We start from the raw sequence: 144179 nt of genomic DNA, 5'->3' as shown, positions 1-144179 counted from the left end.
ATTTGTGAACTTTAGTGACCTATTAATGACTTTATCCAGATTGGTTTTATGAGTTGTATAAAAATGCACTCCCAGTTCACTCTCAGTTCTTATGAAAGATGAAATTAGCTATATAGGCCAAAAACATGTTTTGAACCAGATTGTAAACATGTTTGTCTTAACCTCACCATGTGTTGTATTTCATTAATCTTTCATTATGGTTGTCCTGTATCCTGGAGAATAGGAAAATATTTTGGTGCATTAATAAACTAGTTATTGATATGCTGGAGGAAAAAACAGCTAAAAAGGCTAAACGCCTGTGGGTGAAGGACTGCTACTCAGACAGACCAATCGATCATTTCACACTCTCTTCAAGGAGCTGGATCCATTGAGCCTTCGGTGAGTGAATTCTCCTAAAACAAACAACAAACGTTAGCAAATTGTTCATCCGTCATGTTAACGCTAACTGCTTGCAGTAGCCAACGGCTAACTGCCATTTAAACTAACTTTGACTGCCCGACAATAACATTAGCTCATGTTTGTTTGTTGACATGGCTCTCCTATTTCACAAAATGAACAACTTTAAGCATTACCAACCTCACATCACATGAAGTCTATGGGAAGTGTCCAAACTACCATACCGGTATTGTTTTATTATTTTGTTCATTTTGGTGATAAGCCGTTGTCGAGTTACCTTAATCGATATGTTTGAGTTGCCTAAACCTAAACAAGGTGTTTTTGTGCTGAGTTGAGTAGTTCTCTTTGACCCGGTGCTTTCCCCGCCAGGGCAGCTGTTGGCGATTTAACCAGGAAGCTTGGGAGAGTCCCTTGGCCACTGAGAGACTCACTCGCCGGTCCGGTGGTCTCTCCCCCGGCAGGAGAACCAGGCGATACGAGGCCATTAATGAGGAAGTGGCATATTCTTCATATTCGTGGATTGCAGAAACGTACAATGGCGACATTTTATTCTGGCGACCAGACAGCGCAGAGATGTTTTTGTAGGATTCCTGGTGGAGAACGTATAGGGGAAGACTGATGATGTCAAAACAGACAGGTCAGAATAATGGTGGAAGGAAGGAAGCAATCTGAAGACCCATGGGAGGAGACAAGACTTTCATCACAGGTGAGATGTGAAGAGGCCAGCATCTGCTCTGGATTTTGGAGAGTCCGGCATCTGCTCTGTCTTTTGGAGGCTCACCTCCTGACTGATACCAGCAGTGAGACAGGATCATGTTCTGCTGACAGGTGACCTTTCAGGGCCTCAGGAACACCAGGGAAATGGAGTGCTTGAGGTTCTCCACCACACGCCTCAGGCAGGGCTAACATGGTGCGTTACGTGCAGCTGTTGTCAACTAAAAACCTTGTAACTCCAGTTTTGGAGAGTTACACAAATTGGTTCCCACACCTTCTTAAACATCAAATTCAAGGACGTTTCAAGGACTTTCCAGGCCAAATTCAATGACAACTATTAAAAAGGGAGAGAGGCTTGAATGTGTCAACACTTGTGCACACTCTTATTGTGCTGTGTTACACGTTAAAGTCTAGCTGAAATGGCATTACAGACTATTTAACTTCCTTATTGTGACGTATTTCCGAATGAAACATTGATTGGAGGTGGGACCAGGGAGTGGGAGAAATTTGATTGGACAACAGGCCACTAGAGAAGCAGGGAGAAAATGCTTGGGGAGTTTGATTGGACCATTGAAAAGTGGGTGCATCAGTCAGAACAAACCTCTGTTCTCTGTCTGACAGCGATGAGATGGATGCTATAGCCTAGCTAACGTTAGCCTCCATTCAGTACCCCCTTCATCTCCGCCATTCCCGGAGCAGGCAGGCGTAGGCTACCCCTCGAGCTGCTGAAGACGAGGGAGAGGATTTGGTCCTGGTGAGGCCGTACATCTTTGAGCCTTTGCCCCCCACGGAAACATCAGCTAGTTAATGTTAGCAACAGTTCCCGGAGAATGATATTTGGAGTGGAGATTAATTGATAGCTGTCATGTCATGATATTATTGGTTGAAATTTGATAGTAGGCTACATGCCGAAAAAGTCATTTTTCATTTCAACTCGACTAAGTAACATAAAATATCAAAAGAAGGCGGAATCATTGGATTTGGTAACAGGGGCGGTTCTAGGCCTTAATAGTCTCAGCCCACCCAAAAAAAAAAAAAAAAAAAGGGGGGGGGGGGGTTTCCCCCTTCTCTCCAAATCCATTGTGGTCATTAGTAGCAGTTTCTGTTAAAATGATCTTTATTTATTATTTATTTTGGCTTTAAAACTATTTTTTTATTTTCTGCTTAAAGTTCATGAAAAAAAGTGGCATTCTTGTTTTTTCCCACAATAATTTCATAAACAGGTTAGTTACTTTATTTTTAATGCACAGCAGACAAAGACAATGCAACGTTTGTCTCTTTATGTGCACTTTTTTATGGAAAAAACATATCACACAAATTACTAATCAAAGTTTAGTCTTTATACATCTTAAAATGTGTTTGGAGGGGATATTAATATGACGTGAGTTTCAGTTGTCTTTGCACAGAAACAGCCGGTACAGTAGAAATACTTTTTTACTTTTATACTTTATTACATTTCAGAGCCTGTACTCTTTTTTTTTTTTACTATATCTTTTTTACTTCATACTTTACTGAATCAGTACTTCTACAGTCTTTTTACACAAGTAACTGTACTTCTACAGAATGTGTGTACTTTTCCCATCTCTCTCCATAAGTAACAGTGATAGATTATTTTGTTCATGAGTTTCATACATTTTCTGTAATAAAACAATGTAAAAGAAAAACTCTTATCAGATGGGGGACCCTAGGACAAATCTGCTATGGGGGTCCGTGGTCTAATTTGTGTCAGTTTAGGGGTCCTTCACATGAAAACCTTTGAGAACCACTGCTGTAGGGCATGTGGTCTTCAACAGGGGGTCCAGGACCCCCCAGGGGTCCACAGAGGTACTGAAGGGGGTCCGCCAATTTCTGTCAAATTTAAAAATGTATTTTAGGGGGGGGGAGTATTAATAGGCATTAAGCATTAATGGTCAATAATAAGCTACTTTTGACAAAAATGATTTACAACGCGATTTACAAACCTTTTCGCTCCTTCTTGCTTTGTAATCTATGAAAGGGATAGTTCAGTTTGTTTGAAGAGGGCTTGTATGAGGTGCTTGTATACAGTCAGTGTACATGCAGTAGAATGCAGCCGGCACGGTTCCAGTTTGGAGAAATTGAGACCGGCCACGTCAGGCAAGTAGAGCCGTCTGCTGAGTGTGAAGGGGCCATCAGCAAAAACTTAAACAACAGAAGAAATACATTAAATGCTTCTATACTGCTCACCTGGCATAATCTAAGTCTCCACAAACCCTGAGATGCCAAGTTGACTTGAAAAGACGTCATTTACTGTCTGTTTTTAGCTGAAATCTTCACTGTAGCCAGGCTGCTAGTACAACAAGTGGAGTTGCTGCGCCTGCCTGGCTACATTGAAGATTTCAGCTAAAAACATGGTGTAAATGATGTATTTTCATGTCAACTTGGCATCTCAGGGCTTGTGGAGACTGTCCTACAACCCACATTACAAACCAAGCAAAATGTATAGGACAACATTGCCATCTAGTGGCTAGTTTCATTGACTGCACAGAATCTGGGGAACATCCTCAAATTATGAATTCATGCATATGAATGAATGCATATGCATTAATTTTTAACCAATCTGCTGTAATGTACATGTAGTCCATACTGGGGAGGGGAGAAAAGACAATAGACAGACTTCAGCTTGTACAAAATGCTGCTGAGACTGTTTACTGTACTGACCACTTATTTCAAGGGCTTTTAACTTGTTACCTTAGCTGGAGTTTGTTTTCACCACTGTTTGTTTGTTTGTTTGTTTGTTTGTTTGTTTGTTTGTCAGCCAGCAGGGTATCTCAAAAAGTGATGAACCGATTTGTACGAAACTTGGCAGAAAGGTTGGTCATGGGCCAACTTAGAAGTGATTACAGTTTTTCACAATTATTAACATGACCAGCGCTTGCGTGGAAGCGGATCTTATACCGGTGGTCGAGGTAGATAAGATACGGAGTCGCGGGAGTTCGTGTAGGCCGGCTAATTGTTGTTTAACATGCAGGCCAACCGGCTAGGTGCAGGTTATAATACGGATTCCACTGCATGTTAAGAAGCCTCTCATGTGTCTCTGCAAGTCTGCTTTACGACCAAAGCTTTTACCACAAAATGAGCATTTAAATTGCTTCTCTCCCGTGTGGACTACCATGTGTCTCTGCAAGTCTCCTTTACAACCAAAGCTTTTACCACAGACTGAGCATTTAAATTGCTTCTCTCCTGTGTGGACTACCATGTGTCTCTGCAAGGCTCCTTTACGACCAAAGCTTTCACCACAGACTGAGCATTTAAATTGCTTCTCTCCTGTGTGGACTACCATGTGTCTCGTCAAGCATCCAGGTTGACTATAACTTTTACCACAGACTGGGCATTTAAATGGCTTCTCCCCTGTGTGGACTACCATGTGTTTCTGTAAGTGTGCTTTACAACCAAACCTTTTGCCACAGACTGAGCATTTAAATGGCTTCTCTCCTGTGTGGACTACCATGTGTTTCTGTAAGTGTGCTTTACGACCAAAGCTTTTACCACAGACTGAGCATTTAAATGGCTTCTCTCCTGTGTGGACTACCATGTGTATCTGCAAGGCTCCTTTACGACCAAAGCTTTTACCACAGACTGAGCATTTAAATTGCTTGTCTCCTGTGTGGACTACCATGTGTCTCTGCAAGTCTCCTTTACGACCAAAGCTTTTACCACAGACTGAGCATTTAAATGGCTTCTCTCCTGTGTGGACTACCATGTGTCTCTGCAAGGCTCCTTTACGACCAAAGCTTTTACCACAGACTGAGCATTTAAATTGCTTCTCTCCTGTGTGGACTACCATGTGTATCTGCAAGGCTCCTTTACGACCAAAGCTTTTACCACAGACTGAGCATTTAAATTGCTTGTCTCCTGTGTGGACTACCATGTGTCTCTGCAAGTCTCCTTTACGACCAAAGCTTTTACCACAGACTGAGCATTTAAATGGCTTCTCCCCTCTGTGGACTACCATGTGTTTCTGTAAGTGTGCTTTACAACCAAACCTTTTGCCACAGACTGAGCATTTAAATGGCGTATCTCCTGTGTGGACTACCATGTGTGTCTTCAAGGTGTGTTTATAAGCAAAACCTTTACCACAGACTGAGCAAACAAATTGTTCAGTCTCAGAAGAGTCTGAAGTCTTGTCATCACTAGTTGGTTGTGAATGACTAGCTGGATATAAGGATATAAGATATAAGTTCCTGGCTGGTTCTGATATTCTACTGTCCTCTTCATCAGCTTCTGTTTTCATCTGTTCAGTTGAGCCGCTGGCTAGAGGCTCTGCCTCTCTCTTCTCCTCAGTTTGGCTTTGATGAAGCTGTGAGGACTGATGTTTCTCTTCATCATCTTCACTCTTCACGGGGACAGTAGTGAATGGGAACTGGGTGATATGGGCCTTCTCTGGCCCTTGAAGTTGCTCTCCTTCCTGACTGGTCCAGAGTACCTCCTGTTCCACTTTAATGTGCGGGGGCTCTGGGTCCTCCTGAAGCTGTTCTCCCTCCTGACTGGTACAGAGTTCCTCCTGTTCCTCTTTAATGTGCTGGGACTCTGGGCCCTCCTGAAGCTGCTCTCCCTCCTGACTGGTCCAGAGTTCCTCCTGTTCCACTTTAATGTGTGGGGGCTCTGGGTCCTCCTGAAGCTGTTCTCCCTCCTGACTGGTACAGAGTTGCTCCTGTTCCTCTTTAATGTGTGGGGGCTCTGGGCCCTCCTGAAGCTGCTCTCCCTCCTGACTGGTCCAGAGTTCCTCCTGTTCCACATTAATGTCTGGGGGCTCTGGGTATTCCTGAAGCTGCTCTCCCTCCTGACTGGTCCAGAGTTCCTCCTGTTCCTCTTTAATGTGTGGGGGCTCTAGGTCCTCCTGAAGCTGCTCTCCCTCCTGACTGGTCCAGAGTTCCTCCTGTTCCTCTTTAATGTGTGGGGGCTCTAGGTCCTCCTGAAGCTGCTCTCCCTCCTGACTGGTCCAGAGTTCCTCCTGTTCCTCTTTAATGTGCGGGGGCTCTAGGTCCTCCTGAAGCTGCTCTCCCTCCTGACTGGTCCAGAGTTCCTTCTGTTCCTCCTTAATGTGTGGGGGCTCTGCATCCTCCTGTTCCAGACGGGAGCTCCACTCCTGCTGCTCAGGGCGAATCTCTTGGAGGGCTGATAGTATGGCTGGAATACAGACATACACAAATGAAGAAAAACTGTGATTGGAAGTCTACCTAAACGTCTTAAAGTCTTTGCACACAGAGTCCGAATTGTTTGCTGCGTTTTTTTTTCCGTCATCCGGGGAAAAAAATGTCACGCACAGATACCTTGCACACTGAGTCCGATGCGTTAATTATCCAATATTCGTTGCAAAAATTAGCAACGAAAAGAAAACTAACGCGATCCTGTTGATCCAGAACAGCGGCTGGCAGTGTGTCTGTGTGGCTCTCTCTCTCACTCACTCTCTCACACACGCACGCACGCACGCACGCACACACACACACACACACACACACACACACACACACACACACACACACACACACACACACACACACACACACACACACACACACACACACACACACACACACACACACACACACACACACACACACCAAGCTGGTCTGCAATCACCCGGCACATGTCTGTCTTTTAATTCCGAATCTCTGTATTCCTGCTTTGTCATAAAAGGCTTTGTGCTGGGAGACGAAGTGAATTAACTTCTCAGACGCCATTTTTCATTGTGAATAGCAACACTACGGCGGCTCTGGGTGGTCAAACAACTGTCAGAACGCTTTTCATGGATGCGGAAAAATGCAGAAAATCGAACCTCGAAAACTGACGTAAATGTCGGACTCGGTGTGCCAATGATGATTGACACAAATGAGGTTGTATTTTATTTTTTTCGTGCGTCAATTTCGGACGAAAAAACTGACTCTGTGTGCAAAGTATTTTACCGTAACCGTTACTCCATAATTTTAACTAGAACGACCGCAACGCGGACTTATGCCTCCGCCATTAGTTCATTCTGGAGTCCAAATCGCCATTTGAGGCAAATTGGAAGAAATTCCATCAAGGCGCACCTGTGATGTTGCGTTAACAAGCTTGAAAATGGCGTTCGAGAGCTCACCTTGACCTTTGACCTTTGACCACCAAAATCTAATCAGATCATCCTTGAGTCCAAGTCGATGTTTGAGACAAGTTTGATTAAATTCCGTCAAGGCATTCCTGAGATATCACGTTAACAAGCTTGAAAATGGCGTTTGAGAAGTCACAGTGACCTTGACCTTTGACTTTTGACCACCAAAATCGAATCAGTTCATCCTTGAGTCTAAGTAGATGTTTGAGGCAAATTTGATGAAATTCCATCAAGGTATTCATGAGATATCGCGTTAACAAGCTGGAAAATGGCGTTTGAGAGGTCACAGTGACCTTGACCTTTGACCACCAAAATCTAATCAGATCATCCTTGAGTCCAAGTCGATGTTTGAGACAAGTTTGATTAAATTCCGTCAAGGCATTCCTGAGATATCACGTTAACAAGCTTGAAAATGGCGTTTGAGAAGTCACAGTGACCTTGACCTTTGACTTTTGACCACCAAAATCGAATCAGTTCATCCTTGAGTCTAAGTAGATGTTTGAGGCAAATTTGATGAAATTCCGTCAAGGTATTCATGAGATATCGCGTTAACAAGCTGGAAAATGGCGTTTGAGAGGTCACAGTGACCTTGACCTTTGACCACCAAAATCTAATCAGTTCATCCTTGAGTCCAAGTCGATGTTTGAGACAAGTTTGATTAAATTCCGTCAAGGCATTCCCGAGATATCGTGTTAACAAGCTTGAAAATGGCGTTCGAGGGGTCACAGTGACCTTGACCTTTGACCTTTGACCACCAAAATCTAATCAGTTCATCCTTGAGTCCAAGTCGATGTTTGAGACAAGTTTGATTAAATTCCGTCAAGGCATTCCTGAGATATCGCGTTAACAAGCTTGAAAATGGCGTTCGAGAGGTCACAGTGACGTTGACCTTTGACCACCAAAATCTAATCAGTTCATCCTTGAGTCCAAGTCGATGTTTGAGACAAGTTTGATTAAATTCCGTCAAGGCATTTCTGAGATATCGCGTTAACAAGCTTGAAAATGGCGTTCGAGAGGTCACAGTGACCTTGACCTTTGAACTTTGACCACCAAAATCTAATCAGTTCATCCTTGAGTCCAAGTCGATGTTTGAGACAAGTTAGATTAAATTCAGTCAAGGCATTCCTGAGATATCGCGTTAACAAGCTTGAAAATGGCGTTCGAGAGGTCACAGTGACCTTGACCTTTGACCTTTGACCACCAAAATCTAATCAGATCATCCTTGAGTCTAAGTCGATGTTTGAGACAAATTTGATGAAATTCCGTCCAGGCGTTCCTCAGATATCGCGTTAACAAACATCGTACGGACGGACGGCCGTACGGACGGATAATGCCTCCGGCCTGGCTATCGCCGGCGGAGGCATAAAAATGGTAAACCCCAAACACCACATACGTATACGTTGCCATTCAAAAGTTACGTTAAACTTTTCACACTACTGGATGGCAGCCATCTTGGAATTCTGGGTCAAAATTATGTTAAACTGTCAGAATCAGATTCTTTGTGGTTGACTTACAACGAAAAGTGTCTTCATAAATGGTTCAAAAGTCAATTTTTCAAGATTGTACCAGTGGCCATCTTGGATTTGGCCGTCTGGCAGAAAGTCCCAGGATGTTTGGGAGGGGCCTGGGGGCTATTTTAACAAAAGGCCCATAGAAGTCAAATTACTCCAAAAAATCTTAGCCAGAGAGTGGTCATGGAATTGAGGTTATAGCATCAGTTATCAGATACTGTGATTTCCTTCTCGCGTCATTAAATTCACCATTGATTAGTTACTTTAACAGTTTATGATGTTCTATATGGTATCATTGTAATCCTTGACCATGAAAACATAGGGATAGACATCAACTTTTCTGTGTTATCATGTGTGGTTCAGGAGATATGATGCAAACTACATAATTCGCTTATGGCGGAATTAAAATGGCCACCACGAGGCATTTTTGTGATGGCTTAATTTCTGAAGATTTACGGGGCCCCAAACTATATGCGTACCAAGTTTCATGCTTTTATGAAAAAGTGAACATGACTTTCACATAATCATCTGGACTAATACACAGAAATCAGGGTTTTGTCATTTATATGGGAGTAGGTTTGTTTACAGAGTGATAGCTATCCTTAAGCTACCAAATCGGCAGGGTTATCATACCAAAATATTAACTAGAGACATGTAGGAAGACAAAAATGACAAAATTGGGCAGTCACCTCAGGTGGTACCGATATGTCAAAATTTCAGCATTGGCCCATGGACCATAGACCCTTCTCATGGGGGCCATTTTGTGTCGAAAAGGCAGGATTAACACAGGTGCAAGCAAAACACTAATGAGGGTTTCAAACTTCCATGATTGGAATGTGGAAACCGTCATAAGTGTTTTGCTCGCACCTGTGTTTATTCTGCCTTTTCGACACAAAATGGCCCCCGTGAAAAGGGTCTATTACACAGCCTGGTTGAATGCTCGATTCTGATTGGTCAATCAGGGCATTCAGTGGTCTGTTATTTCTGGATAACACACCACTGTGAGGAGTATCAGACCGGTGACATGTACACAGGCCACGTCAGTCATATCAATGCGCACAAGGCATGGGAGTCCAGTCAATTTAACAAGCTCATTACGACACCCTGTGGCAAAAAAGTTTGTGTCATGATAATATGAATATGAAATATGATCGATGGACTTACCTCCATATTTTACAGCAGACGTCTGGTGGCTCTGCAGATGAGTTGCGAGGGCAGGGTACCCCCCTGTCCTGTGACAAAACGGACATTGGAAAGTGTCCAAGTCCAATCTTTTGAGCTCTGGGTGTGCTCCATCGGCGAATGTTGTGTTGTTGGTCTACAGGAGAATAAACATTCATTACAATTTTAGTGAGTTTGATATTAAACGTTCGAAAGCCACACACTACTAAATACACACTTCCCAGGCATTTTGCGGACCGACAAGCAAGCTGCTAGCTTTTTCCCCCATCCCGCTTCGCCAATGTGTGTCACTGTCAACCTGTGCAGCGCAGGTCTAGATTTTTTAGTAATACAAAGAACGTATTTCGTGTAACGTTAAGACATGTTGGGATTTTTACGAGCATATTTTTAGCTGTGTAAATTCCAAACGTTTTCCAAAGTACTGTTAATTCCAAACCTTTTCCAGGCATTCGGAGGTTCTTCTTTTGGAATTGGAATTTTCAATGACATGCTGTCTTTTGAGAGAGGTAGCCGGAGCAGCCGTAGTTGCCGGAACCGTAGCTGTCGTCGAAGCGGTCAGCACTGTAGTTGCCGTTGCTGGAACTGGAGGAGACGTAGCTGTTGTTGCAGCTGCTGTTGTTGCAGCTGAGGTTGCTGTAGCAATGGTGGCCGGAGGCGGAGCCATGCATCGAGCGTGGCAGCTTTTAAAGTGATTAAGGAACAGCTCCCTTTTCACAATGATTCGGGGGCAAAAGCCACAGTGATAATGAGGGCTGGCCACACAGCCAAGGTGGCATTTATAGACATTAAATCCTAAAGGAAAGACAGAAAGTGATTTAGAAGATTCTAGAAACATACAAAACATTTTTTTTTTGTAAATACATAATTATCAGTGTTGCAAACACATTTCTATCTTGTGGCCATCCACAATGATACAGTATGTAGGCTATTGATTTGAAGAAACAGTATACCATCTCTCACAGACATGAGAGAACGAGAAATAAACGCAGGCTGTGTGGTGTGTGGGACACACATCGGTGAGTTAATTTTTTCATATTGCCTTCATGCAAGGAAAATACAGCCTGTGTATTTGATACTGAATCCAAGTGTATGAACTATGCACTATGTGTTTAATATTAGGGATGCACGATATATCGTCAATCATATCGGTATCGGCCGATGTTAGTCATTTTTTAACATATCGGTCATATCGGTATCGGTCAAGATGTTGCAATGTTAATATCGGTTATCATCATCAGCCAAATTCTTCACATTGATATGAAATAATGCAGTAAATCTATGATTTATGGGCTTTTCCAAAGGCTTTGCAAATAAAGAAATGCATAACTTTTTCAAATTCAGTGTTAACATGTGTTTTTCAGTATGTACAAAATGTGATGATCATAAAATTGTGGTTTTATACAGATCATATCGACATCGGTAAATATCGGTTATCGGCCATAACAGCAATGTTAATATCGGTTATCGGCATCGGCCAAAATTTTCATATCGGTGCATCCCTATTTAATATCCAATCCAATCCTATCTTTTTTTCCCCTGATTCCCCACCCGCATTTTCTCCCCAATAGACCCTTCTCACGGGGGCCATTTTGGGTCGAAAAGGCAGGGTAAACACAGGTGCAAGCAAAACACTAATGAGGGTTTCCAAATTCCAATCATGGAAGTTGGAAACCCTCATTAGTGTTTTGCTTGCACCTGTGTTTACCCTGCCTTTTCGACCCAAAATGGCCCCCGTGAGAAGGGTCTATTGCACTTGGCCAATTTTCCCATCCAATCCTATCCTTAACAAACAACACTCCCCCGCCGCGCTCCGCAGCAATATTGTCCATTTTAAACCGGTCCATGGTGCAAAAGAGTTTGGGAACGCCTGCCTTAAGGAAGCATGGAGACCATTCAAAATTCTGTAATTATGATGATGGCACAATTCAAACCGGATCAAAACCGTAACGTATCTCTCCGTTCACCACCATTCATATTTTTTCACACGCTGGTACAGGGAGAAAAGCAGGAAGTGACGTTCACTTTGCCTCTCTATGATAGATGGACTTACCTCCATATTTTACAGCAGACCTCTGGTGCCCCCCCTGCATATGAGCCACAAGGCCAGGGTACCCCCCTACCCTGTGACACAACGGACACTGGAAAGTGTCCAAGTCCAGTTTTTTTAGCTCTGGGCGTGCTCCATCTGGGAATGTAGTTCTGTTGGTCTACAGGAGAAGAACATATAATTACAATTTTAGTGAGTTTGAGAGACCACTTTGAGACCCACTGGTCTAAAGCACACAGAAGCCATTGAAAAGGTTGTATTTATTTTAAAGTCTTGGAACGGAGCATTCTAGTGCTGGGGTTTTCAAAGTGTGGGACTGTGGGCCTTCCCCCAGACAAAGTTTGGAAAAAGGTGCCCCCCTCACTCAATTGCTGGAGGCCTATTGGATCATGATTGTGTTATTTGATCCCATAGACACTCAACAATTGAGCCCTCCTTGGAGCCCCCCTGGGGAGGACCCGCCTCCCACTTTGAAAACCTCTCATGTTGTATTTAAGTATCTTTGCTACACTTCATTGTGACACATCGAGCCACATTATGCAAATCGATGTATTTTCATAGTCGAAGACATCAACGTGAATCGCCCTACCCATGGTTTACCGTGTTATTATGACCCGTTACAATGGCTGCCATGAAAAAGGTCTATGTAGCTATGGCAGGTGTTGTGTCAAACTCTGTGTACCCCTACCGCTAAGGCTCAAAACTAACTACGGTATTTAGTGAGTTTTATCCGTAGAAAGAATTCTAGATGTGAAAGGCAACTTTCATGACTGTCTAGTTGTATTTTGAAGATGGCGGAACAGAACCTAACCTGATGCTGTAATGCATGATGTTTTGGAAGAGCAGTGCCTTTGGAGGTGCATTCTGAGGTTCTTCTTTTGGAGTTGTGTATAAAAACAATTTGTCTTTTGAACTTTGAAATAAATATTTTGGGGGCTATGGAAATATGATGGCCTGTTGATGGAGCTGTTGTCGTCGCTGTAGTTGCCGGAGCGGTCGTCGTTGTCGGAACTGTTGGAGATGTAGCCGTCGCGGCCGTAGTTGCCAGAACAGTAGCCGTCGTAGAAGCAGTCAACGCTGTAGTTGACGTTGCCGGAACTGGAGGGGACGTAGCGGTCGTTGCAAGCGCCGTCGCTGAGGTTGCTGCAGTAGCCATCTTCTTCAGGGCCGTGAATATAGTGTGGCAGTTTTTAAAGTGAGTATGGAACAGCTCCTTTCTCACTATGATCCGGTTGCAAAAGCCACAGTGATAATGACTGCTAGCCGCACAGGCAAGGTGGCATTTATAGACATTATATCCTAAAAGAAAGACAGAAAGTGATTTTGAAGATTCTAGAAATATACAAAAATAATCTATTTTTGTAAATACATCATTTGAAAAAAGGTGTTTGTGAGAGATCATGTCACTGACAATAATATATTTTTCAGAACAGAGAGGGTCCATGCCTATATAACCTAAACTTTTGCAGAGTGGATGTGTGATAATCCTCAAATTGTGCTCTTAAACCCACATTTGGTTATTATTCCTGCATTAGTAACAGGTCAGAACATGAAGATAAATCTAATAAAGCTCACACAAACATCAAATGAGCCCACAATGTGTGAGCTAAAACTAATTGACATCACTTACCTCCATATTTTACAATAGACGTCCTCTGGTGGCCCTGTAAATGAGCCACAAGGCCAGGGTACCCCCCTACCCTGTCACACAACGGACACTGGAAAGTGTCACAGTCCAACTTTTTGAGCTCTGGGCGTGCTCCATCTGGGAATGTAGTTCTGTTGGTCTACAGGAGAAGAACATGTCATTACAAGTTTAGTGAGTTTGATATTGGAAATACTTAACTCCAAACAATGGACTGGACTGTATTAGCCTATTAGACATTTTCACCTCAACCATTTTGTGTAAAGACAGGGAAGTAACACGGGTGCAACCAAAACATTAATGAGGGTTTCCAACTTCCAATCCATTTAGAGTTACTAGGCTAAATTTTGGCGAGGGGAAAAAAGGGGTCCACTTTTTCACAGCCTAATGTTGGCAGGTGTGTGTGTGTGTGTGTGTGTGTGTGTGTGTGTGTGTGTGTGTGTGTGTGTGTGTGTGTTTGAACCATTAGCCTGGGGGGGAGGGGTGATTGTTGGTATCTTCAGTGGAAGTTGTCCCTCAGAAATTTGGTTTGGTACATAATGGTACTTGGTCTGAAAAGTTTGGGAACCCCTGATCTAATAACATATAAAAGGGCAAACCTACATAGCATTTTCGCATTTTCCCCAGACACCGTCGGCCTGACAGCATTCATATTTGGCACGGTCGGGTACCGGCAGAGGTGCCGAGCAGACGGTGACAGGGCCAGATTTTTTAATTAGGTAATTATGGACGGTAGGGTGTCCGGGTAGTGTAGCAGTAGATTCCCTGCCTACCAACACGAGGGTCGCAGGTTCGCATCCCCGTGTTACCTTCGGCTTGGTCGAGCGTCCATACAGGCACGATTTGCTGTGTCTGCTGCGGGTGGGAAGCTGGATTAGGGGTATGTGTCCTGGTCGCTGCACTAGTGCCTTCTCTGGTCAGTCAGGGCAGAAGGGAACTGGTGGGAATAGCATGATCCTCCCATGTGCTATGTCCTGTCCAGTGAAGCTCCACACTGTCAGGTGAAAAGAAGCGGCTGGCATGGGGGCTGGCAAGCATGGTGCTAGTCTAGGGGCAGCAGGGGGGAAATTGGCTAAGTACAATTGGGGAGAAAATGGGGGGGAAATCTGAAAAAAAAAATCAAAATAAATAAATAACCCTGACGATTAACACATTCACTGCCAGCCGTTTTTCAATACTGTAGTTAGCTTCTGCCAAGGTTTTTTTTTGAGGATTCTGGCTCATCTTTCAAGAGCCGAGGATTCGTTTCTGTTAGGATTTTGTGAACACACAATATCTCAAAAGAACTAATAGAATGTGTGCTTTCTCTGTCTAAAAGAGTTAGTTTGTAGAGTTAGTAGTTATGTAAGCATTAGCAGTTGAATACAGCATGGTTTCAGCGTCTGAAAATTTATTCTGAGATAAATGGCTTTTTGTGAAATTCGATAGAACAGTCACTTTAACCATTCATTTTTGGCATCAGTAAGACGTCAGACATCTAAACAATAGTTTTGAACAGTAATTTCCTCCATAACAGCAGGAAACACCCCTCTCCTTCAAACTCCTCCCTCCGTGTGTGTCTTCTTGGCTGCAGCGGGCGTGTCACAAGCTCGTTTCTGTTGCTGCTGCTGCTGTGCCTGTCTGCTGGCGGCCGCTGGGCAAGTCTGGATGGGCTCGCTCGTTTCTTGCGGTTTCGGTTGAGAGCTTTGATGAAGCTTTTGCGATTCTGGTCTTATTTATGCTGCGTGTTTCAAAGTGTGTTCCACCCGTAATCTATTATGCAAATTTGCAATCCCTCACCGCCAGCAATCAGCGCGAAAGCGAAAGCGTTTTCGCCAATCCATTCTACAGTATGAGAATGGTTTCATCGCGCGTTCCCCTGCAGTTTTGGCTCTGCTTTTTCTAGTCTGGGAGAGCACTGTCGCCACTTAGTGGGTCGGTGGAATGGGTTGTACACGTTCGGTGGCTCCAATATTTATATAAGAGATGTAAAAGGGTTAGATGCACATCCCACGGTCAAAAAAAAACAAACGTCATTTTTGACGTATTAACACGTCATTGGCAGTCAACCGTTGGATTTTTTTTGACGTATTAACACGTCATTGGCAGTGAACGTGTTAAATGGCCAAAAACAGCCAATTAGTCATAGCATTACCGACAGCAGCCAGCAGGTGACGCACACACAAATTACGATTAGTGATAGATAGCACTACCCACACCAGCCAGCAGGTGACACCACACACCCACCCACAGACCGACAGTGATTGCATGGACCAATGAGCACTATAGGGTTGCACACGATATGCCCAAATCATATTGCGATTGTACTGACAGATATTGCAATTGCGATATGATTTCAGTGGGAATGCTCATTTTTGCATTTCATTTTCTTACTCACACACCCCCACACAAATGTGTAAAATATGTTCATTAACCATTTTGTTGAAGTTTGGCATTCTCACCTGAGTTCTGTGTGCCACCTTTTCTTTTTCTGCATCCACACCGGCTGAGCGACCGGATGTTGCCTCTTCATTCTCTTCCTCTCTCTGAGCTCCAGTTGCAATCTTTTCTTTTTCTGCGTCAACAGCGGCTGAGCGACCGGATGGTGCCTCTTCAGTCTCTTCCTCCATGTGAGCTCTGGTTGCCATCTTTTCTTTTTCTGCGTCAACAGCAGGTGAGCGATCGGATGATGCCTCTTCAGTCTCTTCCTCCATGTGAGCTCTGGTTGCCATCTTTTCTTTTTCTGCGTCAACAGCGGGTGAGTGATCGGATGATGCCTCTTCAGTCTCTTCCTCCATGTGAGCTCTGGTTGCCATATTTTCTTTTTCTGCGTCAACAGCGGCTGAGCGACCGGATGGTGCCTCTTCAGTCTCTTCCTCCATGTGAGCTCCGGTTGCCATCTTTTCTTTTTCTGCGTCAACAGCGGGTGAGTGATCGGATGGTGCCTCTTCAGTCTCTTCCTCCATGTGAGCTCCGGTTGCCATATTTTCTTTTTCTGCGTCAACAGCGGCTGAGCGACCGGATGGTGCCTCTTCAGTCTCTTCCTCCATGTGAGCTCCGGTTGCCATCTTTTCTTTTTCTGCGTCAACAGCGGCTGAGCGACCGGATGATGCCTCTTCATTCTCTTCCTCTCTGTGAGCTCCGGCTGCCATCTTTTCTTTTTCTGTGTCAACAGTGGCCGAGCGACCGGATGGTGCTTCTTCCTCTCGGTCTAGTCTCTTCAATCTCTCCAATATTGGCTTCTCCTGCACTGATGAGGTTGTTAACAAGAATGATGGTGCTGTAGACACAGACAGTTCTGACGAGGAAGAAGAGAATGGTGCAGGTTCTGTGGGTACCGAGGGGAGCAATGGTTCTTCTCCCAGACCAGGCAGAGGAATGTTCCCTGCTGAATAAAGAGGCACTCCATCAGTGATGGACTCCGTCACTGATGTTAGATCCATGGGTTCAGTTAGATCCATGGGTTCACTAGATCCTTTGCACTGAAACACATAATAGGAACATATTTTAACATTTACTCAGCATTGATAACATTAGCAAATTACATGCAGTAGCAACTCAAAAATGCAGGATTATTTTTTGCCATACTACTAATATGTAGCCCTCAGATGCTGTAGAAGCTAAGCCAATGCTTTTTAAGCATTTCTTGTTTCTTGTTAATCTTCCTTGTTTCCATAACACATTTCCAGTAGCAAACAAACAACAAAACAGGTAACTTAGGCACTGCAGCAATGATCAATTGCTCTTATGACATCACTGATGATGTCACAATGCCTATGACATCATCAGCGGGACAAAAATGTAAACTGGACAGAGAACATTGCCTACTTGCTCCCTTTTGTAGAGATAGATAGATAGATAAATAGATTCCTGTACTTTATTTCCACCCCCTCAAAATCCAAGCACTTCAAGGCATTGCTTCAAGGACCTTGTATGAACCCTGGTTATTGGATCCCACTGTTTTGTCTTGTTAAGACCCGCCTTACTCTTCCTGATTGGCTTACCCTGATATGCTTACCCAGAGCTATGCTTACCCTAAGCTTAACCAATCATCACTCCTCATGCCTAAACCAAACCAATCAGAGGCAGAGTAGGACGGGTTTTTACCAAGAAAAACAGTGGGATCCATATTATTATTATTATGGGACTCATCTTTCACGGTTTAACGATGATAATAATAGTTCACATTACCTCTTCTGTGAAGTTCGACTCCATGGCACGATGCTGGATGAAATCAGAGGCAATCTAGCACGGAAACTATGGGAGGTAACGTTACAGAAACTCCAGCCTCTGTCCCGCCTGTAAGGTTATCGGCGCTCCTACCTTTCAACTTTCTCTTGGCATGTAACGTTACATATCTGTTCCGCAGATATTTCCATTTTTGATGACAGACATTTTCATATTTTCCGAGTTTGTGCGATTCGTCGCCAGGAGTTAAACGCCCTTTCCGTCTTTATATTACATGTGGGTAATGACCATTGACTGTAAATATCTACTCGCACAAGCGTCCATTTTTGTAATTGGAGGAGCTGGAGCACAGGAGCATGCGCAGTATTGTTCTTCTCGTTTTATGGCGGATTGTATCTTTGACTTTGAAGGTACCATACCGCCACCTACTGTACCGGAGTATTATCTTGGTAATATATTTTACATTAGTCAAACCATTATTTAAGTGAAGTGTTTGCCATTGAATCTCCCATCTGCTCATCATTCAAACTTGTGTAAGAGACATCAGGCACGCATCATGCTGTGCTAGCCCCGTCAGAACGCTTTCGGCAAGCTAAATAGTTCTGACGGGGCTAGCATCATGCGAGACTTGAGCAGAAGAACGCGAGATTTCTGTGGCGGTAGCCAAGGAAACGGCGAAGAGTTTTTGAACCATGGATTTACCTCAGCCGATCAGAAAACGTTTAGGAGATTTCTCACGAAATGTATTTATTGACCACAGTCGTACCCAACTAACCCCGGAAGACCATGCCGTACACGGTGACGGTGAGGGGAAAAAACAGTTGTGGACGTGAGTGTACGAGCTAGCATTTATTAAGCTAGCCAACACTAGGCGTCAGAGTTTACTTTCTTTCTTTACTTCCTATATATTTTACAACGGTAGCCGTAACTTAGCGTTACATTTTTGCTTTAACCACATTTCCCTTTTTGCACATCTTTGTTTTCAGACAGAAAGGTTGTGTCCAGTCTCACACTCCAGATGTCTCTGTACTTCAACATGTGGTTCTTCCCCTTGTGGTGGATCAGCGAAGTCGTGATGCTGGACCTTAAGGTACACACACACACACACACACACACACACACACACACACACACACACACACACACACACACACACACACACACACACACACACACACACACACACACACACACACACACACACACACACACACACACACACACACACACACACACACACACACACACACACACACAGGTGTGAACCACCATTCATATTATTAAGTCTTGGCTTGGCAGAGAACAGAGGTCAGTTCACCGAACCATGGGTGTATTACTGAACCCCATAAAGCTTAATCTAGGCAACACCTCAGTTTCGCCTAACCAATAAAAACAAAGATTTAGGAAGGAAATAACTACATCCCCAAATTAATTGAAAACGTATTTGGTCATAAACAGACAGTACACATCGGCAGAGTATAACCATTCTGACTGATCCTATATTCTCACTAGCAAGGAAGAGGGAGAGTCAAAGCGAGACAATCAGTTGTATAATACAAGAGGCTGCATGTATATTTTATGTATTTTCTGATTACATGTCTTGTGTTATTGTTGTGATTTCCACCAGTATCCTGCCCTGCCAGACTACTACAAGTTCATCCTCATAACTGTTCTCATCTTGATGACTCTGATTGAGCCCATTCGACTCTACCTTGGCTATGTTGGGAACCTGCAAGAAAAGGTAGCATAAGCATACATGGACACACAAACACAAAAATAAACATGCATTATTTATCGGGTGTGTACAGCTGATGTGGGAGGGGTCAGCAGAACACACGAAACCCATAGACAACGATGGTTTCTCTAACAGGAGGTGAAAACTAGAATAGACGTTTTGCTCTCCTTATTTTCTGCCTCTATTTGTTGAAGGTCCCCGAGTTGGCTGGTTTCTGGCTGCTGAGCATCCTCCTGCAGTTCCCACTGATCCTTTTCCAGCTTTTCAATGAAACCATTATCATACTGCCCATGGAGAGGGCAGTTCACATAGTTCTCGCAATGTTCGTACTCACACAGGTAAGATTGCTTTCCACGGTCCACCTGAAAGTTGAGTGTTGGTAGTTCTACACTTTCCAGTCTGAGCATTACACATAACTGAGATTATCTTTCCAGTTTATTGTTTGCTGATTCTCGTTCTTTATTCATTCTCTATCCTGTTTCTTCCTCCTTAAATCACCCAGGCTCTCTCTGGTTTTTTGGCATTGCGAGAGAAGGTCAGACACACAGGAAGCCAATTCCATCTTCGACAGTTTGACTGAAGTCTGAAACTCTTACCCTGATTGCCTTGTTCGCCACCTGTCTGCAAAAGCATTGTTTCATCCTTTAAGTTCAGTAAATGGGGCACTTTCTTTTCCACAATGACTTCAAAGAGCCTTTGTAAAAAGTTTGCACATATTTATTTTTGTATTTTATTGACATTTTGGACAACATGTTTGCAGTTTTTATAGTGTCAATAAATGAATTGTATATAGCATTCTGCCTGTCTCATCTACAGTATTACTATCTGTCAGTTAAAATAATGAAGACTGTTTGTAGGTATACTCTGAGAGTTCAAGTATGAGGGTTTGTCAAAAGACTCGATTTTATCATGATTTATATCACAGTCAATTGACTGTAATTTTTATGAATCTACAGGGATAGAGGATATTGCACAGTATAATTTATCTAAGTTCCATCATGGTCACATTGCTTATTTCATTATTGATTAATCTGTCAATTATTTTCTCGACTAATCGATTAATCGTTTGGTCTATAAGATGTCACAAAATGGTGAAAAATGGCTTTTTCCCAAAACCAACATCCAGAACCCAACACAAAGATAATCAATTTACTGTCATAGAAGACTAAAGAAACCAGAAAATATTCACATTTACGAAGCTGGAGTGAGAGATTTTTCTTTTCTTAAAAATTAGTCTAACGATTCATTATAAAAAAAATAGATGGTGATTAATTTTCTGTCGATTGACTAATCGATTAATCAACTAATCGTTGCAGCTCTTCCACAGAGGTTCATATTCCTGACCAGAGAAAATGAGAGAATGAAAATGTATTTATCATTGTCAGCTGTCAAACATTGTGCCCTACAGTGGGGCAGATTGTGACAGCCTTTTGACCGTTTGCTCCTCTGGAGTCCTACTTGGTTGGCTTTCTCTCCCAGGGTGAGAGAGTGTGCTGTCCTTAGCCAGAGTGAGCCTCTGAGGCCGACTGACAGTGTGGTAACAGGAAGGTGGAGGGCCTGTCTGGGTGAGGCCTGTAGTCCTGGACAATGGAGGTAATACAGCCAATTCCTTCTTCTCTTCCATGGTCTCCTCGCTCGCTCTGAGGAAATTTAGGAGGGGGGCATTGAAGAACATTGGCTACAATACCATAAAATAGGTAGGATACATAATAATACTGAAGATCATGGATTAATCAGGATAATTCCAGATTTTTGAGTAAAGTTTGCAAAATGTACTCTAAATGAAATGCATCTCACAATTTCTTATACCTTTGGTTGTAGCTTGCACTCCCAGCTGTCACAGTATCTCCCAGCTCTTGCCCGAATGTTGGCTCCATCTGTTTCACCCTCTTATGTCTCATCCTTTGAACTGCGATACCAGCCTGGCCATTCAACAAACTGAGAGAGAGAAAGGGTGTGTGAGAGACCGGGGTGTGGGGTTGATCAGTGACCAAGAGAAAGTATGGTAGTGACATACTCAACATACTCAATCAGTGATAAAAAAAAATACATAAACCTTTTTCCTCTAGGGTCTGTGCCCCTCAGTCCACGCAGGAATGAGTTGGCATCTGGTTCAGTTTGTAGTGGGTGGTCAGGGGTGAGATCTCTGTGGTCCTGCTCACTGAGAGGCAGACCTCTCAACAATGACACAACTAGATAAATGACAAAATCAGGTGAAAAAGAAGATGAATCGAGCTCAGCTAACGGTGCAGTATATGCACTATATATGTTTGTTTTTTTGTTTTTATTTGTCAAAAAGGAAACAAGCTTTCTAATTGATATGGACATTTTCCTCAACTCTATTCCTCATCATCATTACAGTACATATATCATGTAAGTATGTCATCATTGTGTATATGGGCGTGCAACCTTCCATGGCATCTCCTTCCTGTTCCTGGTGCCGCTGTTTGCTTTTGAGAGTGCCTGTGTGTGAGGTGGAGGACGAGTCCTCGGGCGCAAAGTAGCGTGCCGAGAGCCGTGAACTTGAAGCATTTCTGTGAAGCTGCTGGGCGTCGGACTGACCGGGGTAGACGCTTGATATGAGGCACTTTGTTGGAACAATCTCTGGAACCACCTTGAAGTAGATGCCCGATGGAGACCTGCTGCCACATGAGAAACATAGTATTTCTTTTACATTCATTTTACACAGCTGGAAATTCTTCATATTTATCATCTGGCACAATTACAACATTACAACACAATTGTCCACATATTAGGGGGCTGCTATATCGTATCACTATCGATGTATCGTTACAATTCATTATATTGTCAAAAATTAATATTGTGATATTGTAATAATGGCAATATTCCGACTTGTTGATGTAATGATGTCACACCATTACACTACATAATGAGGTACGCCCACCAACAACAAGCATGGCTGAAAGCAGCAGTGGAGGAGTTCATTCCAAAAAGGGGAGTGACTTCAGTAGTGCAGAAGTGGTTTGGTCACAAAAGAGCATGTACAACAAACCATGGTCATATTTGAAGGCAAACTGTTAAGTTTATGCAGACATAGAAAACTATAACACTTATTTTGTTGCAATTGTATGTTCTCATATTGAATATATTTTTTCAAGAATATCGTTATCGCAGAAATACCCTGAAAAATCGTGATATTATTTTAGGGCCATATCGCCCACCCCTACCACATATTAGGATGGAAATATCAAAATATTCTTAAACTATTAAACCCCCCCGGGCCCCCACTCTTCCCATGTGTTTATCAATAATGATCAGATTTACTGTGATTTTTACCTGTGGGTTGATGTAAGTGAAGCTGGTAGCCTACCTGAAAGAGAGATTATACATTTCACTACAAGAGAGCTACTGAAAAATAATGAAAAGTTTGACTTTGTAATATAAATCAAATTAAGGATCATGTCTAGAACAACATGCAGACCAACCTTTGAAGCTTTTACGGGAGACAAAGGGCTGTACGGGCTGCTGCTGCTCCATGACGTGTGGCCGAGGTGGAAGCAGGGCGCTCAAGTGCAGCAGCTGAGTTGAACATTGACCCTTTCCCATCTCCTCTGGTTCCTCTGTGAAGGCCAAAGCCAAACTTATACTGTATCATACTACTAGACCTCACCTCATGTCTTAGTGGTTGAATAGACCCCTGAGTGTTGGTCTAATGTAGTGGACAATCAAGTACTTGTATTTTATCAGTCCCTACCATGCCTCCTCTGTATTTGCAAGCTATCTCTAGAAAGACTGACTTTCCTAAATGTACAGTACCTGAATGAGGGGACACAGTTGCATATGTGCTGAGCTGTGGATACACTTTGGCCCTGCGATGAAGGTATTCGGCCCTCATAGCTTCCAGGCATTCATTCTAAAACACAGAAAACATCATGCATGGGCAGATGACAGCGCCATCAATCAAAATCAACATCCAACAGGTTGAATTACAAATGTGTTTCAGTTTGGGGAACTGACCGTTTTGTCAGTGATTGGTCATTTTCAGATTCTCATTAGATGGATCATTACTTCCTCAGTACACTTTTAGCAGTCATCATTACCTTGACAGGCTCACCGCCCTGCCACGGGGTCACACGACCGATCCCTGGTAGCCTACTGGTTCAGTATGTGGGGCTGGTAGCCTACTGGTTCAGTACGTGGGGCTGGTAGCCTACTGGTTCAGTACATGGGAGCTGGTAGCCTACTGGTTCAGTATGTGGGGCTGGTAGCCTACTGGTTCAGTACATGGGAGCTGGTAGCCTACTGGTTCAGTATGTGGGGCTGGTAGCCTACTGGTTCAGTATGTGGGGCTGGTAGCCTACTGGTTCAGTACGTGGGGCTGGTAGCCTACTGGTTCAGTACGTGGGAGCTGGTAGCCTACTGGTTCAGTACGTGGGGGTGGTAGCCTACTGGTTCAGTACGTGGGGCTGGTAGCCTACTGGTTCAGTACGTGGGGCTGGTAGCCTACTGGTTCAGTATGTGGGGCTGGTAGCCTACTGGTTCAGTATGTGGGGCTGGTAGCCTACTGGTTCAGTATGTGGGGCTGGTAGCCTACTGGTTCAGTACGTGGGAGCTGGTAGTCTACTGGTTCAGTACGTGGGGGTGGTAGCCTACTGGTTCAGTACGTGGGGGTGATACTGGCCATAACCAAGACTTGGGATGCCAGTAAAGCCTGCGCCATCCTCCTCTGCTGCGGCTGCAAAAAGTCATGTAGTGGGCGCTGCAAATGAATCCGTTGCACCTCAAAATGTGGGTGTGAGAGTACCTGTACCAACAATGATGGTCAAGATGACAATATTTAAGTAAGGAGTCATTACTCAAATATTGCACTGAACAATTGTATTATTTTATTGTGTTGTTCTTTTGTTTCTGACATGTTATTATTTTGTTAAAAAAAACACCTTGGTCAATTTTGATGACATTAAAATGTTATGCTGAGGATTGATGCACATTATTGGCTATTAGCTGTATCAATAGTTCTACCCTTCTATTTGTATAATTGTTTCAATAAAATGTACATCTATAGGGTGTTTCTTTTCACAAGTTTGATCTTAATTTGTTCCTCCATACAATCTGTGTGAAAATGTAGCCTATGTAAAATTAAATTTGTCTTGTCGGATAGCGGCCATATTGGTAATTGGCAAGTTCAATTGGACTCATGTCGTATTCACCGTAAACACGATCCCAAATGAAAGGCTCATATTTTATTATTTGCTCTGGCAGATCATTCATAACCTTGCTTGCAAGATGGATAACCTCGCGAGATCAAAAGAGATTCTCTCGACGTATACATCTTGTCATGCACAGGCAGTTAAGATGATTGGTCGAACCATGCCGGCCCGACGAATCAGCGGCAGCCGTAGGCGGGCTCAGGCTCGTCTGGGCAAGTAGTGGGTACATGGTCTTTGTAGTTCTTTTCACTCGTCAACATGGCTGCCGCCGCGGAAGTGACAGGCAGTCTGAATGAAATTGAATGTAACGTTCCCAATTCTATGTATTAAATTCTAAAAAATGACCCTCAACATTTGGGAAGGCTAAGCCACACAACTAGTTCGTTATAATCTAACTAAATGCTTTGAAGGCGACTTTACGACCGTGAGGACTCAATCAATGAATTCCACGGAGATCAGGCACAGGCACCTTCGGCGATCTGATTGGTTGTAGTTAACACCCACCAGCGGTGATAGACAGATGGGTCATCCAATCACCTGCCAAGTAGCTTGGAAAAAGTGCCCGCCTCCGTCAGCGGGTCTGGTTACTGCATTCCCAGATCGACTGGTTTAGTGAAACGTATGTGGAGCTATACCGTCCATCTGGCAGCGTCAGGTTAGATCATTCGTGGTACTGACACCAAAAAACATACAATGAAGAACTGAAGGTTGTTCCATTGCAATGTCAACGCACAGAAAATCTGCCATTTTGGCCTGAAGGAGATACAGCTGATTGACTGTCATGGTTCTGTGCTCTTGTCTGAGCCTAGTCTGGGTAAACCCAGCCTCCACGTGACCTCTATGTGCTATCAGTCACAAAGTCACAACTGTGACGTCACGTTGAAGGCTGGGTTTACCCAGGCTAGCTGAGCCTGGTCTTCTACCTGTACTGTTCTATTTGTTAAGCACCTTGAGATAACTCGTGTTATGATTCGGTGCGATATAGATATAAAATTGATTGATTGATTGATTGTCCAAGGAGGTGTTTTTTCCAGGCCAAAATGGCGGCAGCATGTTGTCAAAACAGTACCAGAGTTTTGACTCTTGCCTTCAATACTCTTTGCTGACACTGCCTCGTATTCTACTTCAGTTAGTTTCCTACATTTCCCAGAATGATTTTCAAAAACTTCTGATAAGATGACATTTTAATGTGTTCATACAATAGAAAAAATGTTATTAAATCAAATAAAATGGCATTTTATTTGGATAGTGTAACGTTGACCCAACTTCTATAGCGTAGCTATGACATAATTAAAGATCTACTGTGTTTCTTATGAGATTTAACTTTTTGACAGGATTTCAGAATGGACGTGACTTTCTTCATGTTTGTTGTCATGTCAAAGCTCTGCCACTAGGAGGCATTCTAGGCTTATTCATAAAATGAGCTTCAGATGCACGTTTTTTACATGCTCTTTAATGACTTGAATCCTCATTTTGAATACCTGCACTTCACTGTCAAGCTTTTCTTTGTTTAGACTTAATTTAGGCAATGTAGGAATTGAGGCATACTTCCTAATTTTCAGCTAAATTCACAGCAAACAGCGAACATTCTCCTTTAATCTGGAGGTTAGACAATATCATCCTATTAATTGACTCAAATAACAGGCGATTCTCATCCATCAGATGAGAACTGGGGTATGTCCATAGACTGTAAGGTCACATGGAGATAATAGAGGGGATAGGCTACTTGAGAGAAGGGGAAAATCGAAACATATAAGACCATGAAAATAAATTAAACGTAAATAAACAAAAAATAAATCTGCTCAGGAGATACTCTTTCACTCCATTCCTTATTTTGTAAAGTTATATTCTTCAAAAAGGTGGATTATCAGTGATTCATTGCATCATAGGCTATAGTTTTCTCTTGCAGTTTTCTAAGCAAAATGTATTTGGGTAAAATGGGTACTTGGATTCAGACATCAGGGAAAGGGGCTACTTGGATAGAATACTATGAATATGCAGTTTGTAACTAACTACCTGAACTGTAAGTGACCCAAAGTAGTTCACTACTGAACAGGCTCGGGAAGTAACTGATTACATGTAATCTGGTTACTGTAATCAGGATACACAAAGGGCTTACAGTCCTTACAGTTAGCCTACAGAAAACAAATGTAATCAAGATTACAGTTACATTTAGTGAAAATTACTTAGCAGGATTACAATTTAAAAATTGTATTCTATTTATTGTATATTGTGTATTTATCCAAGTGGCTGTGCACTAAATATTGCCTCTCCTTATTGTCTACTTTATGTTTGATATCATATGGTGCAAACCTAAAAAACCCTGGAGAATAAAAACATGCTTAAAAGGACCAGTGCACCCAACAAAATAAATGACTATAGAAACCAGATAATATAAGTCCACTGTAATCCAAAGAAAATATTATTATTATTGTATTAGGTAGGCGACACTAGATAGATTGGCTGAAAACCTGCTGTAACGAACACATAAAGTCTGAAATTAGTAGCTAAAGTATTACAGGAAAGATTTCCTCCTGAGGAGCATGCAGGAAATGTGTTCAAAAGTAATCCAAAAGTAATGGGAAGTAATCAGTTAGCCTACATTACTTTTATGTTGTGATACTTGGATTACATTACTGATTACAATTTTAACAGTTAGGACTATTAGTAGGCTAATTGTATCAGATTACATTTTTTAAGTTGCCTAACCCGCTCCCAACCCTGCTACTGAAAAAGCTACTGAGATTTGAATGCAGTTAAACTACCACCCAACTACTGCAAACTGTAGTGGAAAAAGTGTTTAGTAGGCCTATATCTTTAAGATGAATTTAACGAACTAACTTAAACTACTCACCAACACTGCACAGCGACCACTGGCCCCGGCTCCGCTGGTCTGATGCTCGGCATACCAATGAGCCTCCAACAGAGGAAACATCCTCGAACAAACACGGGCTGGCTGGAATCATGACAAGGCTGTCTGTCATTAATCCACAAAAAGGGGGGACACAGAGCTGAGCTGTTTTAAGGGCTTTTATAACTTGATATATCTTGACTGGCATGTTCACATAATAAGACTATAGGCTATTAGAAGAATAAAACAATGTTAAATGATATTCTTCATATAAATGCAGTTCCACTGAAGACCACAGGGTGTCAGGATGGGGCCGCCTCGGCTCGGTATTTACTTGCTAACCTTTTGCATTGGCTGAAGCCCGGAGTGAAAAGACTTCTTTACCAGCCCCTCTCAGCCTGGATACGAGCAGTTCACCGTGTGAAAAGACGTTTCACAGCAGGGCTAAATGCATGCACACAAAAGGCCCCAGCGAGGATCGAACTCGCGACCCCTGGTTTACAAGACCAGTGCTCTACCACTGAGCTATGGAGCCGGTCTGTGTGCTGCAAACAGCGTCCTTAATTTCTGTGAGAACTAGTCATGGCTGACTGAAATGGTCGATATATGATGATAGTGCAAATGATTCCCTCGCGTTTTGATGTCAAATACCCGCGGTAACTTTACATACATGATGACACCATGTAGTTTTCTTTAGATCTAACGCTAAACGAGAACCAGCGGGCCAAACAAGAAGCAAAGCTGTGCTCTGCTCTGCGCTGTGACGTGCATAACGTCACCTTCCGGGTTAGGCATGCATATGTCTATGTGCGCACCAGATGGCTTACCCGCGCTGCCGGTCAATGGAGAGCGACGTCGTCGCATGGTGGCCATCTTGCTACGGCACCACAGCTTTATATATATCTATGGGTTAAAAAAACGCTAACATTTTATTATTATTTTTGGCTCCAAATTACACCAAACTTAAACTGAAGCATCATCATCATGAGATGAATTCACGCACCTAGTTTCATGCAGTTTCATCCATTTTGCTAGGAGCTATGAGCATCTGTTGTTGGGTTTGTATTATCACATCAGATGATCATAACTCCTAGGGAAATGGATGAAACTGCATGAAACTTTGTGCCTGAATCCCTCTCATGGCATAGATGCTTCGGTATAATTTTGGTGTAATTTGGAGCCCATCAAAAATATAGTGTTTTTAGTGTTTTTTGTTTTGTTGTTGCCATATCTCGGGAACGGAATATGCTTGTAATAAACCAAACCGTTTGTAAATCCGTCAAGATTTCAGCAAGTTATGAGTATTTTTGTCTGTGCACCCTCCAACAGCTACCAGAGAACGTACCAGAAAGCCTGCCGTAGCAAGATGGCGGCGCTTCAACGACGCTGGTGACTCCGCCTTAAGCCATCTAGCCTTATATATGTCTATGTGCGCACCCACCAAGAGATTTCATCCACTATTTCCATAGACATTTCATAAAATACTTGTAAAAATTATGTTACTTTGTGAAACCAAATGATTCAAGTATATTTAGAATCAGGAGAGACCATAGAACATTTCACTCGGACAAAAACTTAAAAGAAGAAACATAGAAAAAAGTTTTTTTTTTAATCGTCTCTTTTACGTTTTTTGTTCGAGTGAAATGTTCTATCGTCTCTCTTTTTTTCTAAATATAGCTGAATCGTTTGGTTTGACCAAGTAAAACTATTTTTATAAGCATTTTACGAAATGTCTAGGGGAAAATAAATGGCGGATGAAATCTCTTGGTGCGCATGCCTAACCTGGAAGTGCGCAAGAATTTGGCTCTCTGTGCACAGCCTAATCTGTGACTGTTGAAAACAAGTTAAAACCTGGAAATGCTGTGTCAAGCGCTCCTAACAACGTCAGGGACTTGTTACCTGGTTAAGTCATGTTGACCACTAGTTCCCTGGGCCCACACGTTCGAATCCGCCCACTCCATGGAGTTGATATTGTCTGCTTTGTTGATTGAGTGTAATGAGTTGACAATTCAGTCTAATATCAAGCTATGTGGGGTCCGGGGACCAACAAGGGTCCAGTGGTTCTCAAAGTGGGGTCCAGTCAGTCGGGGACCCCCAGGGGTCCGTCCTTGGGGGGGTTCCAGGAGGTCCCCAGCAAAAAGGGTGATAATTTATTTTCACTCGTTCCATTGTAACACAATGACAATCAATACATGACTATTTTGGTTATGGGTTTCATACATTTTCTGCAATAAAACATCTAAGCTAGGCTATATTAAGCAAACATTTTATCAGATGGGGACCCTGGGACAGTCTTACCAAATGGGGTCTACTTGTGCCAGTTTAGGGGTCCTTCACATGAAAAGGTTTGAAAACCACTGCTTGAGGAGGTTCCAGGGGTCCCCACCCAGCAAAGTGATCAATTGTTATTACATCACCATTGTTTTATGAAGAGTTAGAAACTGTAGAAGAATGACTGTTTTGATCATAGTTTCACTTTGCCTACAACAGTAGGCTACATATAGTCATAGAATTCTGGAACCCCCCCCCCCAATAAATAAATAAATAAAATAAAATCATACATTATCTAACAAATATTCTCAGATTTGGGTCTAGGAGACAAATGGCCCCAATATGTAGGCTACTATAAACTTAGGGCTATTTATGAAAAGGGTTGAGACATAAGTTATAACCTCAACCATTTTAAAGGTCATGCATGTTCTACCAGTGGGGAAAACCAGGCGAGACTAGTATGCAAAAGATTTATTGAAATTGCTGACCAAAGTGACTAAGTTGAAAACAGTAGGCTACACATTCATATAATCATTCAGTATTGAACATTCAATACAATCACAGTGAGAACATGTGACATTCAATTTTATAGACACACAAATGTCTGTTATTTGTTGCTGTATAACACAGCACTAAGGCTGTGTCCACATAGCGTTTTTTTTTTTTTTTTTCAGAGCTCCTGCGCCCTTCCTCATTAAAAGTAACGAGAGACGCACGCAAGGTGCGCAAAGGCCGCCGCTCCAGAGAAGCGCTCCAGCCAGTGTTTTTCAGGAGCACTTTCAAAAGTTCCAAAATGTTCAACTTCTGGGAAAAGCGATGGGTGACGTGAAGCGCATTTCCCAGCCGACCAATCGCAATGGTGATATTATCATCCGCGTTTTTTCCGCTCCAAAAAAAGGCAGAAAATGCTATGTGGACACACGTCCTAAAGCGACAAAGGCAGATTTGCAGCATTATAAAACATTCATACAAATTAAAGTTAAACATTTCAAGTGTGTGATGAAAAAGTCAAATAAAAAAATCTCTCGTTTGAACATTTACCTGCCAAAGATGTATAACTAAGTGCAACGTGCTGCCAATTATAAGACAGTAAAGGGACAAAAAAATTCACCCTTGGACATTATTACACGGTTGGCTATCAATCTGTGATGTTAAGTGTGTTATGTCATTTTCAATGTTTTCCAGAAGAAAACCCTGAGCAGAGCCAGGGCTTTTCCCTTTTACACTACTTGTGGCTGCATTGCATTGTGGTCTATTGAGGCTCCTGTGGGAACACAGTGGGATGTGTAATAGAGAAATGAACATCTGATCCTGTTTGACCATGGACCCTGTATGAGTGTTGATGTTGGTTCAAAATGGCCTTAGGAAGAAGCCCTCGCTCTTTGTTTCTGAGTTCCTTTGTACCAAACCTGACGTTTACCATTGATGTTTAAAGCTGTGTTCACACCGAGATATTTATTTTTCTCTCTGTCGCTTGATTCAACCCTTTGGAATCGCTCTGTCGCTCTGTTTAAATCGCTCATCAACAGGCACACGAATTGACGGACATGTGGGGGCTATAACGTTACGCAATGTCATGATGTTTGTCCACTACGAGCCACCGTAGTTGTTTAGAAGCTAAGCCTATCAGCGTGCTCCTAACGCGAGCTCCATACCGGTAGTACAGACTTTCACTTCATGTCAGCTGTCAGCCTGTCAATGCGGTTTGTTGCCACACAATAAACCAGCGGTTTGTTCCAAGCCAGTGTGATCCTTGACTCACTCTCACACGGCAGCCAAACAGCGAGCGACTGATGCCAGCGTAATTTTGCTCGAGTTGGGATATTTCATCTCGGGCGACGAGCGTATTTTCTCCCTATCGCTCTGTCTCTGTCGCTCGGACGCCCAGCGATTTTTCTCCCGGGCGAATATACGCTCAATCGCTCGTTTGCATTGACTTTGTATGTAAACTCGATGCCAGCGAAAAACTTTAATAGGTCGGTGTGAACGCAGCTTTAGATCAATGAAACATTTCACCATCAAACAACAAAACCAGCCCAGGAATGCAAGGTCGATCACACAACGTTACAATGCTCAAGGGTGGATTTCTTCTCTTAGACAATTAAGTCAATTATAAGTAGCACTTACTTCATCATAGTCACACTTTTAGACCGTTACTGTAATATAGCCCGAGTTGCCACAGATCACCCCGGCATCCTCGTAGTGGGCACAGTTGTGCGTGCCCACCCCGGTGTGCTGGCAGTCCAGCAGGCTGGACTCTGTGCCGTCACACTGGACGTCATCCAGGAGAATGGGCAGATCCCTCCCCTCGCCAAACTCAGAGTGCTTGGCTGCCTTCAGGGCATAGCGGAAACCCATCTGCCTGCAAACCACCGCGGCGTTCTTGGTAGTCCATAGGTCATCGCACACGGTACCCCACTCCCCGTTAGCATAGATCTCCACCCTCCCGCGGTCGCGACGCCCCTGCTCGTCCCCCACCAGCCTAACCGCTCCATCCTGGGGGTCGGGGACACTCTCCATCCTGGCTTTGCCCTTCTTGCGCCGGCCTTTGCGTCTCGAATGCTTGGGTGGTTTGCTGGTGGTGGTGGTGGTTGGGAAGGGGGTGGTGGGGTCTGCTTCTGGATCCCCCAGCTGGTCAATGAGCTCTTGCAGCCAGTCGTGGGACTCTGTAGGATATGGCTCCGCCTCGTGGTTGTTTGGTAACTCAACACCAGTTAATGCTGATGGAAGAAGGATGTAAAAAACACAGCTTCTGTATAAACAAATACCTAACAGATGTCCATTTCTACCAATTATTAACACTCAAATAACAAATCATTTCACATCACTCAGTTTGTTAGTCCAGACGGACGTTCAGCTTTAACACATAGAGAAGGTGTACAGTAATTCCCACCTATAAGAATAATGAGCTTGTACTTCTGGTTCTTGCACACCAATGTTGGCCTCACGACCAACTCCAAGTCAAATATTTGGTTTATGAAAAATTGATTTGTGCTCTTAAATAGGTTAATCAATTTTCTGTGACGTGTCAAAAAGATAAACCCCTATCATCATCCAAGCTGTGAATGCCATACTGTAGATTGGATTTGACATCAGTAGAATACAAGATGCCGTTACAGAACATTTCTGGGACTTACTTTCCTGTGGAATGAACTTGACCAGGTTGCTTTTCACTCTGACCGGAAGAGGGTCATAGTGACATTGTCTTGGTGGAGCACGTCTGAAAAGCAAAATGAAATATCTTTGCTTACAGCTAATACAAAAAAGGAAAACGCTCAAACGAAACAAAACGATAATCACATCGATGCAGCCAAAACCTTCTGTCTTTTAATATGCACTGAGCTTCCAGCTCAAGTCCCAGAGGTGCTGAAGAATAGTTAGGATCAGCTTGATGGCTGGAAAACAAATGAGGTGACACAACCGTCTACTGCTGAGCTGAGAGAGAGCCAAGGCCTGTATGAAACAATCTGAGTCAGGGGAGATTTAGGATGACGAGCCTTTCACACTACTGCCAACACGGCTTCATTTCCCTTCTATACCCAAACACAGCTAGGCAGAATGACCTGCTTTGAAAAATAAATGCTCAGTAACGTACAGATACCTGAAAATCCTACTTAAGTACAGTAACAAAGTATTTATTTTGTACTTAGTTACTGCCGAACTCTGACCAACACACAGCCCTGAGTTCAAATCCACCGGGCTCTGTGAGAAGAACCACATGTCTGTGTTTGTAATTATGAACAGATGTTGGTGCAGAGGCAGAAACTGTACAGGCTGTTTATACAAGACGCGGTTAGCGACGCGTACATGGCAAACGACACAACGTTGAGTGAATGTGAAGGTGAGAAAAAGCCAATGCAGTCATATCATGTTGATGCTGACCTTGAGGGATCCACCACTTTATAAAGCACTCCTGAGGGGGACGTAGCGCTCGGTATTGCAGTCGACATGAAATACAGCTCGCCTGATGAGACAAGAACAACATGACATCAGGAGGACATTACACAATATGAACCTTTTCCAAGTTACACTTAGTGCAGACAACCATGAGTGCAGAAGAGGCAACAGCGCTTTGACGCTGGCTTTTAGTGGGTGTTTAGTTTGTCAGTGTATTTATTTACAAGGGACGAGTACAGAGAAACATTGACAGTTGCAGAAGCAGTGTTCTATGTTCTGTAGTTCACGTGTATGGACCCACTGCGACTATCCTACTGCTGTCATTGGAGAGCTGTGTGTTTGAGTTGCTCCAATCGCCTCCAAAACCGGCCAGAGCACTTTTCAGGGGTCTGGCATGAATCTGGTGAGTGTGTGTATGTGTGTGTGTGTGTGTGTGTGTGTGTGTGTGTTGGGGGGGGGGGGAGTTGCGCCCATGGGGGGGCCACTACAGCAATATTTGACACATTTTAGCCCTCACACTCACATAGACATTGTGACATCATCAGTGATGGTGTGACTGGGGAGGATGACAGCACATCATAGCAATAAACGAAGACAGATGGGCGGACAGACTCTCCCTAATCTAGGCCCGATAAAACTTTAACTTTACACAGCAGATTACCCTGCTCTAGTCATCAGCCTATGACAACACAGCAGATTACCCTGCTTTAGTCATCAGCCTATCACAACACTTTTATCGTGTTGAAGCAACGGATACCCACCAATGATAGGGAGGGAAAATTCAGCAGTATTCAGCAGAAAATTCAGCACTGCTGGTATCAATACTGTTGCAAATGAGTATTGTATGCGTTTCAAATTCTTAGTATCGTATAGAGACTAATCGCTAATATTGATACTTTGGACAACCTTAGTATGTGTGTGTGTGTGTGTGTGTGTTCATACAGTACCTGCTTCGTCCTCTGCAAAGGAGATGATGTATTGGTGGTAGTTGTTGATGAGTCCAGGGAAGGTGCAGGTCCTGCCCATGCCCATACAGATCTCATTGTATTTCCACTGTCCTATTTGTGTGTCCTCCTGCAGACTCATCAAACGCCTGCAACACAACACAAACTTCAAGGAAAATAAATCCACCTTCTGATACGCATAATCAATCTGTGATGTTACGTGCATCCCAATAGTTATTTTGTGATGAAATGCTCTAATTTACCAACCACCCTTGTCGACCTCTACTTCAGTGATTTCCTACATTTCCCAGAATGCCTACAAACAGCTTCCAGGGCTGAGTTCAGCCCTGACAAACATAGCAACATGTCTATTTAAACGAAAACGGTGAATTGACCCGGGAAGCCAGAGTGGTATGAGTCCTGGTCGCTGCACTAGTGCCTCCTCTGGGCGGTTGGGGCGCCTGTTCGGGGGGACGGGATCTTGGGGGGGGGGGGGGGGTAGCGTGATCCTCCCATGCACTACATCCTGCCGGTGAAACTCCTCGCTGTCGCTAGCGACTGCACGTGTATCGGAGGAAGCAACAACTCTGTTGTTCAAATGACAAAAGGCTACTGTCAGTGGAGAAGTTGGTACCTATACCTCTTGTACGATGGATTTGAACGTCTGCAAAATGGCGGGTCTATAAAGAAGCCCTTCTTGCTCTTTGACTTGAGGGACTGACAACAAAAGCTGATGTTTACCGTTTGATGTTCTACATCGCTGAAACATGTTCTGAATGCTATACATTTAGCATAGTTATCCAGGGGAATAAGAACAATTATACACCAAACAACAAAAAGAACCAAGTACAGTAATGCAAGACACATATGGTAAATGGCCTGCATTTATATAGCGCTTTTATCCAAAGGGCTTTACAATCAGTAGATAATCTACATTCACCCATTCATACACCGATGGCGGCAGGCTGCCATGCAGGGTGCCTACACACCATCGGGAGCAAGGCGGGTTAAGTGTCTTGCCCAAGGACACAGCGACGGCAGATGGGAGGGAGCGGGGATCGAACCGCCAACCCTTGCGTCATTGGCCGACCCGCTCTACCTCCTGAGCTAAAGCCGCCCCTGTGTCAGATTGTATTCTTTGGTCTATTTATCAGATCAAGTCTTACCCGCTCATGAAGTCTCCAAATATGTACATGCCATCCAGGTTGGGGTATTCACAGCCTCGGTAGACGTAGCCGCCAGTGACTGACTTGCCCATCTTGTGCGGGTACGCATAAATAGGCAGGACATCATCTACACAAATCACAGGATCCCATTATTATTGCTGTTATTGAGTTCCTCCCCCATCTCAATATATTTCTGTTCATCTCTAAGCCACGATAAGAATTAAAAAAAAAGTTTGTTTTATTAAGTTTGCCATACAGATGCATCTAAAAAAGGTTTGTGTCTATGTTGGTATTCCAGCCCTGGATATGGCATCATAGTCCATATTACGTAACAGGAAAATGCTTTCTGCCTATACAGAATAAATGTCTCACATGGGGAGGGTGTCAAATGTGAGACAATTCTCTGTTTTGGAAATGACAAAACAGACTCCGGGTCAGCTTTTTCATTTGAACTTTGCAATTTTCACCCAGGGTTATGTGCTAATTCAGTTCTTCATTTCCTCAGAAGATATTCTTGGAAACATGAGCGACAACCTCATGACAATGATGGATAGCATAAAGTCCCTGGAAACCAAAATCCACAAAAACGTTCTAACTATGTTATTTAGGGTCTTATGTTAGTCATTTTGTGCCTCCGAAATTATTATACATTACTTTCAACCCAAAGCCTTAAAATCGACACTTTTCTACAAGATTCTACAAAGTACTTCCTCATTGAAGACAGCAGTGCGCGAGGTGCTAAAACGCAGGAGCTTATGACGTCATAAGCTCTCTATAACCTTTTTACACGCGCGCAATCCGCACCCACCCTCCTTTTGTCCGTTCTTTGCCCCCAGTGACAGCGCTCCCTCGCTGTCCGTCTCCCTCCCACTCTGTGTGCCGTCGTGCCAAGCGCTATGCTTCTCTCTCTCTCTCTCTCTCTCTCTCTCTCTCGGGACTAGTGAGAGAGAGAGCACAGAGAGACACACAGGCTGGTGACGCGAGGTTACTCTCTCTCTCTCTCACACACACACACACACACACATACAGACAGAGTAGCGCTGTGCAGTCGCAGCAAGTCTCCGAGCAACGAACACACACACACACACACACACACACACACACGAGTGACACACAGCACTCGATCTCTTTCTCCGTTTCCCTCCCCCCCTCTGTCTCGCGCTCTCTCTCGGAAAACCTGCTGCAGACGGGACACGCCCACACAGTCCGCGGGAGAAAATACACTCTAAAAAATAATTGATTCTCATGAGTTTTGCCACGACTGTCAAACCTAAATTTATATACTTTGCGACGTTCATCATCGTTCAAATTTGGCTGGTGGCTTATTAACATAGGGTCCTGTGATGTGATGAACTCAAAATGCTAAATAATAAAGAAATATTTCTGGTTTCCAGGGACTTTAAAGTATCTAGAGAATTATTTGGAGGACATATCAATTTCAATTGACAAGGCAATGGATGATGTAATGAAAGGGCAGAAGTAGACATCACCAGTCACTGGAGATGGTCCTTTAAATAGACCATTAGCCAAATGTTGTTGACTTGGTCCAGCTGAAATATTGCCAAGACATAGGCTACATACCTCATAAACCCACTGTACACCAAAACGCTTCTGAGATTAATATTCATAGATGAACTCAAATCCAATACCTCCTTAAATAAGAGGCTAACTCATTTTTGTTGTTGTTGTTGTAACATTTAGATGGATATTTTGCTGTGAGCTTTCTATTCTGAGAGCCAGGTTACAAGCAGGGCTGTCAAACTCATTTTAGTTCACATGCGACACAATTTGGTCTCAAGTGGGTCATATACTGTAAAGAAAATCAATGCATTATAACTTAGAAATAACAGATCCAAGTTTATTTTAGTGTAAAAAATGACAGGTCCTGTATACATTTTAAGAATACGTGTTCACATAGGGTTATCTCAGCTATGATAGGCCTATCAAATAAATGATCAATGTATTCTTGCCCTTCACTAACAGGATTCTGGGCCAAAATATTTGACTGGTATTCTAAAGCCTACAAAATAACCCTTCAGCCAGAGGCAGAACTCGCCATCTTCGGCTGCTCGGACTCTTCTCTGAATTTCCCTACGGCGGTGCAACAGTCTCTGACACAGGGGACAACTGTTGCCAAGAAACTTATCCTGAAGGAATGGAAATCCCCCTCTTCACCCTCTTTTCAATTGTGGCTGACGGATATGACCTCTGTTATACGGATGGAGAGACTTGGGTTCTTGAGGACCAACTCACTTAATATATTTTCGGTTATTTGGAACCCATTTTTAGCCTACCTCAGTGAGGCTGGGGGTGACGGGTGACTTGCCTGGTTGATCTTTCGCGGTTCCCGTTGCGTGGGATCTCGGACACGATATATCTGGCGAGCATATAGATACCTTGTGCAACTGGTAGTACGATACAATAATGAGTGTTAATATGTTTTTTTCTTTTGTTTCTTTCGTTCTCATGTGTAATGAGCCTGTCTGTTTGCCTTGTTTGTGTGTTGTTTAAAAAAAGGTTGATAAAATAAAATATTGGAAAAAAAAGATCAATGTATTCTGTAACTGTGCATTACTGTACAATTGAGGGCAACTGTGTAATTCTCTATATTCAAAGGTCATGAAAATAGTTCATTACCATTTAGAGAAGAACACAGAACATGAATAGGCTACTTATAATATTTAACTTGGCCCTGAAACCTATTAGCCTTCACAAGTGCATCACATTGGATTGAAGGACTTCCCAGTGCAATTTCCACACTTTGTAAAGTCATCCTGTGGGCCGGATTGGACCCTCTGGCGGGCCAGTTCTGGCCCCCGGGCCGCATGTTTGACACCCCTGTAGTGCATGGTTTAGTCACCGCTAATGCTAAAAGTACAAAGTACTGCAATGAACTGAATCACTCATTCACAATGTTGACTGAGATGAGATGGTATACCTGTGTGTGTGAGTGTGTGGCACAGTGTTACCATCTCTTTTCCAAGGAAAGTAGCTATTGCACTATAAGCACTTTGGAAACTTGGTTTTAGAAACGTGCTATACAAATAAAGTTATTATTATTGGCTGCTCAGATTGAAAGTTGCTAGAAGTCGCCAGATGACATCATATGATAATTTAATATCAGTATATAATGCTGCACTTGTTATGCACGCCAGTGGTGACTCCACCCGCGCGGGCCAGTTTCAGCATATAGAGACACTGCATGAAATAGGCCACGCCCATCACGGGGGAAATCGCTCCGTTCACTTCCAAACACCAGCGTCATTTTCCTTGAATTAAACATAGCTAAAAGCTGTTGTGTGGTGGGGCTGCGCAGACAACAAATGTAAAAAATCGCCAGTTAAAGTTTTTTGTACTCCTGAGCAAAAAAAGGAAGCCATTGAGAATTGGCGAGGAGGAAAATGTGGATCTAGCTGTCAAGGAAGTAAGTTGGAGTGTTCAATGTCCATATATACGATCTTTGTGTGCAACACGCGACCATGCACGCGACATGCACGTGAGAACGCCAGGATTGGGGGGGGTTCTGTTTCCCCCCGTTTTGGGCGTGGCTTCTGAGTGATGACGCGCTCCGCAGTGTCTCTATGCCGGTAGCAAAGGTAGGCATTGATTGAGCGAGCAACATAATCCACATGGTTCTGACCACCACACTGACTGCTGTAGGCATAGCATGTTGGTGACATTTAGTTGAATGTAAATCTCACTGAAATGCCTACTGGCTCATTTCAAATAGCGATCACAGTTGGAGTAGTAGTTCTGACTGTTCGGTGAAACAATAATTTCTTTTTCTGTGTGCCAGCAAAACCTCTGGAGTAGGTGTATTCAAATTGACTCCAATTATGCCAAGAATCTGCAGCTGATTCCAATGAGAGAGAAGGAACTGTTGAGTGACCACGTCATCTGGGTGGAATGAAAACCAGACTCTTGCCCTCTATTGACCCTTTTCGCAGCAGCCGTTTTGAGGTGGTAAAGCAGGAAGTAAAGCAGGTGTAAACAAAACCATTAATGATGGTTCCATTTCATTTAGGTGCTCCAGTGCCAGGGCCCTTGTTAACGTTATTGATTACACCTGCTTTACTTCCTGTGTTACCTCAAAACGGTTGCTGTGAAATGGGCCTACGGTACGTAATTGCAAACCACTGGTCTGTGCTCTCTTTCTAAACAAATCTTGGTGTGGCTCGAGCGAGCAGAGGATGCTGACCTAGCGAGGTGTTGGCACACAGCTTCTTATCGTAGCAGGAGAAGCCCTCTCTGGCCCTCCAGCCATAGTTCCTGCCTTTCTCGATGATGTCGATCTCCTCAAACTTGTTCTGGCCCACGTCCCCGCAGAACAGTCGTCCTTTGCCCTCCTTGGTCACAGCCTGGCCCCGGTCCACCGAGCACCTCCACATGTTGCGGACGCCGTAAGCGTAAACCTCGGGTCGTGCCCCCTGCTGGTGTACGAAGGGGTTGTCTGGGGGGATTCTGTACAGCGGGCCTCTCTCGTTGTCATCCACATCAATGCGGAGGACTTTGCCCAATAGAGCTGACCTGAGACATGAGGCAGCAATATGAACACAAAGTCACTAATGGCTGTCTCAAATGTTCCGGAAGCTCCTTCACAAAGGAAAACTAAGTTTGTATTATGAGAAAACAACTCATAAATCTCCATTAAGTTTCTTTGTTACACTTCCTACAATTGGTTAGAACAGGGGTTCCCAAACTTAAGATTGCCGTGGCCCATTTTGAAATGTGAAAATCTTCCAGGGCCCACCCAACCCTTTAATCACAACTCTGATCAACACATGAGACTAAGATTATGTATTTCCCTATATGTTCTATATAATTAACAGAGCATGTGAACTTGGCAAATTAATTAAAAAGCAAATGAATAATACATCCACATCCCAAAAAATATGTTAAATACCCAAAGCCAGATTGCCAAAATTGTTTCCCCCTTACTCATCAGAAGTATTTGTGTGCATAACACATTTGTTGAGACAAACTGTGATGAGCAACAGCAGAAAAAAAGATCCCTTCCCGACTGCTTTAAGCATTGGATATCTCCATCCAGTGGTTAAGTCTTGGGCTGTTTTGGCTGTTTTATTATACTTGTCATTTTGCCTAAATATACCACCTTAAAAGTGAAGTGTTTACCACATTAATGCCTCGCATAATTGTTTCAAGCACAATCACCTCTATAAGACCAGCTCATCTAGGTCACATGGAGATCGCTATGAACCCACAGAACTGCAAATACACACAAGCAATAGAAAATCTATTTTTACAAAATGGTGGTTTCTTTATCATGAGGAACAAAGTATTTGTCATGTTTTACTATGGATTGAATCACTATGTTGAAAGCGAAAAGCGAAAGTAACTAGAAGAGCCGCAGCAGAGAGCAGTTTTAGATTTCCTCATGGAATTCTTCCACCTGCGGATACTGTCTTTCTATTGGTTGTCCAAAACCACATGGCACAAACAAATGCATTCTATTGGCTGCCCTGGCTCCTTTACACTCTATATATGAGTAAAATAGATCAAGTGAATGAGAGGCGGGAGACCAGGGGGACATAATGTAAAAAATAAATAAATAAATAAATGAATAAAATAAGTAATAAAAAAAAAATATATATATATATATATATATATATATATATATATATATATATATGTGTATATTGGGGATCACTGGGTTAGAATCCTTGTTACTTCAAATTAATTAGCTTCCAAAGTGTTTCAATTGCAAACTTACCTGTTCTGGGCGTTGCCATATGTCCCAAATGGATCTCCTGCCATTCCACCATCCCCTGTGAAAATGTACAAGTAGCCATCATCTGCAAACAGCAGCTGCCCTCCATTGTGGTTAGATGCAGGTTCATCGATCTCCAGAATTACCCTGGAGAGAAAGTGAGCATCACGAATAAGTAGGGATGCACAACACAATGATACCATGTCAACGGTATCGTCCAGTCCAATAGACTTTAAAGTGAAATATTGGCCCAAAACAAACATTTCTGCCGATATGACAGGCGGATCAAATAACGCTAAGCATAACCCAGGGAGAGCATCAGCCAAGCTTGTTTAAATAGGATGAATCTTACAGTTTTGTTAGAAAGAAAATGTTACGTAAATAAATAAAATATGCCATGTTTTATATAACCTAAGTTGAAGTAGTTTTCTTATTTTGCCCAGTGAATGTGTACATTATGAAAAGCATTGTATTTATGCCTGCATGTGCCATCATGATAAGAGTAGGCATAATAATGTGTTCATTCCACTACATGAGAGACTTGATGTTCTCTGAAATTAGGTGGAAAAAGTTTATAGGCTACTGGTATCAGCAATCAGCCAAAAGAGTTAGAACATCTCTGCATATTGGATGTTGTGCATGTGCTGTTCATTGAACAAGTTCATATTTTGGTGAACAGGTGAGCTGAGCGGATCCTTCTACAACAAACATACAGTGAGCGTCGTTCACACCTGCGGGAGTGTTTTTGGTGTCAATTCAAGGCAACTCACTACTCAGACTAGCAACTGAAATCTCGCAATTTACTTTCAGAATAAATGTATTCAAATTCTCACCTTTGGAGAAAAACGTATTTCAATGAACGAAACACAAACAGCAAACGTTGTATCAAAATACCGATGTGAAGATTATATGGAGTGAAACTTTGGCTGTGTAAAGCATTACTCAAAATTAACATTAAGGTTAACATTACAATAAGAGTTTTATTTTGAAAGCTCTAAAGTGGAAGATCTCCTTTTACATTCTGGCTGACTTGACGCTCGTGCACTAACAATGAAAAACAAGGCTAGGTCGAAACCTAGCATATGGCCAGCGCAGAAAAGCCTGTTGGTTGTAGCAGGCAGCGACATTTTTAATGTGGAGGGCTGTCGGTGGCAAAAGTATGAAGGATATAATGGAAAATCAGTATGTAAGAAAGCCCTAGAAAATAATTATTTAAAGTCCCTGGAAACCAAAATCCACAAAAACGTTCTAACTATGTTATTTAGGGTCTTATGTTGCCTAATTGTGTGTCTCCAAAATTATTATACATTACTTTCAACCCAAAGCCTTAAAATCAACACTTTTCTACAAGATTCTACAAGATACTTCCTCATTGAAGACAGCAGTGCGCGAGGTGCTAAAATGCAGGAGCTTATGACGTCATAAGCTCTATATAACTTTGTACACGCGCAACCCGCAGTCCCGCACATTCTGCCTCCATCTCTCTTCAGAGTTCTAGTGGTCCCACACCTTTTTGCAGCTAGCTAACTACGCATTGCGTCAACACAAAGGCTCTTTTAAGAACCAACATCTATCTATCTATCTATCTATCTATCTATCTATCTATCTATCTATCTATCTATCTATCTATCTATCTATCTATCTATCTGTCTATCTATCTGTCTATCTGTCTATCTGCGAGTTTATGCTACTTCTATCTTCTTCTATCGTTACTCGTCGGCGGTGTGTAGGAACCTTGAGAGGGAAAGCTCTCTACTCTGCCTGCGAGGGCACAGCGCTGCTGTGTGCTGTGTGTGTGGTGTGTGTGTGTGCGCGCGTGCAGACAGATAAGATAGATAGACAGATGACCGTCAGTCAGTACGCTATGAGCGGGGCAACGCGCGAACACACACACACACACACACACACACACACACACACACAAACACACACACACACACACACCATCTCTCTCTTTCTCTCTTCTCCTTCGAGAGAGAGAGAAAGAGAAAGAGACAGAGAAATTTCCCTGCTGCAGACGGGACACGCCCACACAGTCCGCGGGAGAAAATACACTCTAAAAAATAATTGATTCTCATTACTTTTGCCATGGCTGTCAAACCTAAATTTATATACTTTGCAACGTTCATCATCGTTCAAATTTGGCTGGTGGCTTATTAACATAGGCCCCTGTGATGTGATGAACTCAAAATGCTAAATAATAATAAAATATTTCTGGTTTCCAGGGACTTTAATTTTGTACTTAATAAATAAACTTACTTATAATAATTTCATGTGTGTGCGTGTGTGTGTGTGTGTGTGTGTGTGTGCAAATGGCGGGAAATCTCGTTAGACGGAAATGGGCGGGGCCTCTATCAGCAGATGCGGAATGACTCAAGGAATCCAGGGAAAAATATTTTGATTGTAGGTTCTACGCTTCAAAAGTTATGGACCAAAATGTAAAGAGGGCTGTTATAGCGCCACCTAGTGGTCAACTAGGGTAATTTTTCCGCTCATAGTAAAAGGTGACTGTGAACCTACTTACCAAGTTTGGTAGTGGCAGGTCTTATGGTTTCTGAGTGGGACCAAATCCTCTTGCAAATTGGTGACTAAGAGGCCCTTTACACGAGGACGGTTTCCTATGGTGACGGGGAATTATTTTATCGTTAGTGCCTCCTCCTCCTCCTCTTTCTGAGACGGCTGAGGTCCTTCAACGTCTGCCGGACCATGCTGAGGATGTTCTACGAGTCGGTAGTGGCTAGTGCCTTCCTTTATGCTATTGTGTGCTGGGGCAGCAGGCTGAAGGCAGCGGATGCCAACAGACTCAACAAACTGATCCGTAAGGCCAGGGACATTGTGGGGCTGGATCTGGGCTCTCTGACTGCGGTGTCAGAGAAGAGAACGTTGTCCAGGCTACGCTCCATCATGAGCAATGACTCGCACCCACTCCACGGCGTGCTAGTCAAACACAGGAGTACATTCAGTGAGAGACTGATTCCACCTAGATGCAACACGGAGAGGCACAGGAAATCATTCCTGCCTGTGGCCATTGGTCTATTTAATGCCTCTCTTAAAAGAGCACCTCGGAGACGCTCAGTCTCCCTGAGACTGAGCCAGCCGATAGGCTAACTGAAAAAAGAAAAAAGAAAAAAGTGCCTGGCTGAGCCACGTGTAACGTATAGGGCAAGCCGAATAATAATAATAATATAAGTTCAGTGTGCAATAAAGACAATTGGCACGTAAGGTATACTTACTCTACGTATTCTGCTTACTTAGACGTATTCCACTTATTTTGCTCCTATCGCATTTAATACTGTGTATTCCATGCTATGTTGTGTTCTTATTCTTATTCTTCTATTCTGCTTATTTTTATCCATTTACTACTGTTTATTTTATGCTATGTGTGTTATGTGAGCGAGCTACTGTAACTTGTCCCAATTTCCCCCCGGGGATCATTAAAGTCTTTCTGATTCTGATTCTGATTCTGATTCTGATTCCCTTTTAGACGGCGACGGCGAATTCGCGCTTAGGAAACGACACATTTTGAAACCACCCTCCAGAGTGAAATTCTTTGAGACGCCCCTCGCTGATCGTTCCATGTAATCGATTTGAGACGGCACATTTCAGAAACTCTGACGTGCCTGCACACGAGACACATGCGATTACGCCATAGCCGTGCGCGAGTTGGCAACCATTTTCAAAATAAAACGTCAGTATGAATGAAGTTTGGCAACATTCAGAATTAAGCTACACTACGGCCAACTTCAGTTACATGTTCATAACGTTACTGCTGCGAGGAGCCGATGGCTGTACCCGGTCGGCATTTAACGTTAGTTACAAAAGCACGTCGACAGTGTTTTCTCACTGCCAGTAGCCTACAGTACAGTAGGGTTTGACAGATCACAGTCAGCGCTCCCGGTCCTCGCTGCTCGTTAAAGATTTCCAATAGGCGTTATTCTAATAAACTGGTCACATATATGTTACGTTCTCACCCGACAAATATTAAAACTTTAAAACAGTTTGGGGTTTATTTTAGCTTGAAAACAGCTTTTTGGCAAATCTAAATGACTGCGGTAGGCGTACTCTACTTCCGTGTTTAAAACCGGAAAGACGATTACGAAATGACGTCATGCAGAAGCGTCCTTGTATGGGCAAAGAATAAGGTGATCACACTGCCACCTAGCGACCTGGCATGTACATTACAGCGTTTTAAAAATTTAACAGCGCTCATGTAAACAGGGAGAAGGTGTGAAGGAAAAGGTGTGAAGGAAACGCTATTGTGTCGTTTCTTCCAGAAACTGTCCTCGTGTAGAGGGCACCTGAATCAGGTGGACAAACCCTGTTATAGGGCTTGTGCCCTGCGTGCGCTGGCCAAAAAAAAGAGGAAGGAGAAGAAGAAATTAGATGAAAATGAACTGAACTGCTAATTTTTTGGCACCGTGAAGTTAGTTCAAAATTCAAAATGTTGAACTATGAACGTGAACTAGTTCATTTTAATCTGTGTGAGCTGAACTTTGAGCTAGCTCTTGTGAAGTGTGAACTTGCACAACACTGCTTGCATCCCTACAAATAAAGGAACAGGAAATGTGACAGAACTGAGTGGGATCTTGGCGTCTATACCTACCGCTCAGAGGTGTGATCTATACCTACCGCTCAGAGGTGTGATCCACCACGTTCATGTCGGTGGCTGACACGTGGAACTCACTGATCCTGATCCTCTCATCGAAGCCCACCTCCACAGAGTAATACACGTACACTTTGCCATTGTACTTGTGTTTGGGGTGAAAGGTCAGCCCCAGAAAGCCTCTCTCGTCCCCTTCCCAAGCTGACGTTAACACCGCCTTGGTGATGTTCAGGAACGGCCTCTCCAGTTTGGAGCGATCGGGAAGGTACGTCCACACCAAGCCCACCTGCTCCGCCACGAAGAACCTGTGTGTGCCGTCGTTGGCGTGCACCATGGCCAGCGGGTTGCGCAGTCCATTGGCCACTTCTTCCAGGCACAGCTGCGGACGGAAAAAGAAGAAAAACAACCGATAAGACAAGCATTAAAACATCTGATAGAATCCGCACATTGTGTTGGCTTGTCTTGCTCCCAGTCAGTTTTATGGTATTTTAATTTTTCGTTCCACCGGAATTAAGCAGGAAGTAGGAGTGCACTCATATTATATAAATGTGGATATTTTCCGGGTTCTTTAGTCTTCTATGATTATCTTTGGGTTGTGGACCAGTGTTGCCAAATTTCTTTCCCCACCAATTGGGCTGTTTTGGGTTGCATTGTGTGGGGGAAATAGCGCAAACGGACTTTTTTCAAACCGGATGTTCTTGCCAAATACGGAAGTCCCGCCTACCGCTTACTTCCGCGTTGAAAAATAAGGTGAATACGTCGATCACTCATGAGAGCTGTGTTACATTTGGTTACCATGACAAATAACGCAGCTTTGTAAACCGTGCACATGTTTACACTCCTGTCCTGTGACTACACTTGCGACAGGTTTAAAAGATTTCAAATATCAGTAGTATTTGGAACAAATCTAGTTTCATGATACGAGGCTGAATATTGTGCTTTTGAATCACACAACCGAGTCTGGAAGAGGAGCTGCGAGCACCCGGAATGGAGCAGCATTGCCCTGTGATGATCAGGGACAGACAGACATGTCTGCAGCTGGAGGCTGCTCTGTGATGATCAGAGACAGACAGACAGACAGACAGACAGACATGTCTGCAGCTGGGAGGCTGTCCTGTGATGATCAGGGACAGACAGACAGACAGACATGTCTGCAGCTGGGAGGCTGCTCTGTGATGATCAGAGACAGACAGACAGACATGTCTGCAGCTGGGAGGCTGCTCTGTGATGATCAGGGACAGACAGACAGACATGTCTGCAGCTGGGAGGCTGTCCTGTGATGATCAGGGACAGACAGACAGACAGACATGTCTGCAGCTGGGAGGCTGTCCTGTGATGATCAGGGACAGACAGACAGACAGACAGACATGTCTGTAGCTGGGAGGCTGTCCTGTGATGATCAGGGACAGACAGACAGACAGACATGTCTGCAGCTGGGAGGCTGTCCTGTGATGATCAGGGACAGACAGACATGTCTGCAGCTGGTTGGCTGCTCTGTGATGATCAGGGACAGACAGACATGTCTGCAGCTGGGAGGCTGTCCTGTGATGATCAGGGACAGACAGACAGACATGTCTGCAGCTGGGAGGCTGCTCTGTGATGATCAACAAACTTCACAGTGCTTTGCTGAAGCTGACTGTTTGACGGACGGTGTTAACTTGGCAGCCCCTACCTGTAGCGTTACCTGTAGCGTTAGTATCCAACAGCACTGTTCATCAACACAGGGTGAGTCCACATAACATAACATTAACTTGTTTCATAATCCTCAAAACGGGTGTGATTTGTCCAAACTCGATGAGGAAAACGTTTTGTAAATGAAAATAAGCCTCCGCTTCCTCTATCCCTGCAGCATAACTTTTTTCTTTTCTTTAAGCCGAGCCAGCGCAATGCATTGTGGGGGTTGTAGTAGGATCCCTATTAGGGCTAATGTACACCGCCTCCGGAACAGATGCAGTACAGCTGTGAACAGACCCACACTCATGTAATCTGTCAGACACATGTGGGATCCGACAAAAATAGAACGGGTGCATAATTTTTCCGTACTGCATGTATCACCCATCTATTAACATGGGCGAGAGTCGATCCAGCAGTTTTGGCGGATCCGCAACGCAGCCGTAACGTATCTGGTGTACATTGCCTGTTAGAGTGATATGGGGAAAACTACAGATGCTTTCTCTGTTCATATGGATCCAATAAAAAAAAAAGCAAATTTCTAATACATAGGTGACCTAAGTTTAATAAATCATCATATTCACAATGATGAAATATGCCTTCTCAGGAATTTAATTTATCTCTGTAAAAAAGTAATAACAAAATAACTTTTCACATCTTTTCATGTCATGTCTTTCTTTTTGCACCAAATTATGGAGAGTAGTATCGACAAGCAGTACCGGTATCGGTATCGATCCCGGTTGGCTTGGTAGATCACGTTGAGATGAGCATTTTAAAAGTAGCTCGCAAGGCAAAAAAAGTGTCAGCACCGCTGGACTAAGCCAATAATACCTGTAGGCAGCCCTCTGAGTCGGCCTGCACACGGCCCAGGCTCTGGGAGAGCTGCTGGTTGCTGAGCAGGTGTGGGTAGCAGTAGTCCATGTCGTCTAGCTGCAGGTAGCGGCAGGTTTGGGCCTGGTCTGGGGTGAGCTGTGCTAGCTGAGGGTCGTCCGACAGGTGAGGGATGGTGGAGCGGCACTTCGTCCAGAAGTCGACGCAGTAGTCCGGACAGAGCCCGGGGATGGTCCGGACCGGGGTGCTGGGGTCCTCCGCGTCGAACAGGTGAGCTGCATAGGGAGAGCATTCCTGGACCGATGGAGAGGATGAGACGTGAGGAGAGGAGGAGAGGCAACACAAAGGAAGACACTGTGAGATACGGCAGTCAGGGGTAGTGTTAGGCTAGATTAGCTACTTCAGTGGTTCTCAAATTGGGTCTGGGGAACCCCAGGGGTCGTTGGGTGGATTCCAGGGTGTCCCCAGCAAAAGGGGAATCATTTATTTGAGCTCTAACTCAATCCTTGTGTCAATTTAGGGGTCCTTGATGTGACAAGTTTGTGAACCATTGAGCTAGATTGCCTCGATGTGTTGCTGTAAGTTGTTGGGGTCATTGCTGAGGGCTGCCAGTAGAGTACAGCTCAGGCTCCTGCCAAGCTTGTTTAAACTGTTCAGTTTGTGTTTATTGATTGTGTTTAGTTAGATCTAGCGAGTAGCGAGACTTTAGCCCTTTGAGACTTGCCTGTGAATAAGGGCTATAATAGACTTGACTTGACTAGAGATACGATGACATGAGATTATGGCTGATTGCTGATACAGGAAATCACACTGAATGCAGTTCTATTAGGGACATCTTCATGTTGTAAAGTCCTTTTGCACAATCCACATCTGTGTTGTCCCAAAGTGAACTTCAAAATCCTTCTGTAACGTCGTTTCAGCTGTCTCCTCATTTGTGATTAAAGGAAATCAACAAATCAAAACTGGGAAAAGAATGTTTTCGTGCTGTTAAACTATGGAATGGTTCTATGATCCCATTGGCAGCTTACCAAAAAGACTATTTAAACAAAACATAAAATGCATTTTTAAAAGAACACTGGTCTGGAAGTAAACATTGTATGCTCAGGATGATTATGTACAGTGTAACTTTAATTGTGGGTATAGCTAATTCTATATATTCTCAGGATTTGTCTTTATACATTAATAGGTTAAGTTAAGTTATCCTTTATTTATCCCCATGGGGAAATTCATCCTCTGAATTTGACCCATCCTCTACTAGGAACCTTCCTAGAACTAGGAGCAGTGGGCAGCCACAGTGCAGCGCCCGGGGACCAACTCCAGTTCTTTTGCCAGTGCCTTGGTCAGGGGCACTGACAGGAGTATTAACCCTAACATACATGTCTTTGACATGAGTATTAACCCTAACATACATGTCTTTGATGGTGGGAGGAAACCGAAGCACCCAGAGAAAACCCACACGGACACGGGGAGAACATGCAAACTCCACACAGAAAGGACCTGGGATGGACCGGGGTTCGAACCCGGGACGTTCTTGCTGTGAGGCAACAGTGGAGGAAATTGTGTTGTAGTATTTGTAATATTTGTATTTGTATTGAGTGTACTGTTATAGTTTTAAACTTCAGAATTTTGTTTTTTTTATGGTAAATTGGTGTGGATGTATTGTAACTGATTGAATGGGGTGGTATGGCAAGTATGCATTATTATTCATATAGTGTTATATTATTATTTATAAAACGGCTCTCTCAAATCAAGCAATCTGATTGGTTCACAGCCATTGTATGAATCCAATAACCCACTCCAATAACCCATGGCCATGGGTTATTGGTTGCCATGGCAACTCTCTTACTAAAAGCCTTTGGTTACCTCAAAAAAAACAAATGGCGGAGACAGCTGTCAGATCCTTGTGAATCGATCTTCGCTTATAACTTTACTAATACTTCGCAGAAAATTATGTTTTGTACAAGAATAGACGCGGGCTAATGTCTTCTTTGCAAAAAAAAGCTGTTAACCCCGCATTTAACCCCGCATTTAACCCCGTAACGTTAGTTGGTGTCGGACTTTCCAGAAAGCTCTCAGCTTCTCAGCAAGCGCTGAGAATGCAGCGCTGCGCTCGAGCTGCGGGGCTTTCCAGAAAGCTCTCAGCTTCTCAGCAAGCGCCAGGATTGGCCAATGTCAACTTCAGTCTCCAGAACGATCCAATCAAATCACCCGCACGTTCTTGCGGTCCCGCCTTACAGCTCTCAGCTTCTCAGCAAGCGCCAGGATTGGCCAATGTCAACTTCAGTCTCCAGAACGATCCAATCAAATCACCCGCACGTTCTTGCGGTCCCGCCTTACAGTAGTGTTTCAACTGACTCTACCAGAATGCAATGCCAGTCGGACTTATAGTATTATTATTATTATTATATTACCATACTTGGAAACTGTTTTATAAAAGCAATATAGCACTCGAGCGGCGTGTGTTGTGGCATATATCCCGCTGCTCAGCAGTTATCCCACTCGGCCGCAACAGCTGATCAGCGGGATATATTTGCCACAACACACTGGCTCTCATGCTATATTGCTTAATTATAAAACGGCTCTCTCAAATCAAGCAATCTGATTGGTTCACAGCCATTGTATAAATCCAATAACCCACTCCAATAAACCATGGCCATGGGTTATTGGTTGCCATGGCAACTCTCTTACTAAAAGCCTTTGGTTACCTCAAAAAAAACAAATGGCGGAGACAGCTGTCAGATCCTTGTGAATCAATCTTCGTTTATAACTTTACTAATACTTCGCAGAAAATTATGTTTTGTACAAGAATAGATGCGGGCTAATGTCTTCTTTGCAAAAAAAAAGGCTGTTAACCCCGCATTTAACCCCGTAACGTTAGTTGGTGTCGGGCTTTGCAGAAAGCACTCAGCTTCTCAGCAAGCGCTGAGAATGCAGCGCTGCGCTCGAGCTGCCTGTCGGGGTTTCCAGAAAGCTCTCAACTTCTCAGCAAGCGCCAGGATTGGCCAATGTCAACTTCAGTCTCCAGAACGATCCAATCAAATCACCCGCACGTCTATCTTCTTGCTAGAGGTCCCGCCTTACAGTAGTGTTTCAACTGACTCTATCAGAATACCATGCCAGTCGGACTTATAGTATTATTATTATATTTATATTATCATACTTGGAAACCGTTTTATAAAAGCAATATAGCACTCGAGCAGCGTGTGTTGTGGCATATATCCCGCTGATCAGTTGTTATCCCACTCGGCCTGCGTTATCGTGGGATAACAACTGATCAGCGGGATATATTTGCCACAACACACTAGCTCTCATGCTATATTGCTTAAGTATATAGTGTGTATATTATGCCATCAATGTGTGTGAATGTATCGTATGCTTTTTCTATACTTGTATAGGCTACTGTGTTATGTTTCTGTTATTTGTAATAAATGTTTTTATGCTATGGACTCTTGGAAGAATAGTCCAATAGGGCTAAAAGAGATCCAAACAAACAAACAAACAAACAAACAAACGAACAGTATGCTTTCTGAAGGAGTGTCCGATATGTTAGCATATTATTCAGAGCCGGGAGTCTCGAGACAGAGTAGTTATTCAGCTGTTTGAGTGTTGTTGTTCAGAGTCAGTGTTTTGACACATGGCAGAACGCAGTCAGTCAGCTGTTTGTGGTTTGGAACAGATGAACGCGTGATGGAGAGCTTTGGGACTACCGACGTTAATAACAAAGCTATACGCGACCTTTGCCCAGGCACTGCAGCCTACCTGGCAGAGCAGCTCTTTGACGGCCGCGGCGCAGCGGGCATAGCCGTGGTAGTTGAAGTTCTCCATGATCTTGTAGTATTTAGCCATCAGCTCCTGGTCTCTGCCCAAGTCACAGCAGCCAAACTCCCGGTACATGACGCAGAACAGCAGCTTCTGCTGCGGTCTGAAGGGCGGCTTAAAGTCCAAACACTGCGGGTGTAATGCGACAGGTGCTGGTAGCCATACACACACTAGCGTCACATACAGCCAGAGACACACCGGGACCTGGCCACAACCAAGCCGCATCATGGCGCGCTGTCTGTGGGAAGCATGGAGGAGATCTGTCCCGGCAGAAACACACGGCTTCCTGTCTGTCTGTCTGCGTGCGCGCGCGCGAGAGAGACGTGCGTGTGTGTGTGTGTGTGTGTGTGTGTGTGTGTGTGTGTGTGCGTGTGCGTGTGCGTGTGTGTGTGTGTGTGTGTGTGTGTGTGTGTGCGTGCGCGCACTTTGCCCTCTGCTCTGATTTTCTCCTCTGACGTGCTGATCTGCCCTCTCCGACATCAGTGGTTCGGTTCCCAAATGCTGTGGCTAGGCCTATTTAGTATACAGTCTATCTATGGCCTAGGTAGGCACCTAGGTAGGCACCTAGGTAGGCACCTAGGTAGGCACCTAGGCACTCACTGCTGTGCGTGAGGCGAGGTCAGGTGTGCCTTGGGATTTTGTGACAACAATTATTATTGCAAATATAGCCTAAAACCATACAAAAGGTTATGAGTGATTTTTTTAATTTACTAGCCTATATATCAGAACTTTGTACTACTCTGTAGGCTATTTCCCAATACATAGGCAAATTATTTTAATTGTTAATACTAGGCTACTATCATAGGTGTCTGTCAAATATATTTGGCATTAGTAAAAAACCTTGAGTGATAAGAGTGATAATGTTATAGAGGCTATTTTGCACATACTGTATATATAGCCTATAGGTGAGATTTTGTCTTGCCCTTTGGTGTGCTGCCCTCGGGTAGGCTACAAAAGGTTTAAAACCACTGGTCTATGGGCGATATGGACAAAATCAAATATCAGGATAATTTTGACCAAATACCTTGATATCGATATTACGACAATATTGTAGGGATGACTATTGGTGCTTTGACAAAATATTGACACAATTAGATTTTTGATCAATAATTGTCAGTATAATGTGGATATAATGATGAAGTGGGTAGGCTAGAACAGCTAGAACAATCTAGTATGCAAGTTCAGAAAATGAGATCACTTTATATGCAGCCTTTAAAACCAGGTAATGACTACATTTATGCCTGTATCACCATACAATATCCAACATGTAAGATTACATTACATTACATTACATTACGACATTTGGCAGACGCTTTTATCCAAAGCGACTTACAATAACACATTTTTGTCAGCAATAGAGCAATCAACTATGCAACACAATCTATGACAACTACAACTTCTGAAGGAATAGTTTAGTTTAGGTTATTTTTTTTATTTTTAAGAGAGAGAGAGAAAGAAGTTAGTTTCAAGAAGGGCCCAGATGGAGCCTGAAAAGGTGTGTCTTTAGTCTTTTCCGAAAGATCGGCAGTGATTCAGCCGTCCTGACCGAAGGTGGAAGCTCGTTCCACCATTGTCCTGCACTAGTGGAGGAGTGAAGGGAGTGCTGAGAGGTTTGGAACCTGACCATAGATTGCAGGTACAGAGGAGCTGTCTGGTGTACTGCCCTGTAGGCCAGAACCAGTGTCTTGAATTTGATGCGTGCCGAGATGGGAAGCCAGTGAAGGTCCCGGAAGAGGGGAGTGACATGAGAGAATTTGGGTTGGTTGAATACCAGACGGGCTGCAGCGTTCTGAATGAGCTGAAGCGGTCGGATGTCGGCGGCAGGTAGGCCGGCCAGGAGCACGTTGATGAAGATGATACCGAGTCTCATATCACGATATCGACATCACATCAATGTCTGCAGCCGTGTGGTCGGTCGGACCACTGACCACAGGCAGCTTATTGCTGTCCCAGTGCATCTGCACACATGCTGTTTAACAGCCACGGGAATAACACTAGGGGGAACGGTTAGTTATGGCTGTGTTCAAGTAGACCCACTGGTATGTGGTATGACAATGATAATAATAACATCATTATTAACATGAAATCAACAACTAGAAGTGCACTCAGGAAGAGCCAAAGCCAAAACTCCAGTCTGCTATAATATGGAAATGTTGTGAGTCGGACATCCCCCCAGCCACTCCCCCTACATACCCCTCGAACCCCAACTCTCTATGAACTTCCTATCCCTAGCTATGGCCCCTTTTCACGAGCCCTGCCCCTTTCCTGACCACGCCCCCTCCCACCACTCAGATACACCTAGCCACTCCCCCTACCCACCCTTTGAATCCCGACTCACTCTGGCCTTCCTATCCCTAACTATGACCCCTTTTCCCTAGCCCCGCCCCTTTCCTGACCATGCCCCGTCCCACCACCCACGTCCCCCTAGCCACTCCCTCTACCCACCACTCGAATCCCGACTTTCTACGAACTTCCTATCCCTAGCTATGCACCTTTTCCCCGATCAAAATCATCAATCATCAAAATGTCATGAGTTCTTCCATGGTCCATGCTACCTTCTACCAAGTTTCATGAAAATGGGCCTAGTAGATTTTCCTGCTAACAAACAGACAAACGGCACCAAGAACATTATCTCCAGCTTGGCGGAGCTAATTCAGCAATGAAATTAAAGGGATACGCCAACTTTTTGGGAGTTTCGCCCATTTGCCATATCGCCCATAACATAACCAAGATACACAATACCTTTACCAGCACTCTCCGTACAGTATACAGTGAGCTACAGTCGTCCAGCCCAGTTAGTTAGTATCGCCAATGAGCGATTGGCGAGCCATGTGCAGTCCCCGTAAGGCCGTAGTTCACCCGTCATGTGAACTCACATTTAATTTGAGTCTGCGAGACGGTCTGGCCCCAAGGCGCTCAATGCTCTGTGATTGACAGCGCAAGTTGGCCAATCAGGGACGGACTGACGTAGTTGATGACGTGAATACAGGCCGACGATGTAGCAAACATGGCGGCTTCCGAAGTAACTAGCAGTAACGTGAACGTTAGCATAAACACAGCTAGTGAAGTTATTGCAGAAATAGACTCAATAACAACAATTAAACAAGAGCAAGAGTATGCGCTTAAGTTAAGTTATCCTTTATTTATCCCCATGGGGAAATTCATCCTCTGCATTTGATCCATCCTCTAGTAGGAACTTTCCTAGAACTAGGAGCAGTGGGCAGCCACTATGCAGTGCCCGGGGTCCAACTCCTGTTCTTTTGCCATTGCCTTGGTCAGGGGCACTGACAGGAGTATTAACCCTAACATACATGTCTTTTGGTGGTGGGAGGAAACCGGAGCACCCGGAGAAAACCCACACGAACACGGGGAGAACATGCAAACTCCACACAGAAAGAACCTGGGACGGACCGGGGTTCGAACCCAGGACCTTCTTGCTGTGAGGCAACAGTGCTAACCACTGAGCCACCGTGCCACGCCGCTTGACGGAAAAGACGTTTTCGCTATTCTACCGACTGGATTTGGCAAAAGTCTGATCTATCAACTTGCTAATGTTGCTGCTGGCTCTGAACTAAACAGCGCCCTGTGATGACGTCACTTGTTTTGGTACGCTGATTGGCTGAAGGCGTTTGTCTGTCAACGCAACTACGCCCACCCATACTCCCGCCCCTTCTAAGGACTGGGTGAAGTGTTGGGGCCAGACCGTCACGCAGAACCAAATGAAATGTGAGTTCACGTGACGGGCTGGTTTACCAGGCTACAATAAAGATACTTTGACTTGACTTTCATCACCAATGACACATTCTAGTTACTAGACCTATTGGGCCTAGCGTTGCTGGCTGCTACCTACTGCTACTACTACTAATAATGATGATGATGACGAATAAAAACAACAACAATAATAATAATATAGGCCACTATATAGTTCATATCTACTATGAATACTAATAGTAGTCTAATAATACCATCATCATTGTCATCAACTCCATTAAATCCAGTGTCTTCTCATATTTATGTGCTTTCATATTTATGTTCTTTCTTCAAAAAATATGTGATGATGGATTTTAAGTGAGCGCCCATTGTAGGCCTGTGGGTTGTTTTATGATTAAGCTATTGGGCTATTACTGTAATGTCGCAACTTGTGTATAATTGACTTCTTTTGCTATCTGCTATCATGTATGTCCTGTTGCCCAGCAGATGGCGACCTTAGCCAGTCCGACGGATCACTGGAGTCCCTATCCGGATCAGAGAAGAGCATAGAGGAGAAGAGACTATTATTAAGCTTGATACAAAAGGAAGAGGCATTTAGGCCTACTCATTAGTAACCTAGGCTTAAAAACAAACATTGAATGCCAGTTTCATGTATGTAAAGTCTTGCACAGTGGAGGTATTGTTCAAATTCAGGTCAGGGAAAGTGAATGCACTTAACACCGCAACTCATTTGAATCCATTTAGTCTAATTAAGCAGGACAGATACAGTAGCTCTATAGAATTAGAGGGAGATTACAGGCTAGGCCTGTGCTTTTTGAAGTACATCTATACTTCTACTTAGAGTCAGCCAGGGCAGGGCTTCAGCATTCTTTGCCTCAGTACATTGTCAGAAAAGCTTCATGTGTGTATGTATATATATATATATATATATATATGTATATATATATATATATATATATATATATATATATAGGGTTAGGTTATGTGTGTGTGTGTGTGTGTGTGTGTGCGTGCCCGTGCGTGTGTTTGCGTGCGTGTTACAAGGGACTGTTATACCAGACATGTAGGCTATAGGAATTTATTGGCCCCTCAAGCAGGGCTAGAGCAATTTATAGGGCCAAAATTGTACTTTCATTAAACATAGATATAAGATATTATCAAGATACTAGTCGGTTCCGAGGGGTGAGCTAGCCCTGCAGCTCGCCGAGCCGGCCCTGCAGCCTGCATATGCAGCTCGGCTGCTGCCTGGCCTCGTCCTGGCTGCTCCTTGATGGCATACTTCAGGGATGCTTCAGGGATCACCTGTCCTGGAGCTGGCAACATACAGTTTGTCCATGGCTGAAGACGGGGGGTCTGAAGCCAGACTCCCACTTCTTTCAGTGTCTGCCCCTGGGACTTGAATTTGCTCTTGTGGCCCACTGATGATATCATCAGTGGGACTCTTATCACATCACTGATGATGTCACAACTGCTTTCATCACTGATTATGTCACAATGCCTCTGACATCACTGATGACGTCACAATATATGACATCACTGATGACATCATCACTGGGACTTTGTGTGTGTGTGCGTGCGTCTGTCTCTTGTGTGCGTGCATGTGTGTGCCTGTCTGTCTCTTGTATGTGTACGTGTGTGTGTATGTGTGTGAGTGCGCGTGCGTGCACACACGTGTGTGTCTCTTGTGTGTGTGTGTGTGTGTGCATCACTGATGATGTCACAATGCCTCTGACATCACTGATGATGTCACAATTTATGACATTGTGATTCTTTCTAGGAGGCTATGGCTAATGGAGGTAGCCTAACAAAGTTGAAGAGATCTGAGCATGAAAACCACTGATTTACGCTTAGAGGCTGAATCCAAGTGTTACAGAACAGCCTTAAATAGCCTATCTTTAATACAGAAGCCTACCCCATTTAGTGGCAATACTAGACTGGAATGCATTCCCTCTAAAATGTAGAGGGTTAACCGCTGCTTGTGTGTTAGCCAGGCTACTTGTAGAGGTTAGGCTCCCCCCCATCCCCCACCCCCTCCCCCTCCCTCTCCCATGTGTCTCCACCCCTTTCAAACCGGCTTCAAACTGCGTCTGGGTCTGGTCGCGTATCCAAAAGGCACTTCCAGCCGGGTGGATGCTAGAAAGGGAAAGAACGTGGTCTTTCTAACTAGGCTATACCTATAGATTTGCTTTACCTACCGAGGAAGTACAGGCAGTTCAACCGTGTTTGGGTCAACTGCGCCCGGCGTGTGTGCGTTAGGACTGTGTCCTCTGTGCGAGATGTTTGGCTACTGAATCTATCGGAATCTATCATGAATTTGGGCTTACTAACTTGACTTCAACGCTCGGTTACAACCCGCCTGTAGACATGACAGCAGCGGACAGCAGTGTGGAGATGGACGGGGCGGAGGTGGGGCAGCTGGCCGACTCCGAGCTGCTGATGCTGGGCGCCGAAGAGCTGCTGAGGAGGTTGAGGAGGCTGGACAGCCGCAGCCTGGACCTGATGCTGGAGCACGGCCACATGATGAAGGACGTCAACCGCAGCCTACAGGTAGGATGCAACCACATGTGGATGCTATAAGTAGTAGTCAGTGTGTAGCCTGCAGGTAAGATGCAACGGCAGGATAAATATAACAATTTATTTTTCACTTCCGGTCAGCATTTTTCAAAAATAAAAGTCTTCATTCAAACTAGCTAAAATACACAAATTGAACTGATGTCACACAAATTAAAAATAGGCTACATACCATTGGCAAATGTTATTGATAGGGAAAATGTATATCACATTAGCCTCTATTTGGACAATCAGTAGTTATGTAGGCTAGGCCTATTCATATACACTCATTTAATTTACACATAGTTAGGCTAATACACAGAGTTATTGTGCATACACAGACAGACACCATATTCCTGAATCCTATCTCACAGGGAGCCCTGTCGTGGTGCTCTTTGCAGGGCCAGAAGAATGCTAGGTTGTCTGCAGAATGCCTGTCAATATGTCAACGTCATGTCTGCAGAATGCCTTCAAAATATGTGGCAGGGCTGATGTCACCTGATCTGATGTGGATCCTAAAAATGTCTAACTTTCTGTTCATTGTATGTAAACCTGTGTATCCATTCGTGGGTGTACAAGCGTGCATCTCTTGGCCAAGATATCTGTTAAATGCATCATTTAAGATGACTTCTGACTGCTGGCTCAATCTTTTTTGATCTCAAGTGATTTTCTTCAAGTGGTTCACTGTTTACCTTTTGGCTGTCAATTCAATTCTACAACAGTTATATTGCATTGTTGGCATTTCTGGAAATGCAAAAACCAGACCATTGAAACAAGCCGCTTTCAAAAATGTAACATCCAAAGTCAATCGTTGCAATTTACACACATCTAGCTCCAAGTGCAGTTTCCTATGACAACTGAGTATGCACCTACATGTAGCCTATCAAGTGAGTTTGATTTGCAACAATTGACTTTGGATTTGTTATATATTTTTGAAAGCGGCTTGTTTCAATAGTCTTTCAGTGGTCTGAGAGAGCACGGCAAGCATGGATTTTGGCATTTCCAGAAATGTCAAGTCAAGTCAAGTCAAGTTAAGTCAAGTTTATTTGTATAGCACATTTCATACACAGAGGCAATTCAAAGTGCTTCACATAAAATGGTTGACAGGAAAAGAAAAGAAAAGAAGAGAATAAAATGGACATTTAAAAGCATCACAACAAAACTTTAAAAAAAAGAGTATAAAAAGTGCATTAAGCAACAGGCGCAGCAGTTGCAGAAAGAGCTAAAAACTTATAGAGGACTCATTGGGTTTGCATAGTAGCTGTCAGCAGTTAAAAGCGATGGTAAACATAAAAGTCTTTAGTCTATTTTTAAAAGTAAGTAAGGTTGGGGCAGATCTGAGGTCTTCAGGCAATTTGTTCCAACTAGCATAAGCATAGTGGGTAAATGCAGCCTTCCCATGATTTGATTTGATCCTAGGGACAGTTAATAAGCTGGACCCTGTTGACCTAAGAGTTCTAGACGGTTCGTAGCGTGGGAGCAATTCAGCTATGTATTTTGGGCCTAGGCCATTAAGTGATTTATAGACTAATAACAGTATTTTAAGAGTTTATGTCAACAACAATAACATTTGCACAGATCTGGCTTGTATATTTATGTAGCCTACTTTATGTACTAAATTTGATTTGCAACAGTTGAGTTATTTTTTAAATAAACCTTCTTTATTGTTGGCTTATTTCACTGGTCTGAGAGATGTCATAAATCCCACTGTGACATCATCAGTGATGTCATAAATCCCAGTGATGTCATAAATCCCACTGTGACATCATCAGTGATGTCATAAATCTGACATCATCAGTGATGTCATAAATCTGACATCATCAGTGATGTCATAAATCTGACATCATCAGTGATGTCATAAATCTGACATCATCAGTGATGCTGGTCTCATTGGCCACAAAGCAGCTGAGCTGCGGGCAAGGCCGCGCAGTGGCTGAGCTGTGAATGCGAGCTGCAGGGCCAGCTCGGCGAGCGAGCCTAGGAATCGAGCACACGTAGCGCGTGAGAGATCCCTAGTTTTTTAAACCTGCCCAAATTTAGCTATTAGTGTAGAAAGCATTTCAAGAAATAAAATACCGTCTCAATGGTAGGGATGTCAACGGTTAACCGTTAATCGATTAACCGTCGCTAACGTCGTTGTTCGGTTATTGCTGTTGGTCTATCAGTTAATATTAACTTTTTTTTTTTTTTTTTTTTACACGTTTTTTGAGTTTCCTTGCAGATTTTGCACAGTGTTTTGCATCATGCAACTATTTTGTTCAAATTTTGTTCAATTGTTGGCAGCAAATCGAAATAGGCTATATTTTGTTTAAGTTTTTATGCTGCAAAAGACAGTAGGCCTAATGTGAAAAAATCAAAAGAAATAACAGATTGTTGTTGTTGTAATGTTTACATAAACAGGAAATAAAGCTCTCAAAAATATATTTCCTTGTCATCCATATAAGAGCCAGAATGATTTTGGAATGATTACCTGATCAAAATGTGGCAATAAACTTATAAATTTCAGCAAAGCCAACAAAAAATAAAGGCATAATTCTAACACAAAAAGCATTAACATTTCAGCATCTAAATAGACACGCCTTGTTTGGGCATGAGCCCATTGAGTAAATAGACAATTTTTTTTTTTTTTTTTTTTTTTTTTTTTTAATATTAAAAAATTATGACTTAACCGATAGGTTAATCGATTATTAGCGTCGGTTAATCGAAAGTGAAATTAACCGAAAATTGACATCCCTACTCAATGGTATTTGTTCTGCTGGTCTATTTTCCTTCAAACATTAAACTAGAGGTTCATCTTAGTGTTCTCATGTTCATTATGTTGGGTCTCATTTGGTTCTAAATACACAGGATATGATGTTAAGATCCAGAGTGCTGGGGACTCTGCATGGCAGGGGCGTCGACCTCCCTGAGCCGAGCTTGCGCCTGACCACATACCAAGTTCAGGACTAGGTGGTACAATCCTTGGGTATACCTCGAGAAACTGTGAGACAGATGATGACAATTGGGGGTTGGGTGGTTGAAGGAGCTAAGGATTTCATCGGGGTCATCAGGTGGGCACCCTCCTTCGTCGGTGTTTCATTGATGAAGCCCACGACACCTCCAGAGGGCTCAACAGCATCACCTAGCGTCCCAGGTGTGCTCCCCTCCACTTTAGCCCCTTCCGCCTCTCACTCCCCCAATGACAGCATGCTGCTATTTTGGAGCCCAGGTGTTGTCTCTCCTCTTGATCCAGAGCCACTGACTGGCCCTTTCAGCTGCTCCGGACAGGGCCTGGGTAGCTTGGCGTTGGGCCTGGCCTCGGATCCCCATGTCCTTGAGGAGCCTTGTTGTTGACTGGCCGACGAAGCCTCTGCAGCCAACTTCAACTGGGAGAACTTTGGTTTTCCAGCCCCGCTGTTCTGCGTCGGCTGCCAGCTCAGCATACCTAAGCCTCTTGCGCTCGTAGGCCTCGGCCACAGCATCCTCCCAAGGCACTGTGAGCTCAATGATGTAGACTCTTCGTATTGAAGGGGACCAGAGCACAAGATCAGGTCTGAGGTTGGTCATGGCAATTTCCGCTGGGAAGCAGAGTCTTTGCTCAAGGTCCACGAGGAGCCTCCAGTCTCGTGCCGCACCCAGCTGCCCAGGCTCTGATGTTGGTGTGTGGGTCCTGGGTAGCTTCTCGCCTTCACGGACGAACTGTCTTGAGGAAGTAGGGTGGGAGGACTGCGGAGGAAGGGTATTGACGACCCTCCGTCTGTCCTCCAGCGTAGCTGCTAGACACTTAAGCACCTGATTATGCCGCCAGGTGTATCGGCCTTGTGTCAGGCTTGTCTTGCAGCCAACCAAGATGTGCTTCAGGTTAGCTGGAGATGGACAGAGAGGGCATGCCGGATCTTCTCCATACCACTGGCTAAGATTCTGGGGAGTTGGTAGGACATCATATGTGGCACGTATGATGAAGCTGGATCGAAATGCTTCCATGTCCCACATCTCCTTCCAAGAGATCTTTCGCTTCTCAACGTCTTCCCAACGCATCCACTGACCCTGCTTTCCTTGCGAGACAGCCGTTGCGCATCTTGCAGCCTGCTCTTGCTGGCGCACCTCCTCCACCACGAGACCTCGCCGCTGAACAGGAGTTGCCTTGTACCAGGACAGTTGGGTCTCCCCGAGACCAAGGCCTCCTCTCCCTTTGTTCACGTGGCCCACAATGTCCCGGTGCTTGAGGGCTGATTTGGCCTTATGTGCAGCTGCAGCTGGAGTCCACTTCCTCCCAGTTGCCAGAGTGGGAGCAGTTTTAGCAACATATGGATCGCGGGAATCCGTCAGCATCATCTCCAGTCGTACTTTGGTGGTCTTGTACTGTTCTGTGTAGAGATGCTGCGATCCGATCATGTGATCGGATATCGGCGCGATATCAGCCAAAAAACATGGATCGGATCGGATCGGATTCCAGCGAAAATGACCGATCCAAGGCTCCGATATAAGCACTCCATTCCATGACTCCGCTCCAGGATTTCTATCCAGCATGCAGCAGCAGCAGCAGCACACAGAGCCTAGGATAGCCAGCGCCAAAACGTCAGACACACCCGTCCTTAACCTATGTGCGATTCGAAATCACGCGTCCGCACCATAGACTGGCAAAACATGGCTGCCCCCAGTGTGGCTGACAGAAACAACCACTATTGCAATTTGCAAGACATGTCCCGCAAGGTTTCTGAGATTAGGGGAAAGTCTGAGCTGGCGTTACGCTAAACCAAACGTGGGGATGAGGCAGCGGATTTGTTTTGGCGTTAACGTTAGTTGTTGTGATGATGGCTAACGGGGCTAACGTTAGCTAGCTGGTTAGGCTATCTAGTTGCAGGGAAGCGCTCCACAAGCTTGTTGTGACCAAAACCCCCGCATTTAAAGCATTTCATACTCCCAGAGCTGGCGTAAACCATAGAGAACCTCATGCATTAGCCTACTCAAAATGTAACGTCCAGGGTTTGTGTCTCCAAAATCAACTAACGTTAACGTTACATGCAAGCTAACGTAGCTAGCTGCGGAGCACTCATGATCTATAAGGAAAACGAATGCGCACATAGCCTACATAATTGTCAACATCACATACATGTATTTTCTTTAATCTAGACTACAGGCATCATTTTTCAGTCAAAAGTGAAACGACACAGATGGCGTATAGTGAGGCTTTCCATGCCTCACTATAGAACTGGCCCCATGCAAAATTCAGACCGCTTATATGTTGCCTTCATGCCAATAAGAGTCTAAATGTATTTTTTTATGTTTCATCTGCAGACTAAGCAGCTAGGCTTTCGGTTCTATAAAAGCCATTATTTTTTGTAATGACTATTGAGTGATACACTTTACTAAAAAAAATATTATATCACAATAGTGATGTCAGATTTGCTTAGGTCAGAGCTATGGAATATTAAATCCATCTTTGCTCACAACATTTGCCCTTTCTTTCTTCTTCTTTTTTACCCCAGGTGTGCATAAAATACAGGTTAAGAACTTATGATAAAGTCATGGAAATCCATTGGTCAAAATGTGTATGAACCCTGAAGGGTTAAATTGAGCATTTATGAGAGATTTCAAAAATATCGAGATATATATCGTGTATCGCGATATAGCCGAAAAACATTGCAATATTCTTTAGAGGCCATATCGCCCAGCCCTAATTTGATTGTTATGTTTTAGTTTTACATCAAATGAATTAGATGAACTAAATTGTTTACATACTATATTACCAAAGCACACACATACATACCTAACCCTAAAAATGTTTGTTGCCTGCTAGCTATCAGACAGCATAGAGAGACTTAAATATGTGCTGTATCGGTATCGGATCGAAATCGGTATCGAATCGGGTATCGAAATTTGATCGGAATCGGATCGGTTTTGAGCTAAAATATCGAAATCGGATCGGAATTGAAAAATCTTGATCGCAGCATCTCTAGTTCTGTGAGACTGGACAGGGGAAGCTCCAAGATCCCTTTCCCGTAAAGCCCGATGTTGCTGAGGCACCTGGGAACGCCAAGCCATTTCCTGGCGAAAGAGCTGACCAATCTCTCGAGCTTGTCAACCTTGGAGATCGGCACCTCGTAGATGGACAGAGGCCACATCAGTCGAGGTAGGAGACCAAACTGAAGGCACCATAGCTTCAGCCTGCCAGGGAGCATGGTCTTATCAATACTCGCGAGGCCGCTGATGGTGTCCTGCCTGAGCTGCTCCACTTGGTCTTTATCCCTCAGGGTCGCATTGTACCAACGTCCAAGGCTCTTGATTGGTTTCTCTGCCACAGTTGGAATGGGCTCGTCGCCGATGTAGAAGCGTTGGTCTGACAGCTTCCCTCTCACCACTGACAAACTCCTGGACTTGCTCGGCTTCAGCTTCATCCGGGCCCACTCGATGTTCTCCTGTAACTTCCTCAGCAGCCGCCTTGTGCATGGAAGGGTTGGGGTGAGGATGGTCAAATCATCCATGTATGCCCTGATGGGAGGGAGCCGCAGGCCTGGTTTTAGTTGTACTCCTCCAACCACCCACCGAGATGCACGGATGATGACTTCCATGGCCATGGTGAAGGCTATGGGGGAGATGGTGCATCCTGCCATGATGCCCACTTCCAGGTGTTGCCAAGCTGTGGTGTAATCAGCTGTTGTTAAGCATAGCTGCACGTCCTGGAAGTAGGCCTTGACGAGGGCTGTGATGGAATCCGGGACTCTGAAGTAGCTGAACGAAGTCCAAAGGAGGTTATGTGGAACAGAGCCAAAGGCGTTGGCAAGATCGAGGAAAACGACATGGAGGTCCTTTCTGTCCCTTTTTGCCGCCTGGATTTGATGCCATATCATGCTCGTGTGCTCAACGCACCCGGGAAAGCCTGGAATCCCTGCTTTCTGCACCGATGTGTCGATGAATTGGTTCCTTTGCAGGTAGGTGGTCAACCTGCAGGCCACAACGCTGAAAAAGATTTTACCCTCAACGTTCAGGAGACTGATTTGGCGAAACTGGCTGATGTCACTAGAGTCCTTTTCCTTTGGAATCAGGATACCGCCTGCCCTCCGCCAGGCTGTTGGTATTGCCTGTCTCTGCCATATCACCTTCATCAGCCTCCACAGGAAACGCAAAACATCTGGTGCATTCTTATAGAGCCGGTAGGGCACCCCGTTGGGCCCAGGGGAGGATGCTGCTCTTGCCCGACGTACTGTTCTTTCAACTTCGCTCCACTTGGGAGGGCTGACGTCTGCCTGATGTTCTGGAGGATTTAATGGTGGCATATCAGGTGGAAGGGTGAACTGTTCATGTCGACGGCTGTCAGAGTGTGTTGCTTTCAGATGGGCTTCAAGGTCTTTCTTTGATGTTAAAAGTACACCACTTTTCTCCTTCGTGAACTGGGCCTTCACAAACTTGAAAGGGTCTTTGAAGAAGCTAGATCTTGCTTGTTCCTTCTTTCTGCGCCTCTTTCTCAGGTTCTCGGCTCTCCTTAATGCTGATAACCTGATCTGAATTTCTGCCTGCAGCACATCTATGCCGTCTTTCTCCTCCTCTGGGGCTTTCCTCCACTGTTTCTTCAGCAGCCTTCTCTCCTTGACCAGTTGCTCTATTTCCAGCTGTCTCCTGGACTTAGTTGGAATGGATGGTGTTATTCTCCTCTTCTCAGCAACTCCGAAGCGTTCAGATCCGTAGCTGTAGATGAGCTCTCCAAGTGTCTCCAGTTTCCTCATTGCCGTTCCACGTAGTTGTTCCAGCTGCAGGCTGAGGTCTGTGTTGACTGATTCCCACAGTTTTTTCTCGCAGGATTTTGGCCAGTTGATGGGTGGCTTCCGCCCCTGGATCTTGGTCTCTGTTGCGTGATGTTGGCTAGGCTCGTGGTGGTCTGCTGTGCTTGACTCCTCCTCTTCCTCTGCTGGGACAGGGGGATTGATGTTCTGCGGGCTGTGGTTTCCTTCCTGCCGCTGAACTTCACTCGCCTGACTCGACGTGCTTCTTAGGAAGTAGCGGTCGATGCGAGGTCCCTGTTCCACTTTCTTCAAGCACCTTTTCCTGCCTTGATGTACTCTCAGGCCTGCAGCGGATGTAACCTTCGCCCAGCCACATGGGCAACTCTGGAGCGTTTTTCCTGGAGTAGGTGTCGAATTCTCTGGTATAGTTCTGATCATCGTACTCGTTGTCTGATTCGTTCCTGGGTCGATTGCCGTGTTGTCTACCGATGAGTCATCTTCCGCCCCCGCTCTCGCTGACTCTAGGGGTGTTCTCTTCTTTAAACTTTTCGTAGCCGATAGCGGGTGGGACACGTGCATTGCAATGCCGCATCCCTCCTACCACAGGGAGCTAGCCTGTGGCAGGCCCAGTGGGGTCTTTCCCTCCTGTCAGCTGTCTTTCCAAGCCGTCACAAGGTCTTTCCCTAGTTGCCAGCTGATCTTTCTCAGCAGTCACTGGTTGAACCAGATGATCAGTTCTAAATACACAGGATATGATGTTAAGATCCAGAGTGCTGGGAACTCTGCATGGCAGGGGCGTCGACCTCCCTGAGCCGAGCTTGCGCCTGACCACATACCAAGTTCAGGACTAGGTGGTAAGTTACATTACTACTTTCATTTTTATTGTAAAACAGAACTTTATCATGCTTTTATTTTGAAGGCCGAATTAATAAACCGGAAGTACATTTGTGAGAAATTGTTGCTCTGTCCACATAGATTTTCCGCAGCCATTACACATGTGGATGCTCTACAGTAGTCTGTTCAGCCTGCAGGTAGATGCAACCATTACACATGTTGATGCTCTACAGTAGTCTGTGCAGCCTGCAGGTAGATGCAACCATTATGGATGGTATACAGTAGTCTGTGCATGACTGTTGTTTGATTAACTAAATAGGCTCTTAGTTGTGGTGCAGTGCTAGCTTGGGTGAACCCAGCCTTCAACGTGACGTCACAGACTATGCCTGTAACCTACATTTCTTTGTGGCTGATAGTACATAGAGGTCACGTGGAGGCTGGGCTAGTGCAGTGCAGCCTATCATCATAGATATATTATATTTGAGTTAAACTGAATATCTGATCACCGATCGGTAGATTCCCTGCCTACCAACGCGAGGGGTGCAGGTTCGTGTCCTCGTGTTACCTCCGGCTTGGTCGGGCGTCCGTACAGGCACGATGGGCTGGTGTCTGCGGGAGGGAGGCCAGATTGAGGGTATTTGTCCTGGTTGCTGCACTAGCACCTCCTCTGGTCGGTCGGGAGGTGCCTGTTCGGAGGGAAGGGAACTAGGGAATAGCGTGATCCTCCCACGTGCTACATCCTACCGGTGTAGCTCCCGCTGTCAGATGAAAAGAAGTGACTGGCTACTGCGCATGTCTCAGAGGAAGCATGGTGCTAGTCTACGACTCTCCCCAGATCGGCAGAGGGTGGAGCAGCGACAGGGGCAGCAGGGGGAGAAATTGGCGAAGTACAATTGGGGAGAAATGGGGTAAAATCAGAAAAAAAATATGTTGTTGATGCCATAAAAGTGATGCCCATCTGGCCATCTCCTAACTGGCATACTTGTGACCAGGAGCTATGTCAGAGCCATGGTGATCTGAAATGAGCAGCACCCCTCCAGGTTAGAAATGATCCTTCCTTACTCCCTGAAGTCAAGCAGGAAGTGGCGTTGTTCAGCCTATTACTGGCCCATTCTTGGATGAACTAAATATGGAAGAGTATAACACAGGATGTTTATCCTTTGCTGGATGGGCTGCTTAAAAAATACCAGTGGCGCACCTTCACTATCATTATCGTTTGGAGTGCGCCACTTGAAATCCTGTACAAATAAAATCCACTTTTAAATCCACTTTAATAAAAAAAAACTATTGGTAAAGTATTGGTTCAGGCACCGTTTTAGTCTAGGGAAAATAAGGTTTGACCTTAAACTAATTGCAACAGAATTTATTTTCACATTTTTATATTTATATTGAAGCCCGAAACACTATATTAAAAATCCCAGAAAATCCCATTAGTGGAAGTATGTTAAAATGACATTTTTTCAAAATGGCTGCCATTATTAAAATGTTGGCCATATCTTGACTCCAACTAGACCTAGAATTACACATTTGGTGTCTATTTCCACATTTTTGGGGGCAAGGAATCCACAGAAATGGTTGTTGAGTCTCTAAGTAGAACAGATTTTTATTTTCTCATGTAAGTATGTAGTCGTAATACAACATGTTAGCTACAACTTCGTATTTGTTAATCATACACATTTTGGGTGATACCCATTACCCATGAGCATATTGAAGTGCTTGCCATTGAAAAAAAAAGTTTGTTGTTTCATATTTCCAATTAAAAATGTGTTACGGTAATGAATTTATTCCCTCAGTGTCTCTAAAAGTGTCTGGAAATACATAAAAAATGAGCACATCTATCTATCTAAGGGAGCTAGGGCTCTGTCTGTTTGTCTGTCTGTCCCACTGATTACATCAGTGATGTCATAAATCCACTCACTCTCTCTCTCACACACACACACACACACACACACACACACACACAGTCTCAGTGATGATGTCATCAGTGATGTGATAAGTTGTGACATCATCAGTGATGTCAGAGGCATTGTGATATCATCAGGCATGTCATAAGAGGTTGTGATGTCATCAGTGATGTCATAAAAGCAGTTGTGACATAATCAGGGATGTCATAAGAGCAAAATCAAGTCCCAGGGGCAGACACTGAAAGAAGTGGGAGTCTGGCTTCAGTCTTCAGCCATGGACAGCTGTATGTTGCCAGCTCCAGGACAGGTGATCCAGCACCCCTGAAGTATGGTATCAAGGAGCAGCCAGGGCGAGGCCGCGGAGCGGCCGAGCTGCTTATGCGAGCTGCAGGGCCAGCTTGGCGAGCTGCAAGGCAGGCGAGCTCGCGTAGCGCGCAAGATGCCTAGTGGATTATAATTTCAATTTGAATGGTGAAATTATATCCTACATGATATCTTCTTGATATCTTTGAGTTTTGCTATGAGTTGTACCATGTTCATGAGAATCACCCACCTGTGGCATTCTCAATCCTCCCATAGGACATGGATGCAAGGCCAGGGGTCTCTGATTTCCACATGTGGATATTGATGTGTCCAACTGCTGCTATGATGTCACAGCTATCAGAGGTACTGGTTTGGCTCTCTGGTGTAACTCCAGCTATAATGCCCATACCATGGAATGTGTTGTGGCCATCAATGGTTCTGATGTTATGGTCAAGATGATCAGCAATGTACTGAATGAAGTGGCCTTCAACATTGCCAGGGAGGTATGTTCCTGAGAAGCAGCTGCACTTGACTCAACTTTTTCACCTCCCGAAATGAGGAACAGAATCGAAGGTTACCAAGTGTTTTCACCAAAAATCTAGATCAAAATTGGTGATGCATTTGTCAGTCCTATCTGTAATGGCGTGATGAGAACCCTTGCCCTTGCTGCCCGCATGGCCTGTCCTATTGCAGCTATGTTTAATTCACAGTTCTTGCCAGCAAACAGTTCTTTGAGGAGAAGCTGAAGAGTTTCCACGTTTCCTTTGGCAGATGATATATTTTGAGGGATATGCATCTCTGGGAATCTTGATATCTTTTATGTCAGTCTTTACCAGTCTGGCAGCGGTTTTCACAAGACACACTTTTTCTTCATCAACATCATTATTGTCCTTCTTAGATGCATGCAAACATGCACTCAAAATATCAATGTAACCCCTTGTGGTTTGCCATTGATTTCTGTAATGATTATTTGATCATCACTTCAAGCTATTGTTAAGTTTTCACAGTTAGGTCTCCAAGTGCAATTTGCTCATCATCATTCTGTTCTAAATAGCTGTCTGCTCTTTTTCTTTGGACAACCATGTTCTTCATCAAAGGTCTGAGGTATTTGTTTTTTGGTACAGATAGCTGGCATCTGCAGCATGAAGATCTTGGGCAAATGAATCCTGAAGGTCTTCTTCCTCTGTGGTGTTTTATGGCAGTTGGCATCCTTTATGTTGCATTACCGCCTCCTTCTGAATTTATCAATCCACCGTTTCCCTACATTCTGTAAAACCCGATCCCCTCTCCTCTTCTGTTGGTTTTTTCTGAAAGTCTTCTTCTTCTTCTTCTAATGGCTTTCTGGCAGACTGATTGATGCCTTGCGGTGGTCCTAAAAGGAAACATAAGTGGGCGGGCGGCGTGTGTGCCACGATTGTCATGTCACGATTGTCATGTATCAGTGATGTCATCAGTGATGTCACTTGAGCAATTGTGATGTCATCAGTGATGTCACTTGAGCAATTGTGATGTCATCAGTGATGTCACTTGAGCAATTGTGATGTCATCAGTGATGTCACTCGAGCAATTGTGATGTCATCAGTGATGTCACTTGAGCAATTGTGATGTCATCAGTGATGTCACTTGAGCAATTGTGATGTCATCAGTGATGTCACTCGAGCAATTGTGATGTCATCAGTGATGTAATAAATCCTTCTTCTGTGGTGTTTTATGGCAGTTGGCATCCTTTATGTTGCATTACCGCCTGGCTGAGGCTTTATAAGTGGTTGGAGTATAAGTAGGGAGAAGAGCACAAGTGGTAGGCTACATCATCTCCAGAGTAAGTGTTTATTAGTGGCTGGGCCAGCGAAGCGGCAGGGCCACTTATTGTGTTTGCCCCTATTATTAGTCTTCTTCTTCTCCCAGGAAGTTGGACTTCCCATGTATGAAAATAAACCAAATTTGCACAAAGGTCCAGGCCCATGCCAAACTTCGTTGACACAAATTTGGTGCCAATAGTCCTGATGGTGGCGCTACAGCGACCGTCTAAAGTTTAAAACTTTGAAAATTCATAACAAATCAGGCCTATGTGCTATGACTTTGCAACTTTCAACGAAATGTGGGCCCAAGTGAGGAGACACTTTTGTACACTGCAACCTATGGCCAATTATGAAGTCTAAAGACTGCAAAACTGCAAAAACTGTCAAACTAATTAAACCCTACTCCCACATTTTTTCTTCAAACGACACCAAACTTCAGCATCTGCATCGTTAGACTGTCCTACACAAAAGTTTCAAACAGATTTTCGATTGATCAAAAATTTAGCCCACAGTGCATCAAAATGTTGAATTCTGCCCCCATGTATAGCCTAAAGAGCATCTTAATAGGTTGTATTTGTGATGTCATCAGTCACTTGAGCAATTGTGATGCCATCAGTGATGTCACTCGAGCAATTGTGATGTAATCAGTGATGTCATAAATCCTTCCTGGCTCACCCTATATAAGTGGAAGCAGTGTGTGTTTTTACACGCAAGCATCCAGTCCCATAAAACACCACCAGCAAGCATCCAGTCTGTCCATAAGAGGAAAAAGCAGCTCCTGCTGGTATATCAGTTGTGTGACCCCACAGACCTGCAGCGTAGGACCGAAGAGATACAAACTCCCCAGGTGGCTATTAATCGCTCAGCCTCCCTCTCCATCTAACATCAACTCCACCAGTACCTCATCCACTCTACAACAGTGAGGCAAGTAACTACTACTTTTGTTTGTGAATATACTGATTCCTACTTGTATTGTTGTGAGATGCCTCGCAACAAAAAACGGAATCAGATGATGAAAAAGCTACATGCTGCAAAGAAACCTGAACCTGCTTTGAATCCCTTAGTTTTAGCTATGCAATGTTCTAAGCAGATTCAGATTTCAGATTTCAGATTTCAGATTTATTTCGCCCCCCACACACACAATCAATTAACATGTTCAATCAACACCAAGATACAAATGTGTGGAGTGCCAGGTCTCCAAAGAAGCTACTAAAAGCTTATAGCAGGAGCCTGAGCAGGAAGACTTAACACAACTTAAATACAAGTTACTGCATACAGTATAACATAACAAAATTTACACAACAGGACAATAAACAAACAAAACAAAACAAACAAAACAGTCCCAGATCAATGGATAAGTATAAGTATACTTATAATACATATTATTGCTATATATTATATTATATATCATATACATTATATATTATATATACTATATATTATAACATATTATATTATTATACATACAGATTAAGCAGTTGTTCTTTCATTTTTTTCTTGAAAACAGAGATGGATGGAGCTGTTTTCAGGCTCTCATCAAGCCCATTCCAGATCCGCGGCCCTCTATTAGTTATACTTAAACTGGTGCATTTCAGTCGTCTTTTCTTACCATAAATAAGATGTGTATTTCTGGTATTAAAAGAATGAGCGGGGCGGTTGACTGGGATGAGCTTGGAGAGTCTTGGATTTAAGTTATGGACAACTTGATACATCAAGATTGCGTTTTGGTGAATATTAAACTCAGCAAGCCTCAGAAGATTATAGCTATAGAAGAGGGAACATGTGGGTGCGTTGAAATCCGACCAGGATACGGCTCGTATTATTTTCTTTTGTAAGCTTTCTAATTTCTTTAAATAGCTGGGGAAGGTGTTACACCATATGATGTTACAGTAATTAATGTGTGGCTCAAACAGGGTTTTGTACAGGATCAGGAGAGCAGATAAAGGCAGAAAATGACGGAGTTTGAAAAATAAACCAACATATTTAGACAGTTTTGTTAACAGATGATCAATATGACATTTGAAGTTGATTGACTCGTCTATGATGACCCCCAAGAATTTTGTTGACCCTACTCTTGCCAACTCCCTTCCATCTATATTGAGGTGGATATGATCCACTGATTTTTTGTTAGAGTGGAATATTATAAAGTTGGTTTTGCTAATATTCAGCGACAATTTATTACATTTGAACCAAATATCCACCTGTTTGAGTTCAACATTGAGTAGATCTTGAAGCTCATGAGGATCGTTGTGGGACAGAAATAAGTTTGTGTCATCAGCAAATATCACTTTGTGCAATAATTTAGAGGAGTTGACAAAATCATTGATGTAAAGAATAAAAAGCAAAGGCCCCAAAAGCGAACCTTGGGGGACCCCATATTTAACATTCATTTTTTGAGAGTGAATATCATGTATGTCAACATACTGGTATCTACAATGCAGATAATCACGAAACCATTCAAGAGCCAGTCCTCTAATCCCATAATGGTGCAGCTTCCCCAACAAAATGTCAAAATCAATGGTGTCGAAAGCCTTTGAGAGGTCCAGAAATACACCCACCCCACAGTTCCCCCGATCAACAGCATCATTTATTTTTTCTATAAGGTCTAATATTGCCATACAAGTTGTATTCTTTTTCCTGAAACCATACTGAGAGGATGTAAGAATATTAAGTTTATCAAAATATTTGCTCAGTCTTTTAAACACAACTCTCTCATAAATTTTAGAAATAACAGGCAGGACTGATATTGGGCGATAATTGCTGATACTATTTTTATCCCCAGATTTGAAAATTGGTATTACTCTTGCAATTTTGGTCATCCTAGGCACAACACCAGAAAGTAAAGATACATTTATGCAATATGCAAGTGGTTTTGCTATAATGGCAGCTACGGCAATCAAGATTTTACTGCAGATTCCATCCACACCAGCTGTACGAGAGTTGTTCAGATTCATGATGGCTTCATATACTTCATCGCAGTCAGTAGGTTTCATGAAAAATGAGTTTGGATAGTCTCCTGTGAGATACTGGTTGTAAGAGATACCTTGAGCAGGACAGATTTTACTGGCCAGGTCTTCGCCTACAGAGACAAAATAAGAGTTGAATTGATTGGAGAGTTTGGACAAGTTGACATGACCTGGGAGAACTGGTGGTTTTTTGTCCCTATTCAGGACCTTATTCAGGACAGACCATGTCCTCTTGGTGTCACCCTGGGCTGTCCTTAACTGTTCAGCAAAATGGACACATTTACTTTTCCTTATTATATGGGTGAGCTTATTCCTGAAGACATTATATTTATTTTTATTAATGAGGCTCGGATTTTTTATATACCGTTTATAAAGTTTGTTTTTCTGTTTTATGGAGGTTAATATCCCCTTTGAGAGCCAAGGGTTTTGATCTTCAGCTCTGCATACGACAGTCTTTTCAGGAATTGAGTTATAAATAGAATCAGATAATTCACTGATCAGGCTGTCATAAGCAGTGTCTGGTTCAGAAGCAAAGTAAACATTATTCCATGACTTTGTCTTCAGATTGTCACAGAGCTGGCTCAGAGTTCTGTTATTTAACACTTTTGTTGGTTTCTTACAGAGAGGGGGAGCTAGTACACAAGTGAGATTAGCAAACAGTACAATAGGAAAGTGATCAGTTATGTCTGTCAGAACCACTCCAGTCTCCAATGTGGTGTTACGAATGTTAGTGACAATATTATCTATGGTGGACTTGGACGAAGATGTTACTCTTGTATAGGTGTTTATCGTTGGAAAAAACGAAAAAGAATGTAATGTATTTATGAAATCATAAATGCCATCAAGCAGACTGGATGGCATGCAGCAGAAGCAGATGATAGAACGCTCATCCATAAGAGACTTGAGACTTGACTTGGACTTATGACCAAAGACGTGAGACTTGACTTGGAGTATAGCTAAAAGACTTCAGCCTTGACTTGGGGACTCTAGCTCAAAGCCTTGAGACTTGCCCGGCCACGACCCATTGCTGCGCAGCGGCTATAATTGTTTATTTATGATTGTTTATTTGCACAAAGAAAATGAATAACAACAGATAGTACCTTAAGCTATTATTAAGCTATACCTATTAGTAAGCTATTAGCTAACTAGTAAGTGCTTATTAAGCTAGCCTACTTTGAATGGTAACACACAAAGACTGTCATTGGTAACAGACGATAAATGGCGGTCAACTTATCCATAACCTTCGGATATGGAGAATACTTAGCCTACCTGTCCACTCGTCTGCATGTTTGAGCTACAACTTGCGCTGTGCTTTGCCAAAATCAAATTGCCTCCAATGCAAAGCAGCTGCTTATGCGAGCTGCAGGGCTAGCTCAGCGAGCTGCAAGGCAGGCGAACTCGCGTAGCACGCAAGATGCCTAGTGGATTATAATTTCAATTTGAATGGTGAAATTAGATCCTACTTGATATCTTTGAGTTTTGCTATGAGTTGTACCATGTTCATGAGAATCACACACCTGTGGCATTCTCAATCCTCCCATAGGACATGGATGAAAGGCCAGGGGGTCTCTGATTTCGGATATTGATGTGTCCAACTGCTGCTATGTCACAGCTATCAGAGGTACTGGTTTGGCTCTGGTGTAACTCCAGCTATAATGCCCATAACATGGAATGTGTTGTGGCCATCAATGGTTCTGATGTTATGGTCCAATAATTGGGCGGGCGGTGTGTGTGCCACGATTGTGATGTCACGATTGTCATGTATCAGTGATGTCATCAGTGATGTCACTTGAGCAATTGTGATGTCATCAGTGATGTCACTTGAGCAATTGTGATGTCATCAGTGATGTCACTCGAGCAATTGTGATGTCATCAGTGATGTCACTTGAGCAATTGTGATGTCATCAGTGATGTCACTTGAGCAATTGTGATGTCATCAGTGATGTCACTCGAGCAATTGTGATGTCATCAGTGATGTAATAAATCCTTCTGTGGTGTTTTATGGCAGTTGCCATCCTTTATGTTGCATTACCGCCTGGCTGAGGCTTTATAAGTGGTTGGAGTATAAGTAGGGAGAAGAGCACAAGTGGTAGGCTACATCATCTCCAGAGTAAGTGTTTATTGTTTATTTATGTTTGTTTATTGTTTATTTGCACAAAGAAAATGAATAACAGATAGTACAAGTATCTTAATAAGCTATTATTAAGCTATACCTATTATAGCTAACTAGTAAGTGCTTATTAAGCTAGCCTACTTTGAATGGTAACAGACAATGGCTGGGTTTCCCAAAAGCTTCTTTGCGCTAAGAAGCTAATTCAACCCTTCTTAAGGCCCCCTTAAGAAGCAAACGCGTTTCCCAATTGCTTCTTTACGAAGGCATGCGTTTCCCAAAAGCTTCTTAGCGCTAAGAAGCTTCTTTGACCCTTCTTAAGGCTCCCGTAAGAAGCCAACGAAGCCAACGCGTTTCCCGATTGCTTCTTAGCCTAAAATTATCTTCCAATTATCCTCCGTTAAGAAGGCTGCGTTTCCCAAAAGCTTCTTAGCGCTAAGATGATCTTTCGTTAAGAAGGTTTTGTAAGAAGGGTCTGGAGCCTTCTTAACACCTTCTTAATGACAAAACACTGGCAGATCCAGCCGCGTCAGGCAAAAGGAGATACTTCCACTGTTCCTCTTGTGTTTTTCCCTTTTTCCTTTCTTTCATGCACCCTTTAGTGTTTAAAATTGGGGAACACTTGAAAATCTCCCCTGTATGTATGGTTACTTGTGTTTTAAATGTTTTACCGTAGGCTATATTTCTCTAATCAGAATGGATTCCTTTTATAATGTTGTGGATTTATATAGCACCTTTCACAGAACCCAAGGTCGCTTAAATTCTGTAGTGTTTCTCTGTTTTGTTGTATGCTGTGTATATAAAGCAATTTGAACTGCAGTCCATGTCTGAAATAAATAATGTTTAATAAAGTTTAACATGACCATGATTAGGTGTTAACAGTGTTTCTCAACCACTGAGTCGTGGCCCACTGCTGGGCTCAGAGTGCCATCAAGTGAGTCGCTCCAGTTAAGATGCTTCTTAAGAGCCTTCTATTTTTTTTATTTTTCTCGACTGTTAAGAAGGCGTTTGGGAAACACTTCTTTGCAGCCTTCTTAACTCCTTAAGAAGCTTCTTAACTCTTAAGAAGCTTCTTTGTTGGGAAACTCAGCCAATGACTGTCATTGGTAACAGACAATAAATGGCGGTCAACTTACCCATAACCTTCGGATATGGAGACTTAGCCTACCTGTCCACTCGTCTGCATGTTTGAGCTACAACTTGCGCTGTGCCTTGCCGAAATCAAATTGCCTCCAATGCGAGACTCGTGAATGACATGACTATGAAGTTATGGTTTGCGATGGCTGTCTGAGGCATGAAAACTCACCCTTTTCCACTAACTATTAGAACATATTAGCCACACTTACATTTTTTATGTTTTGTTTTGTTATGTTACAGTATGTTTGGTAGAGCTTTTCCCTAGCCCCACCCCTTTCCTGACCACACCCCCTCCCACCTCCCACATACACTCCCCCCCGATACACCTGTCCATGCCCCCTACCCACCTCTCGAATCCAGACTCTCTACGACCTTCCTATCCCTAGCAACAGACTCTTTTCCCTAGCCCCGCCCTCTCCATTGAGCCGACCCAGATCAGATCCGCTCCAAAATGTAATGGGTTCTTCCTTGGCCCATGCTACACCCTTCCACCAAGTTTCATGAAAATCGGCCCAGTAGTTTTGCCGTAATCCTCCTGCTAACAGACAAACGGTCAGACAAACGGCACCGAAAACATCACCTCCTTTGTGGAGACAATGCCAATTTTGAGAATGTTCCACTACTGGGATTTTCTGGGATTTTCAGTATGTTAAATTGGAAGGTTTCAAGAGCTGAATACAACACAAATAATTTCTGTTGCAATTTGTTTAAGGTTGGGTCATTTTTTCTCACAGATTCCTAGACTATTTAGGCACCGGTACCGTTTGAATATTGTTTTAGCTAGAGATGCACCGATTGCCATTTTCTTGGCCGGTTCCGATTTCCGATTTTTGAATAGTCTGACTTGCCGATACCGATTTTGGCCGATTCCGAAGAGCAATAATTGATGGGTTATTTTTTGACGTTTTTTTTATTTTTTTACTTTGCTTTAATAGAAAATTAAGATTCATGTCACATTTCTTATCATTTGCATGAGGTAGGACGATCTCACTCAAAAACATCTCAAAATAAAAGTGTTACTGTTACCAGGTTACTGGACAGAGTTTTTCTTTTTTGTGTAAATACAATGAATATAAAACAACCAGTATATCCCACAGCTATCATGCATTTACTTTTCCAAAAGAAAAAAGGTGCAACAGAACAGGGGCTCCAGATGGAAAGTAGCCTATGGCTAAATCTGTTACAAAGCATATCTTCCCCTATGGTGTTTAATGTTTTGTTTGTATATGTCCCTCCCAAATAAACTAATAAAATAAAATAAATGAACGTCAAAATGTTATCCATGGACAAGGAGTTTATAGCCTATATAGGTCTGGAGCCCAGAGACCTTCGAAGCCATGCCCACTCTACAGTTGTGGATTTGGCTGTTCTTGAGTAGATGAGGAAATTAGTTTGAGTTGACTCAGTTTGAATATTGTAGTTTACACACAGAGTCAGTTTTTTTAATCAGATATTCGGAAAAAAAATCATCTCCCACAGAAAACCTTGCACACTGGTCCGATGCGTTTTATTATTATGTTCGTCGTTCTATTCGCAATACGAAAACAAATAGTCCTCTCCTGTATCCACGTTACACCGTGACTGACAGATAGCAGCAGCAGCAGGCAGCGGTGATGTGGACTCGACTGCAGCTGGTCGGGGAAGAGGTGAGGCCGGTGAGGTGAAGCGAGCCGCTCAGACTGGAGTGGACTCCAACCTACCCTGCCCCTCCGCAGCTTATTTTCGACTTGCATGTGTGACAAACTGCAAGCTTTGTATCGTCTTCACTGACGGTGAAAAATTTCCACACCGACGAAGACATGCTGTGGCATGTGTGTAGTGGCTGCTTTTGTTTTGGCTGCAACTCATCCGTCTCGGTCTCGCTGCTTTCGGGTGTGCGCACGTCACGTGAAAATCGGCTCACAGAATCGGCTATTTAGAGTGACCGGCGCAGATCACCGGTCGAGGCCGATCACGTGGAAATCGGCCATTTCCGGTCACGTGCCGATCGATCGGTGCATCCCTAGTTTTAGCACTAGTATCAGAGAAATACGAAACAATACCAGCCCTAACCATAATGTCCCTTTAACTTCCACAGTACCATAATGTCCCTTTAACTTCCACAGTACCATAATGTCAGTTTAACTTCCACAGTACCATAATGTCTCTTTAACTTCCACAGTACCATAATGTCCCTTTAACTTCCACAGTACCATAATGTCTCTTTAACTTCCACAGTACCATAATGTCTCTTTAACTTCCACAGTACCATAATGTCACTTTAACTTCCACAGTACCATAATGTCCCTTTAACTTCCACAGTACCATAATGTCCTTTAACTTCCACAGTACCATAATGTCTCTTTAACTTCCACAGTAACATAATGTCCCTTTAACTTCCACAGTACCATAATATCCCTTTAACTTCCACAGTACCATAATGTCACTTTAACTTCCACAGTACCATAATGTCAGTTTAACTTCCACAGTACCATAATGTCTCTTTAACTTCCACAGTACCATAATGTCCCTTTAACTTCCACAGTACCATAATGTCCCTTTAACTTCCACAGTACCATAATGTCCCTTTAACTTCCACAGTACCATAATGTCTCTTTAACTTCCACAGTACCATAATGTCCCTTTAACTTCCACAGTACCATAATGTCTCTTTAACTTCCACAGTACCATAATGTCCCTTTAACTTCCACAGTACCATAATGTCTCTTTAACTTCCACAGTACCATAATGTCTCTTTAACTTCCACAGTACCATAATGTCCCTTTAACTTCCACAGTACCATAATGTCTCTTTAACTTCCACAGTACCATAATGTCTCTTTAACTTCCACAGTACCATAATGTCTCTTTAACTTCCACAGTACCATAATGTCCCTTTAATTTCCACAGTACCATAATGTCCCTTTAACTTCCACAGTACCATAATGTCTCTTTAACTTCCACAGTACCATAATGTCTCTTTAACTTCCACAGTACCATAATGTCTCTTTAACTTCCACAGTACCATAATGTCAGTTTAACTTCCACAGTACCATAATGTCTCTTTAACTTCCACAGTACCATAATGTCTCTTTAACTTCCACAGTACCATAATGTCTCTTTAACTTCCACAGTACCATAATGTCAGTTTAACTTCCACAGTACCATAATGTCCCTTTAACTTCCACAGTACCATAATGTCCCTTTAACTTCCACAGTACCATAATGTCTCTTCAACTTCCACAGTACCATAATGTCTCTTTAACTTCCACAGTACCATAATGTCCCTTTAACTTCCACAGTACCATAATGTCTCTTTAACTTCCACAGTACCATAATGTCTCTTTAACTTCCACAGTACCATAATGTCAGTTTAACTTCCACAGTACCATAATGTCTCTTTAACACTTTGAGTGCCACGGCCCTTGGGCAAAAGGTTGCTAACTGTGCCACATAGGCCGCAATGCATTTTAATATAGCCATATCATTTTTTGTGTTCCTCTTATATGGACAACCAATAGCCTCAATGAAACTTTGAACCCTTCTGTTTCATTTAAAAAAAAAACTGTTTATAAACCGTTCCATTTTGGAAATACACCCCTCTGAAAAAGAGTGTTTTCGACCGAAAAGAGCATGCTGAAATTAGTTTCTGAGATAATCACATCTTTATGTTAGAAAGGCGACAGAATGAATTCTGCTTTGAGTTGAACAAAATGCTATAGCTGAAATGAAAGGTTAGAATGTCTAGTTTACCTGCGGGAAAAGTATGTCAAAAGAATGTTTTGTTTATTTTCTACAAATATTAGTAAACAGCTTGGTCTAACATCAAAATGTTCACTTTCATGGGGTCATGCTAGATATTGAAGTCTCTATTTACATAGGGAAACAAGATATCACCTTTATTTTTATTTTTATGAAACTACACATTGAAAGCTTTCATTTGATGTGTAACATAATAACAATATTCAAAACACAACATGTCCTGCACTGTTTTATCTTCTTCACATGGACCTTCAAAATAGTTGGAAATCAAGACAACTTTATGTAAACATAGGCCAACATCGAGCCTGCTGCTGCCTGGGTGTGTGTGTGTGTGTGTGTGTGTGTGTGTGTGTGCCCCTGCGTGCCCCACCCCCCTCCTCCTCCTCCTCCGTGGTGGGAGGAGTCGAGTGTCTCTGCTGCGGTTTGCTCTGTTTGATCTGCACTGAAAAGTCCGCTGCCTGCATCCCCCCGCTTTTTTACAGCGTGTCCTCGGCTCGCAGCTGAGAATAATGTAACTTTTCAGAAAGACGCTGGTGTCGCCGTGTCGGCAACTAAATCATATTGATGGACTATCGCAGCGGACACGGATGGGGCTCAATTGTGGCAGCAGATGACTGCTGTTCACAGGCACAGCTAACGTTATGCTTCAAGCATATCGATGCGATTTCCGTATTCCGTTTCCTCATGACTTCTTCTCTCTTTTCTCCTGGCCTTTGTCTAATCGGGAGGGCACTGTCGCCACCTAAGGGTTCTGTAAAATAGGTTAGACACATTCAATAGCTCTCATATTGTAAGAGGCGATGTAAGAGGGTTAGATCGACACCCCCCCGTCAAAAAAACAATTTGGAGTTATTGACGCCATTTGGCGTCGCTGGCAGCCTATGGTAAATTTCTAATGACGCCATATGGCGTCGCTGGCACTCAATGTGTTAACTTCCACAGTACCATAATGTCAGTTTAACTTCCACAGTACCATAATGTCTCTTTAACTTCCACAGTACCATAATGTCTCTTTAACTTCCACAGTACCATAATATCCCTTTAACTTCCACAGTACCATAATGTCTCTTTAACTTCCACAGTACCATAATATCCCTTTAACTTCCACAGTACCATAATGTCTCTTTAACTTCCACAGTACCATAATGTCTCTTTAACTTCCACAGTACCATAATGTCTCTTTAACTTCCACAGTACCATAATGTCCCTTTAACTTCCACAGTACCATAATGTCTCTTTAACTTCCACAGTACCATAATGTCTCTTTAACTTCCACAGTACCATAATGTCTCTTTAACTTCCACAGTACCATAATGTCTCTTTAACTTCCACAGTACCATAATGTCCCTTTAATTTCCACAGTACCATAATGTCTCTTTAACTTCCACAGTACCATAATGTCCCTTTAATTTCCACAGTACCATAATGTCCCTTTAACTTCCACAGTACCATAATGTCTCTTTAACTTCCACAGTACCATAATGTCCCTTTAACTTCCACAGTACCATAATGTCCTTTAACTTCCACAGTACCATCATGTCCCTTTAACTTCCACAGTACCATAATGTCCCTTTAACTTCCACAGTACCATAATGTCCCTTTAACTTCCACAGTACCATAATGTCCCTTTAACTTCCACAGTACCATAATGTCTCTTTAACTTCCACAGTACCATAATGTCCCTTTAACTTCCACAGTAACATAATGTCTCTTTAACTTCCACAGTACCATAATGTCTCTTTAACTTCCACAGTACCATAATGTCCCTTTAATTTCCACAGTACCATAATGTCTCTTTAACTTCCACAGTACCATAATGTCCCTTTAATTTCCACAGTACCATAATGTCCCTTTAACTTCCACAGTACCATAATGTCCCTTTAACTTCCACAGTACCATAATGTCCCTTTAACTTCCACAGTACCATAATGTCCCTTTAATTTCCACAGTACCATAATGTCCCTTTAACTTCCACAGTACCATAATGTCCCTTTAACTTCCACAGTACCATAATGTCCCTTTAACTTCCACAGTACCATAATGTCCCTTTAACTTCCACAGTACCATAATGTCCCTTTAACTTCCACAGTACCATAATGTCTCTTTAACTTCGACAGTACCATAATTTCTCTTTAACTTCCACAATACCATAATGTCCCTTTAACTTCCACAGTACCATAATGTCCCTTTAACTTCCACAGTACCATAATGTATCTTTAACTTCCACAGTACCATAATGTCCCTTTAACTTCCACAGTACCATAATGTCTCTTTAACTTCCACGGTACCATAATGTCTCTTTAACACCATAATGTCCCTTTAACTTCCACAGTACCATAATGTCCCTTTAATTTCCACAGTACCATAATGTCTCTTTAACTTCCACAATACCATAATATCTCTTTAACTTCCACAGTACCATAATGTCTCTTTAACTTCCACAATACCATAATGTCCCTTTAACTTCCACAGTACCATTCCACAGTACCATAATGTCTCTTTAACTTCCACAGTACCATAATGTCTCTTTAACTTCCACAGTACCATCATGTCCCTTTAACTTCCACAGTACCATAATGTCTCTTTAACTTCCACAGTACCATCATGTCCCTTTAACTTCCACAGTACCATAATGTCCCTTTAACTTCCACAGTACCATAATGTCCCTTTAACTTCCACAGTACCATAATGTCTCTTTAACTTCCACAGTACCATAATGTCCCTTTAACTTCCACAGTACCATCATGTCCCTTTAACTTCCACAGTACCATAATGTCCCTTTAACTTCCACAGTACCATAATGTCCCTTTAACTTCCACAGTACCATAATGTCAGTTTAACTTCCACAGTACCATAATGTCTCTTTAACTTCCACAGTACCATAATGTCTCTTTAACTTCCACAGTACCATAATGTCCCTTTAACTTCCACAGTACCATAATGTCCCTTTAACTTCCACAGTACCATAATGTCAGTTTAACTTCCACAGTACCATAATGTCTCTTTAACTTCCACAGTACCATAATGTCCCTTTAACTTCCACAGTACCATAATGTCTCTTTAACTTCCACAGTACCATAATATCCCTTTAACTTCCACAGTACCATAATGTCCCTTTAATTTCCACAGTACCATAATGTCTCTTTAACTTCCACAGTACCATAATGTCCCTTTAATTTCCACAGTACCATAATGTCTCTTTAACTTCCACAGTACCATAATGTCCCTTTAACTTCCACAGTACCATAATGTCCCTTTAACTTCCACAGTACCATAATGTCAGTTTAACTTCCACAGTACCATAATGTCTCTTTAACTTCCACAGTACCATAATGTCTCTTTAACTTCCACAGTACCATAATGTCCCTTTAACTTCCACAGTACCATAATGTCCCTTTAACTTCCACAGTACCATAATGTCAGTTTAACTTCCACAGTACCATAATGTCTCTTTAACTTCCACAGTACCATAATGTCCCTTTAACTTCCACAGTACCATAATATCCCTTTAACTTCCACAGTACCATAATGTCCCTTTAATTTCCACAGTACCATAATGTCTCTTTAACTTCCACAGTACCATAATGTCCCTTTAATTTCCACAGTACCATAATGTCTCTTTAACTTCCACAGTACCATAATGTCCCTTTAACTTCCACAGTACCATAATGTCTCTTTAACTTCCACAGTACCATAATGTCTCTTTAACTTCCACAGTACCATAATGTCCCTTTAACTTCCACAGTACCATAATGTCCCTTTAACTTCCACAGTACCATAATGTCCCTTTAACTTCCACAGTACCATAATGTCTCTTTAACTTCCACAGTACCATAATGTCCCTTTAACTTCCACAGTACCATCATGTCCCTTTAACTTCCACAGTACCATAATGTCCCTTTAACTTCCACAGTACCATAATGTCCCTTTAACTTCCACAGTACCATAATGTCAGTTTAACTTCCACAGTACCATAATGTCTCTTTAACTTCCACAGTACCATAATGTCTCTTTAACTTCCACAGTACCATAATGTCCCTTTAACTTCCACAGTACCATAATGTCCCTTTAACTTCCACAGTACCATAATGTCAGTTTAACTTCCACAGTACCATAATGTCTCTTTAACTTCCACAGTACCATAATGTCTCTTTAACTTCCACAGTACCATAATATCCCTTTAACTTCCACAGTACCATAATGTCCCTTTAATTTCCACAGTACCATAATGTCTCTTTAACTTCCACAGTACCATAATGTCCCTTTAATTTCCACAGTACCATAATGTCTCTTTAACTTCCACAGTACCATAATGTCCCTTTAACTTCCACAGTACCATAATGTCCCTTTAACTTCCACAGTACCATAATGTCAGTTTAACTTCCACAGTACCATAATGTCTCTTTAACTTCCACAGTACCATAATGTCTCTTTAACTTCCACAGTACCATAATGTCCCTTTAACTTCCACAGTACCATAATGTCCCTTTAACTTCCACAGTACCATAATGTCAGTTTAACTTCCACAGTACCATAATGTCTCTTTAACTTCCACAGTACCATAATGTCCCTTTAACTTCCACAGTACCATAATATCCCTTTAACTTCCACAGTACCATAATGTCCCTTTAATTTCCACAGTACCATAATGTCTCTTTAACTCATTGAGTGCCAGCCACTTTTGGAGAACGGACGCTCCCAGTGCCAGAGTTTCAGAGCGTTTTCAGTGATTTCTCGAGGCCCACAGAATATTGTGTGATATTACTATGTAAACACTGAACACGCACAAAGAACGATGAGACTCTATTCTATCATCTGCAAAAAAAAGTTTATTGATCCCATTTTCCGTTCTTTAGTTATGAGCCGGAGAAGATAGCTTGATTCATCCAAAAAAAGCAATTTTTTTCTAGAAGCTGAGATAATTGGCCTTTTGTGAAATTAATCATTTCAAGCACATCACTGACTCTGAAGCTAATCTTTTCTAATGTAGTCACACCTCAAAAATAATTTCCTTCAATAAAACAGTTTAGGCCAGGGAATTTTGTTTGGCAGAATAATATTTTTAGCTACAACCAGCAGCGCTGGCCCCTGCGTGCGCTGCTGGTTGCAGCTTCTTGCTGGTTTTGATTTGCTGCTGGTGGGCATCGGATATTCTGGCTTGCGTTTGTCAATCCTGTCCTGCTGCCTGGGTCTGTCTGGGTGTTGTGTGTGTGCTGCTCTGCGTGCCCCCTCCCCCCCCCCCCCCCGCCCCGCCCCGCCTCGCCTCGCCTCAACTGCACACTCCTCCTCCTGTCTGTGGTGGCTCTCTGCTGAGTTTGCTGTGCGCACAGTGAAGGGTGCTTGACATCCTGCTTTTTTACAGCGTTCCGCGTGTGTTTGTCACCGGCAACGATGCTTCCAGTTGAGAATAATAACAACTCGACGGTGTGGATGTGCGGATGTACTGTCGCAACCGACACGGAGCGGCTCAATTGTGGGAGCAGATTGGCTGCTGCAGGCACAGCTGCAGTAACGTGCTTCAGCATATCGATGCATACGGATGCGATGCGATTTCCGTTTCCATAACGACTTCTTCTTTGTTTTTTCCTTGCCTTTCTGTTATGTGGAGAGCACTGTCGCCACCTAAGGGTTCTGTAAAATAGGTTAGACACATCCAATAGCTATAATATTTGTACATCAGAGGCAGAAGGCTTTGATCGACGCCCCACCGTCAAAAAACGCAATTGACGAACATGTCCGTCCTTGGCACTCTACGTTACTATTTGAAATGACGAACATGTCCGTCCTTGGCACTCAATGAGTTAACTTCCACAGTACCATAATGTCCCTTTAATTTCCACAGTACCATAATGTCTCTTTAACTTCCACAGTACCATAATGTCCCTTTAACTTCCACAGTACCATAATGTCTCTTTAACTTCCACAGTACCATAATGTCTCTTTAACTTCCACAGTACCATAATGTCCCTTTAACTTCCACAGTACCATAATGTCCCTTTAACTTCCACAGTACCATAATGTCCCTTTAACTTCCACAGTACCATAATGTCTCTTTAACTTCCACAGTACCATAATGTCTCTTTAACTTCCACAGTACCATAATGTCTCTTTAACTTCCACAGTACCATAATGTCTCTTTAACTTCCACAGTACCATAATGTCCCTTTAATTTCCACAGTACCATAATGTCTCTTTAACTTCCACAGTACCATAATGTCCCTTTAACTTCCACAGTACCATAATGTCTCTTTAACTTCCACAGTACCATAATGTCTCTTTAACTTCCACAGTACCATAATGTCCCTTTAACTTCCACAGTACCATCATGTCCCTTTAACTTCCACAGTACCATAATGTCCCTTTAACTTCCACAGTACCATAATGTCCCTTTAACTTCCACAGTACCATAATGTCAGTTTAACTTCCACAGTACCATAATGTCTCTTTAACTTCCACAGTACCATAATGTCTCTTTAACTTCCACAGTACCATAATGTCCCTTTAACTTCCACAGTACCATAATGTCCCTTTAACTTCCACAGTACCATAATGTCAGTTTAACTTCCACAGTACCATAATGTCTCTTTAACTTCCACAGTACCATAATGTCCCTTTAACTTCCACAGTACCATAATGTCTCTTTAACTTCCACAGTACCATAATGTCAGTTTAACTTCCACAGTACCATAATGTCCCTTTAACTTCCACAGTACCATAATGTCCCTTTAACTTCCACAGTACCATAATGTCAGTTTAACTTCCACAGTACCATAATGTCCCTTTAACTTCCACAGTACCATAATGTCTCTTTAACTTCCACAGTACCATAATGTCTCTTTAACTTCCACAGTACCATAATGTCTCTTTAACTTCCACAGTACCATAATGTATCTTTAACTTCCACAGTACCATAATGTCCCTTTAACGTCTACAGTACCATAATGTCCCTTTAATTTCCACAGTACCATAATGTCCCTTTAACTTCCACAGTACCATAATGTCCCTTTAACTTCCACAGTACCATAATATCCCTTTAACTTCCACAGTACCATAATATCCCTTTAACTTCCACAGTACCATAATATCCCTTTAACTTCCACAGTACCATAATGTCCCTTTAACTTCCACAGTACCATAATGTCCCTTTAACTTCCACAGTACCATAATGTCTCTTTAACTTCCACAGTACCATAATGTCCCTTTAACTTCCACAGTACCATAATGTCCCTTTAACTTCCACAGTACCATAATGTCACTTTAACTTCCACAGTACCATAATGTCCCTTTAACTTCCACAGTACCATAATGTCCCTTTAACTTCCACAGTACCATAATATCCCTTTAACTTCCACAGTACCATAATGTCACTTTAACTTCCACAGTACCATAATGTCACTTTAACTTCCACAGTACCATAATGTCACTTTAACTTCCACAGTACCATAATGTCCCTTTAACTTCCACAGTACCATAATGTCCCTTTAACTTCCACAGTACCATAATGTCTCTTTAACTTCCACAGTACCATAATATCCCTTTAACTTCCACAGTACCATAATGTCTCTTTAACTTCCACAGTACCATAATGTCTCTTTAACTTCCACAGTACCATAATGTCCCTTTAACTTCCACAGTACCATAATGTCCCTTTAACTTCCACAGTACCATAACGTCTCTTTAACTTCCACAGTACCATAATGTCTCTTTAACTTCCACAGTACCATAATGTCTCTTTAACTTCCACAGTACCATAAAGTCTCTTTTTGAGAGTGAGAACAGAAACACTTGCTCTAGCTGAGCCATTACGGTTACAAAACCGCAACGTTTTTAAACCACGGTTAATCGTGAAATCGGTTCATCGCTGCATCTCTACCTGCAGGTCCACCTCCAGGAGATCCGCAGTCTGAAGGAGGTCAACCAGAAGCTCCAGGACGATAACCAGGAGCTGCGAGAGCTATGCTGCTTCCTGGACGACGACCGACAGAAGGGCAAGAAGCTGTGGAGGGAGTGGGAGCGCTTCGGCCGCCACACGGCCAGTGTCCTTTGGAAAGACCTGGGGCTGTACCAGCAGAAGCTGACGGAGCTGGAGGCCAGCCAGGAGGCTCTGAGAGCGGAGAATCTGGAGCTGAAGGAGATGGTTGTGATGCTGGACGAGGAGAGGAGCGTAGCAGGCTCACGGAGCTCCATCGACAGCCAGTCCAGCCTGAGCAACCTGAACGGCTCCGGCCCCATCCGGGACGTCCCGGATGGCAGCAGTACCGGGAGCACCGGGAGTCCCGACCACCACCACAACCACTTACACAAACCATCAGAGGGCAAGATGGCATCTCTGAGAGGTTCTATGGATGACTTGTCAGGCTCACACTTCCATAGAGCCACTGGACTCAATGGTAAGTTTGACGAATGCTGCTCATGATGAGACCACTTGTGAGGCCATTGAATCAGCGAAGAGAAGGTCAACAACAGACCGTCTAGTGCAGTGATTCCCAACCAGGGGTACGTGTACCCCTAGGGGTACTTGAGCAGCTTGCAGGGGGTACTTGGAATGATTGGGGAATACAATTTACCTCCAAAATGATAGATAAATATATATATATTCCAAGTCATTTCATGAGCCCATTGTTAAAATGTGATGTGTGTGCCGCAACTAGTTATCCTGGCAAGTGTCAACTGCTACACTGTTCTGCTACTGATAATGGCAAAAAACAACAACTAAAAAGCCCAAACACCGGCAGTTCAGTAAAACATATATTTTGTATAGATTTACTTGTATGTAATCATCAACACACATGAGTGAGGGGTACTATTGTCATGGAAAAACAGCTCAAGGGGTACATATTAAGACAAAAAAGGTTGGGAACCACTGGTCTAGTGGGCCGATTTTCATTCAACTTGCTGGGAGGGTGTAGCATGGACCAAGGAAGAACCCATTACATTTTGGCTCGGATCCGATCGCGGTCTCGTCAAGGAAGGGGTGGGGCAAGGGGAAATGGGCTGTAGCTAGTGCCACTTCACAGCCCTCGCTGGTGTTTTGAAGGGGTGGGGCAATTGAATGACTGACAGGTCGTAGGACCAATGAGAGAGTGGTTCATTTGCAAAAGTCAACAGTCAGGTTGGGTGGGCATGCTTGATCCCTAAAGCTACTGATTGTTCGACCATAGCTCCAAAGGATAGTTCTATCAAGTACACCGTGGGCCGCTTGAATGCATAAAATAAAGCTGATAGTATACAATTTTATTCTTTAAACGTCTTAAGCCCAATTTATGCTTAGTCTCTCATAATATAAAGAAAGAGTCCCGCACACCGTCCAAACTTGCAATGTAGAGTTTATTCCGTGACGTTTCGGTCACCGACCTTTTTCAAACAAATGATTACTGACATAATGAAGCTGCTTAGTCTCTCGACACTTTTGAAACGGTCTCTCGACAGATATGTCAGAACTTCAGAAGAGACAGAAAAAAGTGTCTCTCCACACTTTTCTTTGGTGTTGCCTAGCTGGGAATGTTGTTATTTCGCACACCGAAATATTTTGTCACGCATTGTTGTGATTGGATAGAGTTCCGTCAGTATAGTGCGTCTGACAGCCAGCCTGCCCGGCCAGCAACTACATTCCCCAGGGGAAACAACGGGGCTTCTTGTGGGCGGAGTCAGGGCTCGGTGTGGTTGGAGTCAATGCTCGGCGTGTGTGGAGTGGAGGTCTGGAGGAACGGAGATATTCTCTGAAAAGAGGAGTGAGCCGTTGTCTGTCAAAACTGATGCAGAGAGATACAGATGCAGTGTGGTTATGTTTGCATTTAGGACTCGTGTCAAGATGTTTTTGTTTTTTTCTTGTGGCAAGATGTGATTTTTGGGGGGGGGTACGGTGGTGCAGTGGTAGGCGCTGTCGCCTCACAGCTCGAAGGTCCTGGGTTCGATTCCCACCTGGGACGCTGTGAACGCTGAAGGAATGCGTGCCCGTCCGCATGCCCTCGAGTGCCCACCGCCCGGGTGGGGTCGTCAAAAGGGCCTTTCTGTGTGGAGTTTGCATGTTCTCCCCGTGCCTCCCGGGGGTTTCCTTCATATAGGAACCCCCTTCACCAAAACATGCAATATCCTGGTTCCTAATGTGGTTCCTCCTCTGGTCGTTAAGGGCGCCTGTTCGGAGGGAGGGGAACTGGTTGGAATAGCGTGAACCTCCCACGTGCTATGTCCTACCGGTGAAGCTTCCTCTGTCAGGTGAAAAGAAGCGGCTGGCTAACTCTCGTAACGGACAAGCCCGTCTTTTATTGTCACACGAACACAATACATGCATGCGGCCACAACACACTCATGCTGACGGTGGCCGGTGAAAAGTGTCCTCTGCATTTAACCCATCCAGGCATGTCCTTTCCTCCGAGGGGCAGGCCAGGAGCAGTGGTCGCTTTCTCGTACAGCGCCCGGGGACCAACTTTGTTTGTTTGTTTATGTTTGTTTATTTATTTAAGAAAAGGGACAATTCACATTAATTAACATGAGCATGTGAGTCCATCATGTAAATGTGCCAGATTTAGCCATACAGGCTAATTTTCATCTGCAGTCCCTGGCAGGTTGATGTTATATGTGAAACATTAACAAACACATGCAATAGTACAGAAGACATAAGTAGACAAAAGCATATAAAAGAAGAAAAGCACAAGCAGATTAATTGCATATAAAAAGAACATGCATGAGCACATATAAAAAAGAACATGCAAGATTACATTAGCATATTCTATACAATACATGCCAGAGCAACAGCACATAAGCACATAAAAACAGACAAAAGCATATAAGCACAATTATGCAGCCCCTGGTTTACTGTAAAGCACGGACAAAAGCACAGACAAAAGCACATGCCCTACAAAGCAGACAAACAATGACAAACAATGAGAAATGCTATCCTGGAGTATGGATGCATGTTTGATTGTTCAATAGCCAATGTTTTATGGAGTTGGAGAAGGAGTTGAGAGATGTGATGTTTCTCAGTTCTACGGGTATAGTGTTCCAGGTATGTGCTGCTCTGTAGGAGAAGGCTGTTGTCGGATGTTGTCGTCACTGGTCGGATGACGATGATGATCTGATCTTCTGCATGTTTTTAATGGGGGGGTTATATACGGAGGAACCCCCTGGGGGAGCACGGGGAGAACATGCAAACTCCACACAGAGAGAAAGGCCCTTACGACGAGATAACCCACCTGGGCAGTAGGCACTGAAGATATGGGGGGGGACACAACCACGGCACCCACAGTGTCCCAGACGAGAATCGAACTCAGGACCTTCTGACTGTGAGGCGACAGCGCTACCGACTGCGCCACCGTACCCCCATGTCCTGCCCATGTCTCGGAGGAAGCATGGAGCCAGTTTCGGCTCTCCCCAGATCGGCAGAGGGTGGAGTAGCAACCAGGATAAATAAATTAAATTCGCACTAATGGGGGATAAAAATTGGATAAAAAATTATATAAAAAAAAGATGTGATTTGGAAGGCGAACAGCAGCTCTGTGGGATGACTGAAACCTTTTGCCCAAGTATGAATGAAAAAGGTTGTGCAACTCCTGTCGAGCGACACTTGTGAAAAATATTGAGCGCCTTACCATAAATCAACCTTTACCCCATTTTTCTGATTGGATCAAAATTGGCGTCAACCTCCCACTATCCAATCAGACATTGTGTGACATTTTCAATGTGACATTTTCAACTCAAATCGAGTTACACACAATAACACACCACGGTTGTGGCGGTTGCTTGCCATCCACCTTGGTTGGCTTGTCTATAGCACGGTATTGTAATATTGCGGTGTTTGTGACAGTAAGAAAGTAGCCGACTGGAAATGTTTTAATGTCTGGCCAGTGGCCATTTAGCTGACAGCTGGCGCTTATGGAAAACCCAGTCCTAGTCCATCCCCGATTAGCATTTTTGGTGCGGGATACTTGGTAGGATTGAAGATTGAACATTAATTTTAACTCATTGAGTGCCAGCCACTTTTGGAGAACGGACGCTCCCAGTGCCAGAGTTTCAGAGCGTTTTCAGTGATTTCTCGAGGCCCACAGAATATTGTGTGATATTACTATGTAAACACCGAACACGCACAAAGAACGATGAGACTCTATTGTATCAGCAGCAAAAAAAAGTTTATTGATATCATTTTCCGTTCTTTACTTATCAGCCGGAGAAGATAGGTCAAAAACAGAAAAAATTGGCATTTCTATCTAGAAGCTGAGATATTGAGCCTTTTGTGAAATAGAGCATTTCAAGCAAATCATTGACTCTGAAACTAATATTTTCTGACCTGAAACATCTGAACAGTAATTTCCTTCAATATAACAGCACCCAGACCCCCCCTCTACTGCAAACTCCTCCTCCGTGGGTGTGTCATGATGTTGCTGCTCGCTCTGAGTGCTGCTTGTGTCAGGCGAGTCTCTGCTGCCTGGATGGCGGCCGCTCGGCGGGGCAGTCTGGATCGGGCTCGCTCGTTTCTGGGGTTTCGGTTGTGAGCTGTGAAGCTGCGTCCGATTCTGGGCTTTCTGGGCTTTCTGCTGCCCTGCGTGCCCCACCCCCCTCCTCCTCCTCCTTGGGAGTGTCTCTGGGGCTCTGCTGCGTTTGCTCTCGCTCTGCTTTTGCTCTGACTCTGCACTGAAAAGTGCGCTGCATCCCCCCGCTTTTTCACATCGTGTCGCCGGCTCCCAGCTGAGAATAATGTAACTTTTCAGAAAGACGCTGGTGTCGCCAACTAAATCATATGGAGGGGCTATTGCAGCGGAGACGGAGGGGCTGTGGCAGCAGATTGACTGCTGTTCACAGGCACAGCTAACGTTATGCTTCATGCATATCGATCGATGCGATTTCCGTTTCCTCGTGACTTCTTCTCTCTTTTCTCCTGGCTTTTCTCTAATCTGGAGAGCACTGTCGCCACCTAATGGGTCCCTAAAATAGCTTTTACACATTCAACATGCCCCAAAATTTTACAGGAGATGGATCTGGCTTTGATCCACGTCCCACCGTCAAAAAACGCAATTGACGACTTTAGTCGTCAATGGCACTCTACGTCACTAAAGCAATTGACGACTAAAGTCGTCATTGGCACTCAATGAGTTAATAGCCTGTGAGTAGGCTAATTACATTACAAACAAGGAATTTGACTTAGAGAGCAGAGCAGTGATCACATCAACAGTAGAAGATGGAGCAAAACAGAAAAATAAATCAATGAAAAACAAACACTAAATGATTTGGGTTGGTCATAATGAAGCATTGGTCCTTTATAAGATATCGGACATCTCAAATCTGCCATTGACCTCAGTGAGCTTTACAAGAGATACAGCCCCTGAGTCAGGAATTCTGGATGGCAGCAGATCTCTGGTTGGGTTGTCCTTTGATGTCTGCAGAGATCAGGTGTGTCCAGATACATCTAATCCATCAGGACAGGAAGATGGCGAGCACAGCAGGAAGCCAGCAGGTCCGATGGACACCCCTGCCCCCTGGTAATCCACCATGTCACTGCTTGTTTAGTCATGCATTTTTGGGGTCAGTAACATGAGACGGTGACACAGATCAAAGCTCCATTGAATGTTCTGGAACAACCTAGAAGCACATGCAGATTTTCCAAACTTCGGTCCACACATCATCAACGTCATCAACTTCTCCACTCAACAACTTTGAAGGAGTTTGGGCGTTTTACATGCCTTGCTATGCATCTGCACTGTGCTTGTCCAAGGTGGAAAGACTAGTTTTGATCACTTTCCCCCACATTTGATTGCTCAAATTGAAAAGTTTTATTTCAATGTTCTCAGTGAGGATCAGTGAGCAGATCAGTGGGGTGTCGTAGTGGCTCAGTTAGGAAACGTGTGCAGTATACCATGTACCAGCAACGTGTCCCCATCTCTCCTGTCTTTCTCCACCATAAACTAGCAGAATTTCTTTTCTCCCAATGGCTCCATCAAGAGGCATTTGAGCGCCTGGTTAAATAACAGTTAAATAATCCAACAATTCCAGGGGTCAACATCAGAACTCGTTAGCTGCTTTACATATCTCAATCTGTTTGTACATGTAGGCAGGAAAGGCCTTTTGCGCTGAGTATGAACTTTTCCAAAGGTGACGTTTGGTTCCCTAAAACTCCTGCAGCTCAGAAAAGGAACGGTTTTCTTCTAACATGCAGTATTGCATGTTAACTCCTCCCTAAGGATTGGATAATTGCGACGATCCATAACTAGCTCATACACAGCTACTCTGGGCAAGGCTAGGCAAGTTTATTTGTATAGCACATTTCATACGCTGAGTCAATTCAAAGCTTTACATGAGATAGATGAAAAGAAAAAAGCAGTATTCCCATGCTGGGTATTCCCAGCATTCGCTGTGAGAGAGAGAAAGAGAGAGGGGGCAGAGAAAGAGAGGGAGAGACAGAGAGAGGGGGCAGAGAAAGGGAGGGGAGAGAGAGGGGGCAGAGAGAGAGAGGGAAGAGAGAGGGGCCAGAGAAAGAGAGAGAGAGACAGAGAGAGAAAGAGAGAGAGAGAGAGAGACAGAGAGAGGGGCAGAGAGAGAAAGAGAGGGGAGAGAGAGGGGGCAGAGAGAGAGAGGGGAGAGAGAGAGGGGGCAGAGAGAGAGGGAAGAGAGAGGGGACAGAGAGAGAGAGGGAAGAGAGAGGGGGCAGAGAGAGAGAGGGAAGAGAGAGGGGGCAGAGAAAGAGAGGGGAGAGAGAGGGGCAGAGAGAAAGAGAGAGAGAGAAAGAGAGGGAGAGAGAGAGAGAAAGAGACCTTTGATGTTCCTTTAATAAAACATCACCGTCACTTAAAATGCAAAATTAAAACTCACACGTTGCTGAATTGACCCCCCACACCCCCACACTAACACCCCCCACACCCCCACACTAACACCCCCCACACCCCCACACACGCCTAACCCTCCCTGACCTCTTGGACAGGGGGTGCTTATAAAGCACTCTCCATCTACAGCCTGCCATGCTCTGCTCACCCAGCATCTCCTGCCACTGGTGCTCCCTTACCTCCTGGAGAGCCCCGACGTTCCTGACCTTGGTTACTGCCGCGTACAGGTCCAGGACCCTCCCCTTCAACTCCCCAAACATCCCCAGGCTCGGAGTCCCCCTCTCCTCCTCCCTGCCCCCAGTCTCAGCCGACACCATTATAGAGGGGAAAATGGCAGGCTCCTCTCCCCGCGGCTTGCGGAGCACCTCCAGGACTGGCTCAGAAAGTGACCCCAGGACCTCAGTTTTCAGTGTCTCCAGAGGCCGGTTGCACCAACTGGTCTTAACTATGCCTGGTTGTAACTCCTACGTTGGTCTTAGTTAAGACCAGTCTTTAGAGTGGACTTATGCATGTTGCACCGACAGCGCTTACGTCTGGTTTTAACTACGCCGGTTGTAGCGATGCACATCCATGTGAAAGCCCGGGAATGCCCACTGGAATACGGCACGCGACCTGTTTAGAAGAGTGCGCTGACGTCAAATGATGCTCCGCTGACCCCGTGGTCTGACACAAACTGTAAATCCGGTGACAGCTCTTCAATAAGTTCAAACAGATAGTCTCTCCGGCAGAATCGAAACCTCTCAATCAGCTCGTCATTATACACGTCCAATGGATTGCTTCTGTCCCTAATTACTCTCTCCCGTCTAAATGGCCGCTCGTTGTAGAGACGATGGACGAGACGATGTGCAATTTTCAAGCTGCGCTGTCACTATACTGCACCTTACGCCTGCTCTGGACTAGGCGTAATATTTACGCCTGCCCTGGTCTTAGTGAGAAGAAGGCTTAAGCTCTCCTCAGCAGAGCTCGTGCCAGGTGGCCCCAGCTGCTGCCCACACTGTACAGGAGTCTCTGGGCAGCCTGAAGTCTGAAGGACTCTGCTCTCTAGGTCCATCAGTCCTTGACCTCCCTCAGGCACCGGTAGGTAAAGGAGCTCAGCCTTCAGCCAGTGGTGCCCCGACCAAAAGAAGTCCACCAGCTTCCTTTGCATATCTCTCAGGAGCCCACTGGGCGGGTAACACTTTACACGAGGACGGTTCCCTATGGTGACGGGGAATTATTTTATCGTTAGTGCCTCCCTTTTAGACGGTGACGGCGAATTTGGGCTTCGGAAACCACACATTTTGAAACCACCTTCCAGAGTGGAATTCTTGGTGACGCTTCCCGCTGAGGGCGCCGTGTAATCGCTTGAGACCGCTTGAGACGGCTCATTTCAGGAACTCTGACGTGCCTGCACACGCGACACACGCGATTACGCCATAGCCGTGCGCGAGTTGGCAACCATTTTCAAAATAAAACGTCAGTATGAAAGAAGTTTTGGCAACATTCAGAATTAAGCTACACTGTGGCCAACTTCAGTGACATGTTCATAACGTTACTGCTGCGAGGAGTCGATGGCTGTACCCGGTCGGCATTTAACGTTAGTTACAAAAGCACGTCGACAGTGTTTTCTCACTGCCAGTAGCCTACAGTAGGGTCTGACAGATAGCACACTCAGCGCTCCCGGTCCTCGCTGCTCGTTAAAGATTTCTAATAGGCGTTATTCTGATAAACTGGTCACATACTGTATATGTTACGTTCTCACCCGACAAATATTAAAACTTTAAAACAGTTTGGGGTTTATTTTAGCTTGAAAACAGCTTTTTGGCAAGTCTTAAATGACTGTGGTAGGCATACGCTACTTCCGTGTTTAAAATACGTCATGCAGAAGCGTCCTTGTATGGGCAAAGAATAAGGTGATCACACTGCCACCTAGCGACCTGGCATGTACATTACGGCGTTTTAAAAATTCAACAGCGCTCATGTAAACAGGGAGAAGGTGTGAAGGAAAAGGTGTGAAGGAAACGCTATTGTGTCGTTTCTTCCAGAAACTGTCCTCGTGTAAAGGGCCCCTACGTCTCAGCTCCCCAAAACTTACCCCCTGCACTCTCCTGTGAATTAAGGCTAGGAGCGGCTCAATGGCCAACGTATAGAGAGAGAGACAGGGGGAGAGAGAGAAAGAGAAAGAGAGAGGGAGAGAGGGAGAGAGGAGAGGGAGAGAGGAGAGGGAGAGAGGGAGAGAGGAGGGAGAGGGGATTGGTGGGGATTGGGGAACAATAATGTCCTCTGTTTGCTTTAGCAGTCCCACTAACCTTCTACTCCCTCCCTTCCTCCATACAGCCCAGCAGCTACATCATTGAAATCACTTATACCTTCAGTTGTGTGTGTGTGTGTGTGTGTGTGTGTGTGTGTGTGTGTGTGTGTGTGTGTGTGCGTGTGCGTGTGCGTGTGCGTGCGTGTGTGTGTGTGTGTGTGTGTGTGTGTGTGTGCGTGCGTGCCTTGTGCAGTGTAAAGCCCCTTTTAGACTGGTCAAAAATCACACGCAGCCCCCCCTTCCCCATTCAGCATAGCGCCACCTACTGGCAAGTTGTGGCAACACAAAAAAGTGGTTTAACTCGAGAACCGTTCATCCAATCGACTTCAAACTTGGGCAGTGCGCTGCTGGGAACCCGACAGAGTGCAGTGCCGAATTTCGTAGCGGCCTGATAATGTTGTTATAATACAGTTGGATATTGATTTTGAGAGTGTCGTTGGATTTGATAGTGCTGCTTAGGCTAAGGTCATGGGTCAAAGTGCCTTCCTGACTGACAGTGCTTCCTCTTGGCCTCTCTTCAGATGTGTCAGCCAGCTACATTCAACAGCTGGAGAGCAAGCTGAGGACGCTGGAGGACCACAACAAGCAGCTACTGGCACAGGTAAGGACCATCACTGTCCTCTGTCACATGCCATGGGCCTTGCTCTACTAAGGGTAGTCCCTCTATGGATAGCAGAGAAGAGGATCCACTCTCCTCTATCTGTGATGATGCTATGTAAATCGTGCGTTCCTTTATCGCAAAATAACTGGGATGTGGAGGTTAAATGACATCACATCCGTTTTGTTAGCGTTCCATTTGCAGAAAACTTGAGCTGGGAAGAGCTTGGTCAGATCCAGTCGCTAGCCAGGCTAGCCATTGTTAGCAATAACAATTGACAATATGGCATTTTGCGGCATTTTGCGCATACAAACACTGCAGCCTCATTGTCCACACAGATAGAAGTTAGGCAGTGCTGTGTGTACAGCTGATTTAATGAGACACAAACAAGACAGAAGTGCTAACAACATTACTACGATTATAACTACTGTTGTTGCGCGGCGCAGCCATTTTGGACTTTTGAGGTTGGGTTCTGCTGAGGCTCCTACGAGTTTGGAATGGGACATACCAGCTCTGATGACGTCACCGCCCAGCTCATGACCTTTGAAGTCGTAAGATTACCAGTCCCCAGTTATAAAGGAATGCAGGAAAAGCCATTTGACACATGCTTGTGTGATAAGGGGCTATAAAGTGAACTGAACTATCACATGCCATGGTGCATGTACTAATTGTCTGTCTAATTTAATCAGCGTGACATCAGGACAACAAAAAAGCACTTCCGTGTGCCACTGCAGCAGTTAACTAGTATTAAATAAAGCTGAAAAGCTGTGCCAAACAAACGTTAATATCTCTAACTCACTTATATCAGAAGTAGCTAAAGGGTCCCATCTATAATATATGTATAGTGTTAAAGTTGTGTGAACTGCCGCAGTTTTAAAATGTGGGAATTTAGTAAAAAGCTGCTAGAGTGAGATACACTCAAGGCTGGCTCCATAGGGTCCCATTATAGAGGCTGAAAAAAGCATAAAACATAAACTGCGATTTCTCAAACAGTACAAAAGTCCTAAAATTGGTGACTCATTTAACTTTTTAGGGGTTCAAGCCCCGAAGGGCCTGAAAGGCCATAACTTCCACGCTGTTTGTCCAATTTTCAAGCAAGTTTTTCCCACCTGTTCAGGTGAACCTGCTCTACAAATTTGCCTGAAGGACCCTCAAGGTCCGCCTGGAAAGTTTTTGAGATATTTTGAAAAGTTTGGAAAACACATTTTCGACATCTGACCGATTTCCACCAAAATCGCCAGGAAGCATCTATGGAGCAAGCTCTACAACCCTGATTTTTGGATTTTTGAAAACCCGGATTTTTGAAAACCCGGCGGAATCTGTTGAAGCTGTTTGTTTACCAACATCCTGATCCCTTGTACTGGATGGAGGATGGTTGGGGCCTTATGGGACCATTATACCACTGGCCTGAAGTGAGCTCTTGCTTTTATAAAACGGTTACCAAGCATGCCAATAAAGTAATAGACAACTCCAATTTAAATAGTTGTTATTCATAAATAATAATGTTCCAAATAAAATAGTCCCTGCTGGCTGCCTGTACATAGAGTGAGGCAGTTGCTGTGCAACGTACTGTAGGTAAGTTACAGTAGCTAGCTAGCAGCTAGCAACACGATTTCAGACGGCAGCCTGTCTTTATTGTCACACGAACACATTACAACACATGCATGCGGCCACAACACACACTCATGCTGACGGTGGCCGGTGAAATATGTCCTCTCCATTTGACCCATTCAGGCTTGTCCTTTCCTCCAGGGGGCAGGCCAGGAGCAGTGGTCGCTATTTCTTTCCGATTTAGCAAGTAAATTTGGTAGTTGAAAAACAGAATTAACTCAACGACTGAGCAACAGATTTCAAAAGCTAATGTTTCAGTCATTCAGTGGTGTTTTCAGAGCACAGTTGCTAACCCAATCAGAGGCAGAGTAGGGCGGGACATGGCTTTGCTATCCTGGGGAGAAAAATACTGCGAACCGGTCTGCAGCGCTGCTTGAACACCGTTGTAAGACGCGGCATGATACTGAGTTCTGCAAAGTATAATGACGTCAAAGTAATGAACCAATCAGATCACTTGATTTGAGGTGCCCATTTTATATGTGACTTTCAATATATCGCTCCACCCCTCTTATCTATTGTCTATAAGGAGAAAGTAGTCTGGAGCTGTTTTGGGATGGGGTAATCATTTCATGCTTTGAAAGTGAGAAGTAGGGATTTGTTCTTCTCCCCCTCTCTCTCTCTCTCTCTCTCCCTCTGTTTATGTCTCTCTCTCTCTCTCTCTCTCTCCCTCTCTCTGTTTATGTCTCTCTCTCAGGTGAATGGTGGGGAAGTGAAGACGTTGAGGAAGGGTTTGTCTCTATACCATTCAGAGTCTCAGGTCTCACAGTACCAGGACAGCAAGGTCAACGTACGTACACTCACCTAACAAAATTGTGTCTGTGTGTGTGTGTGTGTGTGTGTGTGTGTGTGTGTGTGTGTGTGTGTGTGTGTGTGTGTGTGTGTGTGTGTGTGTGTGTGTGTGTGTGTGTGTGTGTGTGTGTGTGCGTGCGTGCGTGCGTGCGTGCGTGCGTGCATGCGTGCGCATGCTTGTGAGACTTCCCAATATCCTAGAAGCAATAACGGTTCACTATCCAAACATAACATAGGCTCATAGAAACCCCCTGCCTTGTTTATCTAGCTTTGGTTGTCTCTACCAAAAGCTAGCCTGTCCTTTAGACCTTCAACTCTCTCTCTCCTTCAATTCAATTCAATTCAATTCAATTCAACGACTGCTTTATTGCCATGACACTGTGAAGGAAAGAATGAAATATATTCCGTATAAATAGTAAAAAAAAGCAAACTACGAAACAGATTGGTGGTCTACACTTTTACTCTTCATTCTGTATTGTTTTCATTTCCCTTCCTGTGTGAAAACAATAACTTTTTGCAGCTGAAATGACCCTTCCCACGTGAAGTTACTTATCCTGACAGTGTTAAGCCCGACATGCACAGGGAGAGAAACTTGACGCTCGTCTTCTCTCTCAACCCTCTCTCCCTTGACAGATGATTTTTTTTTTGTTATAGCGTAGTTTTGAGCCCCTGTCATAAGCCTCTTCTAAACATGAACTGCGGATTATAACCGTAGAATCAGGTCCGACTATCCGCCGCAGTTACCCTGCTAGATATGACTCAATAAACCACTTAATCACTTTCTAAACATGGGGAGAAGCTCCCGCGCGGTTTGGAGCACAGTGCTGCTGCCTACAGAGGCTACAGAATAGGCTACAATTCTCTCCTCTGGATCAATATGTTTTGAATGCATTTATTCCTCTAGTATTCTTCTCAGAGATAAACTTTGCAGCAGGAAATATAGCCTTTTGTTCGGCACGTCATTCTGAGCAAGCTTGAGATAGAGGCTGTTGGATCATCCTACCTGTCTGTCGCTCTGCCGTGCAGAGGGGGAGAGAAAAAAGGCAGCGCTGCGGGGGGAAATTATGCAACTCTGTCCAAACTTATTCAAATTTCATCATGACATCCAGGGATAAGCTATGTTTTGCTAGCCGATGTGTTTAGAACATTATTGTCACGTTGTAGTCTTGCTAGTGTAGCGTATTATGCCTGCTGTATTTAAACTGCCGTGAGATTTGTTTGAGGAGCACTTATCAAGACGGGGATGGAAGTGGGCAGAGAGGGAGGGGGGAAGCTCAGAGCACATTGGTCATTCTGCTGCTGCTGTTGTTTTGGTAAAAGTAATCCAAAAAAGTAGTGTAATAAGTAACGAGTTACTCTACACAGACAGTAATATTGTAAAGTAACTTAATACTTTCAAATGAAAGTAACTAGTAATATGTAGTATATTACATTTTGAAAGTAACTTGCCCAACACTGCTCACGACTCACATTTTTCCTTAGTCATTAAAGGAGAACTTACCTCCAAAACACTTTTTTTCAGCTTTTAACCAATATATATGACTTTGGGGGTGATGTGTGAAGAATTCTGGTCAGAATTTTCACATTTGACACCAAACTGTTGCCATTTTACCATTTGTATCATTTTTCAGCAGCATATCTGGCATAAGCGCCCTCTAAGGGTGGAAGTCTGCTTTTTTTTTTTCTCAAATGAATGGGAGATTTGGTACAACCTGACGTCAGGTTGTCCCCAAAGACTATGGGATTTCAAGATAATTACTCCCCTACCCCCCCTGTACCCTTTCGGCTCCTCAGAACTCCAAGCCTATTCCTATTGAAGTTTGCTCTTAAAATACTGAACCAAACGTCGTCAAAGTTGGCACATGTCTTAATTATAGTTAGTTTCCCGCTGAATGTGTCACTACTTTATTAATATCTTACCTGGATAAGCTCGAATGATGATGTATATATTATCAGTCCGAGTTGGAAGCAGCTGTCTCCAGCCCAGGCAGGCGGGAGCGGGCGGGAGAGAGTCGTACTGTATCATGCACTAGCGCCAAGCTCCGGGGGCGCGCGCAGCAGAAGCTGGGCTCTCTCGGTGTGTCTGTGTGTGTGTGCTCCTCCACGTTGACTCGTGTGTGTTTTGCTGCGCGGATTGGGTTTGACCGTTTGATCAAGCAAGTAGCTCCTGTGCTCTTAAAATACTGAACACCACGTTGTCATATTTGACATATGTCTTCATTGTAGACAGTTTATCGCTGAATGTGTCATTACATTATAAATATCTTACCTGAATAAGCTCAAATGCTCTTATGCCTGGTTCACACTACACGAATTCAGCCCGATATTAGACCGATTTGGTCGTGCGCGACAGATTTTCAGCGTCGGGCCCGAATATGACCGTCGGGGACGACGATCGGCCGTCTTCACCTCTTGTAGTGTGACATAATCAAAGACCAGCGTCGGGACCAGTCGGGACGTCTAGGACGCCTCACGACGCCCTGACGAAAAGACTGGCATGTCAGTCTTTTGGACATGGTTTCGCCTAGTGTGACACCCCGGAAGACAGGTATCAGGTCCTGGGGAGACCGCTCCCCGCTTATAGTTTTCATTTGCAGGTTAAACAACATGTCACTTCGCTGAAAAGGCCTGAATTTTACAATATGTTTTGAAATAAATGTTTAAAAATCGATTGTGTGTTAAAAGCTTGTGTTACGTTTTCATTGGCGTTAATACACTAATAATTAATTTCAATGTCCGCAATTCAGTTGGTTGATGAAATCGATTTGTGGTGTGGGAGATTCCAGCTGTCAAAAGAAGAGAAAAGACTTGCTCCTGGCCAATCCCGGCGCTTGACTGCTGCGTAGGCGGGCACAGGTGGTTTTTGCGTAACCTATGTGCGATTCGAAATAACGCCTCCCCGCTCGATACAGATTTCGCCCGCTCCGCTCCGCTCAAAAGAATAAAAGAGATAAAAAGGCCAGGGTGTTTTAATTTGCGTTTAAACGCCTGGGCAATGGGCATTGCTCACTACAAATAACATGAGCTCAGCAGAGTCGGCTGCATGCTCGTTTCTCTTCCTTCTCTCTCGCAGCAGCTGGAAAGAAAATAGTGGGCGTGCACATGAAGTATTGGAGGCTGGAGCGGACAGTGCATCACAGTAGAGGCTGTCACTCATCCAAATAACGTTAATTCTGCAAGGGATATATATAGCACCTGGATTACATCCATGTTTCACATAGGGTTGTGTTTTGATTTCAATGTTTTATTTTGTCCAATATTGAAATGTTCTACAATTCCATGTTGTGCTAACATAAACATTATTTCTATCTACCACTTTAGCCTATTTAGGCTGATTTGGTTGCTATTTCTTGTTAATGTATTGGCCTCAATGCATGCTGGGAGATTTCGTTCACAGGTCCGCCTCCCCGACGACCTGTGAACTCGCTGACGACAGCAGACGACGTGATGACGGTGGCATACGATGCTCTGTCGGTGTTAAGCGAGAATACACTTGTAGTGTGGCCAGTCTCCCGACCAAGACATGCCACGAATTGATGGCAGTATGATGGCCTCGTCTGACATGGTGACATCGTGAACGACAAAAAATATCGTGTAGTCTGATCCTGGCATTAGAGGATTATCACACGAGTCTGGAGCCCTTTCTGCCGGCCAGGCAGCAGCTCGTAGGCACCCTGCCTTTTAGAGCGCGAGCACGAGCTGCTGTGTGCTCAGGCAGCGGGGACGCGCGGGCGGAGCTCTTCACATGGAGGTCTGACACTGCCCTGCGCTGCAGTAACTTTTAACAAGAATCACGAAGAGCCCCAAAACGCAAATTAAAAACGGATTTCATTGCGCGGTTTATCGCTAGTTGTACGAGGGAATGACGTGGAGAAATCTCGCATTGTGTTACCCCAGAGCGGGGGGTTTCTCCTATTGTGCGGTGTGCTGCTGTAACGAGCCCATGTCACTTTGCTCTCGTAACGTAGTTTGACACTCTGCCATAGAGATACATGCAGAAAAATAATTAAATTTCTAGTTCGCCACTGAATTACCAAATTGATATAACTTTCAACCATTTTCAGATTTTCTGTTTCCATACAGGCCACCAGCGTTGGCTAGTTGTTGATATTTATAAAGATATTGCCCCTCTCAAATAAATTATTTTTGAGGCAGTAGGCAAACTGTAATGGCGTCGATTTCCGAAAAAAAATCTTGACTTGAACACAGCCAAAGAGTCTAGTATAGACAAGAGCATATGTCATTTCTTGGTTTTTTCCATAGGTATTTTCAAATCACTGTTCTAATACATATCTAGGGGGTAAGTCCTCCTTTAAGTCGTGACCAGATTTTCAGAATTTAGCCTAACTTTGTAGCATCATTTAGCCCCCTTTGCAACAAGCTAGCATGGCATGTTGGTACCAATGGATGCCTTATGGTCTTCTAATTTCATATCATACCAGTACCTTCACTCTATCAACTATCGAATGGGGGTCCGTGGTCTAATTTGTGTCAGTTTAGGGGTCCTTAACATGAAAAACTTTGAGAACCACTGACCTAAGGTATTTGTTGACAGTTGTCCTGACAGAATGAGAAGGGAAATGTGAGCTCAACTCCAGCAGAAGCAGGACCTCCTATATTGACCTATTAACAAGCCTATGTGAGCGACTGATTGATCCTCTCCTGTTTTACTGCAGCTACAGCAGCTTTACTGCAGCTCCGGTCACCATGGGAATGCATATCCCTGCTTCAGCTTTCCTGCTCTTCCTGTTCCTCTCCTTCTTTCCCTCACCATCTTTTCCTTATGTAGCCTGATAGTCTACTCTCTATATATAGACTGCTATGTGTGCTCTATAGAGGCACGTCATCAATCCGGACGTCAGCCATACTGGAGATACTGAATATAGACAACACAACCCAAATGATCCAAACTGGCAACTGTTCCTGTTTATTGTTGCTTCAAATGGTATATTATTGCAGTGTTTCTGGCTGTACTAAGCACCAGGGAAAGCTTTTGAATACTTCAGATTGCAAAAGCTTAGCCTCAACAGAGACTAAGATTGATTCTCAAAGCTCCAGCTCTGCACAGATACTTAGTATTGCTCAGAATCCACTGTGCCCTCCCTTCATATAAGCCACAAAATAACAGTACAGTACTCGTACTTAAAGGCACAGTTGTTGTCCGTCACCACACCACATCTTTCTTAAATGTTGCATCCTTTTCAAATACCGAGGGTTTGTCTTAGCCTGCTAAACCATCCGGGTCACATGAACTCACATCCTGTTTGGTTCTGGCCTCCAGCCCGCACATGGGCCAATCAGGGTCCTGCCTCGTAGTGACAACGCAATCAGGGCTGGAAAAAAATAATAATGGCGTCTCCCGAAGCAACGAGCAGTAACGTTAACATTAGTAGAATAAACAGCCGTATATGCAGTTACTGCAGAAATAGACTCAATAACAACAATTCAACAAGAACAGCAGTATGCACCAGTGGAGTTTCTTGGCGGAAAAGACGTTTTCACCGTTCTTCCGAGTGGATTTGGATTGGACTGGCTGAAGGATTACTGTGAAAACACACCGCACGCGTCTCCTGCACGTAAGCTGCGCGGCGCGACCATTTGCGACCTTGTGCGCAGCCAGTTTTCATTAGGACACCATGTTAACAGATCTGTCAGACCACACCGAATTGCGCGCAGCGCGCCGCTCAGCTCAGCTCCGCGGACGCTCAGGGCCGCTCAGCTCAGCCTGGAGTTCTATTTTCCTGCGCGGCCGTCTGCGCCTGTGAGCGACTCTGTCAAGTTGAACAGATCAGATAAGGGCAGACAGGAACTCCGAAACCGGACATTCGTCAAATAAAACCAATTTCAAAGTGAAATAATGTTTATTTACGTTGTTGATTGCCCCTTTGGAAGTGTGAAAAGAGAGAAAGAGCAATGGGAGAGGGGGAGCGGCTTCTAGGGGCTCATTGCCTGCGGAGCAACAAGTAGAGAGCTAGGACTCGCCTTCTCTCTACAACAGCACGCACTGGGAAAACGGGAGGAGAACAGACAAATGATGCAATTGCATTTTATAATGAAGGTAGCCATTAACTGTTATCCCAAACATATTACTTTAGATATTTATGTCATCATTTACTTGGCCATGATAAGGAAGACAGGAGATCTGGGGCAAAATATATAGTGGACGAGCAGAGCGCGCAAAGAGAGCTGCGCTCTCTGTGTGGACACTTTAAGCGACTTCTGCGGAGGTGCGCTGCGCGGCGCATGCGCGCAATTTTCGCCTCTGGTATGTCCCCAGCGTTAGATTTGGCAACGCTGATTGGCTGATGGACTGGATTTGGTGATGCTGATTGGCTGAAGGAAGTCTGTCAAGGGAAGTACACCCACTGAACTGACTGTTGACAGATTGCAGTCCAGACTGATACGCAGAATGAAACAGAATGCGATTTCATGTGATCAGGATGGTTTTAAGCAGGCTATGCGATAGATGGCGTGTACATGTGTGTGCGTGCAAATGAAGCAGTGGTGCTGCTAAGTCATTCTCTGTAAGTTTTAGCAGCTTTCATACATTTTCTTTTCTGTGGTTTAGACCAGAGGTTCTCAAATGTTTTTCAGCCAAGGACCCCTTACAAGATAGAAAATATACCGGGGACCCCCTCATTCTGATTTGTGATTTTGGGCTAAGCTTAATTGTTTCCACGGTAACGTGCTTGACTTTTAATTTGATAGGTTTGTTATTAGAATGTAATCCATGAACCATTTTAGATTTAAAGCATAAACTATTTTCATTGAACTATGAAGATTTTGCAATTTTTTTTTTTTTTTTTATTACATTACGTCATTTAGCAGACGCTTTTGTTTTGTCCAAAGCGACTTACAATATCACAATTCGTCAACAGTACAGAAAACCACTATGCAACACAATCAATGACAGCCAAGATATTTTGATAGACTAGCACCATGTAGGAAGTAGTTTGAGAAGGAATAAGTAACATGTAGCATTAAAAAAAAAAAAAAAAAAATTACCTGAAAACTTTTCGCGGACCCCCTGGCAAAGTGCCACGGACCCCTGGGGGTCCGCGGACCCCCATTTGAGAACCACTGGTTTAGACCCATTCATTGTCTCATTCATCGTCTCATTCATCCCAGTACCTCCATAAAGGCTGCGCATCCGTTACTGACCAAACCGTAACTCTTTTGCCCTGTATGTGAGCTCCTCTTGTACTGTTGTCTAGGTTCTGTATGTGAGGTCCTCTTGTACTGTTGTCTAGGTTCTGTATGTGAGGTCCTCTTGTACTGTTGTCTAGGTTCTGTATGTGAGGTCCTCTTGTACTGTTGTCTAGGTTCTGTATGTGAGGTCCTCTTGTACTGTTGTCTAGGTTCTGTATGTGAGGTCCTCTTGTACTGTTGTCTAGGTTCCATCATTATGTTCTAGATTCCTGTTGTGCTTGTGATTAAAATGATGATGAACAGTGAGTGTCTCCTGCCTCCCCAGGGTGCCAGTCGGACCCCCAGCGGTGAACCCTCACCTACAGCGACCTACCTCCCTCTTGGGCAGAAACCAGAAGCTGTGGTCCATGCCATGACGGTAGGCCTCACTCCAGATGACTTCTACTGTGCTCAACGGGAAAAATCCCGCTGTCCCTTCTAGGAATGCATATAGGTATCGGATGGTATCGGTACCGGGTCCAATACTGACATAATTTACGGTATCGGATGGTATCGTATCGGGTCCAATACTGGCATAATTTAGGGTATCGGATGGTATCGTATCGGGTCCAATACTGGCATAATTTATGCTATCGGATGGTATCGGGCCCGACACTGGCCCGATAGTGACATGGCCGCTAGGGCTGTGAATCTTCACTGGCCTCACGATTCGATTCGATTACGATTCAGAGGGCTACGATTCGATTCGATTCGATTACGATTATCGATGCATCTCGATGCATCTCGATGCATCTTAAATCGATGCATCACTTTTTTCCGCAATACATGAATTGTTTTTTCTCACTTTCTTTTTTCTCACTGTGTGGCTACTTTTAAAATAAAAGTGCATTTGGAATTGCATTGTATTATGATCCATAATTAAAATAAACAACTGCATGTACTTATAAATTATATTATAAAAAAAAAAAAATTTAATAATCGATTTTTGACATTTGTGAATCGATGCAGAATCGTGCACATCCGCATCGCGATGCATCTTATAATCAATTATTTTTGACACCCCTAATGGCCGCACCCTATACCACTTTACAGCATGCAATGTAACGTTAACCTGAAAGGACCATCTAAAAATAGATTTCCCCACTACACCAGCCATCAGGTTGTGTTTTGATGGTGCATTCAAGGCCATTCAGTAAAAAATGATTGTGTTCAAATGTAATCTTGTAAAATATAAATAAACTAAAGAAAATGACTAAAACCCATAATGTTGAAAAGTGATCTTTGAATTTAACACGGAAAAAAAATCTGTCGACTAATTACGTACTCGTATCGTAAGTACCCAAATGTATATAAGTACCGGTACTTGTACTCATACTCCTACTCGGTCTGCAAAAAAGTGGTATGGGTGCATCCCTAGTCCCTTCTTGGGACATGCACAAGTCCACCTATGGTGAAGATGACTTCATCACGGTGCACGTGTGTGTCTCTGTGTGTACACAGGTGCTGGAGGTCCATGAAAAGCTGGACAGGCAGATCCCCGGGGACTACAATGAAGATCTCAGTGAGAAAGAGAAGGCCATTGTCAGAGAAATGTGCAATGTAGGTTGCCGCCTAACCCTCTGCCTTCTTTCATTTCAGATATTCAGAGATATATATATATATATATATATATATATTTAAGCAATATCACACGAGAGGGAGTGCATTGTTGGCTAATATAGGCACTGCTGTGATTCGGTCGCAGGCACGAGGCCGCAGGCCGAGTGCCGTAGATAATCACAGCAGTGCCTATATTAGCCAACAATGCACGACCTCGAGTGTGATATTGCTTTTATACAACAGTTCTATTAAACAAAGCTGATTAAAAAATATGACAAAAAGCTGAGAAAATAGATGATTTCTGTATTTATTCCTCCGCCAACAAAAATAGTCCCCCCAGCCTTCCCTTTGCAGAAAATGTAGCCTAATCAGCCCGCCTGGTCAGGAGGAGGCATAGCGCCTGCCTGTAACAGAGATCTCCGTGTCTTATCAGCGGAGACCGTTTTGAGTCCTTACCCTGATCGTCGTAACACAGCCAGTTCTCCGTCTTTTGAAGCATGCTGTTAGATTACAACGAACTACCGGTAGTTGTGTGGCTTAGCCTTCCAAAATGTTGCCGTTAGTTTTTTTAGAATGTAATACATAGAATTGGGAACGTTACATTCAATTTCATTCAGACTGTCTGCCTGGCTCGATAGCCGCCATTTTTCCCCCGGAGCGAGGGAGGGTGAGAGGAGGGAGGGTGTTTTACAGTAGTGGCTGAGAGCGTAGTGGCACAGTGCTCCAAGCAGGTCGCGAGGCACATTTTTTGCAACATCATCCAATCAGGGGGCATTCCCTGGCAATTCACATGGACGCGCATTGCTACGACCAGCATACTGACCAGACGTAAGCCGTGTTGGTGCAACAGGAGAGTCCATGGTCTTATAAGACCGACGTAGGAGTTACGACCAGGCATAGTTAAGACCAGTTGGTGCAACCGGCCCCTGGAGGTTTCCGCAGAAGAATGTTGCTCCCCCTCGTCCTCTTCTGACGAGCATTCATAGTTTAAGTCAAAAGTTATGTTAGGAAAAAAATCAATTTGCGCGCTCGGTTACGCTTTGAATGACGTTCAATGTAACGTGGCTGGTGTTTGTTTTGTTGATTAGAGCAGCTGTGAAGCGGAGTGATATAGCCTACACTACACACAGTGAAGCGCCAGTGCATTATCGTGAAATATAGGCACTCGTAAGATCCCTCTTGTCCAATCAAATTGCTCGGCCGGAACTACCTGTTGTATAAATATATATATATACATATATATATGTCTGGCGTGTCATGTGATGTTACTGTGTGACGTCATGTGATGTTACTGTGTGACGCCATGTGATGTTACTGTGTGATGCCATGTGATGTTACTGTGTGATGCCATGTGATGTTACTGTGTGACGTCATGTGATGTTACTGTGTGACGTCATGTGATGTTACTGTGTGATGCCATGTGATGTTACTGTGTGATGCCATGTGATGTTACTGTGTGATGCCATGTGATGTTACTGTGTGACGTCATGTGATGTTACTGTGTGATGTAATGTGATGTTACTGTGTGATGCCATGTGATGTTACTGTGTGATGCCATGTGATGTTACTGTGTGATGCCATGTGATGTTACTGTAGCCGTTTTCCCACATGCGTACCGGAAAATTACCTGTAAGTCAATATCGGACATTTCCCTTCACACTTCTCCTCTGGCATGTGGGAATCTATCAGCGAAATTGCCTGTATGTGGGGGGGGGGGGGGGGGGCGGCACTGCAGAGCGGGTGGGGAGTGACGTGTCGGCAAAACTCCGAATGGTGAAATAAGTTTGCTTGTTTATCCGTTCACCTGCATCGCGTTGAAGCACTTTTTACAGACTGGCTTCATTTGATGTGTCCGGGCTTGCCTTGGCTGTCGGCAACGTAAGCAAAATACTTCCACTTTCGCTTCGTGCATTTGCTTAGTCCCTGTCGGGCTGTGACTTAAGGAGGAGTCGGACTGTGGCCAGAGAGCGAGCAGAGAGGAGAGGGGGAAATCAGCACAGCACACCCACACATGAAGCTGACATAGGCTACTGCTCTTATTATCACAAGATCATTTCGCCAGTTTGCTTTAATGTGCGCGAATGATTAGATTATGCCCGCTGGAACATTAAGCAACGTGTGTACACCTCGCCATTGAGAGTGTCGCGGAAAATGACTGCACCCGTTTCTCACTAGTATCCGCTAAAACGCATACCGCTCTTCTGACAGGCTAGAAAGTGGTGAAATCTCCGCGACGACGGGGTCGCGCTTATACCGGCACGGTGCCTTTCTCACATGCAGGCATTAGACCACATACCGGTCATTTTGCGGTACAAAGCGCATGTGGGAAAAGGGCTTGTGTGATGCCATGTGATGTTACTGTGTGATGCCATGTGATGTTACTGTGTGATGCCATGTGATGTTACTGTGTGATGCCATGTGATGTTACTGTGTGATGCCATGTGATGTTACTGTGTGACGTCATGTGATGTTACTGTGTGATGCCATGTGATGTTACTGTGTGACGTCATGTGATGTTACTGTGTGACGCCATGTGATGTTACTGTGTGATGCCATGTGATGTTACTGTGTGATGCCATGTGATGTTACTGTGTGACGTCATGTGATGTTACTGTGTGATGTAATGTGATGTTACTGTGTGACAATGAAAAAGGAGAGCCGGCACTCACGGTAGGCTAATTGAAAAACAGCCTTTTATTGGGCAGTGAAAAAATTGGACGTTTCGGCTTCAAGCCTTTGTCAACAAACAAACAAAGGCTTGAAGCCGAAACGTCCAATTTTTTCACTGCCCAATAAAAGGCTGTTTTTCAATTAGCCTACCGTGAGTGCCGGCTCTCCTTTTTCATTGTTATTCATTATCCAGGCACCCGGTCTGTTTTTCTTACAAGGAGTTGTGCGCTCTACCTCAATTCTAATGTTACTGTGTGACGTCATGTGATGTTACTGTGTGACACCGTGTTGTCTCTCCCTCTCAGGTGGTTTGGAGAAAGCTGGGTGACGCTGCTGGGTCCAAGCCTTCAGTCCGACAGCAGCTCTCAGGCAACCAATACAAAGGGCCTTTATAGCGGTCAGATGTCACCCCAAGCCACCAGTGGTCCCAGTAGATCTTCAGCACTGTGTTGTGTTGAACTACATGTAAGACCTCCTCATCCTAACCCAACCCCCTGGCCATGGCAAAACGGACTCTCTTACACCTCAGGCTTGCCGGAGCAGTTTTCCGAAAGCGAAGACTGGAAGACTATATTGCCAGTCTCAGCTGTTTGAAGGATGACATTACCCATGTCAGCCATTTTCTAGAGCCAGTCCAAAGCTGTGGGTGACGGAGAAGACAGCAGCAGAGTTTTCAAACGGCCATCCATTCTTTGTCCATGTTGGACAGGGCTTGGACAGGGGTTCCCCATGGGGCCTAAGGAGGTGAATTCCCCATTCATTTTTAAAATTATGTTTGGCTAAATCCTTATGAAAATAGGTTTACTTGGACAAACCAAGCAATTCAACTATGAGATTAATCATGGTATCATGAGAGACCATAGAGCAATGTGGAGTGGATGTTACAGGGTTACATCACTGCAGTTGCGCATGCAGCGTGGTAGCTGAAAATCTGAGGAAACGAGTGAAACCGAAACTAACTGTTTGCCAATCTGTCCATCGAGCCTGCTGTCTGGGTCGGTGTTGTATGGTGCCCTGCGTGCCCCACCCCCTTCAACTGCAAACTCCTCCTCCGTGGGAGTGTCTCTGGTGGCTCTCTGCTGCACGAATTTTCTGCTGCACGTTTCAAAGTGCGCTGCACCCAGCGTCTATTTTCACAGCGCTCCGCCGTTTTTGTGCGCCGGCTCCCAGCGCTTCCAGCTGAGAATAATTTAACTTTTCAGAAAGACGCTGGTGTCGGGTGCTCCTTTTCTGGCAACTAATCATATGGAGAAACTATCGCAACAGAGACAGAAAGGCTCAATTGTGGGAGCAGATTGGCTGCTGTTCACAGCTAACGTTACAGCATGCATCGGTTTCCGTTTCCCCGCGGCTTCTTCTACTCTTTTTTTCTCATCTTTCTCTAATCTGGAGAGCACTGTCGCCACCTAATGGGTCCGTAAAATAGCTTATACACCTTCAAAATCCCCCATACTTTTTCAGGAGATGCATCAGGCTTTGATCCACGTCCCACCGTCAAAAAACGCAATTGACGTCTTTAGACGTCAATGGCACTCTACGTTACTATTTGAATTGACGTCTTTAGACGTCAATGGCACTCAATGAGTTAATGGAATCCATATCCTCACATTTCCATCTTTCACCTTTTAGAAGTACCCAGATACCTGAGATTCTCATTATTTTCTAATCAATCAATTATGATAAAAATGTCACATTAAAAAGTGCTGGGAGATACATGAGGATAAAATGACTGCATTCCTCCGTGCTGAGAATGCTTGCGGCTTTTAAAGGCTGTGATGATGAATTATTTATTATATTACTCTGCCAGTCAAAAGTTTGGACACATACTCCTCCCCCACATACTCCTATTTTCCACATTTTTGAATAATAGCAAAGACATCAAATGTAATTATGCAGCGACCACTTGTCTAAAAATATGAATCTCAAGCATCTAAGCATACGCCTTTAGATCAAAATGTTTTTGAGAGAATGAAAATCTATAAGTACAATAGTGCATTCAATCAGATGGGTCCAAACCTTTGACTGGTAGTGACGCTAGGGAACAGTTCAGGGTTGGGCTGGTGTAGGGCTCCTACTGTTCATGGTCATGTGTGGACAGGTGTTGAACAAAACCCTTCCAAACTTCACAGAACCCTGTGCTATATACACCCTCCATGTCGTCACTGTCCTATACACCCTCCATGTTGTCACTGGCGTTGCCCTCCTCCTTCGTCGCCTCTTCTTCACTGGCACTCTCCTCATAGTTAGCCAGCGCATCGAGCGCCTCGTACAGCCTCTTCCTCGCCTTGAACACCAGCTCCTCCTGCTTCCTGTCCTCGTCGGTGACTATGAAGGCCTTGCCCGGTGGCCGGACGGTGTTGAGCCGGGCGGCGTTGAGCCAGTCAATGAAGGCCTTGTGCCAGTCAATGAAGGCCTTGCTGGGATGGTTGGTAACCTTGGTAACCGGCTGCTTGAAGATGGAGGTTGTCTGTCTGACTGGGAGTGATGTGTTCAGGTCAGGTTTGCCCTTGTTCTTGTTCTGGTTGTTGTTATCGTAGTGCAGTCTCTGCCGGTTCTTGTTCCGCTTGCTCATCAGCATCTTCCCGGTGCGGAAATCAAAGAAGCTGAGGTCCATCTGGTTACCAAGGTATTGGGCCAGCTGAGGCTGTCAGGATCGGAGTTAGACGTGTGGATCTATTCGCGGGTAGTTGACGACCACGGGAAACTTGGTAGGTCTGGAGAAGCTGGGGTGCTGTGGAACTTGGTAGCTTGAAAGCTGGGGGCTGCACTGTTCGAGGTTTTGGGAACGGTTGCAGAGGGATTGCAGAAGTTGCTGGTTGCAGGAGTTGCAGATTGCAGACGTTGCAGAGATGGGTATGATCCTAGTTTAGATTATGAATCACTGGCCAGAGCCTGCCGGAACAGGCCTTTATAGATCCGAGCATGACACCACCTGTGCTATGACATCATACCGTTTGTGACATCATCAGAGACATGACATCACCTGTGCTATGACATCACTAGCGAAAGGCATGAAAGACACTTATGAACCATGACATCATCAGTGATCGATGACATCATAGTCGGAATGACGACGTCAAAGTAGGAATGATGACGTCATCCTAACAGAGGCTTGCTCCGAACCCTCTTCCCAGACGGAGTAAAATAATAGACATCCTTTTTCCAGCTGACAAACCCGACTTTCTGGTAATTTCTTCCATTTTCCAGCCGTTGTGGAGAGCAGAGCAATCCCTCATTTTGTTCATTTCCCACGCAAGTTGCCTATAAATCCACTAAACTTGCGACTAGCGACTAGTCAACTCGTATTTAAACAAGGCTAATATGCTAGGTTACGGCCAGCACGATTAAGCACAGCCTGTTGTAGCAAGCAGCGAGTGGTGTTGTTAATGCGGAGGGCTCTTGGTCAATACTGATGTCACTGATGACATCACTAATGATGTCACAATGTCTATGACATCATTAGTGATGTCATCAGTGACATCAGTATTGACCAAAATCATCTTATGACACACACTGATGATGTCACAGGCATTGATTATGTCATATGCATTGTGACATCACTCCATCAATTGTGGTTGTTGGTTACACTCGCGCAATTGTGACATCATTGTGATGTCATCAGTGAGTGATGTCATCAGTGATGCAAAGTTGTGCAATTGTGTGCTGCGCATGCCAAAGAGCAGAGATGATGTCATAGGCACTGATGATGTCACAATGTCACAATATCATCACAATATTTATCAGTGTCAGAAATTATTTGCCGAGTGTAACCAAGTAGAGATGGTGTCATAGGCTATGACATCATCAGTGTGGGCAAACTGATGATGTCATAGATGTCATAGACATCATCAGTGACGTCACTCAAAGCGCTGGCCAAGAACCTAAGTTGGTGACCAAAACGGCACACAAATCGATCTGGACAAAGCCGGAGGATGTATGGCCCACGCTGAAGCGCGGGCCAAAAGGTCTCCTAGCCTCAGCTAGGAAGGATGACATCACTGATGACATCATCACTGATGACATCACATCATTAGGTAATTAGGGCAATCACCTAATTAAAAAATCCGGCTCTGTCAGGTCACCTGCACAGGTGCTCTTTACACCCCCTGAAAGTTTCAGCCCGATCGCACGTAAAATGGCATAACTGTGTCCAGCGGACAAAAATTGAAACAAACATTGCCCACTTGCTCCCTTTTAATGTGCTCGAGGGAGACGAAGGGATATCTTCTGAAATTCTTGAAGTTGGATAGATTGGTAAAGATGTGATGTGTGTGCACCATGTTCAGTCTTCATATCCTATTATCATGGGATAAGAGCATGTGTGATCTTATTGAAGGAGTGGCTGAGTTTCAGCAAGGTTCAATGGCCTGAATGCAGCAGGTGACGTACAGTACATGTGGTAGCCTGTACTGTAAGCTATGGGGGCCACATGTACAAAATGATCAGTAATCGTTTGAACAAGGAAAACAAGGTTTATTTGTATCAGGGATATTCCTGAAGTTAATTCTGTTTGAATTTAGGGCTGCTAAAACAATTTGTTTTGTTTTGGATAGTCAGGCATTACTTCAGTTTGACAACAGAGAGACTACATCACACAGTAGACACACTCAGTCTTCAAACATTTGCAAAGTGACTGTCAAAAAGGCCAGTAATGACCCGAAGTGAGGGGCATTTGGTGGATTGAATTTCCAGTAGATCTTCTGGGGCGCAAGCTGCGCTTTTAGGTCCGGTTGGAGGGCTGCGAACGCCTCTCGCAGTTCGCGGTCACTTCCTCGAAAATTGGTTCCCTGATCGGATAGTAGTTCGGAGGGTTTGCCTCTACGAGCTGTAAACCGTCTCAAAGCCATGAGACAGGAGTCGGCGTCCAGGCTGGACAGCAAGTCAATATGCACGGCCCGTGTCGTCATGCAGTTGAAGAGTATCCCCCACCGTTTCTCGCTCCTTCGTCCTATCTTGATCAAGTAGGGACCGAAACAGTCCACTCCTGTGGAGAAGAAGGCAGGTTCATATAGGTGTCTGGCAGTGAGGTGGGATGTGGTCCGCTTGGCCACCGGCCGGGTGTAGGTACGGGTCTACACGTTGTTGTCCAGTCCAGGGGAAAATTTGGTGACTGTCCCCATTGGCCAAAGTGTGTGCAGGAGCTGGGGGTCTACCCAGCAACTGCTGTAGTGAGGGGCCTCTGGTGGCTTGAGTTTCCAGTTGAGGAAACTCAGCGGCGTGAGGTCAGCGCGGGAGCTGCACAGGAGCTGGGGGTCTACCCAGCAACTGCTGTAGCGAGCTGTAGTGGCCTCTGGTGGCTTGAGTTTCCAGTTGAGGAAACTCAGCTGCGTAAGGTCAGCGAGGAAGCAGTTTGTCTGCCCTCGTTGGAGGGAAGCCTCGGCCTTACTATAGTCCTCGGCCCTTAGTGCCTCGTTGGCCGCCCCGTGGAGCGCCGGTGTGGGATCCTTGATGAGGGCACCGAAGGTCGTACACTCCTCCGGCATGGGGGAAACCGACCTGAGGCCACAGTAACTTGGCTTCCTCAACTCCTCGCTCTGATCCGAGGTTGTGTGGAGTTGGGGTGTCTCTGGCCAGCGATCTGGGCTGGGAAGAAGGAAGGGGGGTCCGCAACCCCAACGGCTGGTGGTGAGTGCGGGAAGGGGCCTTCCCCGCGTAATATCGACCGCAACAGCTACCTGCGGTTGCGGTAGCTCGTCCTCCCACTCTTCCCAGGCCTGCAGCAGTGTCTCGGGTAGGACTGGGTCATCCCAGCCCGGTCTCCTTTTCCATAGGTGCTGTATGAGCAGGACAAGATGGATCCTCCGGAACTGATGGAGGGGCAAATTCCTCGGGCGGAATTTCTGCTGCTGGGCGGTGATGGGGTAAGGTTGCTCGCCTAGACCAAGGTTCGATTCCGTAAAGGCTCTCTTGGTGCGATAGGTCTGCTCTGGGCAAATTGCCGGCGAGACGATGAGGGAGACGGCCGCCCTGTGAAGCATCTGGGGCTCCTGCCTCACCGTCCGCAAAGGCGTGTCCTCTGGCTGGCCGGTAAGGGCCAGCTGCTGTGCTGCTGAGTGTAGGAGCACGGTCCACTCTGAGCCGTCGTCCATTATGGCGTATGTGTTCAGCCAATTGTCCCCAGAGGGAGCCGGATGGCCTCTTCTTTCTGGGGGAACGGGCTTCGGGCCCGTTCTTGGCTTCCTCTGCTCGGACTTCTTGGCCTCCCTAGAGGCCTTGGCTGGAGTTGTCTCCATGAGCCCGGGCAGGGCCAGGAGGTGAATTCTGGGAATAGGTAATCGTGATGGCTGGTCCCGCCCTCTGGGGGGGTCCCAGCTGTCGTGTCCGGCTATCTTGTGGGAATGATTGACGCCGGCCAGCTGACTGTGCCCCGTGCTGTTGGTCCCAACATTCGCCATGCCTACCTGAGTGTGGGGTATCCCAGTGGCGGGCTCGGCTGCCCCGTTGCACTCTATTGCATGCTCAGGGTCGGCGACCTTTGTCGGCGGACGTGTCCTGGGTGCGGGTGTTGGTGGCATTGGCAATGGCCGTTGCCCTTGTCTGGGCAGTGGAACAGGGGGTTCCATAGTTTGGGTCGTTGGCTCTGGAGCTGCCGTGCTGACCTGGTCGTGGGAGGTGCGAGGCACGGGTGAAATGTTGAGCCGGGGTGCGGGCACCGGTGAAGTGGGTGGCACCCTCCGGGGTGCTAACCCTGAGGCCGGTACGCACGCCTGCCTCTGGTCTTGGGAGGCGGGAGGCACAGGTGGAACTGCAGGGTCCCCGGCAAGCTGACGGGCGCGAGGCCGGGCCGCTACGTGCTTCTGCTCAGCTCGCAGACGGGCACGAACCCGGGCCTTGTCCAGCTCCAGCTCAGCTTGCCGCAGGCGTCGGCTTCTATCCAGGCGGCGGGTGATCCGCTCTCTAGCTTGGAGGGCCTCTGCCTGGATCTGCTGGGCCTCCTCTTGGGCCCGCTGCGCCGCTCTGGTTCGCTCGGTCAGCCGGTTGTACTCCTCATCAACTTCCTCCTCCTCCACGATTTGGTGGTGGAGGGTCTCGGTCGCCAGGGCGGAGGCGTGTGAACTTACGGTTGACCGTGAGCTGGCGCTAGGGTGTCGCGATGCGCTATGGTGACTGCGGAGACCAGACGACCGGCTAGCGCTATGATGGTGAGAGTGATGATGACTCCTGCGCCCGCTGGGGCTGCAGGATGCATAGGTGTCATGGTTGTCAGAGGTCAAACCTCCATAACCTGACCTGTCCGGACTTGACTGGTGGTAAACTTGATGGGACCTACCAGTGCGTTGGGATTCCTTAAAGTATTCAGTGATGTCCCGGTTGGTTTCCCTTTGGCGCGCGATCTTATGGTCGAACTCAGCCCTTGTCCGGGCTACACAAGGCAAGCACATAAGCTTCCTTACAAACTGGACTGATGTAGAGAGGGGTGTAATAGCTGTGTATGCTTCTGTTAGGGTCGGCCCACGGCTTCCAGGAGGATCCGGACAGAGTCCAGGGCACTGTAGCACACAGCATAGGAGAGAGGCGTCCAGTTATCCTCATCAGCTAGGTCTACCTGTGCTCCCTGGGTGATCAAGTAGTCTACACAAGCAGCATGACCCTGCAAGGCTGCAAGCCCCAGAGGGGTCCACCAAGACCCATCAAAACCCTGCTCATTGATCTGCCTGAAGCAGCCCTAATCAGGCTAATTTATTTGGAATGTCAGGCAGAAGCAGTATACAGAGTGGCATACAGGTTGCAGAAAGGGAACAACAGGACCATACATATCATAGCAGAACAACACCTTTATAACCCCCCCACATTCGAGGTATGACATCGTTGGTGATGTCACAACGTCCGGGGAGGTATGACATCATTGATGACCTCACAAAGTCACGTTTGCCATCAGTCAGCCTAGTGTCCTCTAGTAAGAGAGTGGCGTCAGCGGAGGACCAAAATGCGAGACTCATTAGCCAATGAACAGCCAGGAATGGGTCTCGCGCTACTTTTGCATGCTAAAATAAAGCTGATAATGTACAATTTGATTCAAGGGGGGAAAAAGCCTTTCAGATTACAACATAAACTGTCTATTTTGCTGCAACTCGACAGTGCTGCTTTTTTTACTCAAGAGTTCCACTTTCTACTTCCTGGAAAAAAACTGGTCCATTGGAGTGAATGGAGATGTCGGAACTCTTCTATTAGTCAGCCTAGACCGTCTGACATTGCTGATGACCTCACAGGGGAAACTCTGACATCACCGATGACCTCACGAGGTGAACTCTGACATTGTAAGGAAGCTTATGTGCTTGCCTTGTGTGAAGTTGCCGGATCTTAGGTAAGGGCTCACGGGCAGTGATCGGTCAGAACCACAGAGATGTCTTTTCAAGCTTTAATGAAATATCAGGCAGATAGGAGCAAGGCAGAATTAGCGTACAGAGCTTACAGATTGCAGGAAGGGAACAGATTGCAGGATGATGTCACGGCGGTGTCATCATCATTACGTCGTTGGGGCCTTGGTTCGTGGGCGTCAATTGCCCCAAGAACAGGCCTGATGGTGGGCCATTATGGACCGTTTTCTACAGCCGCCCTCAGATTCCTGTGGGGAATCTATATTCTTCCAGAAATGGCAGAAATGGCCCTCCAGTCCCACCTGGTATAGGCGGGGCTCGGTCGATTAGTCTGGCAGTGAGGTGGGCTGTGGTCCGCTTGGCCACCGGCTGGGTGTAGGTACGGGTCTACACGCTTGTCCAGTCCAGGGGAAAATTTGGTGACTGTCCCCATCGGCCAAAGTGTGTGCAGGAGCTGGGGGTCTACCCAGCAACTGCTGTAGTGAGGGGCCTCTGGTGGCTTGAGTTTCCAGTTGAGGAAACTCAGCGGCGTGAGGTCAGCGCGGGAGCTGCACAGGAGCTGGGGGTCTACCCAGCAACTGCTGTAGTGAGCTGTAGTGGCCTCTGGTGGCTTGAGTTTCCAGTTGAGGAAACTCAGCTGCGTAAGGTCAGCGAGGAAGCAGTTTGTCTGCCCTCGTTGGAGGGAAGCCTCGGCCTCACTATAGTCCTCGGCCCTTAGTGCCTCGTTGGCCGCCCCGTGGAGCGCCGGTGTGGGATCCTTGATGAGGGCACCGAAGGTCGTACACTCCTCTGGCATGGGGGGAGCCGACCTGAGGCCACAGTAACTTGGCTTCCTCAACTCCTCGCTCTGATCCGAGGTTGTGTGGAGTTGGGGTGTCTCTGGCCAGCGATCTGGGCTGGCAAGAAGGAAGGGGGGTCCGCAACCCCAACGGCTGGTGGTGAGTGCGGGAAGGGGCCTTCCCCGCGTAATATCGACCGCAACAGCTACCTGCGGTTGCGGTAGCTCGTCCTCCCACTCTTCCCAGGCCTGCAGCAGTGTCTCGGGTAGGACTGGGTCATCCCAGCCCGGTCTCCTTTTCCATAGGTGCTGTATGAGCAGGACAAGATGGATCCTCCCGAACTGATGGAGGGGCAAATTCCTCGGGCGGAATTTCTGCTGCAGGGCGGTGATGGGGTAAGGTTGCTCGCCTAAACCAAGGTTCGGTTCCGTAAAGGCTCTCTTGGTGCGATAGGTCTGCTCTGGGCAAATTGCCGGCGAGACGATGAGGGAGACGGCCGCCCTGTTAAGCATCTGGGGCTCCTGCCTCACCGTCCGCAAAGGCGTGTCCTCTGGCTGGCCGGTAAGGGCCAGCTGCTGTGCTGCTGAGTGTAGGAGCACGGTCCACTCTGAGCCGTCGTCCATTATGGCGTATGTGTCCAGCCTCTTGTCCCCAGAGGGAGCCGGATGGCCTCTTCTTTCTGGGGGAACGAGCTTGGGGCCCGTTCTTGGCTTCCTCTGCTCGGACTTCTTGGCCTCCCTAGAGGCCTTGGCTGGAGTTGTCTCCATGAGCCCGGGCAGGGCCAGGAGGTGAATTCTGGGAATAGGTAATCGTGATGGCTGGTCCCGCCCTCTGGGGGGGTCCCAGCTGTCGTGTCCGGCTATCTTGTGGGAATGGTTGAATTTGGTGACTGTCCCCATCGGCCAAAGTGTGTGCAGGAGCTGGGGGTCTACCCAGCAACAGCTGTAGTGAGGGCCCTCTGGTGGCTTGAGTTTCCAGTTGAGGAAACTCAGCGGCGTGAGGTCAGCGCGGGAGCTGCACAGGAGCTGGGGGTCTACCCAGCAACTGCTGTAGCGAGCTGTAGTGGCCTCTGGTGGCTTGAGTTTCCAGTTGAGGAAACTCAGCTGCGTAAGGTCAGCGAGGAAGCCGTTTGTCTGCCCTCGTTGGAGGGAAGCCTCGGCCTCACTATAGTCCTCGGCCCTTAGTGCCTTGTTGGCCGCCCCGTGGAGCGCCGGTGTGGGATCCTTGATGAGGGCACCGAAGGTCGTACACTCCTCTGGCATGGGGGGAGCCGACCTGAGGCCACAGTAACTTGGCTTCCTCAACTCCTCGCTCTGATCCGAGGTTGTGTGGAGTTGGGGTGTCTCTGGCCAGCGATCTGGGCTGGGAAGATGGAAGGGGGGTCCGCAACCCCAACGGCTGGTGGTGAGTGCGGGAAGGGGCCTTCCCCGCGTAATATCGACCGCAACGGCTACCTGCGGTTGCGGTAGCTCGTCCTCCCACTCTTCCCAGGCCTGCAGCAGTGTCTCGGGTAGGACTGGGTCATCCCAGCCCGGTCTCCTTTTCCATAGGTGCTGTATGAGCAGGACAAGATGGATCCTCCCGAACTGATGGAGGGGCAAATTCCTCGGGCGGAATTTCTGCTGCAGGGCGGTGATGGGGTAAGGTTGCTCGCCTAAACCAAGGTTCGGTTCCGTAAAGGCTCTCTTGGTGCGATAGGTCTGCTCTGGGCAAATTGCCAGCGAGACGATGAGGGAGACGGCCGCCCTGTTAAGCATCTGGGGCTCCTGCCTCACCGTCCGCAAAGGCGTGTCCTCTGGCTGGCCGGTAAGGGCCAGCTGCTGTGCTGCTGAGTGTAGGAGCACGGTCCACTCTGAGCCGTCGTCCATTATGGCGTATGTGTCCAGCCTCTTGTCCCCAGAGGGAGCCGGAAGGCCTCTTCTTTCTGGGGGAACGAGCTTGGGGCCCGTTCTTGGCTTCCTCTGCTCGGACTTCTTGGCCTCCCTAGAGGCCTTGGCTGGAGTTGTCTCCATGAGCCCGGGCAGGGCCAGGAGGTGAATTCTGGGAATAGGTAATCGTGATGGCTGGTCCCGCCCTCTCGGGGGGTCCCAGCTGTCGTGTCCGGCTATCTTGTGGGAATGGTTGAATTTGGTGACTGTCCCCATCGGCCAAAGTGTGTGCAGGAGCTGGGGGTCTACCCAGCAACTGCTGTAGTGAGGGGCCTCTGGTGGCTTGAGTTTCCAGTTGAGGAAACTCAGCGGCGTGAGGTCAGCGCGGGAGCTGCACAGGAGCTGGGGGTCTACCCAGCAACTGCTGTAGCGAGCTGTAGTGGCCTCTGGTGGCTTGAGTTTCCAGTTGAGGAAACTCAGCTGCGTAAGGTCAGCGAGGAAGCCGTTTGTCTGCCCTCGTTGGAGGGAAGCCTCTGCCTCACTATAGTCCTCGGCCCTTAGTGCCTCGTTGGCCGCCCCGTGGAGCGCCGGTGTGGGATCCTTGATGAGGGCACCGAAGGTCGTACACTCCTCTGGCATGGGGGGAGCCGACCTGAGGCCACAGTAACTTGGCTTCCTCAACTCCTCGCTCTGATCCGAGGTTGTGTGGAGTTGGGGTGTCTCTGGCCAGCGATCTGGGCTGGGAAGAAGGAAGGGGGTCCGCAACCCCAACGGCTGGTGGTGAGTGCGGGAAGGGGCCTTCCCCGCGTAATATCGACCGCAACAGCTACCCGAACTGATGGAGGGGCAAATTCCTCGAGCGGAATTTCTGCTGCAGGGCGGTGATGGGGTAAGGTTGCTCGCCTAGACCAAGGTTCGGTTCCGTAAAGGCTCTCTTGGTGCGATAGGTCTGCTCTGGGCAAATTGCCGGCGAGACGATAAGGGAGACGGCCGCCCTGTGAAGCATCTGGGGCTCCTGCCTCACCGTCCGCAAAGGCGTGTCCTCTGGCTGGCCGGTAAGGGCCAGCTGCTGTGCTGCTGAGTGTAGGAGCACGGTCCACTCTGAGCGTCGTCCATTATGGCGTATGTGTCCAGCCTCTTGTCCCCAGAGGGAGCCGGGTGGCCTCTTCTTTCTGGGGGAACGGGCTTGGGGCCCGTTCTTGGCTTCCTCTGCTCTGACTTCTTGGCCTCCCTAGAGGCCTTGGCTGGAGTTGTCTCCATGAGCCCGGGCAGGGCCAGGAGGTGAATTCTGGGAATAGGTAATCGTGATGGCTGGTCCCGCCCTCTGGGGGGGTCCCAGCTGTCGTGTCCGGCTATCTTGTGGGAATGATTGACGCCGGCCGGCTGACTGTGCCCCGTGCTGTTGGTCCCAACGTTCGCCATGCCTACCTGAGTGTGGGGTATCCCAGTGGCGGGCTCGGCTGCCCCGTTGCACTCTATTGCATGCTCAGGGTCGGCGACCTTTGTCGGCGGACGTGTCCTGGGTGCGGGTGTTGGTGGCATTGGCAATGGCCGTTGCCCTTGTCTGGGCAGTGGAGGGGGTTCCATAGTTTGGGTCGTTGGCTCTGGAGCTGCCGTGCTGACCTGGTTGTGGGAGGTGCGAGGCACGGGTGAAATGTTGAGCCGGGGTGCGGGCACCGGTGAAGTGGGTGGCGCCCTCCGGGGTGCTAACCCTGAGGCCGGTACGCACGCCTGCCTCTGGTCTTGGGAGGCGGGAGGCACAGGTGGAACTGCAGGGTCCCCGGCAAGCTGACGGGCGCGAGGCCGGGCCGCTACGTGCTTCTGCTCAGCTCTCAGACGGGCACGAACCCGGGCCTTGTCCAGTTCCAGCTCAGCTTGCCGCAGGCGTCGGCTTCTATCCAGGCGGCGGGTGATCCGCTCTCTAGCTTGGAGGGCCTCTGCCTGGATCTGCTGGGCCTCCTCTTTGGCCCGCTGCGCCGCTCTGGTTCGCTCGGTCAGCCGGTTGTACTCCTCATCAGCTTCCTCCTCCTCCGCGATTTGGTGGTGGAGGGTCTCGGTCGCCAATAGTGCCTTGTATTCCTCGTAAGCTGCCGCTCGGGCTCAGGAGGAGGAGTGGGCGGAGGCGTGTGAACGTACAGTTGACCGTGAGCTGGCGCTAGGGTGTCGCGATGCGCTATGGTGACTGCGGAGACCAGACGACCGGCTAGCGGTATGATGGTGAGAGTGATGATGACTCCTGCGCCCGCTGGGGCTGCAGGATGCATAGGCGTCATGGTTGTCAGAGGTCAAACCTCCATGACCTAACCTGTCCGGACTTGACTGGTGGTAAACTTGATGGGACCTACCAGTGCGTTGGGATTCCTTGAAGTATTCAGTGATGTCCCGGTTGGTTTCCCTTTGGCGCGCAATCTTATGGTCGAACTCAGCCCTTGTCTGGGCTACACAAGGCAAGCACATAAGCTTCCTTACAAACTGGACTGATGTAGAGAGGGGTGTAATAGCTGTGTATGCTTCTGTTAGGGTCGGCCCCGGCTTCCAGGAGGATCCAGACAGAGTCCAGGGCACTGTAGCACACAGCATAGGAGAGAGGCGTCCAGTTATCCTCATCAGCTAGGTCTACCTGTGCTCCCTGGGTGATCAAGTAGTCTACACAAGCAGCATGACCCTGCAAGGCTGCGAGCCCCAGAGGGGTCCACCAAGACCCATCAAAACCCTGCTCATTGATCTGCCTGAAGCAGCCCTCCTGCAACAGGCTCCTCAGTTTGTCTGATGACCTCACAGGTGAACTCTAACATCATCATCGATGATGTCACGGCGGTGTCATCATCATTACGTCGTTGGGGCCTTGGTTCGTGGGCGTCTGGTCACCAGAGGCCCCTCACCTCAGCAGTTGCTGGGTAGACCCCCAGCTCCTGCGCACACTTTGGCCGATGCCCTGGACTGGACAACAAAGCGTAGACCCGTACCTACACCCGGCCGGTGGCCAAGCGTATTCAGCCCCCCTCACTGCCAGACTAATCAACCGAGCCCTGCCTATACCAGATGGGACTGGAGGGCCATTTCTGCCATTTCTTGAAGAATACAGATTCCCCACAGGAATCTGAGGGCGGCTGTAGAAAATGCTCCATAATGGCCCACCATCAGGCCTGTTCTTGGGGCAATTGACGCCCACGAACCAAGGCGCCAACGACGCAATGATGATGTCACCGCCGTGACATCATCGATGATGATTGTAGAAAACGGTCCATAATGGCCCACCATCAGGCCTGTTCTTGGGGCAATTGACGCCCACGAACCAAGGCCCCAACGACGTAATGATGATGACACAGCAATAGTGATGTCATCAGTGAGTCACAAATCCTTTCTGGCTGAGGCTATATAAGTGTTGGAATATACAAGGCTGTTCCAGTCTGTTCCAAACACAGATGAGTTGTTACACATATGAGTCTCTATCCATCCAAGCCAATAATGAAAGGCGCTCTTCTGGTGCTCTGGTTTCTGGCTGGGGTTATGGGCAGCAATGAACCAGCCACGACTAAACTGGACGTCCGGGACAACCTGATCTTGATCATGCAGCAATGGGAAGCCATGGAAGCAGCTAAAGACTTTGACATGAGGGCCCTCAAAGTCGGATTGACCACCATGGAAAACGAGACGTCATCCCTCAGAGTCCAGCTGCAGCAGCAGAATGAGACCATCGAGCATCTGGTCCAGGAGAATGCAGGTCAAGACCTGGCCCTAGGAGAGGAATTGACCACCAGGGAGAACGCCATCCGAAACCTCACAGACAAGCTGCAGGAGCAGAATGAGAAGGTCCAGAAGCTGGACAAGGAGATGCGTGCTCAAGACCTGGCCCTAGGAGAGGAAGTGACCACCAGGGAGAACGCCATCCGAAACCTCACAGACAAGCTGCAGGAGCAGAATGAGAAGGTCCAGAAGCTGGACAAGGAGATGCGTGCTCAAGACCTGGCCCTAGGAGAGGAATTGACCACCAGGGAGAACGCCATTGTCAGGATCGGTGTTAGACATGTGGATCTATTCGCGGGTAGTTGATGAAGCTGGGGTGTTGTGGAACTTGATAGCTAAGTCTGCACTTGTTCGAGGTTGGGGAACGGTTGCAGAGTTTGGTATGATCCTTGGTGTGAGTCTCTGAATCACTGGCCAGGACCTGCAGGAACAGGCCCTTATAGATCCGAATATGACATCACCTGTGTTATGACATCACCAGCGAAAGGCATGAAAGACACTTATGAATCATGACATCATCAGTGATTGATGACATCATAGTAGGAATGACGACGTCAAAGTAGGAATGATGACGTCATCCTAACAGTACCCTCCCCTCAACGGACGCCACCTGGCGTCCAATGAGGCCATCAAGGATGGCATCTGGAGAACAGAAAATCCGCAGGTTCTGGTGGAGGGGCTCCTCAGCAGGAGGTTAGATGCAGGTGGTTAGACCCCCAAAGGGGGGACCAGACAGTGGAGGTGCTCCTCCCTAATACTGGATATCGAAGCCATAGATAGACCGACACGTAGACAGAAATTCTACAGGCTCCGGTGGATCCTCTGGAGTCGGCCATCCCCCGGGGCACGATCCAAACATGGGAGGCTGGAGACCATGAAAAGGGTCAATGTCACGGTCCGGCGGCCCCCACCAAGAACTGTGCCTCTGACGCAACACTTCAAACTCTGCGGGCTCCGAAGGTGGAGTCTCAGAGGATGCTCCAAACTTGGAAGGAGCCAAAGGGACTGCAGGGGGGGGTGTCGCAAGCTTAGAGAGCGGGGCTCCAGAAGGCTCCGCACAATCCAAAGGCTGAGCCCCAACCAATGCCGCCGTCTCCGAAGGCAGAGCCACAGGGGGCTCTGACTCAGCGAGGCCTGCCCTCCGACCTGTAGTTTCGGCAGGACACCCACCGTCTCCTTCTTTGAACGCTTACCTTTCTTCTTTGCTCCTGACCGAAGGCTTACGACACTACGGGGACCTCCCAGCATCAAGCTGGAACCTACGTGTGGGTCAAGAACTGGAATTGGCTGCTGCTGAGGTACGGGTTCAGACTCGGAGAGGGGAAGGTCCACAGGTTGTGCCTCAGGGCCAGCAGACTCGGAGGCCCCCTGCGGGGGGACAGAGCTGATCTGCAGGCAGTGATTGAACTTCTCAATGAGACAATCTACAGTCTTCTCCAACTCCTTAACCTTCTTGGAGACACACTGCCACTCCTGGGTCACGTGAACGCTGCCCAACCGTATGGGTTTTGGGGCTGGACTCTTAGAGCCTTGACCCGCTGAGAGTCTCACGGGCCGGCGAGTGGTGGACCCACCTACTGGACGCCGGGAGCAGGAGGAGAGGTAATGCCCGGCTCGACCACAGTACCGGCAGCTCCGGGTGTCCAAACGGTGCTGCCTCTCCTCTGGTGTGATGCGAACCCTGCCAGTCTGATCACGGTACAGATGGTTGCTGGTGTTCAGACGTGGCTGCCTTTGCTTTGGGAGGACACTAACTCCCCCCCAGAGTATGCGCTTAGGAGCTGGAGGCGGCCGAGCGGCAGAGCTAGAAGCAACGGCCGCTGTAGCCGGGGGGGTAGCAGGTCTGGAAACCTCCGGAACGACGGTGCGCTTGGAAGCTGGGGCAGGAGGGGCAGAAGGCTGCGGAATGACACCCTCAGGAGGGTTTAGTCCGTCGAGACGATCTAGCCGTTTTACCAGGAGGGCGTACCGATCCTCGGCCTTGGAAGCCAGAGCCTGGATTGCTTCTTCCTGGTGGGCAATCAGGCGCTTAAGTATTATCGGCAAGTCTCCGAACGTGATAGGACGAGTGGAGACATCAGGATGAGTGGAGATATCCAGCTGACCGCCAGGTGGGTCAGCTGAAGCGACCGGCCGGGTAACTGGCCTCTCGGGGGCTTCCTCCTTGATTGGGGTACCCGCTAAATCCATTTCAGAGTGATTCATACTGTCAGGGTTGTCGGAAGATATGTGGATCTATTCGTGGATAGTTGATGGCCAAGGCAAACTTGGTAAACTGAAGTCTTGATGAGCAGGAACGCTGTGGAACTTGATAGCTAGGTCTGCACTGTTCGAGGTTGGGAACGGTTGCAGAGGTTGATGTGATATTAGTTTAGTTTATGAACCACTAGAGAGGACCTGCAGGAACGGGCCTTTATAGAATAAAATAATATGACATCACATGTGTTATGACATCACCAGCGAGGCCATTCGAAAGGCATGATTGAGACACTTATGAATCATGACATCATCACCGTCTGCGACATCATCAGTGATCCATGACATCATAGTAGGAATGACGACATCATAGTAGGAATGATGACATCACAGTAGAAATGATGACATCATCCTATTAGCTGTATCTCAGAAACCATATGGCATAGAGCGACCAAACCTTGTAGGGAGGTTCCCAGAGGGGTCTTTTACTATCCCCGAAAAAATGACACCAATCGACCAGATGGTGGCGCTATAACAGGTCCATAACTTTTGAACCGTAGGGTCTATCATCAAACTTCTTTTTTTCCTGGATTCCTTGGGTCCTCCCGCATCTACTCAACTAGGTCACGCCCATTTCCGTCTGACTAGATTTTCCGCCATTTTGCATTTTGTCCAAAACAGTTTTTTTGCCATTTCTCCTTGAACTTTTGTCCAATCTTCACCAAACCAACGCACACATCATGTGGGGACTGTCCTGCACAACACTGATTTTGAGGTTTTTGAAAAAAACGCACCATTGCCATATAATCGACTTCCAAACTTCTGTGGGTGGGGCCTATTTCACAAAGATCGTCCGATGCTAACCAAACTTGGTACAGGTGTGGACGGATGTACTCTGAGCCTATAGGAGAAATATTGTGTCATTTCGCCTTTAGGGGGCGCTATAGCAGCATTCAGTACCTGTCCCTTCTAAATGGTTTTATTTTGAAGGGCGGCAGGAAGTGCTGATTCATTGTCATTATGGCCAGCCTTCCTTCTTGTATGACACTTGACACTTGACTTGACACACGCACGCTATTATGTAGATATCAGACACACCTATACTTGTATCACAGTGGGTATATCACTCATGGTCTCCCTCTCATTTGCATACTGTATGTTTTCAGCAGCTCCAACTCTTCTCTGTTAAAAACCAGGACCAGGACCGCAATGGAAACAAGCCTATGGCTTTATTGTGTTTTTATCCTCGGTGATTGTCTGTTTTCCCTGTCTCATTGTTGACATTCACCAAATAAAGTCAATCAATCAAACTCAATCAATCAACCACATGCAAAAAGTGTACTGGAAACAGGAATCCGGTGAGATTTGACCAGATAACTAGAGCATAAGAGCAACTCTGAGCAGGAGTGTTGCATGTTGGGTAGAGAGAATGATGTAGACAAAAAAAGCATGAAATTAAAGCTCCCATACTGTGAAAATCGGTTTTGATTGGGTTTTGTGGTTTGTATAAACTTGGGGGTGTTAACTAACATCTGTAAAAGTATGAAATCACTTACTACAGTCATTCCTCCATCTGTAAGAGTATGAAATCACTTACTACAGTCATTCCTCTCCCTCCCTGCCACAAGTGGGAGCCCCAGGCAAAAAAAAACTTATTTTTTTTTGGCTCCAAATTTCTTTTCTTTTTTCCTTCTTTTTTTTCTTCTTTTTCTCTGCCACCCACATTTATGTAGGCTACTATGACTTCAACTGATCACTGTAGAGAAATTTCAAGGACACCCAGAATAATTTTTTATGCTGACTTTGTGTCTCAAAAATGTCAGCATTTCTTTTTTTCTTTTTTTTTTTTTGCCTTCCAATTGAGTTTATTGACACACATACACACATTGACACACATACATTCAATGTTATACTTTTTCATTTTTTATCAATTTTTATTTTTTATTTTTTTTTACTTTTGTTGTAAACAAATCTGGGTTCTTCTGGGTTTTGTTCTATCAGACAAATGAACAGTAAAGACTTGACTAGGATTGGTTAAAGTTAGGGTAAGAATATCATGGCAAGCCAATCAGAGGCAGTGTTGGCTTTGTGTCAAGAAGTACAGTAACGTTAGTGGGATCATCGCTGCCTTCTCGGTCTACAGTCTACTGTCTTCAAAGCAATCAGGGGGGCTGGGGCGCCAGCAGATATCTTGCCTAGGGTGGCAAATTGGTCAGGAACGCCACTGTTTGGATGGACATAGCCTGTAGTCTTGATGATCTATTTCTGTTGACTGATTGAATTGGAAGTGAATCAAAATTGCCAATAGAGCTTTCAGCACTGATGCCATCGAGGCCTGACATCATCATGGTGCAAGTTACATCATCATGGTGCAAGTGACGTGTGCCATCGGGTGTTCATGGCGCACACAAAAGGGAAATTCCTCTCGCGATCTCCCGGGCGGGGCCACAGTTGATATCATCCCAGGCTGGACTCTGCTGATATTTGCGATGTCCTTGGTACAAACAGCGTTCTGCACTCTGTTCGTTTTTTGGTTCTCCTTCATTTGTGTAGTCAAACTTGGTGCCATCAGTCCACTGCCACACTCCCTCCTTTTTCTCAGCTCTGCCCCCAAGCCAGATTCCAAATTCGTGATGATACCGTTTAGGCCTGTTTAAGTAGTCGTTCTCCCTGACTGCGTGGTCGTTCTCGGCTGCACTGTGGATTGAGGCCAGATGGGCACCTCGGGAAATGCAGTCGAGCTTTGCCTCCTGCCATGACTTGGAAACACGCACGGTGAGGAAACATCGAGTGCCAATTGTTGTCCACCCTCAAGGACACTCCAGCTTCTGGACCTTCTCTGTGAGGTCTCGGATGGCATTCTCCATTGTGGTCAATTTCTTTCCTTGAGCACGCATGTCCTTGTCCAGCTTCTGGACCTTCTCATTCTGCTCCTGCAGCTTGTCTGTAAGGTTTCGGATGGCGTTCTCCCTGGTGGTCAATTCCTCTCCTAGGGCCAGGTCTTGAGCACGCATCTCCTTATCCAGCTTCTGGACCTTCTCATTCTGCTCCTGCAGCTTGTCTGTGAGGTTTCGGATGGCGTTCTCCCTGGTGGTCACTTCCTCTCCTAGGGCCAGGTCTTGAGCACGCATCTCCTTGTCCAGCTTCTGGACCTTCTCATTCTGCTCCTGCAGCTTGTCTGTGAGGTTTCGGATGGCGCTCTCCCTGGTGGTCAATTCCTCTCCTAGGGCCAGGTCTTGACCTGCATTCTCCTGGACCAGATGCTCGATGGTCTCATTCTGCTGCTGCAGCTGGACTCTGAGGGATGACGTCTCGTTTTCCATGGTGGTCAATCCGACTTTGAGGGCCCTCATGTCAAAGTCTTTAGCTGCTTCCATGGCTTCCCATTGCTGCATGATCAAGATCAGGTTGTCCCGGACGTCCAGTTTAGTCGTGGCTGGTTCATTGCTGCCCATAACCCCAGCCAGAAACCAGAGCACCAGAAGAGTGCCTTTCATTATTGGCTTGGATGGATAGAGACTCATATGTGTAACAACTCATCTGTGTTTGGAACAGACTGGAACAGCCTTGTATATTCCAACACTTATATAGCCTCAGCCAGAAAGGATTTGTGACTCACTGATGACATCACTATTGCTGTGTCATCATCATTACGTCGTTGGGGCCTTGGTTCGTGGGCGTCAATTGCCCCAAGAACAGGCCTGATGGTGGGCCATTATGGACCGTTTTCTACAATCATCATCGATGATGTCACGGCGGTGACATCATCATTGCGTCGTTGGCGCCTTGGTTCGTGGGCGTCAATTGCCCCAAGAACAGGCCTGATGGTGGGCCATTATGGAGCATTTTCTACAGCCGCCCTCAGATTCAGATTCCTGTGGGGAATCTGTATTCTTCCAGAAATGGCAGAAATGGCCCTCCAGTCCCACCTGGTATAGGCAGGGCTCGGTTAATTAGTCTGGCAGTGAGGGGGGCTGAATACGCTTGGCCACCGGCCGGGTGTAGGTACGGGTCTACGCTTTGTTGTCCAGTCCAGGGCATCGGCCAAAGTGTGCGCAGGAGCTGGGGGTCAACTGCTGAGGTGAGGGGCCTCTGGTGGCTTGAGTTTCCAGTTGAGGAAACTCAGTTACTCTGATTTTTTATCAATTTTTATTTTTTATTTTTTTTACTTTTGTTGTAAAAAAATCTGGGTTCTTCTGGGTTTTGTTCTATCAGACAAATGAACAGTAAAGACTTGACTAGGATTGGTTAAAGTTAGGGTAAGAATATCATGGCAAGCCAATCAGAGGCAGCGTTGGCTTTGTGTCAAGAAGTACAGTAACGTTAGTGGGATCCTCGCTGCCTTCTCTGTCTACAGTCTACTGTCTTCAAAGCAATCAGGGGGGCTGGGGCGCCAGCAGATATCTTGCCTAGGGTGGCAAATTGGTCAGGAACGCCACTGTTTGGATGGACATAGCCTGTAGTCTTGATGATCTATTTCTGTTGCCTGATTGAATTGGAAGTGAATCAAAATTGCCAATAGAGCTTTCAGCACTGATGCCATCGAGGCCTGACATCATCATGGTGCAAGTTACATCATCATGGTGCAAGTGACGTGTGCCATCGGGTGTTCATGGCGCACACAAAAGGGAAATTCCTCTCGCGATCTCCCGGGCAGGGCCACAGTTGATATCATCCCAGGCTGGACTCTGCTGATATTTGCGATGTCCTTGGTACAAACAGCGTTCTGCACTCTGTTCGTTTTTTGGTTCTCCTTCATTTGTGTAGTCAAACTTGGTGCCATCAGTCCACTGCCACACTCCCTCCTTTTTCTCAGCTCTGCCCCCAAGCCAGATTCCAAATTCGTGATGATACCGTTTAGGCCTGTTTAAGTAGTCGTTCCCCCTTACTGCGTGGTCGTTCTCGGCTGCACTGTGGATTGAGGCCAGATGGGCACCTCGGGAAATGCAGTCGAGCTTTGCCTCCTGCCATGACTTGGAAACACGCACGGTGAGGAAACATCGAGTGCCAATTGTTGTCCACCCTCAAGGACACTCCAGCTTCTGGACCTTCTCTGTGAGGTCTCGGATGGCATTCTCCATTGTGGTCAATTTCTTTCCTTGAGCACGCATCTCCTTGTCCAGCTTCTGGACCTTCTCATTCTGCTCCTGCAGCTTGTCTGTAAGGTTTCGGATGGCGTTCTCCCTGGTGGTCAATTCCTCTCCTAGGGCCAGGTCTTGAGCACGCATCTCCTTGTCCAGCTTCTGGACCTTCTCCTTCTGCTCCTGCAGCTTGTCTGTGAGGTTTCGGATAGCGTTCTCCCTGGTGGTCACTTCCTCTCCTAGGGCCAGGTCTTGAGCACGCATCTCCTTGTCCAGCTTCTGGACCTTCTCATTCTGCTCCTGCAGCTTGTCTGTGAGGTTTCGGATGGCGTTCTCCCTGGTGGTCAATTCCTCTCCTAGGGCCAGGTCTTGACCTGCATTCTCCTGGACCAGATGCTCGATGGTCTCATTCTGCTGCTGCAGCTGGACTCTGAGGGATGACGTCTCGTTTTCCATGGTGGTCAATCCGACTTTGAGGGCCCTCATGTCAAAGTCTTTAGCTGCTTCCATGGCTTCCCATTGCTGCATGATCAAGATCAGGTTGTCCCGGACGTCCAGTTTAGTCGTGGCTGGTTCATTGCTGCCCATAACCCCAGCCAGAAACCAGAGCACCAGAAGAGTGCCTTTCATTATTGGCTTGGATGGATAGAGACTCATATGTGTAACAACTCATCTGTGTTTGGAACAGACTGGAACAGCCTTGTATATTCCAACACTTATATAGCCTCAGCCAGAAAGGATTTGTGACTCACTGATGACATCACTATTGCTGTGTCATCATCATTACGTCGTTGGGGCCTTGGTTCGTGGGCGTCAATTGCCCCAAGAACAGGCCTGATGGTGGGCCATTATGGACCGTTTTCTACAATCATCATCGATGATGTCACGGCGGTGACATCATCATTGCGTCGTTGGCGCCTTGGTTCGTGGGCGTCAATTGCCCCAAGAACAGGCCTGATGGTGGGCCATTATGGAGCATTTTCTACAGCCGCCCTCAGATTCAGATTCCTGTGGGGAATCTGTATTCTTCCAGAAATGGCAGAAATGGCCCTCCAGTCCCACCTGGTATAGGCAGGGCTCGGTTAATTAGTCTGGCAGTGAGGGGGGCTGAATACGCTTGGCCACCGGCCGGGTGTAGGTACGGGTCTACGCTTTGTTGTCCAGTCCAGGGCATCGGCCAAAGTGTGCGCAGGAGCTGGGGGTCAACTGCTGAGGTGAGGGGCCTCTGGTGGCTTGAGTTTCCAGTTGAGGAAACTCAGTTACTCTGATTTTTTATCAATTTTTATTTTTTATTTTTTTTTACTTTTGTTGTAAACAAATCTGGGTTCTTCTGGGTTTTGTTCTATCAGACAAATGAACAGTAAAGACTTGACTAGGATTGGTTAAAGTTAGGGTAAGAATATCATGGCAAGCCAATCAGAGGCAGCGTTGGCTTTGTGTCAAGAAGTACAGTAACGTTAGTGGGATCCTCGCTGCCTTCTCTGTCTACAGTCTACTGTCTTCAAAGCAATCAGGGGGGCTGGGGCGCCAGCAGATATCTTGCCTAGGGTGGCAAATTGGTCAGGAACGCCACTGTTTGGATGGACATAGCCTGTAGTCTTGATGATCTATTTCTGTTGCCTGATTGAATTGGAAGTGAATCAAAATTGCCAATAGAGCTTTCAGCACTGATGCCATCGAGGCCTGACATCATCATGGTGCAAGTTACATCATCATGGTGCAAGTGACGTGTGCCATCGGGTGTTCATGGCGCACACAAAAGGGAAATTCCTCTCGCGATCTCCCGGGCAGGGCCACAGTTGATATCATCCCAGGCTGGACTCTGCTGATATTTGCGATGTCCTTGGTACAAACAGCGTTCTGCACTCTGTTCGTTTTTTGGTTCTCCTTCATTTGTGTAGTCAAACTTGGTGCCATCAGTCCACTGCCACACTCCCTCCTTTTTCTCAGCTCTGCCCCCAAGCCAGATTCCAAATTCGTGATGATACCGTTTAGGCCTGTTTAAGTAGTCGTTCCCCCTTAGTCGTTCTCGGCTGCACTGTGGATTGAGGCCAGATGGGCACCTCGGGAAATGCAGTCGAGCTTTGCCTCCTGCCATGACTTGGAAACACGCACGGTGAGGAAACATCGAGTGCCAATTGTTGTCCACCCTCAAGGACACTCCAGCTTCTGGACCTTCTCTGTGAGGTCTCGGATGGCATTCTCCATTGTGGTCAATTTCTTTCCTTGAGCACGCATCTCCTTGTCCAGCTTCTGGACCTTCTCATTCTGCTCCTGCAGCTTGTCTGTAAGGTTTCGGATGGCGTTCTCCCTGGTGGTCAATTCCTCTCCTAGGGCCAGGTCTTGAGCACGCATCTCCTTGTCCAGCTTCTGGACCTTCTCATTCTGCTCCTGCAGCTTGTCTGTGAGGTTTCGGATGGCGTTCTCCCTGGTGGTCACTTCCTCTCCTAGGGCCAGGTCTTGAGCACGCATCTCCTTGTCCAGCTTCTGGACCTTCTCATTCTGCTCCTGCAGCTTGTCTGTGAGGTTTCGGATGGCGTTCTCCCTGGTGGTCAATTCCTCTCCTAGGGCCAGGTCTTGACCTGCATTCTCCTGGACCAGATGCTCGATGGTCTCATTCTGCTGCTGCAGCTGGACTCTGAGGGATGACGTCTCGTTTTCCATGGTGGTCAATCCGACTTTGAGGGCCCTCATGTCAAAGTCTTTAGCTGCTTCCATGGCTTCCCATTGCTGCATGATCAAGATCAGGTTGTCCCGGACGTCCAGTTTAGTCGTGGCTGGTTCATTGCTGCCCATAACCCCAGCCAGAAACCAGAGCACCAGAAGAGTGCCTTTCATTATTGGCTTGGATGGATAGAGACTCATATGTGTAACAACTCATCTGTGTTTGGAACAGACTGGAACAGCCTTGTATATTCCAACACTTATATAGCCTCAGCCAGAAAGGATTTGTGACTCACTGATGACATCACTATTGCTGTGTCATCATCATTACGTCGTTGGGGCCTTGGTTCGTGGGCGTCAATTGCCCCAAGAACAGGCCTGATGGTGGGCCATTATGGACCGTTTTCTACAATCATCATCGATGATGTCACGGCGGTGACATCATCATTGCGTCGTTGGCGCCTTGGTTCGTGGGCGTCAATTGCCCCAAGAACAGGCCTGATGGTGGGCCATTATGGAGCATTTTCTACAGCCGCCCTCAGATTCAGATTCCTGTGGGGAATCTGTATTCTTCCAGAAATGGCAGAAATGGCCCTCCAGTCCCACCTGGTATAGGCAGGGCTCGGTTAATTAGTCTGGCAGTGAGGGGGGCTGAATACGCTTGGCCACCGGCCGGGTGTAGGTACGGGTCTACGCTTTGTTGTCCAGTCCAGGGCATCGGCCAAAGTGTGCGCAGGAGCTGGGGGTCAACTGCTGAGGTGAGGGGCCTCTGGTGGCTTGAGTTTCCAGTTGAGGAAACTCAGTTACTCTGATTTTTTATCAATTTTTATTTTTTATTTTTTTTTTACTTTTGTTGTAAACAAATCTGGGTTCTTCTGGGTTTTGTTCTATCAGACAAATGAACAGTAAAGACTTGACTAGGATTGGTTAAAGTTAGGGTAAGAATATCATGGCAAGCCAATCAGAGGCAGCGTTGGCTTTGTGTCAAGAAGTACAGTAACGTTAGTGGGATCCTCGCTGCCTTCTCTGTCTACAGTCTACTGTCTTCAAAGCAATCAGGGGGGCTGGGGCGCCAGCAGATATCTTGCCTAGGGTGGCAAATTGGTCAGGAACGCCACTGTTTGGATGGACATAGCCTGTAGTCTTGATGATCTATTTCTGTTGCCTGATTGAATTGGAAGTGAATCAAAATTGCCAATAGAGCTTTCAGCACTGATGCCATCGAGGCCTGACATCATCATGGTGCAAGTTACATCATCATGGTGCAAGTGACGTGTGCCATCGGGTGTTCATGGCGCACACAAAAGGGAAATTCCTCTCGCGATCTCCCGGGCAGGGCCACAGTTGATATCATCCCAGGCTGGACTCTGCTGATATTTGCGATGTCCTTGGTACAAACAGCGTTCTGCACTCTGTTCGTTTTTTGGTTCTCCTTCATTTGTGTAGTCAAACTTGGTGCCATCAGTCCACTGCCACACTCCCTCCTTTTTCTCAGCTCTGCCCCCAAGCCAGATTCCAAATTCGTGATGATACCGTTTAGGCCTGTTTAAGTAGTCGTTCCCCCTTACTGCGTGGTCGTTCTCGGCTGCACTGTGGATTGAGGCCAGATGGGCACCTCGGGAAATGCAGTCGAGCTTTGCCTCCTGCCATGACTTGGAAACACGCACGGTGAGGAAACATCGAGTGCCAATTGTTGTCCACCCTCAAGGACACTCCAGCTTCTGGACCTTCTCTGTGAGGTCTCGGATGGCATTCTCCATTGTGGTCAATTTCTTTCCTTGAGCACGCATCTCCTTGTCCAGCTTCTGGACCTTCTCATTCTGCTCCTGCAGCTTGTCTGTAAGGTTTCGGATGGCGTTCTCCCTGGTGGTCAATTCCTCTCCTAGGGCCAGGTCTTGAGCACGCATCTCCTTGTCCAGCTTCTGGACCTTCTCATTCTGCTCCTGCAGCTTGTCTGTGAGGTTTCGGATGGCGTTCTCCCTGGTGGTCACTTCCTCTCCTAGGGCCAGGTCTTGAGCACGCATCTCCTTGTCCAGCTTCTGGACCTTCTCATTCTGCTCCTGCAGCTTGTCTGTGAGGTTTCGGATGGCGTTCTCCCTGGTGGTCAATTCCTCTCCTAGGGCCAGGTCTTGACCTGCATTCTCCTGGACCAGATGCTCGATGGTCTCATTCTGCTGCTGCAGCTGGACTCTGAGGGATGACGTCTCGTTTTCCATGGTGGTCAATCCGACTTTGAGGGCCCTCATGTCAAAGTCTTTAGCTGCTTCCATGGCTTCCCATTGCTGCATGATCAAGATCAGGTTGTCCCGGACGTCCAGTTTAGTCGTGGCTGGTTCATTGCTGCCCATAACCCCAGCCAGAAACCAGAGCACCAGAAGAGTGCCTTTCATTATTGGCTTGGATGGATAGAGACTCATATGTGTAACAACTCATCTGTGTTTGGAACAGACTGGAACAGCCTTGTATATTCCAACACTTATATAGCCTCAGCCAGAAAGGATTTGTGACTCACTGATGACATCACTATTGCTGTGTCATCATCATTACGTCGTTGGGGCCTTGGTTCGTGGGCGTCAATTGCCCCAAGAACAGGCCTGATGGTGGGCCATTATGGACCGTTTTCTACAATCATCATCGATGATGTCACGGCGGTGACATCATCATTGCGTCGTTGGCGCCTTGGTTCGTGGGCGTCAATTGCCCCAAGAACAGGCCTGATGGTGGGCCATTATGGAGCATTTTCTACAGCCGCCCTCAGATTCAGATTCCTGTGGGGAATCTGTATTCTTCCAGAAATGGCAGAAATGGCCCTCCAGTCCCACCTGGTATAGGCAGGGCTCGGTTAATTAGTCTGGCAGTGAGGGGGGCTGAATACGCTTGGCCACCGGCCGGGTGTAGGTACGGGTCTACGCTTTGTTGTCCAGTCCAGGGCATCGGCCAAAGTGTGCGCAGGAGCTGGGGGTCAACTGCTGAGGTGAGGGGCCTCTGGTGGCTTGAGTTTCCAGTTGAGGAAACTCAGTTACTCTGATTTTTTATCAATTTTTATTTTTTATTTTTTTTTACTTTTGTTGTAAACAAATCTGGGTTCTTCTGGGTTTTGTTCTATCAGACAAATGAACAGTAAAGACTTGACTAGGATTGGTTAAAGTTAGGGTAAGAATATCATGGCAAGCCAATCAGAGGCAGCGTTGGCTTTGTGTCAAGAAGTACAGTAACGTTAGTGGGATCCTCGCTGCCTTCTCTGTCTACAGTCTACTGTCTTCAAAGCAATCAGGGGGGCTGGGGCGCCAGCAGATATCTTGCCTAGGGTGGCAAATTGGTCAGGAACGCCACTGTTTGGATGGACATAGCCTGTAGTCTTGATGATCTATTTCTGTTGCCTGATTGAATTGGAAGTGAATCAAAATTGCCAATAGAGCTTTCAGCACTGATGCCATCGAGGCCTGACATCATCATGGTGCAAGTTACATCATCATGGTGCAAGTGACGTGTGCCATCGGGTGTTCATGGCGCACACAAAAGGGAAATTCCTCTCGCGATCTCCCGGGCAGGGCCACAGTTGATATCATCCCAGGCTGGACTCTGCTGATATTTGCGATGTCCTTGGTACAAACAGCGTTCTGCACTCTGTTCGTTTTTTGGTTCTCCTTCATTTGTGTAGTCAAACTTGGTGCCATCAGTCCACTGCCACACTCCCTCCTTTTTCTCAGCTCTGCCCCCAAGCCAGATTCCAAATTCGTGATGATACCGTTTAGGCCTGTTTAAGTAGTCGTTCCCCCTTACTGCGTGGTCGTTCTCGGCTGCACTGTGGATTGAGGCCAGATGGGCACCTCGGGAAATGCAGTCGAGCTTTGCCTCCTGCCATGACTTGGAAACACGCACGGTGAGGAAACATCGAGTGCCAATTGTTGTCCACCCTCAAGGACACTCCAGCTTCTGGACCTTCTCTGTGAGGTCTCGGATGGCATTCTCCATTGTGGTCAATTTCTTTCCTTGAGCACGCATCTCCTTGTCCAGCTTCTGGACCTTCTCATTCTGCTCCTGCAGCTTGTCTGTAAGGTTTCGGATGGCGTTCTCCCTGGTGGTCAATTCCTCTCCTAGGGCCAGGTCTTGAGCACGCATCTCCTTGTCCAGCTTCTGGACCTTCTCATTCTGCTCCTGCAGCTTGTCTGTGAGGTTTCGGATGGCGTTCTCCCTGGTGGTCACTTCCTCTCCTAGGGCCAGGTCTTGAGCACGCATCTCCTTGTCCAGCTTCTGGACCTTCTCATTCTGCTCCTGCAGCTTGTCTGTGAGGTTTCGGATGGCGTTCTCCCTGGTGGTCAATTCCTCTCCTAGGGCCAGGTCTTGACCTGCATTCTCCTGGACCAGATGCTCGATGGTCTCATTCTGCTGCTGCAGCTGGACTCTGAGGGATGACGTCTCGTTTTCCATGGTGGTCAATCCGACTTTGAGGGCCCTCATGTCAAAGTCTTTAGCTGCTTCCATGGCTTCCCATTGCTGCATGATCAAGATCAGGTTGTCCCGGACGTCCAGTTTAGTCGTGGCTGGTTCATTGCTGCCCATAACCCCAGCCAGAAACCAGAGCACCAGAAGAGTGCCTTTCATTATTGGCTTGGATGGATAGAGACTCATATGTGTAACAACTCATCTGTGTTTGGAACAGACTGGAACAGCCTTGTATATTCCAACACTTATATAGCCTCAGCCAGAAAGGATTTGTGACTCACTGATGACATCACTATTGCTGTGTCATCATCATTACGTCGTTGGGGCCTTGGTTCGTGGGCGTCAATTGCCCCAAGAACAGGCCTGATGGTGGGCCATTATGGACCGTTTTCTACAATCATCATCGATGATGTCACGGCGGTGACATCATCATTGCGTCGTTGGCGCCTTGGTTCGTGGGCGTCAATTGCCCCAAGAACAGGCCTGATGGTGGGCCATTATGGAGCATTTTCTACAGCCGCCCTCAGATTCAGATTCCTGTGGGGAATCTGTATTCTTCCAGAAATGGCAGAAATGGCCCTCCAGTCCCACCTGGTATAGGCAGGGCTCGGTTAATTAGTCTGGCAGTGAGGGGGGCTGAATACGCTTGGCCACCGGCCGGGTGTAGGTACGGGTCTACTCTTTGTTGTCCAGTCCAGGGCATCGGCCAAAGTGTGCGCAGGAGCTGGGGGTCAACTGCTGAGGTGAGGGGCCTCTGGTGGCTTGAGTTTCCAGTTGAGGAAACTCAGTTACTCTGATTTTTTATCAATTTTTATTTTTTATTTTTTTTACTTTTGTTGTAAACAAATCTGGGTTCTTCTGGGTTTTGTTCTATCAGACAAATGAACAGTAAAGACTTGACTAGGATTGGTTAAAGTTAGGGTAAGAATATCATGGCAAGCCAATCAGAGGCAGCGTTGGCTTTGTGTCAAGAAGTACAGTAACGTTAGTGGGATCCTCGCTGCCTTCTCTGTCTACAGTCTACTGTCTTCAAAGCAATCAGGGGGGCTGGGGCGCCAGCAGATATCTTGCCTAGGGTGGCAAATTGGTCAGGAACGCCACTGTTTGGATGGACATAGCCTGTAGTCTTGATGATCTATTTCTGTTGCCTGATTGAATTGGAAGTGAATCAAAATTGCCAATAGAGCTTTCAGCACTGATGCCATCGAGGCCTGACATCATCATGGTGCAAGTTACATCATCATGGTGCAAGTGACGTGTGCCATCGGGTGTTCATGGCGCACACAAAAGGGAAATTCCTCTCGCGATCTCCCGGGCAGGGCCACAGTTGATATCATCCCAGGCTGGACTCTGCTGATATTTGCGATGTCCTTGGTACAAACAGCGTTCTGCACTCTGTTCGTTTTTTGGTTCTCCTTCATTTGTGTAGTCAAACTTGGTGCCATCAGTCCACTGCCACACTCCCTCCTTTTTCTCAGCTCTGCCCCCAAGCCAGATTCCAAATTCGTGATGATACCGTTTAGGCCTGTTTAAGTAGTCGTTCTCCCTGACTGCGTGGTCGTTCTCGGCTGCACTGTGGATTGAGGCCAGATGGGCACCTCGGGAAATGCAGTCGAGCTTTGCCTCCTGCCATGACTTGGAAACACGCACGGTGAGGAAACATCGAGTGCCAATTGTTGTCCACCCTCAAGGACACTCCAGCTTCTGGACCTTCTCTGTGAGGTCTCGGATGGCATTCTCCATTGTGGTCAATTTCTTTCCTTGAGCACGCATCTCCTTGTCCAGCTTCTGGACCTTCTCATTCTGCTCCTGCAGCTTGTCTGTAAGGTTTCGGATGGCGTTCTCCCTGGTGGTCACTTCCTCTCCTAGGGCCAGGTCTTGAGCACGCATCTCCTTGTCCAGCTTCTGGACCTTCTCATTCTGCTCCTGCAGCTTGTCTGTGAGGTTTCGGATGGCGTTCTCCCTGGTGGTCACTTCCTCTCCTAGGGCCAGGTCTTGAGCACGCATCTCTTTGTCCAGCTTCTGGACCTTCTCATTCTGCTCCTGCAGCTTGTCTGTGAGGTTTCGGATGGCGTTCTCCCTGGTGGTCAATTCCTCTCCTAGGGCCAGGTCTTGACCTGCATTCTCCTGGACCAGATGCTCGATGGTCTCATTCTGCTGCTGCAGCTGGACTCTGAGGGATGATGTCTCGTTTTCCATGGTGGTCAATCCGACTTTGAGGGCCCTCATGTCAAAGTCTTTAGCTGCTTCCATGGCTTCCCATTGCTGCATGATCAAGATCAGGTTGTCCCGGACGTCCAGTTTAGTCGTGGCTGGTTCATTGCTGCCCATAACCCCAGCCAGAAACCAGAGCAC

At 45.6% G+C, this 144179-nt stretch overlaps 3 protein-coding genes and 1 pseudogene across 6 annotated transcripts; 2 read left to right on the top strand and 2 right to left on the bottom strand.

Moving 5' to 3' along the window:
- The first annotated feature begins 17819 nt into the window (after positions 1 to 17819).
- LOC310773887 (transmembrane protein 17B-like) lies at positions 17820 to 20125 on the top strand. 3 transcript variants are annotated; one of them, XM_083633883.1, is made up of 5 exons: positions 17820 to 17846; positions 18755 to 18858; positions 19396 to 19509; positions 19698 to 19841; positions 20006 to 20125. In XM_083633883.1, the coding sequence occupies exons 1-5, from the start codon at positions 17840 to 17842 to the stop codon at positions 20081 to 20083; spliced, it is 447 nt and encodes a 148-aa protein (XP_083490009.1). In that variant the 5' UTR covers positions 17820 to 17839; the 3' UTR covers positions 20084 to 20125. The 3 variants fall into 3 exon arrangements, with proteins under 3 accessions (XP_083490009.1, XP_083490007.1, XP_083490008.1); XM_083633881.1 differs by lacking the exon at positions 17820 to 17846 and adding an exon at positions 18449 to 18572; XM_083633882.1 differs by lacking the exon at positions 17820 to 17846 and adding an exon at positions 18528 to 18597.
- Positions 20126 to 30674: 10549 nt separating this feature from the next.
- On the bottom strand, positions 30675 to 52683 carry hhipl1 (HHIP-like 1; the record flags this gene model as incomplete). The annotated part of the gene is made up of 10 exons (XM_083633206.1): positions 30675 to 32516; positions 32934 to 33016; positions 33679 to 33760; positions 34641 to 34786; positions 35804 to 35930; positions 40002 to 40330; positions 41535 to 41678; positions 46161 to 46513; positions 48637 to 48930; positions 52396 to 52683. The coding sequence occupies 10 exons, from the start codon at positions 52681 to 52683 to the stop codon at positions 31942 to 31944; spliced, it is 2421 nt and encodes an 806-aa protein (XP_083489332.1). The 3' UTR covers positions 30675 to 31941.
- Positions 52684 to 58557: 5874 nt separating this feature from the next.
- On the top strand, positions 58558 to 113120 carry ccdc85ca (coiled-coil domain containing 85C, a; the record flags this gene model as incomplete). Its single annotated transcript, XM_083633205.1, has 9 exons — positions 58558 to 58713; positions 89089 to 89599; positions 94621 to 94681; positions 96172 to 96404; positions 98831 to 98910; positions 101213 to 101305; positions 108782 to 108874; positions 109957 to 110055; positions 113031 to 113120. 9 exons carry the CDS (start codon positions 58558 to 58560, stop codon positions 113118 to 113120), a joined length of 1416 nt encoding a protein of 471 aa, XP_083489331.1.
- A 1772-nt stretch (positions 113121 to 114892) lies between these two features.
- LOC310773331 (methyl-CpG-binding domain protein 3 pseudogene) lies at positions 114893 to 115961 on the bottom strand (annotated as a pseudogene). Its single transcript has 2 exons — positions 115837 to 115961; positions 114893 to 115369 (listed from the first exon to the last, which is right to left on the bottom strand). The product of its transcript is annotated as a methyl-CpG-binding domain protein 3 pseudogene (transcript).
- Between the last annotated feature and the right edge of the window lie 28218 nt (positions 115962 to 144179).

This window comes from Poromitra crassiceps (genome assembly GCF_964638095.1).
Source record: "Poromitra crassiceps genome assembly, chromosome: 3".
NCBI lineage: Eukaryota > Metazoa > Chordata > Actinopteri > Beryciformes > Melamphaidae > Poromitra > Poromitra crassiceps.
This window is presented reverse-complemented; position numbering and strand designations above follow the sequence as displayed.

Excerpts from the sequence above, each read along its gene's own strand:
- LOC310773887 (XM_083633881.1), top strand. The coding sequence starts at position 18,461 with ATGGATTTACCTCAGCCGATCAGAAAACGTTTAGGAGATTTCTCACGA. Across the intron at positions 18,573-18,754 it reads CCATGCCGTACACGGTGACG|ACAGAAAGGTTGTGTCCAGT; the intron begins GTGAGGGGAAAA and ends CTTTGTTTTCAG. Across the intron at positions 19,510-19,697 it reads TTGGGAACCTGCAAGAAAAG|GTCCCCGAGTTGGCTGGTTT; the intron begins GTAGCATAAGCA and ends TATTTGTTGAAG.